This window comes from Adiantum capillus-veneris, chromosome 19 (genome assembly GCF_014529385.1).
Source record: "Adiantum capillus-veneris isolate H3 chromosome 19, ASM1452938v2, whole genome shotgun sequence".
Taxonomy (NCBI): Eukaryota; Viridiplantae; Streptophyta; class Polypodiopsida; order Polypodiales; family Pteridaceae; genus Adiantum; species Adiantum capillus-veneris.
This window is the reverse complement of record NC_140949.1, coordinates 44,495,462-44,639,640: the sequence shown is the minus strand read 5'-3', so window position 1 is coordinate 44,639,640 and position 144,179 is coordinate 44,495,462. Positions and strand designations below refer to the sequence as shown.

General features: G+C 43.9%; 2 protein-coding genes across 2 annotated transcripts; both read right to left on the bottom strand.

The window, feature by feature from the left end:
* Positions 1–21,695: 21,695 nt before the first annotated feature.
* On the bottom strand, positions 21,696–22,952 carry LOC147433924 (uncharacterized). The gene has a single exon (XM_086490551.1). It carries the CDS (start codon positions 22,832–22,834, stop codon positions 22,226–22,228), a length of 609 nt encoding a protein of 202 aa, XP_086346677.1. The 5' UTR covers positions 22,835–22,952; the 3' UTR covers positions 21,696–22,225.
* A 37,887-nt stretch (positions 22,953–60,839) lies between these two features.
* On the bottom strand, positions 60,840–124,261 carry LOC147433923 (uncharacterized). The gene is made up of 10 exons (XM_086490549.1): positions 124,127–124,261; positions 68,697–68,923; positions 68,227–68,272; positions 63,098–63,237; positions 62,825–63,026; positions 62,606–62,752; positions 62,407–62,441; positions 61,694–61,741; positions 61,602–61,620; positions 60,840–61,366 (listed from the first exon to the last, which is right to left on the bottom strand). The coding sequence occupies exons 2-10, from the start codon at positions 68,904–68,906 to the stop codon at positions 61,299–61,301; spliced, it is 915 nt and encodes a 304-aa protein (XP_086346675.1). The 5' UTR covers positions 68,907–68,923; positions 124,127–124,261; the 3' UTR covers positions 60,840–61,298.
* Between the last annotated feature and the right edge of the window lie 19,918 nt (positions 124,262–144,179).

Below are 144,179 nucleotides of genomic sequence, written 5' to 3'. Positions count from 1 at the left end.
AAATGTCTATATACTTCTAAATCTGTCTCTCTATATCTCATCTAACTACTACTAAGGATATAGTTGTGGGAGCGAGTCCATCCGATTAGCCTATCAACGATTGTAGGTTAAGTTTCAGCCGACAGTTTTCCGCTACGGTTACAATGCGCCAGTCTGCACGTCAACCGGATTCTCGCCCGACTGAGGTCCCCTGACCCTTGAGGAGTCACCACGATAACACATTATTGACCATTGGAAAACTTTGCTCAAGACGGATTCAAAGGTGCATCCAGATCAGCCCCGAAGTGCTTCATTATGAAGAGTTACCATGGTGACAGGTCCCCATTTGAGTTGGTAGAGTTGCATTGAGGCTTGGGTTGTTGTGTGCATTCCGTTTATGCAATGAAAAGCAAATACCACATCGGCAATGGTGTGTGTTAAGTATGGAGCCTGATTTATCCTTGTAATTTTCTGTGGTAAAAGCGAACATTTGTAAGGCCCCCATTATGAGGAGAAGCCATCGTGCGTGAAGGAAAATCACTCACCGGAAACCAAAATTTTCACGGACAAGAATCAGGGAAACTTTAAAGGCCTCGGGGGCAGAGGCCCCCGAGACTTTTTTTTCCGCCGGAATATTCTTTTTCGTCGGAATATTATGGCTGGTAGTCAATGGCCGATGGCCGGTGGTCAGAAGTCAATGGCCGATGGCCGGTGGCCGAATTCAAAAGCGGACTTGTCTTCTCAAGGGCGGCCACACATGGGCGGATTGGAGGGTCCGATTTGGACTTATTCGCACAAGGGCGGCTACACATGGCTGTCTCTCATAAGAGAGGGCAGCCCTTTTGGCCTATAAAAGGAGGCCATTTCTACACACATTTCATAGTGTGAAGTTGATGCAACAAGGTGAGTGTGAGGTGGTGAGAGTGAAGCAAGGCGGGAGCTCCATTAAGGGTATAATCCCTTTGTAAATTACTTCTTGTTTTGAAGTACTAAAGCCATTGAGTGGCTGCTTTCTCGTGGACGTAGCCCACATTGGGTGAACCACGTATATCGTGTGTAGTCTCTCTCTCTCTCTCTACTCTATAATCTCGTGTATATAAATCTGTCTCTCTCCATTAAGTAATCTACTCAATTATCTATTTAGCTACGTCTTATTTCCTAACAGTGTGCATGTGATTACATTAGGAGAGACACTCTCGCTTTGCATCTACCAAAAATAGCCCAGAGCTTCTTGACCCTACCCAAATTGGGCATATCTGTCAATCAATGCATTCAAAGAGACGACATCCTATATAGGAAGCTCTCTCCCACTTTTTGTGCTTTATGAAGTGCTTCACATTTATCATACCTAGAAAGAAGTCGGACATTGCACACACCTAGAATACTTTGTGTGTGTGTGTGTGTGTGTGTGTGTGTGTGTGTGTGTGTGTGTGTGTGTGTGTGTGTGTGTGTGTGTGTGCGTGTGTGCGTGTGTGTGTGTGTGTGTGTGTGTGTGTGAGAGAGAGAGAGAGAGAGATTCACTGCTACATAACTTGAGAGAGAGAGAGAGAGAGAGAGAGAGAGGGAGAGGAGAGATTCACTGCAACATAACTTGAGAGAGAGAGAGAGAGAGAGAGAGAGAGAGAGGGAGAGAGAGTTTCACTGCAACATAACATGAGAGAAAGAGATAAAGAGAGTGAGAGAGAGAAAGAGGGCGAGGGGGGGCGGGGAACGGGAGGTGTGACCCAAAAGACACAGTGGCAACAAAAATACTACAATTATGGAGATCCTCTGAGAATGTGGTATCCAAAGAAGACAACCAAGAGTCGTGAGAAAATTGGTATCCACTACATACATAAGCCTTCCCCAAAATGTAGTCAATATCCCCAAAGCCACCAAAATATAGATCCGCTAAGTCTATAATGAGAAAGAAGTGAGTATTACTATCGATTACATAATTCACTTCTTGCAAGGGTTGCCCTGCTTTGAACTGGATGGAACATCTCCAACGGCATTAATCCCCTTCTTGGGCCAATGGGTCGTTACCAATGCATGGAGCTTGTTTGAGATAGATCTAACTTCGGAGACACCTGTTGTATGTTGTACTGCTATGGTGGTCAATTTGTTGTTAGTACTTCGTAATTCAGGCACAATGCTTTTGAAATCAATGTTATCATTGTCACGAACGGACCTCTCCAAGAGACTCATGATTTTTGCTTGGTTGCTTTCTATGCAAGAAAGTTGTCCTTGCATTGAGATCTGTTGCTACAAAATACCATTAATCTGTAGCTGCATCCGCTCCTCTAGACGATGAAGATAAACCCCTTGCTCATATTGTGAATGGCTCAACCAGTGAATGCTCTCTCTATAGGAAACCTGTGATGCCTCCGCTCTGTCACATGAGGCTTGAATTTTGGAGCATACTGTGTGGATGATACCTAGTCCATCTACAATTTGCTTCTTTGCAGGTCCATCGCCACCTCGGGAAACGCGCTTGGCATTTCGTAAATTGTTGCTTGGGTCTCTCTCTAGGGTAGAAAATATCACCTCCAAAGAATCTCCTCCAGAGGTAAGCACATGCTCCATCTCTGTAAGAAAGAATAAGGTATATATTTAGCACCGTGTTATACATGTTTTTCTCTCTATCTATTTCTATCTCTATTTTTCCCCTATCCACCTCTCTATACCTCCCTCTCTATGGTGCAAGGTGGCCATAGAGAGAGCAATAGCCAAAGCCTGTGTGTAGGATGTCGTCTCTTTGAATGCACTGATTGTGGGATATGCCTAACTTGGTTAGGGCCAAGAGAGCGGATGCCCCATCCCTCTCTCTCTCTCTCTCTCTCTCTCTCTCTCTCTCTCTCTCTCGTGTAGGCATATCCCACAATGAGTGCACTCCAAGAGACAACATCCCATAGATTAAGCTCATTGAAAGCACCTTTTGTGCTTTATGAAGTGCATGGCAGTTGGCATACATGTCGACCAAGGCAATGCTAGAATTCAAGGGCAAAATTTCTCCTTTTCCCGAACACTGACTCACAGTCTCAATCTCACGTGGAGAGGACAGGTATCAAATGAAACAGCTTGAAATGTTATATTAAACGTCTTCAAAGGGCCAAGGTCTATGAGACCTATTTTTTGTAACTGTTGGTAGACTTTGGAAAACCAAGCACCAAATGGAGGGGATTCCAACCTAAACTTTTAGCGTTTCAAAAAGTGTAGCTCACACCACCAAGAGGTCTTTCAGGGTGATATCCGTTGCCATATCTCAAACCCTCAAGTGTTAAGAGTGTCATATTGTTCTAAGAGTGTCACCTAGTGTCCGGTGGTACAGAGTGCGCTCAAGATGTTGTCAGTGCTTATCTCAAACCCTCAAATGTTAAGAGTGTCACCTAGTGTCCGGTGGTAGCTGTTCCAATCTGCGAGTGAGGTACACTTTAATTTATTTGGCTTGTTGTGCAGTGCTTAGCCCTACTCACATAGGTCTCTAATCCAGCTTAAAACTCAAACGATAGTAAGCTGAAACACATTTTTCCTGAACACTGACTCACAGACTCAATCTCACGTGGAGAGGAGGGAGATGAAATGAAATGTTATATTAAACGTCTTCAAAGGGCCAAGGTCTATGAGAGCCCGCAGAGATGACGATGACACTGTAGACGCCGGGAGGAGGATGTTGAGCACGCGTGCGCTACTGCAATAGCCGGCTCAGATGGCCATGAGCCCACAAAAATGACGATGGCGATGAGAAGCGATGACAGCCCGCGTGTGCTGCTACAGTAGCCCGGAGGAGGATGGTGTGCGTTGCTACATTAGCCGGGAGGATGAAGGAAGGCTGCAATGGCGAGCCTGCGTGAGAGTCGGTGGTCAGCACTGTGCCATGCTGCGAGTCTGTGAGGGGCGGGTGCGGGGGCATGAGGTTCTGTGGTCACCGCTGCATGCCGAACACCCTCGGGCATTGATGACGATAACTCACAGTCTCAATCTCACGTGGTGAGGAGGGAGCTGAAATGAAATGTTATATTGGCCACTTCAAGCTGGACATTTCCCGCAATTAGTGCATTCCGTCGGCGGCTACCGTAACAGAGAATATACGTATGTCTGCATGCGATAAAGGAGGATAGTGTCAACACTAATACATGTGGCAAGGCATTCTCGATCACGGTGTGGGCCGTGATGGAGGACTTCGTGGGAATCCACAAATACTGGCTGCAATCAGTGGTTCAAAGCTTATTGGCCACTTCAAGCTCACAGAGTCAATCTCACGTGGAGAGGAGGGAGATGAAATGAAAATGTTATATTAAACGTCTTCAAAGGGCCAAGGTCTATGAGAGCCCGCAGAGATGACGATGACGATGTTGCAGTAGCCAGGAGGAGGATGTTGAGCCCGCGTGCGCTACTGCAGTAGCCGGCTCAGATGGCGATGAGCCCACAAAAATGACGATGGCGATGAGAAGTGATGACAGCCCGCGTGCGCTGCTACAGTAGATCGGAGGAGGATGGCGTGCGCTGCTGTAGTAGTCAGGAGGATGAAGGAAGGCTGCAATGGCGAGCCTGCGTGAGAGTCGGTGGTCAACACTGCGCCATGCTGAGAGATGTGAGGGGGGACTTCGTGGGTATCCACAAATACTGGCTACAATCAGTGGCAAGGCATTCTCGATCACGGTGTGGGCCGTGATGGGGGACTTCGTGGGCATCCAAAAATACTGGCTGCAATCAGTGGTTCAAAGCTTATTGGCCACTTCAAGCTCACAGACTCAATCTAACGTGGAGAGGAGGGAGATGAAATGGAATGTTATATTAAACGTCTTCAAAGGGCCAAGGTCTATGAGAGCCCGCAGAGATGACAATGACGCTGTTGCAGACAACGGGCCCAGGAGGATGTTGAGCCCGCGTGCGCTACTACAGTAGCCGGCTCAGATGGCAATGAGCCCACAAAAATGACGATGGCAATGAGAAGCGATGACAGCCCGTGTGCGCTGCTACAGTAGCTAGGAGGAGGATGGCGTGCGCTGCTGCAGTAGCCGGGAGGATGAAGGAAGGCTGCAATGGCGAGCCTGCGTGAGATTCAATGGTCAACACCGCGCCATGCTGAGAGCTGTGAGGGGTGGGTGTGGGGGCATGAGGTTCTGTGGTCACCGCTGCATGCCGAACACCCTCGGGCATTGATGACGATAACTCACAGTCTCAATCTCACGTGGAGAGGAGGGAGCTGAAATGAAATGTTATTGTGCGCTCCTTGCAACACTCTCGAAGCAAGGGACTTGCCTAACACTGTGTGCAAGCCACAGACGGCTCCAAGCACACAACTAGCTTAACTAGTAAGCTCAAAAGAGGGCAATGGTGTGTCACTCACCGCTCTATGCTCCTGCCGTGGAGGATTCCTCGCCGCGAAGAAGAAGGAGACGCCGCTACGTCGCGCTCAACCGCTTCACCGCTGTCGTGCCGCCGTAATGCTCGATCGCACACTCTCTCTCTCTCTCTCTCTCTCTCTCTCTCTCTCTCTCTCTCTCTCTCTCTCTCTCTCTCTCTCTCTCTCTCACACACACACACACACACACACACACACACACACACACACACATACACACACACACAAGGAGGTGAAGAAGAAGAAGATGGAGATGGAGATGGAGCAAGAGCACTCTTCTTTTGCACAAATGAGAGAATACATGAATTTTAGGTTTAGTTGACTTTTATATGAGCTCGCCCCATTCACACTTGGGCGCCCATGCTTAGCCAACTAATCCCTTGAATGTTCCAGTTAGAGTGCGCCTCTCATTGGCGATCACTCTTACCCTTTTCCTATTGGACCGACAAGCCTGGTACCTGACTCTACCAAATAAATAATACAATGTCCGCCGTAGGTTACAACGTCCGTCGTAGGTGATAGGGTGTCCGTGAGCCGTGAGGGTTAACATGCCCCCCTTCCTGATGTAGATTCCGTCCTCGTAAGCTATTGAGTTGAAGCTTGTTCGTCGAGGTGGAAGAGCATTTGAGATGAATGTCCTTTGCCTTCTTCAGTCACTACAGAATCAAACAACATTGGCACAGTAATTGCATTCTCATAAGCGATTAAAAAGCATATGCAGTTTTAGGCAGACAAATTGATTGGTAACAAAATTTTAAATAATTTCTCAGTAATAAACATTAAATTGCAATATAATCAAATGCATAAACATATGTAAAGGTAAAAAATTAAACAAGTCTGGGGTCGCTACTTTAACGGTCGAAAGGCACTAGAGATCGACTATTAATACCATGGGTAAGCTTCTTAATTATCTTTGGTCAATTAAGTTGTTTAATCGCGAGAGTGAAGTATTTCATGTTTGAGGGTTGACTAGAGGCTATACCTAGAAGACCTTGTAGTTAACTACGATAAAAGGAATTTCTCATGAAATCATCGCCTGCCTGATTATTTTTTCTTTGACCCCCCAAAGTCTTTTCATAGTGATTCAATTTTGATGTGTGTGCTTATTTTGTATGCCTTGGGTTTTTTTCTTTTCAAGGAAAAGCGCCCACACTGGGAACCTCTAGGGCTCTAGTACCATAGGCGATACATGTGAGTGGAGTACCAATTTAAGCAGGGATTTCTCTTCTAGCTTAAAATCTTACATTGTGGCACTTTTATATTTTTTTGTTTTGTTTGTTTTCATCATTTTAATTTTGTAGCTTTGGGGGGTCATATAACTCTGATACACCTCCCCAGGCCTCATCACACTAGTAAACTCCCTTTATAACACTTAAGCTAAAGGTCAATAGGGTCAAGCCCACTAGAAAGCCCTAGTACATTTCACACAATGCTGCCTAAATCGGATTAAGAATGTAAGTAACCATTGCTTATTAGGAAGGCATTCCCCATGGTATTAAGAGAAGATCTCTAATACCTAACTTGGTCAAACTAGCTTAGTCGGACTGCTTGATTTTTAAACCTAGACAAGTGATTATGACAAAAAATTACATTGAATTAAATGTTTGTTACTAAGCAAATGTGCTGGATATTATCCTATCAATCACAATCAAAGCAGACAATCATAGATGCAAAAAAGATAAGGGGCAATGCTAATGGACAAGAAACACCTGTTTGTGTCGATGGTCGCGCTTGATTTGAAGAGTGAGTCGAGATAAAGATTCCATGAAGGTCCAAATCCTAACCACAACAACATGTTCCTGTACACACTATGAAACACAAGAATACCTCTAGGAGGCACATCAGTGGGAAAAAAGAACTTTGGTAATCACTCAACTCTAAAACAGAAACACTCCTATCGTATTAATCCTACCTACCCTCCATCACTCGAGTGACGAGGATCAAAGGTATTTGATGACATAGGTTTCTGTTTCAGTGTACCGAATGTGAATGTGTAGGTCTAGGTCAATGTTTTGACTTTTATTGTGTATAATCGTTTCCTAATTGCTCTTGCTCTTTATTATTTTTGTTTTTTTTGTGAGTATAAGGCTTTATATGTACATTCCCTAAGATTGGGAGATTGAGAGGTCAGGGAGGAAGGTTGAGAGGGAAGCAAGTGAATGATGGATGTCAACAAACACTGCCCCCTTCCTTGGGTAGATCATATCGTTTGAAATGTGCTCGTCACCCTTTAAAACCAATTGTTCCAGTCGATAATAGGTGAGGATTTTTGCCATTAGTTTTCTATTACCTTAGGTGCCTCATCGAGTTGCAAGGGTGGTAAGGTACTCTCCCAGGATCGAACTTGAAGTGGTTCATCAGGTGATTCTTGAACACTGGGAGGTGTGGATTCCTTTGTAGCTTCATGGAGGTCCACTATTGTAGGTGGAGGCTGTGGAGAAGCTTTTACCTCTATGGATGCATTATATGAGGAGCTAGAAGCTTCATGGGACTCCCCCCTTCTTGAGCTAGGTGAAACAAATCGTTCTTTCTTCGGTACCCAAACTAGCTTTGGAGCGGGTGTGTAGCACTCTATGATTTTTTTCTTTCCACGATCGTCGATTTGTTTTGGAGCTACGGGATTGAGTTCACATGGGTCTGGTGATAGGTAAGAACACAATCTACGTTTTGGCACCCAGATTTGATCATTTCCTTGATAGTAGCCTTGGGCTTCCAATAATCGTTTAGGGATCCAACGCCACGTTTTCTTACTTTTCTTGGAGCGAGTGGGACGTTTCTTACAAGGCTTCTATTTTTTAGCACTAGCTATGGTCGCTAAAGAAGCTTTAGGGACCCACTTATATGTTCTCTTTGTTATATTAGGATGAGTCTTGCCAGAAGCTATATACATTGCTTGTAGCATATTTAAGGGTACAGGCATTTCATCCCCCTCAGGTGTTACCCAGGTCGTCCCCCTATTTCCCCAAGTGTATATGGTTGCTGCTAGGTGGACTCAATCCACATTGTCCGACTCAGTCATCCCAGGTAGTACATCCATATAAGGAGAATCTTCCCCAACATCGGTGTCCGCTTTACACGTGTAACAATACTGCAATGGGGCCGAGTGAACTGTGGTGTCAGATCTATGATCAATTATAAACCTGTTTCCTAGAGGATGTGCTCGACCCGTCACAAGATCCACTCAAATGACAGAATCTTGGAACTGCAAGTAGACATGGTTTTTAGACCAGTCATGCACCATTTTTGCTTCCCTCATGAAAGGACGTCCTAAGATCATCTCCGATGCCATAGTGTGCTTGGAGAAATCCATAACAATGAAGGTAACCCTTATTTTATGTCCAAACACCTTGATCTTGAGATCTTCTAGCATCCCAATAGGTTTAACAATAGATCCATTGGCCATCTTCACTACTATGGTTGTGGTCGCAAGGTGAGGTCTTCCCATAGTTTCCCAGTAATTTTTAGTCACAATGCTAACCCCAGCGCCACCATCAAGGATTCCCTTCACAGTTAATCCCTTAGTAGTGATTGGTATGGTCGCATTGGATTCATCACCCTCAAAGTATTGTCCCAACTTGTTAACAGGTATTTCTATAACAAGGTTCTCATCTAGGTTGGGTTGTGGATCTATGTGTTCCTCCTCTATTGGTATCTCCCCAACTCCATCCATCTGTGCAAATTGTGGTAGCCCAAACTTTAGTTCTCCATTGAGGAAGGCTCAAAGAGCTGAGACTAGCTCGGGGTCTTTATATAGTTTGGACATGATGGTGGTTCTAACTTCTGAAGACATGAAATCCATAAATTTGGTAATGTTTAATGGCACCTTTTGGCCTTGAGTCCCTTGACGTGGGGAAGATGGGATCTCCATTTCTTCGATAGGATCAGGTAGTCCCTCTGTAAACATTCTTTCCATCAAGAAGTGAGTACGCCCACTTTCCCATGACTTTAAGTCACTTTCTTCTTGGATGACACTAGGTATGTCCAAGGGTCTATGGACTTGGTGAGGTTGTTGTTGTGTAGGGAACACGGTGTCTGTAATCTGGATCTTCCTAGGTGCTGGTTCTAGATCCCTTTGGGTATCTTCTACCAAACTCCTTAAATGCTTGACTCGCTCAATCTCCTCTGTAGGGTTTGGGTAAGTTCCTATCTTCTTTTTGGATCCTGGCCATTGTGGCTCATGAAGATCTTTCTTGTTGGTTTCTATGTTAGTGGTTGTTTTGGTCTCCATGGTTTCACCTGAATCAGAATCTTCTTCAGCGTCGTTCATATATACGGGGTCATCACCAGTCCCTATGTTGGTCTTTGAGCTGGAGTCTGACTTCGCTGCTTTTTGCGATCTCTTTCTTCGTGTTTTCTTCTTTTTCTGAGATTGGGCAATTGATGCCGTGTCTCTTTCCTCAAGAATATAATTTTGTTTTTGGAGCATCGATCGTGTGAGTGCGTTTACTGGTACTATGTTTATAGTAGGTGGTGTCCCATCAACAATCTCTATTAAGTTCAATGGTGTGATTTTCGGTGCGTCTGGATTGTTAGGACACTGTGCGATCAAATGATCTATGCCAACGATTACAAGTGAGTATTGGCATTGCCAATGCACTCCCTTGACTTGTTTGCATTAGTGCAGCATTCTTTTGCATTCTAATGGGGCACTCAGCTACTCGATGTGGTCCACCACATTAGTAGCACTGAAGAGGTGGTCTCCTGGCAAAACTATTAATGTTTTGGCCTCTTGCTGCTAGCGCAGTAGCTGGATATACCGGTTTGATTTGTCCCCAATGGTCTTCCATATAGTACATGGGACACTCCTCAAGCATGTCGACTCCATAGGTGATACTAGAGTCTATGTCCTCTTCGCAATCTACATAAGTACTAGATGACTCGTAACCTATTTGGTTCATAGGTGTAACTCTTGGATGAGGGGGTTGCGGTCCTAGCACTGGAGGTGGCAACGGTGTGGTTTGGACCACATTTTGGGTTCTAGGGACCATGTGCTGTAATGGCAACTGTTGCTCCATGGGTGGGGTAGGCATCAATGCAGGAACTCGAGGTGAGTCTGCCCAAGCTATAGGCGGTCTATTTTCCATGATGCGTTTAAGCATTAGGCAATCCTTCGCTTGATGGCCATACCTACCACACGCGTTACAAGTCCCGTTAAACTTAACTCTGAAAGTAGGGCATTCACTCGTAGTATGTGGGCCCAAGCAAATTGAGCACCATTGTTGCTCCCTTCTTGGATACATATGAGTGTTTTGTGGAGCACGATTATCCCTAAGGCTTTCTTGGATGGCCTTGGTGAGATCTTCCAAAGTCATCTCAGATATCGTTTGCTCTTTCACGATTGGCTTTATCTTCATTCACTCATGCCCTGACACTTGCGAGCTACTAGACTTCGGCTCGGCAGACACTCTTTCTCCTGCAATCATTAAATTATCCTCCGATTGGATTGCATTCATGGTGACTGCTTCCCAAGTAGTGATACCTCTAATGACTAGGCCATTATAGATACTTTCATGTCGTAGTTCCCTAATGAATCTATCGAGCAATTGGTTGTTGTTGAATCGCTCGTTTGGATTGCATCGAGAATTCAAATTCTTTAGGCGACTAATGAAGTCTCTCACGGATTCACCTTCTTCTCGTTGGGCTTTCTGGAGCTGAGAGGCTACACCCCAAAGTACTCCCTCTCGTATGTGCTCTTTCAAGAACAATCTCCTAAGAGTAGAGTAGATCATTTTTTCTTCTACTCTTAAGGTTCTATACCAATCTCCAGCCTTTCCGCTTAGCGTCAAACTCAAAGCCTTACACTTATGTAGCTCATTGTGCTCTTCCAAGGAATCGCACACATGTTCAAAGACTTCCATATGCTTTCTAGCATCTCCGTCTCCACTGAATTTCTGTGTGAGCTTAGCTACTTGAACTGCCTTGCTCCTAGGCTCTCTATCAGGTGCACTACGCATGTTTTCCGCAATAGAGCGACCGATAGTTTGAGCAAATGCTCCCAAATCTCCTATTTGAGCAGGTATAATGGGTGTATGTGCTCCTGAAACCACATGTGAGATGGGAGTTGGCCTTGGCCTTGGCATACGCGCGGCTCTTGGGTCCCATATTTCATATGGCGGTGTACCAGACGGTGGTCCAAAGTTTACAGGCATGGCCCTAGGCATAGGGGGTACCTGATATGGCATGTTATTATTAAATGGCATGGATCCACTTGTATAAGAGCTTGGATAATGCCATTGTGGATTGTAAGCTCTTGGAATAATCGGAGGTGTAGGAGCTACATGAGGCTGAGGTACGACAGGTGCACATGATTGATACATACATGTAGGTATAGTTGGGGGCACTCTGCTACTAGGCATCGGCGCAGTATTAACAAATGAACTCCATGGTGTACTTCTTGTCATGCTCACCACTGGGATATGCATGGTAGCCGTAGTTTCATTAAGAGAAAGATGAGCTAGATCTGGGAAGGTAAAGCTGTCACTTGTGGGCTCAAATTGTACTGAGGCTCCCGACGAAACAACATATGGAGGATCAATGGGGCTCACTGAGGGAGTCTCCATTTGTGATAGGGTTGGTTGGTTGGCCTTTCCCGTATCCAAGAATCTCATTAGGCCTGTTGAAGGCATGTTGATCCCTGTGTTGTGTCTTTCTAACTCGACAATCCTATGGAGGACATCACAGACTTTCTGAACATCTAACCAACCCACATGATAGGTGTGTCCTGTGTACCGATCAGTTAAAGCTTCTGCTTGTAGGTCATACTCCCAATTTTCGTTTAGGAATATCCCATCTAGGCCTGGCATGTTGGAGGTTTCCCTCGAAGTGGAAGCATTATTGCTCCCCATCGCTTTCCCCTCCGTGACTGCTACCTTGGGAGCACTCGGTTGCTCGGCTGGCATGATTGTTGTCATAGGAGCCTTTGCTTTCAAGGCTCGACTTTGTTCTAGCCTTCGTAGGTTCTCAATTTCCCTCTCCCTTGTTACTTGCATATAGCGTTCGATCTCTTGTACTTCGGCAAGACTCCTACCATCGGGTAGTAGAACCTCAGAGGGAGATAGTCCTAAAGGATCAGGAGGTGCAGTGGATGGAACATTCACATGCACACTCTCAAGAAGCATAGGGTCTATTTTAGGCATGAATGAAGAATTTACTTCCCCACTCCCTTCATTTATTTCATTAACCGCATGTTCGGAGCGAGTAGCTCTACTAAGGGTCTCTTTTAAGCGGCTAAACACGTTGGACCTGCATGTCTTGACTTGAACTATCAGGGTTTGGTGTAGGATACCCCTCCATGACTTCGTAGTCAGAGGAAGAATCACTAGACGCGATATGAGGATCTTGGGTCGCGCTACCTTGAGTCTCGGCCGAAGGTCCAGAACCTAGGGTGGAGGAATAATGGGTGCCCGCGTAAATGGAGGCACTACCAATATGCTCGTGCTCTAACACTCGTCCAGAGCGTAGGTTCATATGACTTGGATCCCCTATAAGTGTCAGTGAGTGCTCGTGAAGGCTGCTCACCTAGTAATTTTGGGTGTTTTGCAACCCAAGTCTTTTCTTATTTATTTATTTTTTGATTTTTTGGTCCTTTTTTTCTGACCCAGCTATAGAATCGAACGTATGATAGCTCAAAACGAGCGTCTCGGTCAGAGGGACGTGCCGTGCTTTATAGCCCTCCGTTTGGTCACTTTATGCCCTCGGAATCCCTAAAACCGTCAATTTCTAGTAGGGAACTAGGCCCAAATTAGAAAGTCTAAGGGTGCAAGTGGGAAGAGAAGGGAGGAGAGTGGAGGACTTGCCCCACATGCTCTCATTCCCTCTTGAGGGGGTAGGGTATATATATAAGAGTGAGTCTAGTATATATCATAGGATTGAGGACTGAGGCCTTGGCCTGGGCTTGGGCTTGGGCTTCGGGAAATGATCCGGATCCCGATCAAAATTTTAGTGTAGCCCCCCAGTCACTCACGCTTAAATATTTTTGGATTTTTTACAAATTTTTATTTTTATTTTTTTTTGGCGATGACCGCGCGCGTTTTAGGTGACCCTTTCTTGGCCACACACACAGTCAACACCTACCTAACCTCTCTGTCAACAGCTCATAACTCACTACCTTATCTACTTACTAACAATGCTGCTAACCACGAACTAATCTACTAACTAATCTGTTAACCACTCTGCTAACTGCTTACTGACAGTGAGCTAACTGTCCACCTACTTCCTCTCTCACTACCTTACTGTGCAAAGACTGTGTGCAGGCAAACCTTAACAGAAAACTGTGTGCAAACTGTGTGCAAACAGAAATTGCTAACTATCTACCTAATTACTCATTCACTGCGAACAAGCTAACGACTACTAAGTGTGCAAAGATTGTGTGCAAACAGAAAACACAAGATTATGCAGAAATCACACAACTTGCAGACAATACACAAATTAACAACTTGCAGAAAAATAACTCATTCCTCTTCCTCTTCCTCTTCTTTCCTACTACAAACAACTCATAGAAGAAGCACAAAGTGCCTCTTGGGCTTAGTGCAGGGCGATTCCCCGGCAACGGCGTCAAAAATGTGCGCTCCTTGCCGCACTGTCGAAGCAAGGGACTTGCCTAACACTATGTGCGATCCACAGACGGCTCCAAGCACCCAACTAGCTTAACTAGTAAGCTCAAAAGAGGGCAATGGTGTGTCACTCACCGCTCTATGCCCCTGCCGTGGAGGATTCCTCGCCGCGAAGAAGAAGGAGACGCCGCTACGTCGCGCTCAACCGCTTCACCGTCGTCGTGCCGCCGCAATGCTCTCTCTCTCTCTCTCTCTCTCTCTCTCTCTCTCTCACACACACACACACACACACACACACACACACACACACACACACACACACAAACACACACACACACACACACACACAAACACACACACACACACACACACACAAGGAGGTGAAGAAGAAGAAGATGGAGATGGAGATGGAGCAAGAGCACTCTTCTATTGCACAAATGAGAGAATACATGAATTTTAGGTTTAGTTGACTTTTATATGAGCTCGCCCCATTCACACTTGGGCGCCCATGCTTAGCCAACTAATCCCTTGAATGTTCCAGTTAGAGTGCGCCTCTCATCCGCGATCACTCTTACCCTTTTCCTATTGGACCGACAAGCCCGGTACCTGACTCTACCAAATAAATAATACAATGTCCGCCGTAGGTTACAACGTCCGTCGTAGGTGATAGGGTGTCCGTGAGCCGTGAGGGTTAACAGTTATATTGGCCACTTCAAGCTAGACATTTCCCGCAATCAGTGCATTCCGTCGGCGGCTACTGTCAGAGAATATACGTATGTCTGCATGCGATAAAGGAGGATAGTGGCAACACTAATACATGTGGCAAGGCATTCTCGATCACGGTGTGGGCCGTGATGGGGGACTTCATGGGCATCCACAAATACTGGCTGCAATCAATGGTTCAAAGCTTATTGGCCACTTCAAGCTGGACATTTCCCGCAATCTTTGCATTCCAAGAGATGACATCCTAGGTCGGAATCTCCTCGTGCACTTTTTGTGCTTTATGAAGTGCATGGCATTTGGCATACATGTCAACCAAGGTAGTGCCAAGCACGACGTTTTCTTTCAACGACCCCAATTTTACAATATTATCATGTTTTTTTGTGCCCATATCAGCATCTTGTGTGATGCCACATACCTTCAAGGTTCATGCATTTGGAGACATGCCCTCTCTTTGCATTTGTTAAAAACAACCTAGAGCTTTGTGACCGTGACCCTTGCCCTCAAGATGCAAGCGTATGTGATTGCATCTGAAGCGACACCCTCGCTTCGCATCAACCGAAAACAACCCAAAGCTTCTTCACATATGTGAGTTCCACTCTTGTTGATCCTTGAGGTCTCATGGGGTTGAGCCTGCAACTTTAAAACCTGTCTTCTTCTTCTCCTACTTCTCTCTATAGTTCTACAACATCTGTGACGTAGCACTCATACATATACCCATCATTGTCTGTGCGAGAGTAGCACCCAACATCGAGATGGAGTTCTCTCTGATGTTTTGAAGAGAAGTAGGAGGAAAACCTATGTGGGTTACTGAAGGGGCATTCAGTCGGCGGCTACCGCAACAGAGACTATACGTATGTCTGCATGCGATAAAGGAGGATAGTGGCAACACTAATACATGTGGCAAGGCATTCGAGATCACGGTGTGGGCCGTGATGGGGGACTTTGTGGGCATCCACAAATACTGGCTGCAATCAGTGGTTCAAAGCTCCCATCCAGTGGATGGCCAACTCCAAAAATTAGGCTGTGTGGAAAAGGCCACCATTACCTCCACAGCAACACCCTACCCCTTCATATCCGAGAAGCTTCTAGAAATGGACCAGCTCCATCATCGCTACTCCTACACCATCCTTAATACCACCCTCCCACGCTTCTCTTATGGACGACTAAGCACCTTCACGCTCTTTCCCATCCCCAACCCTTGCGATCCTCAAGCTGGACCCAACACCCTCCTCCATTGAAGCTTCACCTATAACCCCACTTCATCCATCTCCCCAGAGAATGCTCTCTCTACCATCTTCTCCTTGTGTATCTAGCTTAGAACTCAGCTCTCCTTGATTGTTGACGATTGTGAGTAGCCAAGTATGTTGAAGAGGGGAAAGAGGAAAATCTCTTTAGGGTTCTTTGGTGATCATTTAGCCGGCGGCTACCACAATAGAGAATATATGTACGCCTACGGGCTATAGAGGAGGGTAGTGGCAACGCTAATACATGTGGCAAGGCATTCGAGTGGAATATCAAGGGCATTGACACGCAGTAGGTGTGAGCCGTGACTGGCAACTTCATGGGCGTCCGCAAATATTGGCTTAGTGCATTCCCGCAATCAATGCATTCCAAGAGATGACATCCTAGGTAGGAATCTTCGAAGGGCCAAGGTCTATAAATGACCCCTCTTAAAATTGCTCAAAGCTTCCTGACACTGCTATTGGACATCAATGCACCCTTGCGAGAGTCGATCACATCAAAAAACAACACACACCTACTTCTCTCTCTCTCTCTCTCTCTCTCTCTCTCTCTCTCTCCCCTTGACATCTCGGAAAGGAAGCTCCTCAAACACTTTTTGTGCTAATTCCCAAAATACCCCTTAAATTTCAAAATCCTCGAAAGTACCCTTGTATCTATTTTCTAGATCCGTTTTTTAGTGCTTAGCAATTCATCTCCAAAGCCTACATAACCAACACAAATTCTAGTTTTAGCATATTGTATCTATACAAATATTTTTTTGCATCTCTGGAATCACGTAAAATAATGAAGCAATTCATCTCCAAAGCCTACATAACCAACACAAATTTGTCTTAAAATAATTTGTCACAATTATCTATTAAAAAAAAGGCATGATGTTGTAAAATAATGAAACAATTCCAAAAAGCGTACATAAACAACACAAATTCTAGTTTTAGCATCTCTGGAATCACGTAAAATAATGAAGCAATTCATCTCCAAAGCCTACATAACCAACATTCCATTTCACTTCATTCCCAGGCGCAAAACATTTCATTTCATTCCTAGGCTCAGGTCGCGGGGGGGGGGGGGGGCGTTTTCACGAGGTCTCATTTTTTTCATAATACACCTAGAGCTTTTCATGCAGGGTGACAGTTCATGCCCACGGCGGAATCACGTGCCCACAGTGGCAGTTCATGCCCACGGGTGACAGTTCATGCCCACGGCGGCAGTTCATGCAAGGTGACAGTTCATGCCCACGGCGGCGCAAGGTGACAGGCCCAGCTCGCAGGGTCAAAACAGGGAATGAGCGAGAGAGAGAGAGAGAGAGAGAGAGAGAGAGAGAGAGAGAGAGAGAGAGTGCTACGCTACCTGCAGGCCGCCGGTGGTGCAGTATCGAGTGGAGCCGTAGTCCACGAGAGGAGCAGTAGGTCGGTGGTGCAGTAGCAGCCGCAGTAGCTCCTGCGATGGCGATGGCGATGGCGTGAGGCAGACCCTCTCAAGAAAATGAGACCCTCTCTCTCTCTGCCGCGCAGGAGCAATGTATTGGCAGCAGCGTGGCAGGAAAATGAGACCCTCTCTCTCTCTGTGCCGCAGGAGCGATGTAGCCCTCTCTCTCTGGAGCAGCGTATGAGGCAGACCTCTCTCTGGAGCAGCGGTAGACCTCTCTCTCTCTCTTTTCTCTCTCTTGAGGAGGACCTCTCTCTCTCTCTCTCTCTCTCTCTCTCTCTCTCTCTCTCTTGACGTGAGGAAAGCAAGAGCAGGAGCAGAACCTCCACTCTCTCTCTCTCTCTCTCTCTCTCTCTCTCTCTCTCTCTCTCTCTCTCTTGACGTGAGGAAAGCAAGAGCAGGAGCAGAACCTCCACTCTCTCTCTCTCTCTCTCTCTCTCTCTCTCTCTCTCTCTCTCTCCCGCCCGCATTGATCAACACCTCGAATCGCCGAGCGCGCCAACTTGAGTAGGTGGCTGGCGATGATGGTTTTTTTTTTTAAATGCTTGAGTGAGAGCCCAAAAGCCTGCCTGAAGGTCCCTGACTCTCTAAGAATCGCCACGTTGGGGGGGGGGGGGCGAAATCCCCTCCCCTTTTATCTATTAGTATAGATTGATAACTAGGTCTGGTATGTACGCTCTCTAAATGAGCATGCTCAAGGGCGGCTCAATTATCAATTACTTTTGACACCTTCCCATACCCCATTGACTACTTGTTATAGCCCTTCTTGTTTACTCGTTTTTTAGGAGCCCATCCCTTTTGACCTTGTGTAGCCCTTCCAAAAGGCGTTGCCTTTTATGTGATGGGTGGTTTATAACCACCTCCTACCTAAGTTGTCTAAGTCATTTTTGTCTTTGTTTTCCATGGGCTTGAAATTCCATCTAGCCTTTGTTGCAAATTGATGCGTGAAGTAACCATGGTGTGATGGATTACTTCGGTGATAAAACCAGGCCGTTGAGAGTTGACGTATTCGGCCGTCTCTTCAGATAATCCCGCGCAAAAATTTTGCTTTTGTTTGGCGAAGTCTATCTTTTGGAAGGCAATAGCCTTGAGATGTAAATCCCAAAACTTGTCTACATATTTATGGATAGACTCATGAGAGAGAAGCTTTAAACTGCACCATTCGGAGAGCACTTTGTCCTTTGCATCGCTTGCAATGAATTGCGTCATGATGGAAACTCGTAGAGCTTTCCATGTCTTTGGGGCTTCGCCGTTGCCACTAAGGCTAGCCCACCATTGACGAGCTGATTTCTAGAAGTGCATACCTACATGGCGTAGCTTGGAGGACTCCGTGAAGCCCTCGTCTCCAAAGGCCGCATCAAATTGCTAGATGAAGGCCAATACTTTGTCAATGGCACCAAGGTGCCATCATAGGTGAGAAAAAAGATAATATTACCTCCCTCTTTGAACTTCTTGAGTTTTGGTGACCTTTGCCATGCAGGGTATGATTTGTGATGTCCTCCCCTCTTGTATTCTCTAGGAGAATAGCCATAGATTTCGTCGAAAGAGGAGGGAGGTGAAGAAGAAGGAGAAGAGGGTGACCTCTTTCTTGCCGTTTTCTTCATTTGTTTCCTCTCTTCCCTTTCGGAGTGATGAGGAGAAGGACTATATGTTGATCTTTTCCTCTTGGAAGGAGTTGGGGATCGTTTAGACCGTCGTCTTCGTGGAGCCACATCTTTCAGAGGAACTTAAAGTTTCATTGCTTTCTTGCTCTTTGGATTCCTCCTCTTATATGGGAGAGAGCCTTCTTTTGGGGGTCTCTTCAAGGGGCCTCCTAAGCTCTCTCTCCTCTTGGAGAAGAATGGAAATCCCATAAGCGCGAAGTTGTCGAGTAACTTTGGCTTGCAAAGCAGGGTTGCCCATAGCTTGTTGCAACCTAGTAACAAAAATGATGTCTAAGGCTAGATGACACTACCTAAGTCACTAGAGGTTTCCACCTATTTCCTTGGATGATGGACCAGGACATTGAGGATGTTACAAAAGTAAGAGAATTTAAAGGGCCCTCTACAAACCCTATGGGGGAGCCCTCTAAGCAATTGTGGGCCATTGGATTAATATTTTAAATAGAGCCACATGGCAAAGTCATGTTTTCCCTAGTGTTAAAGAGAGGCTTTAACTAGGAGGTTGCACACTCTCTTATCATCTTAGAGCAGTTTCGTACGGGCGGGAGTGCTACCCTTGTCGTGCATCAACTAGTTCGACATTTACCCATTCAAAGCAACAACCGTTGTGTACGCATTCGCTCGCAGCACCCGACGAGGGTAGAAAATGCAATTTGCAACTCTATCGAAATCGGCAAAGTTGAGCAAGGAAGGCGTAGTTGGCTGTCATCAGCAGACGGGGGTTAAACCATGCCCGTGCAGACGCGCCCTTAAGGTGTGTTCAGACCACACAAAGAGCACCTAGGAAGCTCAAGAGGATTCATTCCCCTCCGATTCACATAGCTCATGGAGTGCATCTTGCTCAAGGCCTTCCAAGAGGCATGTCAAAGATCCAATGTAGGTCCATCTTCTCCACTGCAAAAATGGGTGGAATTGATGCCACCCATTCTCTTGGTGGCTCCGAAAATCAGTGCCTCCCTCATTTCCCAATCTTTTGGGTGCCAAGGAAGAAGCATGCCCTTGTATCTCTTCCTTTTTCCGTAGTGTCTAAACGTTGCGCTTATTTTGTGCTCGAGAGATGGCATAAACTCGAGGGATAAATGTAGTCTCTCATCCTAGGTCAGTGTGACTCATGACTAATCACTTTGTTTTATAATTGGGAGTCATGCATCATGACATGTGAAGGTGTTATCTATAGCTTTGTCTTCTGTTAGGCAACTACGCCCATTTTTGGGGTGTGTTTGATTTAGTTCAACTATGCCGATTTTTGCATAATAACATACCGAGGGCTTGGAACGTGGCTCGTGGGCTTTGTACAACTAAGCAATGTGTGAGCATTGCCTAAGGGCCTTAGAAAGCGAAAGAATAGTAGTCCACTTTATGGCCCAAGATTGGGACATATAGTGCATTCTACTGTGGACATCACAACGTATGATTGAATACTCTTGTTGAACCAATTAAAAAGAGACAAAACTCCCCACCCACTTCAGTCCTCACCACCTAACGCCTTTAGGTGATCCTCTCCAGTATCTTTTTGAGGACTATCCCTTTGCTTACATCAAAGGCAGGCATATATTCTCTAACAAGGACAGCCACAACAACACTCACTGCTAGGCTGCTAGCAGGCTCACATCACCCTGACTATGCTGCTTTGCTCTTGTAAATAAGGGGAGCTCCTCACGGTTAAGTTGGACATCCACATCTCCATGTCCATCTTCGTCGTAACCTTCGTCTTTGTCTCCGTCTTCAATGCTAGGGGTCTTCGTCTTCATCTCCATCTTCGCCTTCCTCTTCTTCGTGTGCATGTATCCGTCGTGGACAACCTTTACAGACTCGAGTTGATTAAACAAGGAGCTGACCTCGAGAACAACAAGCTACTTTTGTTACGGCCAGAGAAGCAAAAAAACTTCAGCAAGGAGGCAATCACATGCCAGAGGAGCTGCCGTTTTGTGCTTGCCTGCCCATAAGCGGCGCTTCATCAACCGAACCTCAACCCCCACACAATCACAATGTCACTGTAGACTGCCTAGGGGCATGAGCATCCACACAACAATGATCTACATTGACCTTCAATGCCATTTCTCACTTTCTTGAAGGCATCAGCTTGAATCTTTCACGTCTCCTACAGTTACCCCTCTGGGCACATCCTTGCAACCCATTGAGCTCAAACACATTGCTTGCACGCAAAGACATCAATTGGTATGGCATAGATCCTTGCGACCCAATGAACTCAAACACATTGCTTACGCTCAAAGGTATTTCACAACATTCGACACCAATATCCTTTACAGTCCACTTGGCAGTGAGCTCAAGCACATTGCATACATACCACGAAGTCTCAGACCTAAAAACCAAATCCTTTGCTGTCCATTGAGCTCAAGTCCATTGCTTCTAAACCCCAGGAAAGAGCAGAGACAATACTCCAACTCCAAGAGATAATCAGCACCACTCGGACTGCTGATTCTTGCCACTCTTGTGCAAAACAAGACCACAGCCAATACAAAGACAAAACCCTTCCCAGAAAAAATCAACATCCATTGTAAACTTTCTCGCCATCAACAATGCCAACCGCGAGCCTACAAAATACTCAAGCTTTACCCATGAAGAGAACACACATAGCAAACACTTGAATAATTAATCCAGACTGTAACGTCTCTCTCATATGCATGATGCCGACACTGCAGACAAAAAAACACATATTTGCACAACTCATTCAACTACAATGTGCACATTTCCTCCTGTCTTATAACAAGCACTCTGCCACCCCCTTTGCAACTGTAAGAAAACTGCCAGGAAAATCAATATATTGACATCAAATACAGCACATTGAATTACAAAGCGACAAACACGCTCGAGTATTCTTTATTTCTCATTAGAGCTCCGATACATAAACAGAGACTTCCTAAGCTTCTCTCCGCGTAAGAGAGAGTACGAGGATGCCACTCAGATCTACACACACTCTCTGAGAGAGTAATAATTGCACTCTCCGCAAGTGTTTAACGTGAGAGGATAGTCTTCTTAACTACAAGATTATTGTAGCCAACACACTATATTCTATGTTGAGCTAGAAAGAGCATGGTTGAATGCTCCCTCTGTGTGTGTAGGCCATAATTTACATACAATTACATACACTCTCTTCATAGGAAATAGCAAGCTCAGCCCTTACAGGGTCAAAGCTTCATAGGGCAATTCAAGCTAAAGATCCTCTCTTCTAGAGGAATACGCATGCTTTAGCATCTGCTCTCTAGGCCATAGGAGGTAAGGTGTATGAGAAGAGTGCTTCTCCCCCCACGTGCGACGAAAGGCATCCTCTCTCTCTAGGTGTCGAGGGCGAAGCTCCTCTGGCAAGTGTAGGAGACAATGCCTCTGGCACTAAGAGAAACATTGATCATGCATTTAGAGACAACAGAGGAATGGTGAGTAAAGATGTTGAGGGTAGTAACTTTGCCGAAGACGGTAACAGCAGTGGTCACCTGGAGGATGCCCGATGCAACGTCGCCATAGAATTGAGCACCTTGCAAGGGAGCAGAGCCCTGGACAGATAGGGTTATTGACAATGTGACGAAGGATTGCGCCGGAATTGAGCCTGTGGGCAGAGAAACGAACCCCACTTGGGCGCCGTAGTAGTAGAGGCAGGCAGTGCTCCCATCCCGCACATGAAAGGTTGCCCTGTTAGGGTTATACATGGAGACCTGGAGAACTAGGGATAGGTTTGCTGAGGTTATCGTTGATGGGTATCCTGCGGAGTAGAGAGAGAGTAGCTGCATTGTGGGTACTTGCACTCTGGGGTCCTTGGGCTTGAAGAGAGAGAAGTAGAGAACTGCCAGAATTACGATAACGATCACTAGAAACACTGTGAGACCTACGCAAGCTAGCTTCTTCACCTTCTGCTTGTGCTTGTAGCTGCCCTTCTCTCCTTTCCCCATGGCTGTGAGTGGTGAGTGGATGTACACGGCGTAAGATTGAGTGAGGAAGAGGAGATTGAGTGAGGAAGAGGAGAGAATGATGAAGCAGAGCAAAAGAATTCTTCTGCGTCTGCGGTAAACTAAAAGGTCTCAAATGCGGGAGCTGAGAGGAATCCAATGGCAACGAACGAACGTCGACGGTGTGTGCATCCGCTCGGTGGGCTTTCACCGGCCAACTAAGCCCTGTGTCACACACGTGCGGTGCCCATTCGTGACATGGCACACTTGAAGTGGTCACGCATGTTTGGTGAAAAAAATATGTCGAAAAAGCATGAGAATATTGGAAATTGAGAAGAGTGCTTCGTTAGCTGCAGTTAGTTGCATTCGCATCGAATTGAGATCGGGCAAAGTACTGGAAAATTGTATATGCCATTTCAACACTTCTCAAATTAAAAAAATCGACAAGTTTTATTATTTGATGCTATTAATTATGTCTAAGATATTTATTAATTGGGAGGAGAGACATTAAAATGAAGGGGGGAGAGAGAGAGAGAGAGAGAGAGAGAGAGAGTTTTTTTAAATCAAAGCGTATTAGATTTTTTTTACCTGAGAGTGTGTTTGGGATACTAATTGTAGTGTTTCAAAGCTGTACCTCACAAAAAACCACAAGGAGCGTTAGAGTTTTGTTAAGCTCAATGTTCATAATCATACAAGTTATCAATGTTATTAATTGCTTGTTGTTCCATTTTTATGTTTCGAAAAAAAGAAAACATATAAGTCTCCTTGCATGGGAGAGTTTGCAGAGTCCTCCCCAATTGCATTCTCAGAAAATGATAATGCTTACTCATCGTACGATTGAATGTAAATCGTTGGTTGCATTTAATCTTCTATATGACCGCACTGCTCTAAACAAACATGATAGTGGAGGCAGAGTGGACATTGCAAAGCCTGAAGCTGCATTACCAAGCTTTAGTATGGAATAGTCGAGAGGGCTCTTTTACAGTGGTAGAGGACCATTTTGAGCGCAATAGGTGTGAGTGCGTGGATGCGGTGCGCGTGCGTAGAGAGTGCGAAGGGGAGAGAGGGAGAGAGAGAGAGAGCACGACACAGGATGTGGGTGGAGCTCCCAAATCTCACTGTGTAAGAACCATGTGAGAATCTGAGTGAGAGCTCCTTATTCTTTGTATATATAAAGAATAAGAAGATAAATGTGGACGGCCGGCCAGTGTCTCACTGTGTGAGCACCATGTGAGAATTTGAGTGAGAGCTCCTTATTCTTTGTATGTATAAAGAATAAGGAGATAAATGTGGGCGGCCGCGGACACTGGCCGGTGAACACAGGCAAAGCACGGTGAGGCACACCGCCTTTACCTAACATTCTCCCACTAAAGGTTGTGTGCCGATAAGTGGCGAGAAGACTAGCCTATAACTAGTATATACAAGAGGTGAGAGAAGATAGATCTCAACCTATGCCCATTGGCTCACTCTGTAACCTCTCTAGTGTAGATGCAACATGCATACCACTAGGACTAGAGCCATGATGACACTCCTCATGCAGGTATCGAGTGATGACCTGCATGGCTCCACTCTGCACAATGCCAGTGTCAGTCATCGCACGACTGTGCGCGTGCATAGAGAGTGCGAAGGGGAGAGACGGAGAGAGAGAGAGAGAGAGAGAGAGAGAGAGAGAGAGAGAGAGAGAGAGAGAGCACGACATAGGATGTGGGTGGAGCTCCCAAATCTCACTGTGTGAGCACCATGTGAGAACCTGAGTGAGAGCTCCTTATTCTTTGTATGTATAAAGAATAAGGAGATAAATGTGGACGGCCGGACACTGGCCGACAAACACAGGCAAAACACGGTGAGGCACACCGCCTTTACCTAACATTCTTCCAGTAAAGATTGTGTGCCGATAAGTGGCGAGAAGACTAGCCTATAACTAGTATATACAAGAGGTGAGAGAAGACGGCTCTCAACCTATGCCCACTGGCTCACTCTTTAACCTCTCTGGTGTAGATGCAACATGCATACCACTAGGACTAGAGCCACGATGACACTCCTCATGCAGGTATCGAGTGATGACTTGCATGGCTCCACTATGCACAATGCCAGTGTCAGTCATCACACAATCGACAACTCCCACTGCAAATGCACCAACCGCATAAGCAAGATCAGGTTTCGAGACCAAAAGGTCAGACATGAGAGACGCAAAAGCCAACGAAACATGCACGATGTGTGGCAACCTATCCCTGTTAGCAACCTCAATGCCATATGCATCCTCATCAGGAACCACCTGACTATGCATCACCATGTCAGCATCGTCTGGCAAAGGTATATATGTTGAGAATGACTGCAAAACCAAAAAATCAGCACCACTGCAATCACACACAGATGTCTAAAGGAAACTGTCGCTCTCAAACGTATCAAACGCATCATAGAACAATGTATCGGTCTCTGGCTCAACTGATGTCATCTCAACGGATGATTGACCAAGGTGTGCATCCCCAGAGATACCAGTGTCTGCGTGAGCATCACCACAAGACAGATGCACAACATGCTCTCCATGCAGCACATCGACAAAAGAGACACGCCTCGTCTCTCGCTCCAAACATGGCTGCAACAAAATCGAGACTACACCATTTCGAACCTCAGACACATACATAGGATATACCAAGCCACTGCGGGCTCCTTTGGCAATCATTAATGAATCGCAATGCATCTGGAAAGACTCCTCTCTAAGCAGTACATGACAACCAAAATCTACCAACTGCCTCACTGAGATCAAGCTCTGTCTCAGCTGAGGAACATAGCGCAGATGACGTAGCATGTATGATGCACCACTAGGCAAAGACAAACAAGCATCTCATGCACCCTCTATGTCAAACGCCGAACCATCGGCCAAGTGCACACAACCAAGTCTCCCACTAGAAAATGTGTTAAACCACTCACGACATGGTGTGACGTGGAAAGCAGCATCGCTATCTAATAACCATTGTGGAGAAAGTGTGCTAACCATAGACAAATCTGCAAGAGGTACACTAGAGGCAAGCGTAACATCACCGTCACTGGCATAGACTGCCACTAGGACTACCTCTCTAACCTGTGCCAAAGTCGTATATGTATCACGCATACATCTCCGCTGTTGTCTAATATGTCTGAAACAACGGCGCTAATGTGCCATGTGTGACCACAATGCCAACAACGCAAGTATCGGTAAGAACGAGACCGTCATCTCTTACTGTCACACAGATCTGCAACCATAAGTGAATGGCTAAGAACCAAAGTATGGTGAGAACTCTGGGAAAAATCTGACAAATTCTCCCCTGTAAACTGAGCAAAACCTCAAGTACAATCTCAACCATAAACCATGCCAAACTGGCAACAAAGTGGGAGGTAACTCGACCACTGCACGATCATCAAACGCATCAAAACCGATGCTCATATATGCCCAAAAGCAACTCCACAATTTGCAAACTCTGCAAGCATAAACTGGGACAAACTACTCAACCGAGCATAAAGCACATAACCATATACGCAAGTAGAGAGCAAACTAGTTTAAAACGCATCCCACAAGAGAAACTGCCTATAGAAATCTGCAAAAACCTATGACTAGCAAAGTCTGTAGCCACACAAGCATACGTAATCCTCACTCCTGCGAGAGTGGGTACAAGAACACCAAACTGTGTCCAAACTGACAAAACCTGTCAATGTGAGAGGCAAGCTCGATCACAAACTATGGCAAGTAAACTCCAGCCACTATCCCATAAAAGCATACACAAAGCAAAAGCTCAAGACACCTGTTGTGTCGAAATCGGTATGCAAGCCAAAACACTAAGAAGATGTCCTCAACTGCAAATGGCTCTACCTGTGACTGCCAAAAAACATGCTCTACCTGTGACTGCTCTACACGTGACTGCCAAAAAACATGCTCGAGGCATACATTGCCGAGCTCAAAATGCAATTGCATGAGTCTCCCTGAGCATCAAACCACATAAGGCATACATTGCATCCTCCCTCGTGTGAGGAAACTTGCAGCAAATACCACTCTCACATCCGAGAGCAAACCATGTGTGGAATCCTCGACACACAGTAAACAGCTGCTGCTGCAGATTTTAGAGGTCAAAATCAGTCCAAATGGATATCACCATTGCGTCCGGAGCGTGCCAAACCCCCAGGTTACACCCTAACCTTGCATAAATCGCATTCCACATGCAAAAGTTATGCAAAAAACACTGTTTTGGAGCCTGAAAAAATGACCTGCGGAAATAAAAATCTGCATTCTTCCTGCAAGTATGGCTGCAGAAAAGCATATACATTTGCAATACACCCTCCTCTCAAGCTTGGGAATGTCCCTCAAGCTTCCATGAGCACAGATCTAGTAGTTGCTCACTGATCTCAAGCTTCCACAAAAAGCGAGCTCACCATAGCCGAAAGCTCACTTTTCTGTAGCACTCCATCTGTCGTGAAGCCAAAGCTCTGATACCAATTGTGAGTGCGCGGATGCGGTATACGTGCGTAGAGAGTACAAAGGGGAGAGAGAGAGAGAGAGAGAGAGAGAGAGAGAGAGAGAGAGAGAGAGAGAGAGCACGACACAGGATGTGGGTGGAGCTCGCAAATCTCACTGTGTGAGCATCATATGTGAGAATCTGAGCGAGAGCTCCTTATGCTTTGTATGTATAAGATAAATGTGGACGGCCCGAAAACTGGCTGGCGAACACAGGCAAAGCACGATGAGACACACCACCTTTACCTAACAATAGGTGCATACTGGAGGCGGGGTGGCGAAGGCGAAGGCGAAGGCTGAAGTTGTGTCACTAAAGCTTTGGTATGGAAGAGCCGAGAGGCTCTTTTACAGTGGTAGGGGACATATATGAGCGCGGTTGTTACGGGATTGACCGAACGGGTGCCCACCTGACCAGACACGTAGGCCGACACCACATTTGTACTCTTATTATTTGGGCGAGCTAGTGTAGTGATACTCTGTGTAAATCCATATTCTAGAGTAGCAGGTCAATTCCCTAAGTTGTAATTATGTCATGATGATTATAAAGGTCCATGTGAGTCGACCACTGGCCATTTAGAAAGCCCTAGTATAAAGGTAAATAAGTCTAATGTGAAAGGAGGCTTATCTTTAGAGGAGAAAGAGCTCTACAGTACGTGTGCTCAAGCTACGAAGTTGCTCCAAGTTATAATCAACTTTTTTAATGACTGATTGATCAGTTTTCAATTCCGAAACTTGCATTGTGTTCCTCTCTCTTTGCAATTTCATTCAAGTGTAAGCATTGTCACTTTTGATGTGGTTCGCGACTATGCATTTGTCAGCCTTAATTGCAGATTTGAGTGCTTAATCACTGTTTTTAGTCGTTTTGACCATAGGAGAGTGTTCCTAGACCATAGGGAAATATTTTTGGATAGTTCTGTTACAATTTTTAGGACTTTTTTCATGATGGATCATAATTTTGGTACCTTGTCGGATTGTGACCAGACTTGCTAGGATAGTGCCTCTAGGTGTCATAGACCTCCTCCTAAAGTTTTGTTGCATTTTGAGTTCGTTCGAGTGCTGAAATGACGTGATGACCTAGAGCGGTGAGAAAGGACATAGGCAGATTTCCCTGATCATTGAGTGATTGATTTTCTTGTTGAGTTATTGCATTGGCTTGTTAGGTTCACTTCTTGAGATTGACAACCTCAAAGAGTCTTCATACCCCATCCAAGTCACTTCCCTAAGTATTTGACATTATGTTAGTGCTCGATAGCTATGCTACAGACGTCCGTCGTGGTGACCCGCTAACATTGGCGCCGCTGCCAGGGATATGATCCTTAGGTGGTGAGTGATTTAGTGCGTATTTAGAGCGTTCTTTTTTGAAAATTTGTCTTCTATTCCATTCACACTTTAGCAGTGAAGCAGCTAGACACGTGATTTAGTGCTTGGTAGAGTCTAGAAGTCGAGGACTTGTTAGTTCTATTCTTGAGAGGTAAAGAGGGTTGTGAGTGAAATAAGTCAAAAGCATTTCATTCTTCGATTTTCTCTATGCTTTCAGAGTGTTATACAATTTTTCGTTTCGACTTTATTTTGTACCGTTTTGTTTGGTTTTGTTTCATGGTTCATTTCATTACTTAGGAGTAGGGTAAGGAAAAACTACCACCATCAAATTTGGGCTAAAAATTTGAGGGAAAAAATGGTAAAAACTATATTTTGGCCAAAATGATCATAACTCCAAAAATTTGAAAATTTGATGGTAGAGACCTCAAAAGTGATCCAAATTCAAAAATTTGTGGATCAAGGGCATCAACATACTCTCTAGAAGCAATTTGAAAAGTTTGACCAGATTTTGTGGAGGAACATGGATCACGATCCATGTACCCCGAAGACCAATTTGGTAGAAAAGTGACCAGTGAGATTGTGCATCAGTGGGACATTGCTCAGATCAAGTTTGCTTGAAAGAAAAACTCAAAAATCACATCAAAATTGGCTAATAGGGCAAAAACAACAAAAAAGACATTTCAGACACAAAATTTGAGGGGTTTTCAACTTTTTGGGATCCAAATTCAAAAAGGGGTGAGATTTGGCTTCTACAGGGAATAGAGAACCTGCATAACAAAATTCATAAAATGTTGTCAAACATGGATCATGATCCATGTACCTTATGACATTTGGGACTGATTTTTTACAAGTACATCCTTGATAACTAGTGGAACAACTTTGCCAAAAGGGACCATAGCAAAAATTTGCAAAAAGTTGATCAAAACACCAAAATTCGGTCAAATAGCCAAAACCGCAAGCAGATACAAAATTTTACTTTTGGTTGGGAAAAAGTGATTCAAATTCAAAAATATTTGGGAAAGAGTATCACCATAGCATGGACTATAAGATGACCAAGTTTCATGTCAAAATGAGCTCAAACATGGATTGCGATTCATGTACCTCATCAAAAAGTTTTGGTTGAGATTTAAGCAGTAGGTAGCTAGTACCATTTGAAACAACTTTCCCAAAAGAACCATTTGCAAAAAAGTATAGAAAGTGGTCAAAAGAGCAAAAAACTTTTCATTGTCAAAACCTTCATGCAGACTGTAGAATTTACTTTTGGTTGGGCAAAAGTGATCCAAATTCAGAATTTTTTTGTGGAGCAAGCTACAAACATCATAAGCTGTCAGCACACCAAAGATCAAGTCGAAAAGTGGTGGAACATGGATCGTGATCCATGTACCTCCGGAGAAATTTTTGGATAGAAACTTTTCCATCCTATAACAGAAACCATTGTGAATAAAAGTCCCAAAGAAGCATTGTCAAAAAAGTTCAAAAAGTAGGTCAAAAGAGTAAAAACTAGTTGAAAGTGAAACCCTAAAACAGACCTAGGGATTGACTTTTGCATGTCCTAAACATGTCCAAATCACACAAAAACCATATAGCAGTGATCAAGACACCAAGGGCAAGCTGTGTGTCGTCTCATTACTATCTGACACATAGGTACATGGATCGTGGTCCATGTTCCTCTGTCACCAATTGGTACCAAACTTGTACCATAGCTAGAGCACATCATAAGGATCCTATTGGCCTTTTCAAAAGTGAATTTGGATATCAAAAACCAAGTCAAAAGCCTATCATACTAACAAAGTGCTAGAACTGACCTAATTTTCAATCCAGAGGTCCATTTTTTAAAAAATTGATACCATATGACCTACTAGTCATGCTGATTCTAATGGTATCAAGAAAAGTCAATTTGGGCTTCAAACATGGATCGCGATCCATGTGCCCATAGTAACAACTTAACCTAAAGCTTTCCAAATCAATAGTGCATACACAAGGAAACATATCCACAAGCCTAGTTGTGAAAAAAATGAGCAAAATTGGGTCAAAAGGAAGCAAAACAGGTGACAGATAGAAAACCGCAGTGCAGGCCTAGTGTTGGCAATTTGATCTATCAAAACAAGTCCAAGTCCAAAAAGATATGAGATTTAGCTTGTGGACATAGACTGCAACAAGCTTCCAAGAGATCAAGTCCAAAAGTGGTTGAACATGGATCGCGATCCATGTACCTCAACCCCAGAATTTGATGAAAATTGGTACATAGCCTGCATATGACCTTGTCTACATACGGTCAAAATTTGAGAAAATTTGGAGAAAACAATTTGACAGAGGAACACGATCCATGTTCCTCAGCATAGTAGGGGTATTTGAGGATGATCTTATAGACATACTCCATGTATACGAATACTCTCATGTTCATAGCCAATCATGAGTATGGTTCGAAGAACATTCTTCCCAGGCAAGAATAACCATTGGTTGGATCACCAACTATGAGACAAGAAGGTCCATGTTAATACGCTCATGTTCATAGCCAATCATGAGTATGGTTTGAAGAACATTCTTACCAGGCAAGAACAACCATTGGCTAGATCACTAGCTATGAAACAGAAGGTCCATGCTATGAATGTGAAGGTGACCATTGGGCACGAGGTTGTCCAAACAAGGGTTCACAAATAGAAATATTTGTATTCTGTGATGGTTGTGGGAAAGACCATCTACTCCAACACTATGCTAAAAATCCAAACTACACAGGGAAAGCAACAATGAATGTGGTAGGCGTGATGCCTTCTTCAAGCGGATCCGAGGTAGAACCCAGAATTCCTTTAAAGGTAATGGCTTGAGCTCACGCTCAAGAAGCTGCCAAAAAAATGTAGTTGTTCAAGAACCCACATCGCCACCTCAAATAGAAATAAAAAACATATTGGTAGAATTGGAAGAAAATATTGAAAAGCCAAACGGGACAAAATGAAAGCAAAGTGGCTGAAGGATAAAACAACTTTAGAAACAGAACTGCATCAAACAAAAGAACAGCTTGTATGAGAGCAAGAAAGCAAGAAAAATGCAAAGGGACCTAAAGAGTCAAAGACTAACTCGAGAGGTTCAGTCTTGGTGGACAAAGTCTTTGAACCTTTAGATGCAATTTTGAAGGCCTATAAAGATAGGCTAAAACCCAATCATGTCCAAGAGCATAGATGGCTGACGTATCCTCATCCAGGGTAAGAAAAAGAGAGTTTGCAAATGTGCAAGGAGCTCATCCAAGCATCCCAAGCTCTTATGGAATCACATGCTCCAGGTGCTCCAAAAACGGAGGTGCTAATCCGCAACAAAATCCAGGAAATGGAGAGCCAAGATGATTGCAAGACCTAAAATGGATGGTGTGCATGTGTGTTTGATTGACTTGGGATGATTCAATTGGTACCCAATTGAAGATGATTTTATGTATTACCATTGTCATGTATGCCAATTTGATATGGTAAAAATTTCATTAATTTGTGCATTTACAAGTTCATAATCACAAGCATGTAGCTTGCAAGCTTAGACGACAAACCAACTTAGGTTTGGATGATTGTTATATGGGATATGAGCAACTTAAGGTTGCAATGATTGAAAAAAATTGAATTTCTATTGGACCAAAGAGAATTTACCGATCACTCATTTGGTATATATGCACCATCCAATTGATCAAATTGAAACCCATCCTTGTGCATGAATTTCTTCTTCAAAAGTGTGCCAAATGATTTCCACTAGGAAGCGATGTGAATAAAGAAGGGACTAATGTATTCAAAGCACGAATTGATGATTTTTAATTTGATAAAGTTCTTCGTCAGGATTGCATAATGTGTAATACATGCTTGCATGTGTATGTGCAAAACTCAAATGAGTGTAAGTTGAACTAATTGTGATGATGGAAATTTGGCTTCTTGTGCATGTACGAATTCTATTTTTTCGAGTGTGTCTATGAATGGGTACCAAAGCAAAAGAGTATTTTGGTGATTTTGTGTATGATAAGTTCACTCCCAATCCCTTGCTTTCGTAGCCGTGACAACCGCTTCTTAAGGGTGACTTAAAGAAAAGAAAAGGAAAAAAAAAAAAAACACACACACACACACACACACAATCAATGCACTCTGGAGTAAACCATGCAGAATTCAAATTTCAAAGCACAAACTTGCCCCACCATCTTTGGCTACCCTGAAATCATGCAATCATGGCCTCACGTTCTAGTTTTGGCTCGAATTGGTGCACCCAATTGATGGCGCAAGACTGCTCCAGCTCACTGGCAAGCCCACCTTTAAATTTTAAAGGTGCCCATTTCAATCGTGATTATCCACACACACACACACACAAGCTCGCGATACCCTTGTTGGCACATAGGCTGCCACTTTTGGCGACTTCTCTGGCCCACCACACACGCTCACACACACACACACACACACCGCTTGTATGCTTGCATCTTATCTACCTCTACCTACCGTACTCGCTCGCAGCCCCACACAAAGCCACTGTCCCCACTACTCACAGAATTGCAGCCCACCAAGCCCAATTGACCATGCTACTCTCTATTTTGGCTTGCTGTTGCGGCCCTGCTTTGTTGATTCCATTCTCTCACACTGCCAGACACAAACACACACACACACACACAAACACACACACACACACACACACACACACACACACACGTTTTGCGACTTCGTCCTGTTTCAATTTCCAGCATAGCCAATGCGTGTGCAGCTCGTCATCAAAGTTCACTAGCCTTGGGCCTATTTTCCTCTTGCTCTGCTCGCAATTCCTGCAACCCATGCCATGCCATGCCATTTCGAGCACAACTAGCCTCGCACACCTCACACCCACTGTCGCTTGCAAGTTGCCCACACTCTCAATCGGCTCATGTCACATAAACACGCCATTCCCCACCAAAGCTGCAAGAGGTGCCCTTGAGTACTTTGTCGCCCGACAAAATACCAAATTACTCACTTCATAGCTGAGGGAGACAAGACAACACGCTGCAATTTGTGCTCAAATCAAGTTGCAGGCAGCACCTATATTATGTCATGAGAACAAGGAAATCTCTGCATCAATGATTGGCTCAACTCCTACCTTACCCTATGCCCCAGTCGACATGCTGTTCCTCGATCATGGCCCCTTGTGGAGAGCTGATGAACCCACAGGGCGCTCGTGCTTCACATTGCAATTGCACAAAGCTCGCATCCATTAAATTCAATCGAGTTCAAAAATCTTGAGCCATATTAATCCTCGTAAGGGTAGTCTCCCATAGGCAACTCTTCAAAAACCTAAAATTTTCATTTTTGGAGCCCATGGGCCATGGCTAATTTTCACCCATTTCGTCTAGACCTTCACTCACATTTGAGTGCTACTGGATAATAAATGGCCATTACACCATCACACACCCACTCACAAGCTATGTCTTTCTTGCCCTCTCTCCCTTAATTCATTGTAGACAATCCCCAGAACAAGAAAAAAATTTAAAATTATGTTTTGTATGAAAAACTTGCTATACAAGAGCATGAGGGACATGAGCATTTTGTGCAATTCATTGAGATGATTCGAACATTTTTTGTTTGCTTTGTATGGAAAAAACTTGCTACATAAGAGGCATTGATTGTGTGTGCCTATATTGCAACATTGAGAATTTTGCATTGAGATTTTCAACTGATCATTATTTTAGCGTTTTTGATTAAAAGTCTCATTGCACTAAATGTCAAGCTCTTTTATAAATGCATAAGGGCTTCACTTTTGAGAGCTACAATTGACAGTGCAGGGATGATTGGTGAAAAGTGTGTATCAGAACTTGGGCTTGACATCGTTTTTTCATCTTAGTGTTTGATATTAATGTAAAACCCCTACATAGCACTAAAATTTGGGCTTCTTGAATGATCAAAAGAGAGCATTTTGGGGTTATGATCGATTGCGCATTTTTTAGTGCTTACTTTAAATGACAAATCCTTAAAAGCACTAACATATGAGTTGTTTTGAAGGGATGTGGCAAGATCGAACTTCTATTGATCCAAGGGGTCATCATTACAAAATATTGCAAAATGTGGCTAGTTAGAGCCATTCCATTTCTTTGGATTAAAAGTTGTAAAAATTCTAGGTTTAAGTTTTGTCTAAATGCAAATGTTTTCATTTTAGCTAGTGTTTACCCAAATTTTTTGAGAGCTTTCAAGTAAAATTTGTCTATTGTGAGCCATTCATTTTCATTCCATTAAAAGTTGAAATCATCTCTAGCTCATAGCATGCTTAAAATTTGTAAAATTTCATGTGAGCTAGTTATTAGCCAACTTGTTTGGATATTTTAAATTGTAAAATTCGGCTTTGAATAGCCACTTTATTTCATCAAAGTTGCATTATTTTCAGCTCTTGCTTGTTTTTAAATTCCATTTTTCATTGAGCTAGAAACTAATCAACTTTGAATCATGCATAGGAGATTGTAAAAATTGTAAAATTTGCTTATGTAGAAGCATTTTATCTCCCTCATTTTGATATGTATGCATAAATTTGCTACAAAGAGCATCATCTACATAACCAAAGGTATTTTCTTCCCTTGGGTTTTTTCCCTTTGGCAAATTCGGGTATGCAAGACCCTAACTTTAGGTTTTCATTAATGTTTTTTCTGTGTGTTTTTGGCTTTCAATAAAAGGCCTTTGGAACTTGTGTTTACACTTAGCTTCAAAAAGCTTCTTTTGCAAATAAAAAAGATCAATTACTCCTTGTTATTAAATATCTAACATCTAACCAACCCAAATGATTTTCTCATATTAAACTGATCATTTAATGTGGAATAATAAACGGAAACAAGGGTTAGAATATAGACATGTGCTTACGGATCTATCTCAACACGGGGCCAATGGTAAAGGGGCCCAAATAAGAGATGGTCTATCAAAGAGCAAGGTTAACTAATGGAGCTTAAAAGACCTTAGGGTTAGCTTCATTAAAGACCTCCAATGTTTAGTGTTAAAAGTCCTTTGACCTTAAGCAAGAGCTTGAGGTGGGAGCCCGACCTAAACTTGTCTTTGACCTAAAGCAAGCTAGGGTTGTGCTTGAGGTGGGAACCTGACCTAAAGGCAAGCTAGGGTTGAGCTTGAGGTGGGAACTCCACCTAAAGGTGCTTCTCATGCTTGATGACTAAGGTACTTGAGGTACTTGTCATACTTAATGAGGAAGTTTCTTGAGAAGCTTCCTATGCATGGGGGGTAAGATGCTTGAGTCAAAAAGAGACGCTACACACTTAATGAGGAAGTTGCTTGAGAAGCTTCCTATGCATGGGAGGTAAGATGCTTGAGTCAAAAAGAGACCCTACACACTTAATGAGGAAGTTGCTTGAGAAGCTTCCTATGCATAAAAGTCCCAAAGTTAGGGGAATCTTTGACCTAACCTTCCACTCACCCAAGGGGCACCCTTTTCTAAAAGGGCACATGGGACACATGTCAGACTCTCACTAAGCTTAACCACATGGTGTGCTTGAATGCTATTGGTTGGGGCTAAAGAGGGGCCCAATGAGCTTCTACTTCCATCCAACAAATATCTAGATATTTTCAAGCTCTCTCTCTCTCTCTCTCTCTCTCTCTCTCTCTCTATCTCTCTCTCTCTCTCTCTCTGTCTCTCTCCCTCTCTCTCTCTCTCTCTCTAAGGGGTAAGGAGGAAACTTGTCAAAAGACTACCATGTACTTGACTGCATGTTACATGTGATTGGCTAGGGAAGGAGGGGTCCAATGAGCTTGCAACATGTAGAAAAGTCACCACTCGCTCAAAGCAAGGAGGGGGGGTGCTAGGGGGATATACTCCATACACACACTCATTTGCAAGGGCATTCTCACTTGGTGAAAGTTGAGGAACACCACCTCCTTCTCCAAGCTAGTGAGAAGTGAGAGCCTACATCAACACTCTTGGCTATGGAATGCAAATCCAACCAAGATCCATGCTTGAATGCTTAAGCTTGCCATCCTCTCCATCTCCATTACTATGCTATTATGTATGCTAGCAAGAAGAGCAATGATAAATGAGGAACTATTTCTTTCTCCTATGATATGTTTCTTCTTCCTCTTCCCTACCCTCATTCCCCGCTAGATCTCTCCACCTTTGAAGGTGTTTGAGGCCTTAGGACTGAGGCTTGGGATAGTTAATGCTTTCTACAAGTTTATGTTATGCTTGTGATGCATGAAGATTTCCATCTTCATTGCATCATGTAGGTCACAAGGAACACAAAGATTGTATTGTACCAAGTCTCTCTTGATGGGAGAAACTATAATACAAATGCCTATTGGAGGGGGGACCGGCTCCATATGAATCCTGTCCTCAACTATTGTCATGTTCTCTAAACTCTCTCTCTTGCAAAAGTATTGTTCATGCTAAGTTAACTAAGTACCATGTTTATGTTACTACCATCAATTAAGTTCACTCGCTATGCTCACAAAGTAATCTCTCAAAAGTGCTTCACCTAATTTCCTAATTCTGCTACTCTCAAAGTTCATAGGCCATTTCCATTAGATTGGTATCGGAGCATTTGGTTTCTCTTTTCTTGCTTAAGAAGAGAGGTCCTTAAGTAGCCTATTAATGGTTGTTTTTGTTAATTATATTAGGGTAAGTGGGTCTAGGATCTATTATTGGTTTTGTTGAGCCCACTGTGTGGGATATGGTGCACACCTTGAGAGCGTTGGTCTTAATAATGGAGTCTATTTAGACTTGCCTTCGGCTTTATCATTATTGAGCCATAAGAAGTCCAAAAGGAGCTATCCCTCGGCAACTTCGCTATATTAGACTCACTCCACTACTCGCTATAATTAACCAATTCGAGCCATGGGTGTAGATACTTAAGTGCCTATTTTCAAAGGCTAAGGGGAGTAGCAACTAAGGTTTTGAATTGCCAAAGCATATACTAAGTAAACATATAAGTTTAATTAACATAGCTGACAATAACCAAGAGAGTAGAATGAACATTGATAACTTTGATTTTGCACATGAAGGTGCCAATGATGATGCCCCCATGTTTGTTAATTATCTTGTCACTAGGTCGCAACAAGCTATGGGCAACCCCACTTTGCAAGTCGAAGTTACTCAACAACTTGTGCTTATGGGATTTCCTTTCCTCTCCAGAGGAGAGAGAGCTTATGAGGCCTCTTGAAGAGACCCCCAAAAGAAGGCTCTCTCCCATACGAGAGGAGGAATCCAAAGATCAAGAAAGCAATGAATCCCTAAATTCCTCCAAAGATGTGGCTCCACGAAGAAGGCGGACTAAAAGATCGCCAACTCCTCCCAAGAGGAAACGGTTAACCCATAGTCCTTGTCCTTGTCACTCCAAAAGGGAAGAGAGGAAACCAAGGAAGAAAAGGGCAAGAAATAGGTCACCCTCTTCTCCTTCTTCTTCACCTTCCTCCTCTACGGATTAAAGCTATGGCTATTCTCCTAGAGAATATAAGAGGGGAGGACATCGCAAATATTACCCTGCATGGCGAAGGTCACAAAAGATCAAGAAGTTCAAAGAGGGAGGAAAGAGTATCTCTTTTCTCACCTATGATGGCACCTTTGGTGCTACGGACAATGTATTGGCCTTCATCCAACAATTTGATGCGGCCTTTGGAGACGAGGGCTTCATGAAGTCCTCCAAGCTATGCCATGTAGCTATGCACTTCCAAAAATCGGCTCGTCAATGGTGGGCTAGCCTTCGTGGCAATGGCGAAGCCCCAAAGACATGGAAAACTCTATGAGTTTCCATTATGAAGCAATTCCTTGCAAGCGATGCAAAGGACAAAGTGCTCACCAAATGGCGAAGTTTAAGGCTTCTCTCTCATGAGTCTATCCACAAATATATGGACAAGTTTTGGGATTTACATCTCAAGGCTACTGTCTTTCAAAAGATAGACTTTGCTGAGAAAAAACAACAATTCTGTGTTGGATAACCTCAAGAGATGGCCGAGTATGTCAACTCTCAACGGCCTGACTCTATCAGCGAAGTAATCCACCATACCATGGTCGCTTCACGCATCAATTTCCAACAAGGGGTTAGACGGAATGTCAAACCCATGGAAAATAAATAAAAAAGTGATGCAAAGGGAAATTTTAATGCCCGAAATTTTTCCCACGGCCATTCCAACAACAACAACAATCGGTACAATCGGTCCAAGGAGAAAGGAGTTTACAAAGGTAAAAATAAACTCTCTCCTGAAGAGCTTGAAACTTTTCACAAGGATCACAAATATTTTAAGTGTGGGGAGCAAGACATGGCTATCGTTCTTGCCCCAAAAGAAATGCTCGCAATGAGACTCCTAGAGCTTCCACTATCAAAGCTCCAAAAGAGGATACTCATTGCAAACGATCACCTCTCTCCTATGCTTGGGGAAAGGTAACGGAGCATGATGCCTTCATCTTGTACCCTGGGTCTACTCTCAACTTCATATCAATGGAGTTTGCCACCAAGTTGGGCATTCAAGCTTTTGAGATGGGAGATGCTGTAATTGCCGATGCCACTTTCAAGGGACAGCAAGCCTCCGTTACTCCCTTGATTAAGAAGTTGAGGCTTCATGTCCAAAGCTATGTCGACAAAGAAGACTTCTTTATTTCTCCTCTCCAACATGAAACCAGCATGAAGTTCCCTAAAAGGAGAATCTACTTCACCTACATGGGAAAGAATGTGTATATAGATGCTAATGAGTCTGGTCGTACTATACCACTTGTAAATCCTCTCGCCCTTGATAAACCAATGAAAAGCTCAGTTTCTGTGTACATGATTTTTATCAAAGAATCTCTCAAAGGTCCTAATGTCTCATCGAAGGTGAATGGTAGGAATCAAGAAGAGTTAGACTTGTCTAACTTTCTAAAAGGATTCCAAGATGTGTTCATCGATGATATCCCTATGGACTTACCTCCAAAACGAGGGGATGATGACCATCGAATTGAGCTCCTATCACGAATCTCACCGCCTAGAAAACCTCCCTATCTAGTTTCACAAGCTCAACAAGAGGAGATCATGAGGCCAGTACAAGAATTGGTAGACAAAGGAATGGTGAGGCCTAGCTCCTCTCCCTTTTTCTCTCCAGTCCTTTTAGTGAAAAAGAAAGATGGTACATACTGCATGTGTGTGGACTATCGCGCACCAAACCATATCACTATCAAAAATAGATTTCCTGTACCTTGGATAGAAGATCTATTTGATAAGCTACAAGGCTCTACCTACTTCAGTAGGATTGACCTTAAAAGTGGCTACCATCAAATAAGGATAGTGAATGAAGATATCCTAAAGATCGCGTTTCATACAACGTTTGGCCTTTATGAATATCTAGTCATGCCTTTTGGCTTGACTAATGCACCAGATACATTCAATCAATTAATGGAGAAAATTTTTAGACCCTACCACAAATGCACTGGAGTGTTCTTTGATGATATCATCATCTACTCCAATTCCTTGAAGGAACACAAGCAACATCTCCAAGTGATTTTTCAAGCATTAAAAGGGAGAATAAGCTTTTTCTCAATCAAAAGAAAAGCGAACTTTTCCTTCAAGAGATTCAATACTTAGGTCATATTATCTCTCAAGATGGTATCCGTATGGATCCATCAAAGTTGGAGGTAATAAAAGCATGGCCTAATCGAAGGAATCTACATGAGCTAAGAGGCTTTAGTGGTATGTGTGCATACTATAGACGCTTCATAGCAAAATTCTCTCAAATAGCAGGACCATTACATGAATTAACAAAGAAAAATGTTAAGTATTCATGGACTGCTAAGGAGCAAAGTGCTTTTGACAAGCTCAAAGAGAAGCTTACCTCCCAACCAGTCCTTATGCGTTTGGATCTCTCAAAGACATTTGAGGTCCAATGTGATGCTTGTGGTGATGGCCTTGGAGCGGTCTTGCTTCAAGAAGGGCATGCCGTAGCATATGAGAGCCGAAGGCTCAACATGGATGAACGGGTCTTAGGCATTTATGAGAAAGAGCTGTTAGCTGTTCTACATGCCCTAGACACATGGAAGCACTATCTATTGGGGACTCCATTCATTTTACGAATAGACCATTAAAGCCTCAAGTACTTCATGACGCAAATAAAGCTCTTGGACAAACAAATGAGGTGGACAAATTTACTTTCACAATTTAATTTCCACATTGCTCACATTGCTGGTAAGCACAATCAAGTGACTGATGCATTTTCACGACGACGACCAAAAGTTAATGCTCTGTCAATAGCAACTCACAATGATCTATCTTCTATAATAGATGAGTATGCTACTGACCCTGACTTTAAAGACATAATGTCAGCTCTTGCTTTGGGGAAGAAAGAGGAACCATTTACCTTGCAGGATGGTTATCTTCTCCATGGCAATAGGCTATGCGTTATGTTAGGAAATAAGACGTAGCTAAATAGATAATCGAGTAGATTACTTAATGGAGAGAGACAAATTTATATACACGAGATTATAGAGTAGAGAGAGAGAGAGAGAGAGAGTACACATGATATACGTGGTTCACCCAATGTGGGCTACGTCCACGAGAAAGCAGCCACTCAATGGCTTTGGTACTTCAAAACAAGAAGTAGTTTACAAAGGGATTATACCCTTTTGGAGCTCCCGCCTTGCTTCACTCTCACCACCTCACACCCACCTTGTTGCATCAACTTCACACTCTAAAATGTGTGTAGAAATGGCCTCCTTTTATAGGCCAAAAGGCCTACCCTCTCTCATGAGAGGCAGCCATGTGTAGCCGCCCTTGTGTAGATAAGTCCAAATCGGGGACCCTCCAATCCGCCCATGTGTGGCCGCCCTTGAGAAGACAAGTCCGCTTTTGAATTCAGCCACCGGCCATTAAATTCAGCCTCCGGCCATTGACTTCTGACCACCGGCCACCGGCCAACTGGCAAACCGACCGATCGTTTTCTGACCACTTTCCAGCTGCCGTCCGGCCATAATATTCCGACGAAGGAAAAAAAGAGTATCGGGGGCCCTAAAGTTGCCCATGAATTTTGGCCGTGAAAATTTTGGTTTCCGACGAGTGATTTTCCTTCACACACGATGGCTTCACCTCATAATGGAGGCCTTACAAATGTGCGCTTTTACCACAAAAAATTACAAGGGGTAAATCAGGCTCCATACTTAACATGTTACCCACTCCCTTCGTGAGAAAGTCATGTATGAATCCCATGCTCCTCCCTATGCGGGGCATAGAGGCATTCAACCTACTCTTCGAGGAGTAGAGACGTACTTTTCTTGGCCTACCATGAAAGTGGACATACAAGAGTATGTTTCAAAATGTGTGGTATGCCAAAAGGCCAAGTATGATAGAGGGAAGCAACCTGGATTACTCCAATCATTGCCAATCCCTAATTCACCATGGGAGAGTATATCCATGGATTTTATCTTTGGATTACCCAAATCTATCCATGCGAATACGGGAATATGGACAATAGTCGACAGGTTTAGCAAGCAAGTACACTTTATCCCTATCAAGAAGACTATTAAGGCACACCAAATGGAAACTCTCTTCATATCACATATTTTCAAACACCATGGATTGCCAACATCCATTGTGTCAGATAGAGATCCTAGAATGACCAATAATTTTTGGAAAGGTCTCTTCAAAATATAGGTACAAGATTGAATTTCTCTTCGGCCTATCACCCACAAACGGATGGCCAAAGTGAGAGCCAATCTTACGATTCTTGATCTACTAAAGGCCTATGTTACAGAAGTAGATCAACGCTCACAATGGGAAAAGTACTTACCTCTTGTAGAGTATGCTTATAATAATACTATCCATACTTCTACAGAAAAAGCACCTTTTGAACTCATAGAGGAAAGACCTAAAAGACTCTTGCCAAAAATTAGCCATTCCTCCGACATTAGTTTCGACACCGGTCCGGCGGCTACTCGGCTAGTGTGCTTTCGCCCAGCGGCAAAAGACGGCGTCGATGACCATTTCTCGACCTCGACACAACAAGAGACGGTTAGAGCGAGAGAGAGCGGCATCGACTCTCCTCTACCCCCATCCGGAGCGGCCCGGCTTCGACATAGTTTCCACGGCCATTATGGCTCCTACAGCCCATTCCAGAGCGGGTTTTTTCCTCGAGCGCACTTAGCTCTTGGTAGGTGTTTCCGATCGACATGTTTACTGACCGATGAGATAGTGTTTATCAATTTCCAAAGTACATGGGAAGATCTTCGCTGCTGATGAGTATAGCCGTGACCTGCAAGCATCTTTTCAAAAGATTAAGGAGGCTATATCCATCTCCCAACTAAGGGCAAAAGCTGCTGCTGACAAATGTGGGATAATAGACGGGAACAAGGGTTATAATATAGACATGTGCTTACGGATTTATCTCAACACGGGGCCAATGGTAAAGGGGCCCAAATAAGAGATGGTCTGTCAAAGAGCAAGGTTAACTAATGGAGCTTAAAAGACCTTAGGGTTAGCTTCATTAAAGACCTCCAATGGTTAGTGTTAAAATTCCTTTGACCTTAAGCAAGCTAGGGCTGAGCTTGAGGTGGGAACCCAACCTAAACTTGTCTTTGACCTTTAGCAAGCTACGACTGTGCTTGAGGTGGGAACCTGACCTAAACTTGCCTTTGACCTTAGGCAAGCTAGGGCTGAGCTTGAGGTGGGAACTCCACCTAAGGTGCTTGTCATGCTTGATGACTAAGGTACTTGAGGTACTTGTCATACTCAATGACGAAGTTGCTTGAGAAGCTTCCTATGCATGGGGGGTAAGATGCTTGAGTCAAAAAGAGACGTTACACACTTAATGAGGAAGTTTCTTGAGAAGCTTCCTATGCATGGGGGGTAAGATGCTTGAGTCAAAAAGAGACCCTGCACACTTAATGAGGAAGTTGCTTGAGAAGCTTCCTACGCATAAAAGTCCCAAAGTTAGGGGAATCTTTGACCTAACCTTCCACTCACCCAAGGGGCACCCTTTTCTAAAAGGGCACATGGGACACATGTCAGACTCTCACTAAGCTTAACCACATGGTGTGCTTGAATGCTATTGGTTGGGCTAAAGAGGGGTCCAATGAGCTTCTACTTTCATCCAGCAAATATCTAGATATTTTCAATCTCTTTCTCTCTCTCTCTCTCTCTCTCTCTCTCTCTCTCTCTCTAAGGGGTAAGGAGGACACTTGTCAAAAGACTACCATGTACTTGACTACATGCTCCATGTGATTGGCTAGGGGGAGAGGGGTCCAATGAGCTTGCAACATGTAGAAAATTCACCACTCGCCCAAAGCAAGGAGGGGGTTTGCTAGGGGGATATACTCCACAGACACACTCATTTGCAAGGGCATTCTCACTTGGTGAAAGTTGAGAAACACCATCTCCTTCTCCAAGCTAGTGAGAAGTGAGAGCCTATATCAACACTCTTGGCTATGGAATGCAAATCCAACCAAGAGCCATGCTTCGATGCTTAAGCTTGCCATCTTCTCCATCTCCATTACTATGCTATTATGTATGCTAGCAAGAAGAGTAATGATAAGTGAGGAACTATTTCTTTCTCCTATGGAATGTTTCTTCTTCCTCCTCCCTACCCTCATTCCCCACTAGCTCTCTCCACCTTTGAAGGTGTTTGAGGCCTTGGAACTGAGGCTTGGGATAGTTAATGCTTTCTACAAGTTTATGTTATGCTTGTGATGCATGAAGATTTCCATCTTCATTGCATCACGTAGGTCACAAGGAACATAAAGATTGTATTGTACTCTTGATGGGAGAAACTATAATACAAATGCCTATTGGAGGGGGGACCGGCTCCATATGAATCCGGGCGTCAGCTATTGTCATGTTCTCTAAACTCTCTCTCTTGCAAAAGTATTGTTCATGCTAAGTTAACTAAGTACCATGTTTATGTTGCTACCATCAATTAAGTTCACCCACTATGCTCACAAAGTAATCTCTCAAAAGTGCTTCACCTAATTTCCTGATTCCGCTACTCTCAAAGTTCATAGGCCATTTCCATTACACTTCTCTACACAAAAGGGATGCTTGCTCAAGGATGCTCAAAAGAGCATGAATAGGTGTAATCCTTCCATGTTTTTTCTCTTTTGTTCGTCTCTCCATTCTCTATGCTTGGCTTAAGTACTTTTTGCTTCTAATCTATGGTTCTTTCATGTTCAAAAGCTAAGCACCCATCAGAAAATTAGGTTTTATGTGTGCTAATCATAGGTAATTGGCCTTGATCTTAGGGTAATGTAGGTTCATTTCTCATTAGCCCTAGACTCTTAGTGATAGTCTTAATACTCCATTCATTTTTTAACATGACCTAGGGCTATGATTAGGCTTTAGTCCTTTAGTCCAATTGCCATAAACATCTCATGTTGTGAACGCATGGAATGGCCACAACTCGATGTTTGGTCACTCTTCTCTGTGAAGGAGAAGATGCTTTCTGATATTTTCTCTTCATTAGTAGGGCTTCAGTAGGGCTCAATTGGTGTTGCTCCATGCATGTTTTTGTACACTTGTTCAAGACATTGCCATTCAATGTCATACCTACTATGTTTTGTAGGAAGAATGTTATGTATGAAGCACTAAACTTGTACTTGGAGATAATTTGGGCAATGGTTGAGGGAGTGCACCAAGGAGATAAATACAAGTGTAAGGTGGGGGCTTCAAGTATCGGGATATGAGATCTTAAAGTGCGCACTACTTTGTGCCTATGCTTCCACTATGAGTGTTGGATGTGTAAGAGTGGACGGTGGATATCCCTACAATATAGTGTTGTTGATTTTGTGACATTTGACATGCCCTTTACTTTTTCAAATGGTGTTTCTCAGATTGTGCAACTCAGTGACCACTGGACTCTCTTCAACATACAAGAACACCTGATTATGTTTGTACTTTTGTCTCAATTGGCAAAAGGTCAGTTCAATTTTTGTGTTGCCTAGCATCGAAAGATCCACACAATTGTGATTCCTTCTTTTCTTAGAGGACACCGAATATGTTGGACGCAATGATTTTCATGGCTTCTTCACTCACATAGTCAATTTATAAAAAACCATGCAACACCACAATGAAACTTTTCATGACATCATAGAGTATATGCTTTGAGTATGATGTGAACTTTGAAGATAACGCCATGCTGTGGTTGTTATGTGATTTGATTTGCTACATCCACAAGGGGGACACTACATTTTCAAAGAGACTAGACCGCTTTGAGGCAATTGCAAAAGAGGCAAACCACTTCCGCCAAGTGACAAAGGAAGTTGCAGACTCCTTCAAGATGCAGAAAATTGGGCAATCTTTCTTGTCTAACATTTCCACTCTCTACTTCCTTGTCAATGAGGAGCCCTCCTTGGAGGAGATGGAGATCCCGCATACATCTGGCACTGGGTGGGGTGCTTCCGGATCGTAAAAATCCCAAGCTCACCCCTATAGATGTCCCGAGTGATCAAAGAATGCAAGCCGCCAAATTTCCCCACGACTTGGAAGGGGAAATTGCAGTGAGAGAGTAGATTGCCAGCGCCTTCAAGGTGCCCGACCCCGTCTAGTGTGACCCAACTCCAATACCCAAAGTGGAGATCAACCGCCTCAGCAACATAATTATTGAAGATGAAGAGTATTTATTCTTGCATGATTTGGAAAAGGCTTTTGGTGTCCGGCTAGATGAGTGCCTTAGCCTCATATGCACCAAGATGGAGTTCCCCCTTTTGATTCTACACTAGAACCTACAGATGACAAACTGCTTCCATTGGGGGACTTTGTTGCTGACACAATTGCACTAGTGACAACAGATATTCTGGATACAAAGCAGAGTCAAGTCACAGACGAGGAGTTTGTTGCAACAGAAGCCAAGGTTGTTGCCAAACAAACTCCTATACGGCTCGACTGCCTGAGTCGCACAGCCCCCGCAAAGTTGATGAGAGCAAATCCTCTATCAACCTTGAAGCCACACCAAATATGGATGAGGAGGATAAGAAATAAGAGGTAATTCTAAGCATCTTGTAGGTTGATAATTCTACCTTTCTTCTTTGAATTTAGTTAATTCCATTTTTGTAGGATGTTTTGGACATGGACCTGTAGACTAACCGGAAGGGGGGAGCACACCGTGTTTGGACCTCAAGCAGCCCTTGCACACTACATCTGCAAACTACCAATGCAGGATGTGTGCATCATACACAAGGATTTCTCCCCCAACGGCCTTTTTTTTTTGTGGGTGCTTAAGGCCGCTAGTAAACTCCTATGCTTAGCCACAATACCTCACACAACCCATGTAATTATTTTGGTGAAAAAATCCCTTGCAATTGCCACTTTTGAAATTCGTTTTCGCAGCAAGGTCATGACACGCATAGCACTTAGTCAAGCCCTAGCGGATGACACTACCCAATCCATAGTTGCCTCTGTGCTTACATCCATCCTACCCAATGATGAAGAACGTTGTAGAGAGATCGCAAAGCGCCTCCTATCAAAAGATAGTTAAACCTGATCTACAAGCTTTTTAAATGAAAATCATCTCTCTTGTCCACGATCTTTTGTCCATGATCTTTTGCAAAGTTTAGGTTATTATTTTGATCATGTTCAATGACCAAGCAATTTGTAAAAACTTTATCTTTAGTGATCTTATTAACTATTTGAATGTTATTTTTGTACATTGATAAAATATTGTCTTGTGATTTGCATGAAAAATTCCATCAGGTGCTCTAGGTGGCCTACATATGCTAGATGATGGCTAATTGGGCCAAATTAGCTATATTCACAAGGCACCGAGAAAAGGCCCTCCACTACTGTTGTCTGGCCAATCCTTGTTGCCTTGTGTATATGGCTAATTTGGCCCGATTAGCTATCATCTAGCATGTGAAGGTCACGTGGTGTACCTAATGGACATTTTCATGCCAATCACACTATAATTTTTTAGCCTAATTTTTCATCATCTAACATATGCAGGCCATCTGGAGTACCTTTTGGACAACTATATCATCTCACCTTCAACCAGTTAACCAAATTTTTGAATTCTTGTGTTTCTCATTGGTTGTGATTGCAAGCCGTAGTATCTTCTTCATCTTGTCAAATACCACCCATACATGCTGTCGGCTAAGCACCACACTTGCATTGCTATCATTGTTCGTTGTATACTTGCAAATATCATTCAACAAATCCCATCCACCCTCAGATGTTGATGTTCCGGCATGCGAACTACTTTCCTTGGGCAGAATCATCTTCAAAAAGTGCCTTGCCTTTAGTCCACTCATGGACACTGGTTGGGCCACTTCCTGAGCACTTTCATTGTTCTTATGTGCAACAATGGAGATGTAGGTCCCGTGACAACCTACTGAATTTAAGAGCCCTTTCACTTTTGAGATAGCATCAAGTGACCTCTCCGCAGGCTTCATTGTAAAGTCATAATCAATATGAAGCTTTATTAAATCATCAAAGATGTGCATAAATGCTTGAAGTGTGCAAAAATGCACTTTTTCTAGAGAAAGTTAATTATAGGGTTCCATTCACTGTCTTTTGTGGCACGATTGGGCTCCTCCAGCATAGGACATTGTACCACCAAATGCTCCCACACACGTTTGATTTGTCAACTATTGCATTTTTGTGTGCATTGCCCTTATAGCCCTTAATGCAGAATGGTCAAGGATATAGAGCTTCCAGCTCCTTGTTTGTACCCTAGAATGCATTTGATTGTTTTCAAATTTCCGCCTAAGTGCCATTCAACTTCAAACTCCCCTATGTCATCTACTTGGAGTTTTCCCCCAGCTAGCTATGCCTTAATGACATCTGTTATCCACAGAATGCGTTCAAAAATCAAATCAATCACTTCATGGGTATCCTTGGGAACCTCAGTAGCACCAAGCCACCAACTTTCTTTCTCCAATTGGACACTAAAAGATGGTGCACAATCCTCATTCATAGCTATACGTTTTGCATGAAATAATGCCTCGTTCATGAGATAATACTCATCCTTTCTAGTCTTCGTTTCTTCACAATCTAACACTCGTCTAGCTTGAGCACAAACACCAACTTTGATCCTAGCACTCCACAATGTCCAAAATATAAAAAACCATCATTTGAAAAAAAAAAGACTATGCATTACTGTAGCCTCACCATTAGGTGGTACACCATAAAAATGTAACATTTTTATTTGAAGCTTTCTCATATCAACAAAAATCTTATTTGACATTAAGGAAATCCCTTTTCCACTCTGTCTGCACATACGCTTGCATTGGTACATTTCTTTACTCCTTTTGACCGCTTGGTAAAGATGGATGAAGGCATTATCTCTTCTATGTGCAAATAGCCCCCTATTCAAAAGTATGCATCCTCGTTCAAGGCCTTCTTAGCAAGATTGACCTTAAGTGGTATAGGAAATCCCTTTTCCACTCTGTCTCCACATACGCTTGCATTGGTACATTTCTTTACTCCTTTTGACCGCTTGGTAAAGATGGATGAAGGCATTATCTCTTCTATGTGCAAATAGCCCCCTATTCAAAAGTACGCATCCTCGTTCAAGGCCTTCTTAGCAAGATTAACCTTAAGTGGTATAGGAAAAAAATCTCAGTACAATTCCTCTTTTCCTTAAAGAATCCTTAAGGAGACCATATAAGGCAATGTAGCCCTTAGTACCAATTCCCACTTCATCACAAGCCTTCTGTACATCAACATCACTCACAAGATTTGAAAACTTTCGCATCACCTCCTTTGTGATAAATATTTTGCATTTGGTGCTCGTAGAAGGGCTACGACATCTGATTTCTTGAGGTACAACTCAAAAAATGGATGCGATCCTCCTAGTTGTGGCCACCACACAGCTCTTGGATAAGATTCCTACAAGAAGGGACAAAAACATTACCACAGAAGCAACTTAAAGCACAAATTGGAGCGTAGAAAAATGCACCTTGTAGCTGTAACCCTTCTGTTTTGAGCACCACCTTCGAGGGCTAAAGTCTATATGGCTGAGAAGCTCCTCTTACATTCCCTTGCACCTAAGGGCGTCTTTTGACGATGCAAGATCTTATCTTCAAGCTTTTCAATCTTAGCATCCTTCCCTTCCATATGTAGCTTAAGAGTTTCCACTTCCTCCCTTGCACGAACGATCCTTTCGTGCAATCCACTAGTCGTATGAGAAAGAAGTTCACATTGATGCAAAGACCATTGTGCGCTATCAGATCCAATAGTCGCCAATCGCTTGCAGTATCCAAGAAGACCTTGCTCCCCTCTACCTACATATTGTAAGAATGAAACAAAACTATTGAATGTTGGATACACATTGATGGATGGATCATTAGGGTAGAGGCAACCATGTACCCAAAGGTTCACATTGGTGTGACTTGCACCACGACGTTATTGTGCAGTTTGCAAGTAATGACGCTTTGAGGGTGCAAAGTCCTTTGGCTGTTGAACATGTAGAGAAATCGTTTCCAAACTTGGCGATCTTGTTATGGATGGAAGGTTTGTAACTTCATTTATCTCCATGGCTAGCGGAATAAAGCTGGCCTCACGTAAGAGAGCTATGAGATGGAGAGAAGCAGTAGAGCCACGAAGTGGAGAGGTTAGCTATGAAGTGGAGAGTTATGGAATGGAGAGCTGCAACAGAGCTACGGAGTGGATAGGAGAGTTATGGAGTGGAGAGCTATGGGATGGAGAGCTGCAAGAGAGCTAAGGAGTGGAGGGGAGGGCTATGGAGTGGAGAGCTACAACAAATCTATGGAGCGGAGAGCTATGGAGTGGACTTGCAACAACAAGGTGAGGGAAGGAGGAAGAGTGTGTGCTGAAAAGTAGGAGAGAGAAGAGAGGGGGAGAGGAGTGAGAGAGAGGGGAGTGATTTTGGAGGGAAATAAAAAAAGGTGGGAAGTTTGACATTTTGCAAATCTAGTAGTGAGATTTTGAGAGAGAAAATTGATTATTTTTTTTTTAAGTGATTTTTGGGGCTGGGGCCCTTGACGATGTGGAAAAAGAAAGGGGGGAAGGTTAGTTATTGTCATAGGGCCACCACTCTTTTGAGTAGAGAGAGAATGTACCTATCCTCCCTCCCTAGCCTCTATTTCAACCTACAAAAATCCTATGACAACCTTAAAAAAAACCTATGAGAATACCCTCATTCAATGGCCTTTGTCTCCTAAATCGCACACATTTTTAATCCCTTAAAATTACAAATCCTTACAAGGCCCTTTTGGGGTTCATATTTTTCTAATGGCTTTGCGTCTGTGCTGAAAATAGCCGAGAGCTTCCTGTCCTGAATGCCTTCTCTTGGAGTGCATTGATTGTAGGAACGTGCAATAGGAAACCTATGAGAATACCCTCATTCAATGGTCTTGTCTCCTAAATCGCACACATTTTTAGCCTCAATCCCTTAAAATTAGGAATCCTTACAAGGCCCTTTTGGGGTTCATATTTTTTCTAATGGCTTTGCGTCTGCTGATAATAGCCGAGAGCTTTTTGGCCCTGCTCATGTTGCACATATCCTACAATCAATGCACTCCAAGAGACGGCATTCAAGACAGGAAGCTCCTCAGGCACGTTTTGTGCTTTCTGAAATTCACCACATTTAGCATACATATCAACCAAGGCATTGCCAAGCATGAATTTTTTTGGCAACATCCCTTGACTAACAATATCATAGTGAATTTTAAGCCCGTATCAACATCCTATGTGGAGCCACAAGCCTTCAAGATGCACGCGTAGGTGATTGTATCTGGACAAAGGCCCTCACTTTGCATCCTCTAAAAACAACCTAGAGCTTTATGTCCCTACTCTTGTTGTGCATATCTTGCAATCAGTGCCCTCCAAAAGACAACATCACACACCACATTTGGCATACATATCGACCAAGGCATTTCCAAACACGACAATTTTTTGCAACAGCCCTTGACTAACAATATCAGAGTGGGGGAAAATCTTGAAATCAATGCATTCCAAGAGTCCACACTCTGGATAGGAAGCTCCTTGAGCAATTTCATAGAGCCACATGCCTTCAAGATGTAAGCATAGACTGCAAGACAAAAGTATATATGACTGAAATTGGAGAGATACACGTTCTTTGCATCTACTGAAAACATTGAGAAGATTTTTGGCACTGCTCTTGTTGCACATATCCCACAATCAGTGCATTCCAAGAGGCGACATTTTGGACAGAGCACTTTTTGTGCTTTCTCAAGCACTCCACATTTGTTGGCATACATATCGACCAAGGTAGTGCGAAGTACGACACATTTTTTCAACAACCTATGAATAACATTATAATTTCTTGCAATTATCCCTGATTAAGAATATTAAAGTGAGTTTTCATGCCCATATCGGTATCTTACGTACAACCACATGCCTTCAAGATGCACCTGTATGTGATTGCATTCAGAGAGAGGCCCTCACTTTGCATCCCCTAAAAACAACCGAGAGCTTTTTGTCCCTGCTCGTGTTGCGCGTATCCCGCAATCAATGCACTCTAAGAGACAAAATTTGGGATATGAAGCTCCTGAGGCGCGTTTTGTGCTTTCTAAAGTGCACCACATTTAGCATACGTATTGACCAAGGCATTGCCAAGCACCCAAAAAAATTGCAACACCCTTTGGCTAACAATATCAAAGTGATTTTTTAAGCCCATATCAACATCTTGCGTAGAGCCACATGCCTTCAAGATGCAAGCGTAGATGATTGCATCTAGACAGAGGCCCTCACAATGCAATCGATGAAAATAGCCTAGAGCTTTCTATCCTTGCTCCTACTGTCTGTATCTTGCAATCAGTTAATGTCATTCCAAATGGTAATCTCCTCAAGCACTAGCTGAAAACAACCCAGAGCTTCCTGCCTCGGCCCTTGTTAGGAATATCCTTCAATTAGTGTGTTCCAAAGACATCCTGCACCACATTTGGCATACATATCAACCAAGGCTTTGCTAAGCATGATAATTTTTTGCAACAGCCCTTGACTAATAATATGAAAATGAATTTTTAAGTCCATATCTACATCTTGCGTACAACCACATGCCTTCAAGATGCACGCTTATGTGATTGCATCTGGAGAGAGGCCCTCGCTTCACATTTGTTGAAAACAGACTTGAGGTTTTGGCCTTGCCATAGGGGCAAATCTTGCAATCAGTGCATTCCAAGAGTCCGCACTCCGGACAGGAAGCTCCTCCAGCAATTGTGTAGAGCCACATGCCTTCAAGATGTAAGCATAGCCTACAAGACAAAAGTATATATGACTAAATTTGGATAGATACATGTGCCTTGCAACAACTAAAACATTGTAAAGCTTTTTGGCACTGCTCTTGTTGCACATATCCCGCAATCAGTGCATTCTAAGAGGCGACATTTCAGACATAGAACTTTTTGTGCTTTCTCAAGCACTCCACATTTGGTATACATATCAACCAAGGTAGTGCCAAGCACAAGCTATTTTTTCAACGGCCTTTGATTAACAGTATAATTTTTTGCAATAGCCCGTGATTAACAATATTAGAGTGAATTTTCAAGCCCATATCGGCATCTTGCGTACAGCCACATCCCTTCAAGATGCACACGTATGTGATTTCATCTTGAGAGAGGCCCTAGTTTTGCATCCGCTGAAAACAAGTGAGAGCTTTCTGGCCCTGCTCGTGTTGCACGTATCTCTCAATCAATGCACTCCAAGAGACAACATTTTGGAAAAGAAGCTCCTCATGTACGTTTTGTTCTTTTTGAAGTGCACCACATTTAGCATACATATCAATTTTGGCATACATGTCGACCAAGGTAGTGCCAAAGCACAACATATTTTTTCAATTGCCTCTGACTAACAGTATAATTTTTTGCAACATCCCCTGACTAACGATATTAGAGTGATTATTCAACCCAATATCGACATCTTGCATACAACCACATGCCTTCAAGATGTGCACAAATGCGATTGCATCTGGAGTGAGGCCCTCGCTTTGCCTCCGCTAAAAAGAGCCGAGAGCTTTCTGGCCTTGCTAATAAAGTGTATATCCCACAATCAATGCACTCCAAGGGACGACATTTGGCATAAGAAATCCCCCAGCACGTTTTGTGCTTTCTGAAGTGCACCACATTTAGCATACGTATCGACCAAGGCCTTGCCAAGCACGACAATTCTTTGCAACAACCCTTGACTAACAATATCAAAGTTAATTTTTAAGCCCATATCAACAGCTTGAAGAGACACATGCCTTCAAGATGCACACGTAGGTGATTGCATCTGGACAGAGGCCCTCACTTTGCGTCCATTTAAAGCAGCCAAGAACTTTCTGTCCTTACTCATGTTTTATGTATCTCGCAATCAGTAAACACCGTTTCGAATAGTAAACTCCTCAAGCACTTCTTGAAAACAGCCTAGAGCTTCTTGGGCCGGCCCTTGTTGGGTATATCCTACAATCCATGCATTCCAAAAGACGACATACCGCACCACATTTGCCATACATATCGACTAAGGCATTGCCAAGCACGGAATTTTTTTGCAACAGCCCTTGACTAACAATTTCGTAGTGAGTTTTTAAGCCCATATAGACATCTTGCATATGACCACATGCCTTCAATATGCATACTTATGTGATTGCATCTGAAGAGAGGCCCTCACTTTGCATTTGCCAAAAACAGACTAGAGCTTTTTGGCCATGTCATAGGGGAAAATCTTGCAATCAATGCATTTCAAGAGTCTACACTCTGAACAAGAAGCTCCTCAAGTAATTGCATAGAGCCACATGCCTTCAAGATGTAAGCATAGCCTGCAAGACAAAAGTATATATGACTGAATTTGGAGAGATAGATGTGCTTTGCATCTGTTGGGCCCTTGTGTTTAGAACGTGTGTGTTGCTATATTGAACTTAATACATATACACAAAAGAACATAACATTAAAAAGATGGCTGGCTTTAGATAACTGGACAATGCTTTTTACGAAAATGACTCAGTATATCGTATCAAATTCATTTTTGTTCAATATAGTAAGAATGAAGCATCATTATAATAATCATATACACAAGTAATGGAGCTATGGAGGACATTCAGATTAATAACAACAGGGATCTTCAAAGTCTATTGGAGCTTCTAATAGTAATGTTGAATCGTCTTATTGTACCAAAAATGATGAGTTAGATGCACTTACATCGGGATTTCCATTTTCATCTTTCTCTATGTATTGCTTTGAAGCTCTTATGTCCCTGTTTACTAGATTTCTTGGACAATCTTTTGAAAAATGTCCACCTTTTCTTCCACAATCTGAGCAATACACCATTACTGACCTGGTATTTCAATTGGCTCGTTCACCCCAAGCTCTTGTTGAGAAGTCTCTGCTTCTATACTTGCCAAATTGCAAGCATCTTCTTTTAGAACACTGAGCATCAAGCTGTTGGCTGCTTCATCTTGACCTTTGTACTGTCTTTGATCTGGTTCTCTTGTTAGACCTTCTTCTATTGGTTGATCTATTGGATCTTCCATTTTTGGCTCTCTCGACTGTAGATTCGACCACTCTCATCTATGTACAACGATCGTGATTGCATATGCACCAACTCGATGGTTTGCTGACTTGTGCAGATTTCTAGATAAACACTTGGGTCAATTTTTTGCACTTTATCTTTGAGCTTGCAATACCTGGATCCATTGAAATCTGTGAACATCTGGGAGTTCTCAGAATTTGGCTTTACCCTAATCAATAAGATTTTGGCTCCTGTGTTGTTTTTGCTACTCATCAGATATCTATGGCCTTTGGAATCTGCATATAGTACTTATCTCCATTGTAGCCATAGAATTGTAAGGTCTGCTTTGTTGCACTTGTGTGTTCTCTCTCATCCCCCTAGCTTTGGGGCTCACCCCCTCCTTTGTAGGGATGCCTTTGACTTTCAGACATAAGCACCTTAGTCAGCAAGCACATCAAGCTTGGGTAGTGTTCCCACAAGCACTTCAAGCTCCCTAGTCGGCAATCACGACAAGCACCTCAAGCACCTTAGTCATCAAGAACGACAAGCACCTTAGTCAGGAAACACGACAAGCACCTCAAGCACCTTAGTCATCAAGCATGACAAGCATCTCAAGCTTGGGCAAGTTTCCCGCCTCAAGCTTGGCCCTAACTTACCTGAGGTCAAAGGACTTTTAACACTAACCTTTGAAGGTCTTCAATGAAGCTAACCGCCTGTGTTGTTGCTGCTACTAGCTAGCTTTGGTTCACTTGAACTCTCGGCTCGACTTGAGTCCATGCTAGCTTGGTCTCTAAAGTTACTCTCTAACAAATTTTGATGTTGTTCAACAGAATTTCCTTGCTCCGGTTGACAAGACTGCTTTGACCAAGGCTATTTTGGCAGTTGACTGCGCTTTAAACTCAAAAGAGTAGACTAACTCTAGCTCGAGTAGTCTTTGAAACGATGAAAAGATGAGGTTTGAGCTACCTAATCTGCAATCCAATGTGAATTGTGTCCTTGGTCATCCGATCTTAAGCCCAACTTATAATGCAATAACTTGAACTCGCTAATTTCTTGTCAGCATGATCGCTTTAAGCTCCTTGACTGAATCGTGGCCACACTTTCAAAAATCGGCTAGAACAATGATATTCTTGGCCGAAACAATCGCCCTAGTTCCCAATGGTTTTCTTTGATTCTAGGTGAAATTCTAGACTTTGGCGAGACGACTCAAATTTTTTCCAACTTTTACCAAAGTCTACTAATCTCAGGCACGATTCGCAATTTTGGCATGTAAACAATGCCCTAAGGGCCAAATTTGACTTAAAATTCATTTTTGCACTGAGTGTTTCATGTGATTTTTCTCGGTCAATCGGTTGGATTTGACGTTTTTTGAATTCTCTACTCTAAGCGGTTTCACTTTCTGCTCGTTTTTTGACTTTTTTTTATAAAAAAAATTGCGACTCGTGGCTCTCTTCGTCTTGCCTAGATTCGTTTGTTTTCTCGTTTTTTTTCGACGTGTAATTGGCTTCTTCTGCTCGGCTCGCTTGCGGTGTGAATTTATCAACTACGTTTTTAAACTTTTTCGTCTTTTATTTTGGTACCTCCCCTACTTTTTATTATTATTTTTGTGAAAGTTTTTAATTTTTTATTTTTTAAATTTGTTGTGATGTTTTTAATAATTTTCATGAGAATTTTTTATTTTTAGGGATTTTTCTAAATTTTTTGTGGTTTATCTGCATATTTTTTTCTTTTTTAATGAATTTTATAGAAATTTTTGATTTTTTGGTGACCTTTTTTTGTGAATTTTAATACTTTTTTCTCTGAATTTTTTTTTTTTTCTGGCTTTTTAACTGTTTTGTGTGTTTTCTTCTAATTTTTGTATGATTTCTTCCTATTCTTTGTATTTTTCTTTTTTGTATTATTATTACTATTTCTTTTTTTAGTTTTTGAATTATTTCTTTTAAATACAATATATAAAAATTAAGATTAAAAATTAAACTAATTAATACTAACCTAACTATACTTACCTACAACGGGGTTGACTGATTGCATTGGAGGAGAGACACTTTTGTTGCATCCAAATCTTGCTTGGCCGTATTTTCTTATAAGTGCATTCTAAGAGATCAAATCTAGAGGATATCGCATCCGCTAAAATCAGTTAAATCTTTGTTACCGTGTGCTTGTTGGGGAGATTCTCCACTTGAATAGATATCTCATTAAGAATTTGTTGTGCATTCATAAGGGTTCCATATTTAGCACACACAGCATGATGTGTGTTAATACATTTAGTATCATAGGGCAGTTTTTCCCATTCAAGGAGGTTTTTCCCCATAACCCATACATACGTCAGTCATTCAACGGCAAGCCTTATCTTTACATTAAGGAAAAATTACCAAAATACCCCTCTAATTTGTGGAAATTCTCAAAATACCCCTCAAATTTGAAAATTTCCCAAAATACCCTTGTATCTGTTTTGGCTGGATTGTTTAATATATCTTTTATCTTCATTCCTTTTTCACAATTGAGACCCGTTTTTAAGTGCTTAGCATGTAATTTGTCACAAATTACCTCACAAAAAAGACAATTATGTCTAAAAATAGTGAAGCAATTCATCTCCAAAGCCTACATAACCAACTCAAATTCTAGTTTTAGCATCTTGTAATGATAGACAATTAGTCTTCTTATGAAAATCTAGAAAATAATTTATCTTTGGAGAAATTTAATCTCACAACCAGGGGTATTTTGGAAAATTTGAAGGGCATTTGGAGAATTTCTGACAAAATATTGGGGGTATTTTGAGAATTTTCTTAGGGGTATTCTGGTAATTTTTCCTTATATTAACTCATGCATTAATATTACCTTTTGTAGTGTGTGCCAAGCTTTTTCTTTTTCTTGTCCATCGTTGTGTGCATTTCTACAACCCTATCTCTTTCATTTGCTATTAAGGTGGGCTTTGACATCTTGCATGGTGTTGGCCAACACCTTCGTGGCTCAATTTCTCAAATTGAGGTCATATTTCATAAGTGTATAAAAGGTGACAAAACCTACAACAATACTCGCAGACCTATATTTTGATTTGGCTCATTCCAACCTTTGTTTCCACTGCGAGTAGTATTGTGCATGCAATTTCATCCACTTATGGAGGTTTTTTAATAGATAATTTTTTTTGAAAGACGCACTTTGTAATCTTCTACAGGCTATGCTATATAGCACACGTTGATGCCAATTTTTCCTCTACACATGCATTTTTTGAGTCAAATGTAATCATTGGCTATTGCCATGTTTTTCCTTCAGACAGGAAACATTTGCATCAATGGCCATGGTTGACAGCAATGATATTTTTTTCCAGTTGTCTTTTGAGGAAAAATTGGATGGAGAAAACTACGCAATGTGCACTTATATAAAGCAACATGTCCTCATTGCCAAGGGTGCTTGGGATATTGTGCAAGGTCACGAGGTACACCGGCCAAATTTATATTGATATAAGGGGGAAATCAGCATCATATCCAAACAAAGAACATTACACTTTCCTAGTTGATCTTTTTGGATGTGCAAAATCTATGAGAGTATATCTCAGAACCCCATCGTTTCATCATTCTTCATTTTTAACATGCTTTTTTAGGTGCTTGTTGTGGAGAAGTATGAATCTTAGAAAATTAGTCCTTTGGATTTTGACTAGCAGGATGCAATGGTACAACATTTGTCTCATTGGGTAATATTTGTGTAGGTGCTTGCATGGAGGAGAAGGCAAAAAACATAGCACAGGTGAGATGAGATATGTAGCTTCTAAGCAGAGTCAAGATGTAGTTAGTGCAACTAGGAATGTTTATAAATTTATTGTTGGGATAACAAGCATTTACAAAGCCGAGAAATTCATGCAAAGATCCCAACAAGGATGTCATCTACTATTCCAAAGCATCTTTTTTTTTAAAATGCACCTCTTTAGCTAAAATAATGGCAATTTGCTTTCACATTTTTTAAAGTGAGAAGGGATCTTGTGGCGTATCGAGCTCCCAAAAGGTGAGTGTGAATGCCATCATGATTGTTTTTAAGGAATGGCATTCACAATTTCATTTTTTTGAAATGCTTGTTAGAGCTTGTTAAATTAACTCAACAATAAAGGTTTTGGCACCCTGTCCATCTACTCCACTTTTAATCTTTGAAAGTTCTGAATGATTTTTCATTCAAAACAAAATGGGGGTAAAATAATATTTTTTTTTGAAAGTGGGAAGCTTGTTTGTAGTGATGATCAATATGATTTGTTAAAAGGAGGATAAAGTCAATTAGGTGAGTGAGGACGCTGGAAGTCATGATTAAAGCATGTCTTAGCAATTGTTGCACTCTTGAAGGTAAAGCATCCCATAAATCTTTAAAATTATTGATATGCTTGATGCGTTGCTTAGAAAATTCATGTGCGTGTGTGTGTGTGTGTTTGAGAGAGAGAGAGAAGAAGAAGAAGAAGAAGAAGAGGATTTTACCGTCGTAGGAAACTATCCAAAGAGAGAGAGAGAGAGAAGAAGAGGAAGAGGATTTTACCATCGTAGGAAACTATCCCAAGAGGGAGAGAGGAGAAGAAGAAGAAGAGAATTTTTAACGTCATAGGAAACTATCCCAAGATACCTTAAAAGATCCATCCGACGAGGAGAGTTGAACTCAGGACCTGAAAGAGCACACAATGCTATGAACTTACATTACAGCAAGTCCTGAAGTGCCAAGCTCAAGAATTCTTAAAAAGAATGCATAAGAGGTAGTTTTCCACCCTCAAATTCTCATAGCACTCTTCCAAAATATGATTACAAAAGATTAATAATGTCAATATCGAGTTTTTTCCAAATAAAATCCGAGCTATTAGAGCTAAACGTACTTGAGCTTAAGCAATGGTTCAATTCTCATTCTATCATGAAACTGCACGAAGGAATCCAAATGGTAAATGCAACTTTGAAAAAAAAAAAGGTGGATATCAAAGTGATTAAATGGGCCAACACTGGTCCAGCAACAGTAAGGACCCTCTCTAAACCACCTAACCGTAAAAAGCCGCCCCAAGAATCAAGGTACTGGTTCATCACATATTTTGCACTTTGGCAGGTCCAATCCAAGACTTCATCATTTCATGTGCAATCAGAGAAGGATTGGGAATGATAAATGCTGTAATAAGAAATTTTGACATTATTTATTGGCAAATGGCACGAGCAAGGCCTAGGAAAAGATAGATTCACTTTATTCAAAACTTGATCAGCCTGAAAAATTCTCTCAAATTTGGATAAGAAGGCACTTAATCCTTTTCAAAAACCTTTCCCATCTCAAACCGCAGTGAGAAGAATTTGAAACCGGCTCAATGAATGAGCTTTCCAAAGCCTTGGGCCCGAGGCCCTGATTCCAAGACTAAACCTAGTATTCCGAAGCAGCTAAGGAGTCCATGGGTTTATCCAAACTAAGAGGCCCATTCAACAGACACCGTCGCTATCTATGAAACCGCATGGCCATCCCACTTACAGAACGAACAATGAAAGCGTACGGCAAATCATGATACGAAATACTCAATATGAGCAGACAAAGGCACCTTCAAGTAGTGCCATTAGAGTCCCCAATACAAGAAAATATAATGGCTCCAGAAGACCATATTACTATGAAGCTACTAGCTGATTCAAAGGTCACTACTAGCAAGAAGCTTCCCTTCATGCAATAAATGGTTGCTTCTTACTTATCTCACAAGATTTTGAGGCCTACCTACACGCATCACCCACACGGCAAGTGCAAAATTTGCTCAGATATGCAAACCCAAAATCTCAAATTGTAAACTCTCTACTGAACCTCAGCACTACTGTGTACTATTTTTGTATATATTACCAATTTTGAAAGACCACGTAAAAAATCACCACTTCTGTGCTGATGTAAAATAATTTGGGTCAATGTGACAGGGCAAAAGAAATAATCTCTATAAAATAAAAAAATGGATAGTAAAAATTATAATCAAATATCATGTGCACTGCAAGATCAAGAATATAGTCCTCGTGAACCATCTCCATCACGCAGTCTTCAATTGTAGAGGATGAAAATTTCACCATTTTCACTGCCTTTGACCACTTCTTTTTTATTACCATCAGGGCGCGGGGGAAGGAAGTAGGGAGAAACTATACACATATCATGTATTTACAACTGTAATGTGCCTTTGACCACTTCTAACATCTTGGGCAGCTCAAATGACGTTAATTCAGCTACTTCACCAGCTCTGGGATCTTGGATCGTTCCATTGTAGTTCGCACAGAGCTTTCATTAATCTCATCCTCGCTGGACATCACCTCTTTTCACAGGATCCTCTGCAATAACTTTGGGCTTCGTGACTCGTCAACTTCAACACAATATTGCCGTCTTCATGAAGATGGTAGGTAGACTAGTTTGACTGAAGGTGGTGGCTGACATAATTCCACCTCTTTCTTGACTGAAAAAACAACTCGCTTGACCCCATCAATTGTGACAGGCTTTCACATGGAAAAAGAAAGAGGCACCAGAAATTGCACCAGGCATCATATACCAAAAAAGGCAAAAAAGAAAGAGGGTGTGTGTGTTTCTTTTTCCTTTTTTGGGTGGGGGGGGGGGGGGGGGGGGGGGGGGGGGGGGGGGGGGGGGGGTTGGGGGTGGGTTGGCTGTATTGGAGCATATATACAAATGATCACCTCTGTAATGCAGATTTGCCTGCATACAGGGGTAGCTATTTCTTGCGGTACCACTGTGGCTTATCCTCTGACTGTGACATGAAACTGCTGACATTTGTCGGGTGGCTATCAATTTGAGTCATCTCTATATCATTTGCTGGCTGTTGCAACAAAGGGTAAGCATAAAATAATCAGGCCTTCTTCCAAAAACAATCAATCACAGTTACACATTTATATCGATAAAAATTAGTCGTTAAGTTGAGAGGCAAAAAGTTTCTGGGGTATGTTGAGGAATCAGATACAGATCAGGAAACACAGAAAGCCAACCACAAGCAAACCCCACCAGCAGCTGCAATACGAGCACATCACGTGACAAAACTTTCGAATATCTGTACACGTGTTGAGATCCATTACTTAGAGGCAAGCTAGCTAATTGCACAGACATAAAGTTGTGTCTGACCTCATGCCCTGGCTAAACAAGATCATCAAAAACTAACCCTCTCTTTAGTATCATGAATAGTTGACCAATACACTCCGCCCAATAAACAACGAAGTTGTTACATGGTGAACAATTCTCAATCCTAGCAGACAGCTCTACAAACGACAAACTGATAAAAAGCCATTGTAATGTAATACTACTCAAGTTTCTGAAACCGTCATGTTGGATGTTCATAAAAATTACAAAACATCCACTCGCTGCCAATAACTTTAAGCAGGCATAATCATATCGCATGCAGAACCTTTCCCTATAACTGAATGAAAACAGATGGGAACTTACAAAACAATGCTGCTTAAAACCAAAAACAGAAAAAAGCGAAGTCAGTACCTGCACTCCTTGCTTCATCTGTATTTGCTCAGCACCTGCCCGTTGAGAGAAGTTTAACTTACAATTAAGAGTCAGAACAATACTGTGAACATAACACGCAACCTCAAAACATATAAACCATATTTGAATATGCCATGCCGCATCCCCCCCAAAAAAAACAAAAATCGAAAAAAAGAAGTCAATGCAAAAGATAGACTACCTTCATAGGAGCTTGCCTCCTCCGTATTAGCATAAGCAGCGAAGACCATGTGCTCTTCAGCATCCTGGGAGTTCTTGGTGAGTGCCTCCTTAAGCTCTTCGGTTCTGCTTTCAAGAGTTTTTATCAAGCTTCTAAGATGCTGCCACTCTGTCATATTGACATTAATTAGAATTTGTGGCACTTGAAGAGAAAACAAATACAGTATGGCACACCTTCTACCTTCATCTTGCAACTTCGGCAGATGGCTCAAACAGGCCACCTCAGCAGCAGCAGCAGCAGCCGCTGCAGCCGCCCCCACAACTTCTTTCAAGGGATCCAATTTCGGACCCTTTCCTTGCCTTTCTCTCTTAGACTCTTTCAACTGTTCTGTTTCTAATATAAAATCACGTAGCCATGCTCTCAGCTTTGGAGCCAACACTTTCTGTTCATAAAAGTATTCCATTAGTAACATATGCAGGCAGAAGGGTTTGAAGAGAGTCAAAAATAGAAAACCTGAACTAAATATCCTGTCCCAGCACCAGCAGCTGCAATAAGGCCTGCACCCAGAATCAATTGAGACCACGGACCACTTGCTGGTTTTGATGGTGCTGAGACAACACCCTCAGCTTGTGTCAGCAGTATAGGTACCTTGCCTGTAATGAACCACAAACTTATTCAAATCAGACATCCTCATTCACAAGCTATCTGGTACCTTGCACATATACATAGGAAATTCGAACTTAGAGGACGATTGGCTTGTCCTTCTGTATCAAGGTGATCGTTCGGTTCCAGATCTGGAGTGTCGCGTCATTCTTGTCGTGCCAAGGCATGCCCAAGAGAGCATCGCAAAAATAGACTTAAAAGCTTGCCAAGTCCTTGGAGCATGTGGTCATATAACAAGGAGGTCCTATAACTTACTGCAAAAATAGTCTTGAAAGCTTGCCAAGTCCTTGAAGCATGTGGTTGTGTTGCGATTGAACTCCACCACTACCTAGCATTATCCTTGAAAAATCCCGCAGCTCGAGAGATCTTTGATTCTTTTGTATAGTTCCCCAAAGCATAGATGTTGTCGAATTGTTGGAGGAACTGCAAGGCTTTCTTCCAATCTCTCACTCCAAAAAAAGTGAAATTTTTTCTATCGAGCCGCCATCCTAAAATCCTTTGGTTGGTTAGGCGCAAACCTCGGATATGGATAGTAGGGATATCCATACAGGCTCCAATCTTTGTACAAGGGTGGCAGTGGTGGCGGCGATGGTGAAGGCGGTTGCACTAGATCAAGGTCAAAAAATTTCACCATGTTTCTAAAGGCTCCCCCAATTGGAACAGATGGCTGAGAAGGTTACCGGTTAGAGGCTCTTGCACAATCTGGTGTCGGAGGAGGGGGTACCACCTGGGGAATTAGAGGGGGCAATATGAAGTTCAAGAACTGTTGAAAACTTTGCGGCATATCGGGAGATTCTACTGAGGATGCCGCGAAAGTATGTCGTTAAGCTCGTCAGGAAGAACCCTGCAGATACTTTGTAGAATCCAAAAATGCCAAAGTGCTCTGTCTGTTCTTAGTAGGTACAGTATGCTTTCAAAAAAGTACACGACTAGAGCTCTGATACCACTGTAATGGGAGGGCACCACGTGCCAACGGGAAAAGAACAGACACAACAAACTTTAAGCACTTCAAAACAACTGAACTAAAAGAAATTCAAGGCACACGAGACCACCCCAAGAGAACACTCGCCCAACCCTAGCGCCTCTTTCAGTATTTCTTTATATTGCTTCAACTTGGTACAACGGTTGTGGCTCTGCTCTACATCTGCCCGCGGTAGAATGCTAGAGAAAGAGTCCACAGTTCATATATGAAGGCCCTAGGCCCATTCAAAAGCAGTACACATGAAAAGCATGGAATCGAAAAGCATCTGGTCTCCAAAAGCTGCCAACGCAATTTCTGGGAATCCATACATCTGCCATGTTAGCAGCTTGTCAGCACAAATCACAAGCATCCATACAATGCCACGTCACCATGTCAGCACGATTTGCGGATTGTCCATACAACCATGCCACATCATCAGTAGGCTACGCAAGTCTTTTTGACTGTGTGTGTGTGTGTGTGTGTGTGTGTGTGTGTGTGTGTGTGTGGGTCTTGCTTTAATATCTTGGGCCCCATTGAACGGGGTCCCACAAGTTGGTTGGGGGTTAGGGTTTTACTCCTTGCCCTTTTCATTAAAGACTGGGCCACTCGGTGAGGATCATTAAGTTGGTAAGACTTCTTCTTCTTCTACTACTAGGGTTTAGGCCCCTCGGCCGGGATCTGCAAGTTGGCTAGGATTAGGCTCAAGGGGCCCTAACCCGCCGAGTCTTTAGTGTGATATGTGCCTCCCGCTGGCACCATCGAAGATTTATGGTTGGAGCTAGTCCACACCCTACAAGGGCGGTATGAGTGCATATGAGATAGCATAAATGGTGTGCAACCATGGTGGCACGCTTTTATTAGCACCTAGCACTTGGCCAGTTGGTCCCTTTTTCCAGAGTAACAAGGAACGGGAGGAACGGGCCCCTCCTGTTCTCGGAACCCGTTCCGGGACAGTCCAAGGGGCAAGAATGGAGACGCTGGCGGAACGGCGTTCCGCCTTTTGGCATAACCGGAACGTGGCCAGAACGGGCGGAACGCCAAGGTTGGAACTTGAAATTTGAAAAAAATGGCCGTTTGCAGTTTTTAAAAAACTTGTTGTTGGGTGCTTATGAATGTTTTAGGAGGGGGGAAAGAGAGGAGTAAGCCCCAAGTCTCAAGCTCTTTCTTCATACTCCCTCAAGGCTCAAGCTTGAAGTTGCCTCAAGAGTCAAGCCACTTAGCCAACCTCTCTTCTCTCCCTCAAGCCAAGGCTCTAGCCTCTCTCTCCCCCTCCCTTGGGCCTCAAGGCTTTAAGCCTCAAGGATCAAGCTTGAGGCTCCACTTCTCCCTCAAGGCTCACGCTCGAATCTCCACCTCTCCATCTCTCTCTAATCATGATTCATCACCTCTCTCCCTCTCCCTTGGGCCTCAAGGCTCAAGCTTGAGAGTCGAGACTCCACTTCTCCCTCACTCTCCATCGCTTCATCTCTCCCTTTCCCTCAACTTTCAAGTTCGAAGGCGCTCTCCCCGTCTCCCTCTCCCTCGGGCCTCAAGCCTCAAGGCTCAAGCTCAGAGCTCCATCCTCCCCCCCTCTCCCTCTCTCTCTCTCTCTCTCTCTCCCAACCTCCCTTCCTCTTTCGAGTCTCATCACTTATGGCGCAAGCTTCTGCATCAAGTGAACGTGACCCCTTGGGTGCCAAGAAGAAGAAGGATGAAGCATCGTGGTGGGGTGAAGTGCATTCCCGAGTGTTGGGAAAGGCCGGTGGTGCACGTGCATTAAAGTGCAAACTATGCGGCTTCAAACGGCAATCCGGCACAACCAAAGTTCATGCTCACCTCCTTCAGCTAGAGGACCTCGTTAAGCTAGAGGAACAACAAGTCGCAATATGCAAGGTAGTCAACTTGTTGAAGGTATTTGAAGCCAAGGATGCCGCCGTCATCAAAGCCAACAAGGTAAAGAAAGAAGCGGCCAAGCCGAAGCGTCCCGCAATCGACCCCAACGACTTGGTTTTTCCCTCTTCTACACCTTCATCGGTTGGTGGTAATAGCAATGCGGCGACGGTGGAAACGGGGGCGACATCATTCCGATCGGCATTTTCAAAGCCTAATACTACTCCGGAATCCACTCCCAAACCTCACCAATGCACCCTACATACCACTTGGGATCCAAAAAGGAAGGAGGATGTGGATGCAAGTGTTGCACGCTTTTCTATCATGATCACATCCCCTTCATGAAGGCTCGGTAAGACTTACTACCTAGTACTATTTGATATTTTCTCATGATCAATCATATTGATTCTCATTCTCATATAAACACTCCTAATACCTATGTGCTACCTCTTGTGTGTAAGTCGGAGTACTTCAAGACCATGTGCACGAGGATTGGAGAGTATTGGGCACGCTATGTGCCACCCTCTTCCGAGGCCCTCCGCACTACTCTACTCGATAGAGAGAAGGCCATTGTGGAGATAGCAACCCTCAACATGAAGAGGAAATAGACGAAGTATGGCGTGACCCTCATTGCGGATGGATGGAATGACACTAGGAGAAGGTCCATCTATAGCATTGTTGCCTATTCCAAAGGGGAGATGTATTTTGCACACTCCCATGACGCAACGGAGACAGGAAAATTAATGGATTTCCTTGCAGGAGAGTGGACCTCCGCCATAGAGACCATTGGGTCGGACCTTGTGATAGGTTTAGTCACCGGTGGGGAGGCATCAAGCAGGGCAGATGGAGCAATTTTAATGGGCAACTATCCTCACATCACAGTGTCCTTTTGCATGGCACATTGCCTTAACAACCTCTTGAAGGATTTCGGCAAACTACCTTGGATAGAGCCTCTCATTGCATCCACGTCCAAGGTGGTTGCTTTCATCAACAACCACAATACACTTCGAGCCGAGTTCTTCTGTCCCTACCCAGAGGTGAACATGAGGCATGAGTCATGACTCATTGCTCATTGGTTTTTGATATTTGTTTCCTTTGTGGCCGCCGACTTTGCCCCCTTTTTCTATTGCACTACCACATGAGTGATTGAGTCTTGACATGTCACCTAGTGACTCTTACAGTTATTATTTAGCACTCTAGCCTCTACATGTCTTTTTGTAGCGCCTTGGTTGGCCTTGTCAGCCATCTTTATAATCTATCATCTTTTTGCTCCAAGATTTTGTGTGGAGTCTGGACTCTATTCAACTTTGAGTTAACGTTCTTTCTATGAAGAATCAAGATTCTTTTGTAAAGGATGATCCCAGTTCATGTGGTGTGTAATGCGCAATCGCGTGTAAGCCTTAAGACTGAAGAAGCATTGCAAAGCATGCCTAAATAGGATTCTACTTGGACTAATGGGTGTATATGGCTCTCTACTAACATATAGGTTAAATCCAACCTAATTTAAGCATATTTTAAGCTTACCGTTCCGGGCCCCGATCCGTTCCGCTTTTTTTTTGGAGGGGGGAGCCCCCGTTCCCATTCTGTGTAACTTTGCCTTTTTCTCAACAAAAGGCAGCACACTTTGCTGGCAGTACGGGCTACCAATGTAGCTGTTCCAACCTCCCATTGTATGACATAGTCCTCTAAGCACATTGTTGTGTCTCAGTGACGTATCATAGAAGAGTCCCTCTACCTTGTGCAGGGATACATTTGAAGCCCCTTTCATTGTCTGCTTGACTAATAGAAGGGTATTTTGCTCGCACAAACCACCCTCAAAAAGAGAATAGAATCACCCAGTAAAACCAAAAGACCAAACTTCTGGAGCATCAAAAGGCAGTTCTCAATGTTGCACAGATCCATGGAGTCCATTGTACAATAGAGATGAAAACACAGTAATGTTCACTAAATGATAATAAACATCGACACAAGCTTCTAATCAGAACAGTCCTGATATAGATCACATTTGACACAATGTTTTCGATACAGTAGTTCAAAAAGATGTTCACCAGAAGATGACAATTGACATCAACGCAAGCTTTTGATCAAAATAGTTCTAAATGGAAGTTGACATGAATTTCATTGACACAAGGCTTTTAATTCTGCATACCTTCAGATGAGCCACTGGCTTTTGCTCCCTCACTTGTTGGAGGATCCTACAAACGCAAAGGAAAAAACCAAACTTATTTCTCTATCTCATCTTCTTCACCTGTTGTAGCTGCAGCAATACTTTGACTCTTTATGCATATAACATACTTATGCTACTCAGAGGTTATGACAAAGCACAGCAAAAGATTTAATGTTTTAAAAGCTTCAAAACTAGAGCACTTTCTTTTAAATTCTGACATACTCTAGTACACTTTTCACACTGCCTGGTTGAGCGAGTGCCCCGACCACAAGCTACAATCGTGTCTGAACAGCAAGAAAAGCAGGAGAAAGTCGCTATTCGAAACATAATTAAAGACAGCATTCTACACTGAGTGAAGCTTCTCACAAAAATCGAAGAACTAGCAATGTTTACTTTAAGCAACAAGACAATGAATTGCTCTTTCCAGTGAAAGATAAAAACTTTTTACTTACCGGACAGCGTCGAAATGCTTCCTCAATTTCTTCTCTAGTCAACCCCTTCCGTTCAAGAAAGGAAAATCGATGGACCATTGGTGATCCTCGCACCTTTGGGTGAGATAAAAACGTGACAGCATTGTTGACTTGGTCCTCCCGTATGGGTTGCGGTTCAGAAAACGGCCATTTTTCTGGTTTGCTTGCATCCTCGTTCATCACTGAGGTCATTTTTACCTGATCTGCTCCTGAAAAGGTGCAGCAACAAAATAAAAATTTGATCTTATGAATACACCACCTATATATTGATGAATAACTCCTTACGTTTCAATCAACAAGTTTTATAAGAAGCAACCACACAATGCAGAACAGCTCCAGTACGAAGTGCCACAGGTGTTACATTGAAGAATTGAAGAATTTAGCAAATAACGTAAAATAAGAACAGAATCATCTGAAAGTTCATTAAAATACTAAGGCAAAATATTCAATTAGATGAACCCAAGATAAAACCATATCCACCTTCAAAGGAAAGAGCAAGTAGAGGCTCATGGTAGTCACCCATAAGACAATACAACAAGCAGCTCCATTATGCATAGTATTGACTAAATACTACAACATCCCCTCTTAACGTCCTCACTGCCCAATAGTGGATGTAGAACTAGGTACTGCAATATGCTCACACGTGCGCGCGCGCACACACACACACCCTTTTTTCGTTTGATTAATTTGCAAGTGGAAAACCTCAAAGTGAGGAAAACCCACCAGAGATCATATACAAAGGGAGGAACACAGAGGTGTTCTGAGATGGGAAAGCTCTAAAAGCAAGCATAAAAGAGCTATAAGATGTCCACGGATATGTCCCCAACATCAAAGGCGAAATATAAGGATTGCCTGAACGAAATCTTGAACAATGGAAAAGGATCCGCCGCCTCCAGCAGAGCTGGAACATGAAAAAATTGCATTGGCCATAGTGACCAAAATCTGACCCATGTGAAGATCGCATATTGTTGAAAGGAGGTTGGGAGAATGCTAGAAACCCAGAATCGTTTATGGAAAACCGCCGAGAGAAATCGGAAGCGCATTTAGGCACATATGCGGTCAAGGAAATCCTTGGTGAAACGACAATCCCAAAGCAGATGTCTAACAGTCTCATCATTGGCGGAACATCTGACACAATGAGAAGAGGTGATGCGACGCGCCGCAAGGAGAGTTCCAACAGGGAGAACTCCCAACAAACAACGCAAAGAAACAGACGCTCCTTAAGAGGCAAGTGGCACTTCCAAATTGCAGTAAGAGCCTTTCTCCACCATAGATCAGATTTATGCAAAGCCCAAAGTGCATTACACTGATCAGCCAGCCAAGACTTTTGCAGAAGAGATACATAAATGTTGCGGGCAGAAACTACATCAAGAGGAGTGTCCCATAAAGTCCAATCTGACGTATGGCCATCCACTTGTTAGATTTACACCACTCTGCTGCTTCACGGGTCTAGGGCATGCATGTACGGCTAGTGTGCCTCCGGCCGAGGGGCCTAAACCCTAGAAGCAACAGAAGAAGTTGAAGTTCTCACCAACTTACAGATCCTCGCCGAGTGGGTCTATTTTTAAAGAAATTCCTGCCAACTTATAGGACCCCGTTCGATGGCGCCCAAGTGACCTAAAGAGAATAAATAAAGCAGGACCCACACACACACATGCTTATTTGCATGGAGCCTGATGATGTGGCAGGCCAGTACGGAATTCCGGATTTTGCGCGGACTTGCTAACGTGGCGGCCTGTACGGATTTCCATATTTCACGTTGACTATGCTGACATGGCAGCCTCTACGGATTTCTACGTTTCACGCTGACTGTGTCTGACGTGGCAATCTGTACGGATTTCCGTGATTTACGCTGGCTGATTTTCAGCGCCAACTTTTGGGCCAGTTTCTTTTGAGTCTCGAGCTTTTCATGTAAACTACTTTTCAAGGCCAAGGGCCTTTAAATAAGTGCAGAGGGCTCAGTCTCTGGCACGCTTCAGTGAGAAGGTGCAGAGCGCGAGTACTGGCATTGTACCTGTAGCAGGGCTACAGTCACTTCACAGGACAGGCAGTTGGACAGTTAGCTACAGTTGGTCTGGTTCACACTGGACGGACCCTTTGGGCTGGGAGTGACACGTGGTAGGGTACCTACGGTGGTCTAGTGGACATCGTGGCCAGGTCACCACCACCACTCAGTTTGGAGATAGACTTAGCTAGCTGGACATTTATGGGCCGTTGGTGGCTCTTATGGTTGTACATATGAGTAGTCGTGTTTTGGGGGCAGTTCTATCTTATCTTGCACGTAGTCGTCTAGAGGAGGTCTTACACAGAGCACTGCTTCACCATCCCTGCACATCTGAGCCTCGACACCCCATTTGTACCTGTGAGTCCTGGGCTGGAGCGGAGTGTGCTGCCACGCCAGAGTCTGTACATGGTTCTTTGAGCTAGTCGAGTCCACATGTTCTGGTCCACTGTTATGTCTCTGTTGTTATCCATTGTTTCTGTGTTGTTATCCGTTGTTTCTGTGTTTCATTCTGTTTGAGAGAGTTTTCATTTGTTTGAGTGAGATTGTCACGCTCATTGCACTGAGGGGCACCCACACTGTAGAGAGCACGACGCATTATCCGCGCTACAGGTGCTCTCATTTTGGCGATCACGGTGGGACCTCAACTGAAGTCTCACTCTGTTGAGTAGCTCGTTTCTTCGCTTCGCCTGTGCAGTCTAAGTCTCTCGCCTTGCTGGTCTGGTCCCCTCTCGCCCTGGTCTAACTTGCCCTCGTCTCTGGTCTAGACCCCCTCGACCCTGGTCTAGCTGGTCTAGTCACTTGTCTGGTCAAGACCCTGGTCTAGTCCTCCTCGTCCCTGGTCCAGCTGGTCTAGACACTCGTCTGGTCTAGTAGAGTCTAGACCAGTCTTCAGCCAGTTCAAGGTTTTCTTGCCCAAAGCTTGGTTGGTTTGGAGGTCACTGTATGACACATACAAGGAGGTCAGTTGAGCGTCAAAGCCCACTACTGAGCCCTCTGAAGTACTATCACAGAAGACGACCTTTGACACCTTGTAGAAATCCTTCAACCTCATCACCTATACCTCCACATATCACATCACCCATTCCTTCATCAGGTTCCCCATCTTCGCGATCACCTTCTCCAGAAAAGCTCTCTCCTATTCTTCTACAACAAGCTATTGTGCAACAGACTCAGCAAGGAATCATGGAGCCACTAGCTAGTGTTTTGGCCAAGGTGAACATCAAGTTCCCTACATTCAAAGGGCTGTCTTCAGAAGATGCTGACGACCATGCAAGAAGATTTGTATCTCTCTGTAGGGGACGTGGGCTGAACAGAGAAGATGCTTACTTGGTACTATTTCCACCCACCCTGGATGGCCTAGCAGATAAATGGTACAGCCAATTTGCAGAGAACCATTTTGCAACTTGGGCAGCCTTAAGACAGCAGTTATGTGCAGCTTTCAGGCCAGGTGACTACCAGGAGAAGGTGTTGGATGAGTTGGCCAACATGGTGCTCAAACCTGAGGAGACTTTTGCGGAGCTTATGACGAAAACTAAGTCGCTGGTGGCCAAGCTTCCCCAACAACCCGGTGAATTCATGGTTAAAAAGTGGGTGGAGAAGGCGCTTCCCAAAACTTCTCAGCAAAAACTCCGAGAGAGTCTCCGACCCGATGCCACTCTCGACGAGTTCATCGCAGCTGCTACTAGAATAGAGGGAGCTAGGAAGCTCTTCAACAACTCTCCTCAAATAGATACTCCCTCTGTGTTCTCGGAAGGTAGTCCTACTGATCCTTTAACTTCTTTACGTAGGGAACTGGAAGCCCTAAAGCTACAACGAGCTCTTCAAGAGGAGAGGTCCTTCTCTCTTAGACAAGAGAAGCCTACACATAATGAGGCATTGGAACAGATTAAGCGCGAGTTAGAAGAGCTCAAGTGTCAGCAAGAGACTAAGGCTATGGTTTGGTGTAGCTCATGCCGCTCTCCAGGGCACCCACCACAAGAATGCCCCCTTCGGTTTTACTGACACTTCTGTGAAAAAGCTTGACATGAGGATAAGGATTGTTACTACCTCAAGGGATTGCGTCAAATACAACAAAATCTTGGTCCTTCTCTCCAACAAGGGCTAGCACCTGCATCCAACATGGTCTCACCCTACGGCCATCAAAACCAGTTGCCTCCTCTGCTGACAACACCCCCTATGCAGCAAGGTATGCACAACAACTTTGCACCCCACAGTTTTTATCATGCCAGTACTCCCTCAGTTCCCCAAAGTTTCTACACCTCAGCCTCAAATTCCATGCAGCAACCACCTCGTCCCCCGTTTCGTCCTTCCAATCGGCCCATACTCTGCTACAGATGCAGAGAATATGGGCATTATCAGAGCAAGTGTCCTTTACCCGAGGGGTCCCCTCCTTGTCGTCATTGCCCTGATTCGAAGGATCACTACAGTAAAGATTGTCCCAAGCAAAGGGCATCCACGTCTTCAGGCTCGACTCAGAACCAGCCCGAATTCACCTTTCCAAAGATAAATTTGATTACTGTGAACACCGTGCCTCAACCTTCACCTGCTACTCATGTGGTTAAGCCTCTGCAAGTGGAGGAGCCTGCTGGTGTCCTTACTCGGGCACAAAGAGCAGCTCTTGGTCTCAGTCTACCCACAGGTCCACCTCGCCAGTCTCCACTTCCTCACTCTGGTCTACCTGACCCAAAGGACAAGTCCTTCCCAATTGCTCAGAGCAAACCAACTTCCTTGTTATCTGACATTGATGGAGCCTTCTTAGAAGCAGTGGCTGACTTGGAACAGATTAAGGTCACAAAAGGAGCCCAGTTCGAAGGCGCCAAGCCCACAGCAGAAGCCATCTTGAAAAATACTTTTCAGCAGGTGTCACTATACGACATGCTAAGGCTTGATGCAACACTTAGAAGTGACACCCTGTTAGTCATTCAGTCTCTGTACCCGGGGGTTGGGCCTAGTGGCGGGCACCTCCCTGTACAGCCCTCAGAGTCCTATTTGATTTCCTATCCATCTGCTCCCCTCACCGATTATAAAAGTCCTCGCCTCACTGTATCTATTCTTGGGCACCAGCTATCCGGCGTCATCGTTGATGGAGGATCTGGAATCAATTTGATGCCCGAATTCACTATGATGGCCTTAGGTCTAAAGCCTACCCGACCTGCTCCTTTCACTGTTACATTGGCTGATCAGAGAACAGTCTACCCAGTGGGCATAGTCGACAAGGTGCCTCTGAAGGTACAAGATTTCACTTTTAACTTGGATTTTGTGGTAGTTAATCTTCCCCTGGTAGAGGGAGGTTATCCCTTGCTGATTGGTAGGCCATGGCTGCGACATACGAAAGCACTTCACGACTGGGGAACCGACGCCATGTGGATACATACTCCTGGCTCTCCAATGCAACAAATTCGTCTCGAAGGAGGTATGGATCCGGTCGTTCAGCATAGCTCTTTGTCAGTAGAGTCCAACCCTGACTTGGAGCAGCCGGTCCCTCCTGATGGGTCCGATGAAGACTTACTGCAGTGGTTAGAAGCCACCTCTTCGATGCAATGCTATGTAGTCTCTCTTCAACCTTTGCCAACAGATTCACCCTATCCCCCTCATCCTACATCTGAAGCTACACCTGAGACCAAGAATCCCAGTCAGCCAAGTGAGCCAGAACCAAGTGGACCAGTCTCAAGTGAGTCAGAACCAAGTGGACCAGTCTCTGGTGCCCATCCTTCAGAGGGTCCCTTGATGGAAACCGTCGGCCTGGGTGAGCCTATAACCCACCATAGAAGGGGAAAAACGTCTCCCTTGCAAGAGTTGGCCAACACCCCAGCTCCCTCCTTAGCCTCTACTCCATCTGACTCTCCACCCATGCCGGAGCACTTTGAGGTATCTGAGGATTTACCATTTGCAGAGCTTCCATCAGGTTGGTTGCAGGAAGAGTATGCTGATTTCAACATTGATCAGACGCCAGCTCATAATGTCCAAAGGCTAACAGAGGCGGCACAATCTTCTCCACCTGACGCAGCCTCGACCACTGCACCGCCTGACCCAGTCAGAGAGGTCAACCTAGGAGGCCTTGACAGCCATCAGCCCATCTTATTAGCCACTTGGTTATGGGATCACCCCGCTCTACTCGACCTGGTAATCTCCTTCGTGCGCTCTTTCAAAGATGTGTTTGCCTGGTCTTACCACGATTTAGAAGGAATCCCAGCAGAGCTAGGAGTCCACACAATTCCTCTGGTTGAGGGGGCTAAGCCGGTCAGAGGACGTGCTTACAAACTGAATCCCAAGTATGCAGAAGCAGTCAAAATCGAGTTGGAAAAAATGCAAGAAGCAGGTATTATTGTACCAGTAGAGCACTCAGAATGGTTCTCTCCTATGGTTATTGCCCCAAAGAAGCAGTCCAACAAAATTCGAGTTTGTGTCGACTATCGGGCTCTGAATAAGGTCACAATCCCGAATGGATTTCCGACACCTTTTACTGAGAGAGTCCTCAAAGATGTCGCTGGCCATGTACTGTATAGTTTTATGGACGGGTTCAACGGCTACAATCAGTTAGGAATACATCCTGACGACCAAATCAAAACAGCTTTTGTGACTCCCTGGGGTATTTTCATCTACACTAGAATGTCTTTTGGGCTTAAAAATGCACCGCCTTCTTTCAATCGCATAGTATATCTCATCTTTTGTCCTCTGCTTACTGATCACCTTCGCATATTCATGGATGACTTTTCCACCTTCTCGGGTGCTCAATGTTCGACCCCAGTAGAAAATCTAAAGGAGCATCTTGCTCAGCTCTCTGCAGTCTTCCTCAGGTGCAGAGAGGCACGTTTGAAGCTCAATCCGAACAAATGTCATTTTTTGGTCACAGAGGGCACACTGTTGGGCCATGTGGTGTCTGCTCAAGGTTTGGCACCGGACCCACAGAAGATAGTGGCCATCTTGAAGTTACCTCCTCCCATAAATCCCAAAGGTGTTCAGAGCTTTGTGGGCCACACCGGCTATCATCGCAGGTTTATACGTATGTATGCACAGGTGGCTCAACCATTGACCCGGCTCACCAGTGCTGCTGTTCCCTTCCGGTGGTCAACACCTGAGGCCGAAGCATTTGCATACCTCAAAAAACGTCTCACTGAAGCGCCTATTCTAGTTGCCCCGGATTGGGCCCTACCTTTTCATGTGCATACAGATGCCAATCTGTTGGCTGTGGGTGCTGTGCTGACTCAGCCTAGCAAAGAGTTCAACTCGGATCGCCCTGTACATTATGCAAGTCGCCTGCTCACCAAAGCAGAGCGAAACTATAGCACCACAGAGAGGGAAGGATTGGCTATAGTGTATGCTCTACACAAATTTCGTCACTATTTGCTAGGGGTCCACTTCACAGTTATCACTGATCACCATGCCTTGCGCTATCTGCTTAATAAGCCACAGGTTGCAGGTCGAGTATGGCGATGGCTACTCCTATTCCAGGAGTTTGATTTTGAAGTGGTACTCCGTCCTGGTAAGCATCATGTAATGGCTGACCACCTCTCTCGCATTTACACAGGCGAAGAAGCTACCGGGATTGCGGATGACTTTCCAGATAGCAGTCTTTTTAAAATAGATACAACACCGGAATGGTACGGCGAGGTCCTACATTTTCTATCTACTGGGCTGTAACCAGAGAGGGCATCCCCACTGCAAAAGAGGAGATTGCTGTTGAAGTCCAGGCCTTTCACTCTGATCGGGGGCCAACTCTACAAAGTGGGACCAGATGGTGTTCTGAAGCGTTGTGTCTCGCCTCATGAGGTGGAGCATATTCTAGAGGATGCCCACAATGGTCCCACTGGTGGCCATTACCCTGGTCACATCACTGCTCAGAAGATTCTACAGAGTGGTCTGTGGTGGCCCTACATTTTTAAGGATGCAATAGCATATTCTAAGGTTTGTGATGTGTGCCAGAGATGTGGGCCGAAGCCGAGTAAGCAATCCAACCGTCCTTTGCAGGTCTCGATGGTGTGGCTACCTTTTGAGAGATGGGGTTTGGACTTTGTGGGACCAATATATCCCCCGGCTCAACCAGGGAATCGCAAATATCTGCTAGTGGCTACAGACTATGCAACAAAGTGGGCAGAGATACTAGCGACAGTAGATTGCACCGGCAATACAGTGGCCAAATTTTTATATGAAAATATTTTATGCAGATTTGGATGTCCCTTAGAGATCACCAGTGATAGAGGCAGTCATTTTGTCAATGACATGATCTCAAATTTGCTGGCCAATTACAAGATTTTTCATCGCAAGTCGTGCTCTTATTACCCTAGAGCCAATGGACAGGCCGAGAGCACCAACAAGGTTCTGATCACTCTACTGAGGAAAGCATGTCATCTCCATCCAGCATCGTGGGCTCAGGCTGTGCACGGCACTCTTTGGGCTACCGCACATCTTTCAAAGCAACAACGAATCAAACGCCTTTTCAACTCGCTTTCGGTTTGGAAGCCATAGCTCCATTTGAGTTCAACTCCGGTTCCCCTAGGGTGGGCAGTCTGCGTGCAAGTTGGGGCATGGAATCTGCCTCTATCTCCCGTCTCACCTTATTGGATGAAAGCCGCCTTTTAGCTTCTCGTGCTCTGCAAGCGGAACAACTTCGTCGCAAAGCGTGGCATGATCGCCACCTCAGAAAGCCAAAAATAACGCAAGGCACATTGGTGCTACTCTATCAGGCAAAATATTTGAAAAAAGCAAAGAAGCTGGTTCCAGCTTGGCAAGGGCCCTTTAGAGTACAGGAGGTTTTGCCACAGGGGGCTGTCCAGTTAGTCACTTTGGAAGGCGTTCCTTTGCCACTGGTAAATGGCTCCAGAATCAAGTGCTATTACTCCTCTGAGTAAAGGGTCTGCAACTATCCCGCCATCTGTAGGTTCTATGTCCCATCTCTCTCCTCCCCACTATCTTTCCATCAGAACGGGTGTTTTGTTACTGTCTCAGTTATGCTCTCCTCACGACTAGCTTTCCACCAGAATGGATGCTCTGTTACTGTCTCAATTTCTGCTATGTCTTGTTATTTGCGGTTAAGTATTAAGGTCCTTCCAGTTAAGCTTTCAATCAAGCTTCTCGTCGGAGTGGTTTTGTTCAATTTGACAAGTGGAATCTGCTTGGGGACTCTTGGGGACTCTGCTTAGATGGCAATTGGGATAATGAACAAGGTGTAATCAAGGACTTGACTTGATGAGACTCCCAATGCCATACTGTCTAGGGGAAGAATATGGCAGAGTTTATGTCAAAGAACTTTGATTCCAATAGCAGAAAAAACCTTTGGTGCCATTAAACTTTCAGCTTTGCTGTAGAACCTTAATCTCCTAATGAGTCAAAATTACCCTCCCTTTTATCTGCTCGAGATTTGTAGCTGCTCAAAAATTAGCACTTTGTACCTTCTCTTTGCTTCTGCTATCACTTTTATCACTTTGTACCGAGTGTGATCGTTGCGCCCTACCTATCCCAACCCCAAACCCCTCGTCCCTAACCTCTCCGCAAACACACTCATCCCTACTCTATACCAACCCCTCGCCCCTACCCTCCCTTACTTCCCTCGCCCTTACCTGCCCTCAACCCCCTAGCCCCTACCCACTATCTCCCCCCTCGCCCCTATCCACTTATTCCCCCTCGCCCCTATCCACTATTTTCCCCCTCGCCCCTACCCACCCTCAACCCCCTCGCCCATACCCACTCTCTCCCCCTCGCCCCTATCCACTATTTTCCCCCTCGCCCTTACCTACCCTCAACCCCCTCGCCCCTATCCACTATTTTCCCCCTCGCCCATACCCACTCTCTCCCCCCTCGCCCCTATCCACTTATTTCCCTCACCCTCATCACCCTCGCCCATACCCACTCTCTCCCCCCCTCGCCCCTATCCACTATCTCCCCCTCGCCCCTATCCACTTATTCCCCCTCGCCCTTACCTACCCTCAACCCCCTCGCCCCTACCCACCCTCAACCCCCTCGCCCATACCCACTCTCTCCCCCCTCGCCCTTATCCTCTAAATATCCCTCGACCCTACCTCCCTTACTCCCTCGCCCCTATCCTACACGCATCCCCTCGCCCTTAACCTACCTAAACTCCTCGCCCAATTCCGCCTGCATCCATCGATTAGCAATCAGAACCCATCGTTTTCAATCCATCGCGTGCTTTAAAACAGCCATAGCTTTTTTTAACTCCACATCCGCTGCCTCCATCGCTTTGAAAGGACAAGCTATTCGTTTCTTGCGTATTCAAGCTTTTTCAGAGTTAGCACTGCACACTGCAGATTGACACAACCAGGAATTCTCTTTACAATGGCTGGAACAAGCAAGCAAGGAAGGAAAAAAAAAAGCTCTCTCTCCAGAGAGGCCAATTGAGACATCCCAAAGTTCTGCAGAGGCAGAGGATGTGGATACATCCAGCCATGGCCTCACTGATGTGTCCTCCATTGATCACAGTGATGAAAATTACAAGGAGTCCGAATCAAGCTCTGCTTCCGACTCCGAGTCTTCGAGCAACGAGGAAGAGGAAGAGGATGATGAAGAAGAAGCTGTAAAGAACCAAAAGAAGAGAAAAGCCATCATGCAGGTACTGGGTCATCCAATTCCTCGGCCTCCTTCTTCCAAGACCCAAACCAAGTTCACATTGAACTTCCATCTGCAGCAGCCTCATCCGTCGCTTCGAGAAGTCCTATCAAAAGACCAGCTACACAAGCTAGGATTGTCAGCATTAGCAGACATCGATCTGCCTTCGGATATTCCCATGGATATGGTGCATGCACTCCTCAAGTTTTTTCCCCAAGTCAGAGGACACCCACTGAGTGCTACACGAATAGGTAACGCCTTGGGGATGACAACTTTTCCTGCAGTGAAACCAGCTACGCGCACTATTCCCAACTTTCGAAAGATGCGACAATCGAGGCATGCAAAGAACTACTCAGTACGAATCATGCTGGCTATGCAAGGAATAAACAGCTCTGGTCCATTTTCAAGTATTACTTTTTGGTCAGAGATCCTAAAGTCGGCAAGGGCAAGGGCAAGGGCAAGGGCAAGGCCAAGGGTGACGTGCCTACTATATTCTCGCACTGCGAAGGCCTATACTGCCTCATCCACACCATCCCATGTGGCTTTCATCAAATTTTATTTACCTCTTTACAGTCTCGGGCTAAAAGATTCAGAGCTCAGGTGCAATCTGTGCAATCTAGCTTTCAATGCTTCGCAGCTCCGATGTTGGCCTGGGTGATTAATATACCTGTTAGTCCTATGGATGTGGATGCGGCGATGCAGCGTAAAAGCTCTAAGAAAAAAGGGAAAGATATTGAACAAACAAAGGATCTATCTGAAAAGCCAAAGAAAAAGAAGGCAAAGGTAGTGAAGGACACAGTAGCATCTTTAGTATCCCTGCCAGTCTCCGAAAGCCAACAGTTTCGAGTGAAGCAACCAGTTCGACGTTCCTCGCATACGGTCACTACTGATTCGATGGTAAGTTCAAGTGGTCCAGATCACACTATGCATGTCACAGCTGTGACTTCTATAGTGTGTGTTCCTCTCTCTACTGCTGCTAATTTTACACCTACCACAGTGACTAGCTCCCATGTCCCAGTGGCAATTGCTTCTTCTCCTATGCCTAGTCCTGCGGCAACCACTCCTACCATCTCTACTTCGACAGAGAGGCATGCGCCTAGTCCAGAGAGGCATGCTCCTAGTCCACCGCGAGCAGTGCCACTTGTCACACCAGTCCCACCAGCAGTCCCACCAGCTGTACCACTCTCCAGCTCTCTTCACCCTGACACTATTACAGAACCTTCTACAGGATCGGACTCTACATCATTTTTTCGGCTATTGGAGGATATATTACAGGAGTCTAGGCAAGCCATTGCCACCATTGAGCTGGGAGCAGAGCGTTTAGCAGCCACACACCAGCGTCACGCAGCTACTTACGCAGCTATGGAGGGAGCTCTGAAGGTTGCTGAGAGCGCCATCGCGGATAGGGATGCCACTATTTTCACACTCCAGCAGGCCCTGAAATTAAAGTCTCAAGTGATTAGTGACCTTCAGAATCAACTCCAAGGATTTAGAGAATTGCTGTTACAAGAAAATAGGGCAACGCAGCCTACAATGATGGGTATGGGATATGGGTGGACTGGAGCAGGTACACCAGTGCAGCATGCAGCAACGGGTCCTTCTCAACAGTTTATGGGACTTTACTCACAGACTCCAGTTCCCGTTCAGTACTACAACCAACAACAACAGTATCCTCCTCCTCAGGGGTTTCAGTCTTCACCATTGCATCAGATGCAAAATATGACTTGTTGTGATGGAGTTGCTGGAGCACATCGGCATGGCTGTGTTACTCGACGTCCTCAGTACACTACAGGACAGGTGCTACCATCGGCTCAGCAGCAGGTGGCTGGTCATTTCTCAGGAAACACACTTACTGACAGGAGAGCTCGCATACAGCAAGGCCCCACAATCGATTTGATGGCCCCACCTCCAGAAGCTGATCCTTCGGATGCAGCAGTAGCCACCACTCTATCTCTTGGATGACAGATCCAGGAACTCACCATTGTACATACTAGTAGTTTTCTTTCAAAGTTTCAGTCTTCCTCTCACCGAGACGGTGAGCGGTCTTGTGGCGGGCAACCTATAGCAGGGCTACAGTCACTTCACAGGACAGGCAGTTGGACAGTTAGCTACAGTTGGTCTGGTTCACACTGGACGGACCCTTTGGGCTGGGAGTGACACGTGGTAGGGTACCTACGGTGGTCTAGTGGACATCGTGGCCAAGTCACCACCACCACTCAGTTTGGAGATAGACTTAGCTGGCTGGACATTTATGGGCCGTTGGTGGCTCTTATGGTTGTACATATGAGTAGTCGTGTTTTGGGGGCAGTTCTATCTTATCTTGCACGTAGTCGTCTAGAGGAGGTCTTACAAAGAGCACTGCTTCACCATCCCTGCACATCTGAGCCTCGACACCCCATTTGTACCTGTGAGTCCCGGGCTGGAGCGGAGTGTGCTGCTGCCACGCCAAAGTCTGTACATGGTTCTTTGAGCTAGTCGAGTCCACATGTTCTGGTCCACTGTTGTGTCTCTGTTGTTATCCATTGTTTTTGTGTTGTTATCCGTTGTTTCTGTGTTTCATTCTGTTTGAGAGAGTTTTCATTTGTTTGAGTGAGATTGTCACGCTCATTGCACTGAGGGGCACCCACACTGTAGAGAGCACGACGCATTATCCGCGCTACAGTACTAAGTTCAAGTATTATAAAGAAATACCAAAAGGGGCGCCAAGGTTTGGGGACAATACTCTCTGGGGTGGAATTCCGCCACTCCGTGTCGCATGTGCTCTCTCTCTCTCTCTCTTTCAGTTTCAGTTGTTATTGAAGTGCTAAAAGTCTGTTCAGTTTGTTCTTTTCTATTAGCACGTGGTGCCCGTCTTGTGACAGTGGTATCAAAGCATTAGGCGTGTGCTTTTCTGAAAGCAATGAGCATACTGGTCCTACAAAAGAGGAGACAGAGCAAAGGAGAGGCTACTTGAATTTTATTTGAAGTGTCTTCGGGTCTCGACCCTGGACTTATTAGCCACTCCCACCCTTACTTCATCGCGCATTGGGCACGCTCCCGTCTTCACCGCCTGTCTTACAGGGCATAAGCCATAAAGAACTCAAGACATCGCGTTCATGGATTCAACAGAATATTTGCAATTTCTTCTCGACGAGCGTCACGACATTCTTTCGCAGCATCCTCAGCAGAGTCCTCTGATGCTACAAAGTTTTTAACAATTTTGGAATTAGATGTTACCCCCTTTGATGCCTTAGATGGTACCTCCTCCTCCGACACCCGAGAAAGTACGAGAGCTTCTAGCCGGCAACCTTCCCAGCCGTCTATTTCGATCGGGGGGTCTTCAGGAATATGGTGCTGCCATCTGACCCTGATATAGTGCCCCCACCACCACCAGGCTACAATGGTTGGAGCCCATATGGATATCCTTATTATCCGTACCCAAGATACGCGTCTAACCAACCAAAAGATTTCAAGGATGGGGGCACGACAGTCAAATTTTTCACTTTTTCTGGGGTGAAAGATCGGAAGAAAGCATTGCAGTTCCTACAGCAATTCGACAACATCTATGCTTTTGAAAACTATACAGAAGAATCCAAGATTTCTCGAGTAGCGGAATTTCTTAAAGATAATGCTATGCAATGGTGGAGTTCAATCGCTCCAAGGACTGAAAGCGCGAAACAGAAGGTACCGGTAGGTGCGCGTCGCGATATAGTGCAGGATTGGGACAAGAAGCAGGAGGCATAGAGCAGCAGAGAGCTAGCGCTAGAGATCGAAGCAGGGAGAGAGAGAGAGAGAGAGAGAGAGAGAGAGAGAGAGAGAGAGAGAGAGAGCTCACGTTTCTGGGGAAAACTCAATAAATGAGTTTTGGGTTTTCCCACTTTTATTATAAGTGACTTTAAAAAAATATGTCCAGGTTCATATTGAACCTAGACAAGTATAAAAATGTACAAAAAGGGGTTATTTAGGCCTTTAACCCAACAACCTCCCACTTAAAGGCATAAATGACGCCTTTGAGTTAACCAACTCCCACCAGTTGTATGCAATGCTCATGTTGAGCCTTAGCAAGACTCCTCGTAAGAACATCTGCAGGGTTATCCTGTGTATGGATCTTAGTCAAGGTGACTAGACCATCCTCCAATACCTGACTTTTAAAGTGGTACTGCACATCTATGTGTTTGGTACGCGCATGAAACATGGCATTTTTAGCTAAATAGAGAGCACTTGGCTATCACAACCCAACACGGGTGTATGAGCAGGCATGCCAAGTTCTTTTGCAAGTCTGCCCAACCAAATGGCCTCCTTTGAAGCCTCTGTGGCTTAAATATATTCAGCCTTGGTAGTACTCAATGCCACAATTTTTTGCAACCTAGAACACCAAGAGACTGCACCACCAGCAATGGCAAATACATATCCACTGGTAAATTTCTTGGTATCCATGTGACCTGCCATGTCAGCATCACAATATCCCTGCAACTTTAAGTCACTTTTTCCATAACAAATACACTTTGATTGTGTACCTTTCAAATATCTCAAAATGCATTTGACAGCTTCCCAATGCGCTTTGCCAGGATTCGACATGTATCGACTAACAACTCCCACTGCATAAGCAATGTCAGGACGAGTGGCAACCATAGTATACATAAGAGAACCACAAGCTGATGCATATGGGATTCCCTTCATTGCTTTCAATGCCACCTCATCCTTTGGGCAATCTGCTTTGCTGAGCTTAGTGTATGGAGGTAAAGGTACTCCAAAGAGGCTTAACATCAGCCATGCAATGTACCTTTCTTGAGATAAAAACAACAATTTCAGCTTTCTATCTCTTTTAATACGCATACCCAAAATATGCTCTACATCACCCAAATTCTTCATAGCAAATGCTGAACTTATCTTACATTTCAGAGCATCAAGACTAGTCTTATGTTTCCCGGCAAGCAGCATGCCATCAACATAGAGAACAAGTATGATGGGACTACCATCTTCATCCCTTTTCGTATACAAACAATGATCTGCATGGCTACGTTTAAAGCCTTGAGACAGCATAAAAGTGTCAAACTTCTTATACCATTGTTGTGATGGTTGTCTTAAAACCATACAGAGCCCTTTTCAGTTTGCATACAAGTTCCTCACGTGTAGGAACTAGAAAACCTTCAGGTTGTTTCATGTATATGTCCTCTTCAATGTCACCATGCAAAAACATTGTCTTTACATCCATTTGATTCAATTCCAAATCAAGCACCGCAACGAGAGCAAAAAGGACACATAAAGTTGTAAGCTTTACAACAGGAGAAAAGATTTCTTGAAAATCAATTCCTTCTTTTTGTGCATATCCTTTTGCAACCAATCTTACCTTGTACTTGGGTTTTTCATCCACAATCTTAATCTTGTATACCTATTTGTTAGGAAGAACCTTTCTCCCTTTAGGCAATGGCACAAGATCCCAACTATCATTTGCATACAAGGATTTCATTTCCTCTTGCATTGCAAGCTCCCACTTACTGCTTGACTCACATGACTTAGCCTCTTTATAAGTAAGAGGTTCACCCTCATCTATCAACATTACATGATGCAAAGAGGGATTAAATCTCTGCGGTTGCCTTCTCAAACGAGTTGACCTGCATACCCAATGATCTACATTCTCAGGCAACGGTTCTACATCATAAGGGAACTCATTTTCAGCTCTATCATGCTGCTGAAAATCATTTTCAGCCAATTCACGTGGCTGTCCATCCTCATTAGGAGCATCAAAATCATGTCCTACCTCTTTTGGGTTGTTGTACACGTGAGTTCTGGGATGGAGCTGAGTGTGCTGCCACACCAGAGTGTGTATCGGTTCTTGAGATAGTCGAGTCATATGTTCTGGTCTGTTGTTGTGTCTCTGCAGGATCAATTGTTATCTATTGTTTCCTTTGTTTTCAGTCTGTTTTGAGTGAGATTGTCACGCACATTGCACTGAGGAGCACCCACTGTAGAGAGCACAACACATTATCCGCTCTATAGGTGCTCTCATTTTCTGGCACGCCCGATGGGACCTCAACTGAAGTCTCGCTCTCTGTTGAGGTACAAATCGAGGAGCTAGCTGGTTTTACCTAGCTTCACCTACTTTGCCTTGCACTGTGCAGCCTGTTGGTCTGGTCCTCTCTTGCCCTGGTCCAACCAGCTCTCGTCCTGGTCTAGGTCTTCCTCGTCCCTGGTCTAGTCCTTCCTCGTCCCTGGTCCAACCTGGTGGTCTAGTCACTTGCCATAGTAGAGTCTAGGCCTGTGTGTTCGGCCAATTAAAGGTCTTTTTGCCCAAATCTTGGTTGGGTTTGTGGTCGCTGCATGACACATGCAAGGCGGTCATTAGAGCGTCAAAGCGCACTACTGAGTCCTTTGAAGTACTACAACAGAAGACGACCCTTGGTACCTAGTAGAAGTCCACCAACCTCATCACCCATACCTCCATCCGATTTTACATCTTCCAGGTCACCTTCCCCAGTAAAGCTCTCTCCAATTTTGTTACAGCAAGCTATTCAGCAACGGGCTCCTGAGCAAGATTCCATGGAGCCGTTCACCAGTGTTTTTGGCCAAGGTAAACATCAAGTTTCCTACTTTCAAGGGACTCTCCTCAGAAGATGCAAACGACCATGCAAGGAGATTTGTATCTCTCTGTAGAGGTCGTGGTCTTAATAGAGAAGATGCTTATTTGGTACTCTTTCCATCTACCTTGGATGGCTTAGCAGACAAGTGGTACAATCAGTTTGCAAAGAACCATTTTGCAACTTGGGCAGCTTTAAGACAACAGTTCTGTGCAGCATTTAAGCCAGGTGATTTCCAGAAAAAGGTTTTGGATGAGTTGGCCAACATGGTGCTCCAACCAGAGGAGACTTTTGCAAAACTCATGACTAAAACCAAGTCTCTGGTTGCCAAGCTTCCTCAGCAACCAGGGGAATTTATGGTCAAGAAGTGGGTAGAGAAAGCTCTTCCAAAGACGTCTCAGCAGAAACTACGCGAAAGTCTTCGACCTGATGCATCTCTGGAGGAGTTTATAGCGGCCGCTACCAGGATAGAAGGAGCAAGGAGACTATTCAAGGAGCCCCTTCAGGTGGAAACTGCCTCAGCACTCACAGAAAATCCCTTTAATCCGTTAACTTCTTTACGTGAGGAACTGGAAGCCCTAAAGTTACAGCAAGCTCTTCAAGAGGAGAGGTCCTTCTCTCTTAGACAGGAGAAGCCTCCACATCACGAGGCATTGGAACAAATCAAGCGCGAGCTAGAAGAGCTCAAGTCTCAGCAGGAGACTAAGGCTATGGTTTGGTGTAGCTCATGCCGCTCTCCAGGGCACCCTCCACAGGAATGCCCCCTTCGGGTTTACTACCACTTCTGTGAAAAGTCTGGACATGAGGACAAGGACTGCTACTACCTCAAGGGATTGCGACAAATACAGCAAAGTCTTGGTCCTACTCTTCAGCAAGGGCCAGCACCTGCATCCAACATGGTTTCTCCATGTGGCCATCCACACCTTATGCCACCTTTGCTGACAACCTCTCCTATGCAAGGTATGCAAAGTACTTTTCCATCTCAAAGCTTTTATCATACCCATGCTCCCTCATCACCTCAAAACTTATATGCCTCCACCTCCAACTCCATGCACCAGGAGCAAGGACCACCTCGCCCTTCGACTCGCCCATTGAATCGGCCCATTTTGTGCTACAGATGCGGGGAATATGGTCATTACCAAAGCAAATGCCCTCTGCCCGAAGGGTCCCCTCCCTGCCGTCATTGCCCTGAAACGAAGGATCACTACAGTAAAGATTGTCCTAACTTCGTGCATCCACGGTTGCGAACCCAAGTCAAAGCCAAAATGAGTTCACCTTTCCCAAGCTCAATTTTATAGCAGTTAGCACCACTCCTCAACCACCCCCTTCCGCCCTCACAGTAACATTGGCCGACCAAAGGACAGTATACCCTGTGGGCATAGTGGAAAAGGTGCCTCTGCAGGTACAAGATTCCACTTTTAGTTTAGATTTTGTTGTGATTCGTCTTCCACAGGTTGAGGGCGGATTTCCCTTGCTCATCGGTAGACCATGGCTACAACACACTAAAGCACTTCATGATTGGGGAAACGATGCTATCTATGTGGATACATACTCCTGGCTCCCCGATGCAACCAATTCGCCTAGAAGGAGGCATGGATCCCGTCGTGCAACATAGTTCTTTGTCCCTAGCAACCAGCCTTGAATTGGAACAGCCTACTCCACCTGACGGGTCAGATGATGATCTGTTGAAGTGGTTGGATGCTACCAAATCTATGCCCTGTTTTGGAGTCTCGATTCACTCTTTGCCTGAAGGTACACCCTCTTCCAATGTTTCCACAGTAACTAAACCTAATGAGCCACCTGAGCCAGCTCAAAGGTTGAAGGTCATAGAAGCTACTCCTGAAGCGCCCTTGGTGGAAGCCTTTGAATTTGGTGAGCCTATGAAGAATCATAGAAGCGGGATGAAATCACCTCTACAAGAGTTCACCTCCCCTCAAACATCAGCCCCAGTGGTGTCTGCTTCTCCGACCAGAACAAAGCTCTCCTCTGTGTTTAGTGATCTCCCCTCACAGAGCCCGTCCTGCTTGATGAATTCCTTGCTCATGATAGTTGTCTTGCTCATGGTACCTCCTCATGCTCTCCATCAACTGTTGCGCTCTGGAGCATCTCCTCTTTCAGCCAGTGGTCCCCCTCACCAGCCCTCGCCCATGCCCACTCACCCTCGCCCCTAGTCCCCCCCCCCTCGCCAGCCCTCGCCCCTACCCTCCCCCTCACACCCCCTCGCCCCTACCCTTTCCCCCCTCGCCCCTAGTCTCCCTACCCACCCCTCGCCTCCTACTCACCCCCCTACTTCCCCCTCGCCCCTACCTAGTACCCACCCCCTTCCACCCCTCACCCCTATCTAGGCCCCCCTCGCCCCTACCCACCCCCTCCCTTGCCCTCGCCCCTACCCACACCCTTCCACCCCTCGCCCCTATCTAGCCCCCCTCGCCCCTACCCACCCTGTCTCTCCCTCGCCCCTACCCTTTCCCCCTCACACCCCTATCTAGCCCCCTCACCCCTATCCAGCCCTCACCACCCCTCCCAGCCCCAGCCCCAGCCTCAGCCTCAGCCTCAGCTAGTTCTTTCCCCACCCCCGTTGATCAGCCCCTTAGCAAGCTACCAACCCTCCTATTCCTCAATCGACTCCCCTGCACTTCAGGAGCATTTTGGTTGTTTCCTTGTGGCTTTCAAGCATTCACCTAGTTGCCATCCCGTTGCTGTAAATACTTTCGTTTTGCCATCACGATGGAGCTTAACCTTATTTGCGGTATTACTCGAGCTTCTGGTCATCCCTCTTTTCAAGCAACTTCATCTGCAAGCATGGACCAGGTCATTTTCCTCTCACTATGGTTATGGAGGATAAAGATGCGCTGGATCTAAACCGAGCATACCTCTTTGCTGTGGAGCCTCATTCTGTTTTGCCAATTGGGATTCTTGGACTATGCAATCATACTGGGTTCTTGCCTATTCAAAGGCTTAAGGCATTTGCAAGCACTGCAGTGTTTTTAACTCCACTTTTGAGGCATGTAAGGTCATGGTTGGGCCTAGCACCTGCTTCAAGAAAGACGTAGATGCAGTACCTAATGGTTTTCTTTCACAGTTTTTTCAATATTTCCTCTCACCGAGACGATGAGCGGTCTTGTGGCGGGCAACCTGTTGCAAGCTACAGTGTTACTTTCACAGGACACATAGTTAGTACAGTTGGTCTAATTTGGTTCACACTAGACGGACTCTCTGGGCTAGACAGCGACACGTGGATACGACGGTGGTTCTAGTGGACATCGTGGCCTGGTCACCACCACCACTCAGTCTGGGGATAGACTTAGATGGTTGACATTTATGAGCCGTTGGTGGCTCTTTATGGTGGGACATGAGTAGTAGCTGTTGGGTCATAGAGATCATCTTCTTCATATATGGTCCAGCGTGTCGTCTAGAGTAGCGAGTCTATACACACAGCACGTCTACACCATCCCTGCACATCTGAGCCTCGACACCCCCATTGTACCCGTGAGTTCTGGGCTGGAGCTAAGTGTGTTGCCACACCAGAGTCTATATCGGTTCTTTGAGATAGTCGAGTCATATGTTCTGGTTTGTTGTTGTGTCTCTGTGGGATCAATTGTTATCTATTGTTTCCTTTGTTTTCAGTCTGTTTTGAGTGAGATTGTCATGCACATTGCACTGAGGAGCACCCACTGTAGAGAGCACGATACATTATCCGCGCTACAGAAGAACATAAACCCAAGAAGCTTTCAACTTCATGGACATTCTCCAAGCGGGCCAATCACAGATAATCTCTATATTGGCCGGGTCTGTCTGCACTTCTGCTGCTGAGACAATGTGTCCCGAACAATTGTATCTCTGGGCTCGGCTCACAGGATAAGGTGGCCGGTTCAGTGGTGCAATTTCAAGTATCAGATCAATGGTATGATCCTTAGGATGAGCTCGTGGCAACTCGCCTGGCAGGCCCTCTGAAAAGCAATTGGCACGAGTGTGGAGAAAAATCTTGGCATTCATTGTTCAGGTCAAAACATATTCGACCTTCATTCATCGTTCAGTTCTCTCCCCCAAAAAAAGTGAATAAAGAAACTGAAGTTCATCAAGTACAATCTCTAAGCCCTTCTTTTGTCAAAGTCATTTTCTCGGCCCAGTAGTCAACCACGGCGTTGTTCTTGTGGTACCAAGGGATTTCAAGTAGGATGTCACAATCTCCCTGGGAAATTACATAGAAATCCTCGTGCCCTAAACACCCCTATCATTGCAAACGAAGTTTGCCAATGATCAGTGTAATGGCAACATCCCGTCCGGGTGCCACTCAAACTACCTCCGCCTATGGCCTCAGCCTATCGGGCGTAATTCCAAATCGAGCCGCCAATTCCAAGTGAAAAGAAGTTGGCCTTGGCTCCTTCATCAAAGAAAAAGAGGGCTTCCTGATCCTTCACTTTCCCCTAAAAGCGGCAAAGTTTGTACTTTCATTCATTTGATTCGGTTCAGGCCCCACGCAATGTGGTACCAGTTCTGCTTTTTATCTGCCTTTTCTGCCACGTCCCTCAGCTGCTTTGGAACTTTCTAGCCTTTCTTCATCCTGTTCATTAGGTGCCTTGTTAGGGCACTTCGCGGAGATATGCCCAGTTTCCCCGCATTCAAAACACTTCCCCTCTTTGATATAGCTGATCCTCTCTCGACGAGTGAGCTGGGGTCGTGCATCCTTTTCTTTCGTTTCTGGGGTGCTCTTCTTCTTTCTACTTTCATTTTCCGAAGTCTGTTCGGTTCTCTGCGTCATGATTTCATATGTGGGGTAGGTCAAACTGCCTGAGTGAATGGCAAAACCCCGTTTCGCATGACTCATCAACTCCTGAATGGAAGCTGACTTTTGTTCTAAGCACTGATCTCGGATCTCTGTAGGAAGACCCAAGGTAAACCGCTGTCACGTGACACATCCAACCCTATGTGTCCGTGGACAAGCTACAGCATAACAGGGTTCAGTCAGTCTAGATTAGAAGTGATCTGGCACTTTTGTGAGTCTATTCATAGACCGTGCATGCCTAATCACTTAGTGTAGATGCATATCCTCTGGTTGCACACAGCATGATCATAAGCATTCCCATCAGAATCCATTAGAATCAGTTAGGGAATTTTCCAGTGCATTTAGCCTATTTTACCTATTTTTGACATTTTTCACTTATTATTTTTAAGTGACTTTTGTTGAAAGTAGGTAGGGCAAATTGAGTAAGTTTGTATATAAGCACACCTAGACTAGCACTAAATGGCAGAAGAGGCAACAGGAGCCAAGCTCAGCAGGCAACTTCTCAACAAGACCCCTTGGTGGACTTCCCTCCAAGCAAGACCCATCACTAGCGTTTTCTCCATCAAGAACCATCGCCATAGATCTGCATCAACTTAGCGTTCTGCATCAGCATCATCCTCAGAAGCAAGCCCTGCCCTAGCATTTTGCTTCAGCAGCCATCGCCAGCAAAAGCTCATCAAGCTAGCGTTTTTGCAAAGCTACTCCCCTAGCGTTTTTGCATATCCCAGCATTTGCAGATTTGCAGCCTTTATGACCTCAGCCTGCAGCGTTTTTCAGCCATGAAGTACCTGCAAGTTCAGCCCCTAAAAGAGTAGCAGATTCAGGCCGGAAAGACCAGCAGATTCAGCCCTTAAGAACCTCAGCTTTTAGCCCTAAACCTGCAGATTTCAGCCCTAAATCAGCGTTTTTCGGCAACAACACATTTCAGCCCATAGCGTTTTTCGACAGCAAATACCAGATTGCAAATTCAGCCCTTAGGTCGGTTTTGTCATCACCGTTGTCATCGTCGACATAGCCTAGACTTGCATCAATCTCATGCATACCGTTTGTACCAGATTGTGCAATCATAAGTAGACCACTCTCGCCGACGAGAGTGGGGCCTTCAGAGGAGGGTTTTACCTCGTCTCTGGTGTCGTATCTCTCTTCTCTCTCTATCTCTCAGTCTCATACACTTGCATGCACAGTGTCCATTCACTTTGTTTGTGATCATAGCATTCTCTCATTAAGAACGGAAGGCTCTCCCTTCCATAAGAACAAAAGGAACCTTGAGCACAGTTCGGAGCACTCATCTTGAGCAAAGAGCAAACATTCATTCCGCTGCACCTAACAACCGCTCAATCTGTTCTTTGAACGAGATCTTCTTAAATGAAGAGGCGGGTAGAAAAGAGCTCCAGAATCTCTCGCAATAAGCGTCCACTGTATCCTTCTTGGTCATTCGAAGATGGTTCCAAGCAGTTCGTATGTCGCGTTCATACTCTCGAATCAGCCAAGAAGAAATAAAAAGCCTTTTAAATTTTCAGCCATTTAACTGGAGTTGTCTTGTTCAATAGAAGCGTGGACCACCAAGTGCGAGCATTTCCCTAGAAGTAAGAAGCAGCCCTCCAAATCTTGAAGTGCTCTGAGTAACGTCCTCCTGAGAAAGCTATGTCAAACTGTTGTATAAAAGACAAAGCTTTCGAAGCATCTCTATAACCAGAAAACGTGTCAAATTTAATTGACTATCCACCTTCCTTAAACTCTCAGACTTTCTTGCTTTTATCTTCCAGAAAGTCATACTCGTTGGCTTTATAAAAATTCTTCTTCTTTGTGTAAAAGCTGCTGTCATCAGAGTTCGAACTATCTGAAGACGAGTTCCTCTGTAGAACTGTCAACCACGGGGCGAGATTTAGGCTTCTTTGCCTTTTTCTTGCCCTTTTCGATTGCTTCATTTTTTGCCTTTTCTGTCTTCTTCGCTCGAGTCAAAGGAGCTAGAAGAACTGTCAGAAGAAGAAGAACTGGGTACTCCTTCAAATCGAACACACTTCTTTTGTTTTCTTGCCGACTCAAATGTAGATTGACAACCCAAATAACCCAGGAAGTCAGCGCCTTCCTTCTGTTTTTTGTCATGCTTTTTAGCTTTGTTCTGCACGTCAAAAAGCTAAGCAATTCGTGCATCAACCACTTCTTCTAATTCTTGCGGTGTACATCCTCGAAGTAGGAGGTTTCTTCAAGGCCGGTTTGAGGGGTGGTTCTGTGGTCTGCCGCCACTGTGAGTGCACCTCATCGAAGGAGGTCTGGCTCATAAATTTTGCAAATTTCGGGTCCTTTGCAAAATTTGACATCATCTTTGTTGCATCGCCGATCAATCGTCGATGCTCCATCTCTTCGATCTCCGCCTGAGTAGACCCAGGCGGGTCGTACTCCTCGCGTGAATCTTTGTTGTGATCTCTTCCCGCATCTCCAGATGCAAAGGAAGTCAACTAATCTTTGTCTGAAGCCATAAGTGCCACGTAAAAAGGATCGGATTTCCTGTAGAAGAGAAATCGGCCGTGCTTTCATACCACTGTAACAGACTTGGACACTCCAAGACGAGAATCGACCGCGACACCACAATAAATCACTTCAAAACAGTTCACAATTCACAATTAATTCGACATTGCCCCAGCGGAGTTCCGTGCCTAGAGATATTGGCCCCAAAGACTGGCGTCCCTTTCGGTATTTCTTTTTGTATTAATCTGCAACAGCGAGTAGTCGGAACTCACTCTCAGACTCTACGTCCAGATGCTATGAGAAGTGAGAGCCCAAACTACTAATTTATAGATTTACAAGGGATGCTAAAAGCAAAGCCCCAAAAGCTGAAAATCAAAAGCCTTGCCAAAAATAAAGCAAAAGCTTTCTGTCTCTCACAAGCTCTCTTGAGCCTAAATAAAGCAAAAACAAAAGAGCTCTCTCTCTCTCTCTCCAATTTGCGTAGCCAAATAAAGCAGGGCTGTTTTGCGTAGCTAAAAAGCTGGCCAAAGATTTCCACACAAACCGCTTTTCTTCCATACACTGTTGCCACGTCAGCAACCCGCGTTCTCAGCCGCATTTTGCGCCGCAATCTGCGGGCCTGTCCGTATGCCGGGCAGCCACGTCACCATTTTTGCTAGTATTTCCACGTCAAAGGGAAGGGGTGTGTGTGTGTGTACTGGGCAGCCACATCACCAGTTTGTGACAACAGACGCAACTTTCCAATGATGGGAGTAACGCACTCTGAGTGGCCAGGACATGCCAATCCTGCCTCTGTAGTGTACCCCATCTCTTCAGCTCTGATGCCCAGTTTTCTTGCTTTCTCAAACGAGGATTTTCGGCCCAAATAACCAAGAAAGTCAATTCCCTTAATACGTTTCTTCGATTGCTTCTCCTTTGACCCAAATAGTTGGTTGACTCATTTTTCGACAATATCCTCAAGTTCATCTTCGGAAAACATCCGTGAGACAGGAGGTTCTTGATTGCCGGTTTAATTGGTGGCTTTCTGCCAATGAGTATGCACTTCATCCATCGGGTGTCGGGTCAAAAATTTGGTACATTGTGGATCCTTGGCAAACCGAAGCATCTACTTTGGGCACTCGACAACCTGCAGTTGACGTTGCATCTCCATGAGTTGATAGTGCGAAGGCCGAGGTGGCCCGTACTCGTTCTCTACTAATCCCCTTGAATTTTCCGTACTGCCTCCGTTTCCGAGGTGGCAAGAGGAGTCGCCTGATTCTTTCCTAATGTCGCAAGAAGGATCGGATTTCCCAGTAGAAGAAAAATCGGCCGTGCTCTGATACCACTGTCACAAACATGGACACCCTAAGTCTAGAATCTGTCCCGACACAAGAGAGAGATTCACAACATACTTCACAACTTTAAAATCGCAGTTCAATTTGGTCGACACGGCCCGGCGTAGTTCCATGCCCAAAGAGATTGGCCCCAAAGACTAGCGCCCCTTTCGGTATTTGTAACAAACTTGGACACTCCAAGTCGAGAATCTACCACAACACCACAAGAAATCACTTCAAAACGGTTCACAGTTCACAATTGATTCGACACTGGCCCGGCGGAGTTCCGTGCCTAGAGATATTGGCCCCAGAGACTAGCGCCCCTTTCGGTATTTCTTTTTATATTAATCTGCAACACAAAGTTCAAGCAAGTAGTCGGGACTCACTCTCAGACTCTGCGTCCAGATGCTCTAAGAAGTGAGAGCCCAACTACTAATTTAAAGATTTACGAGGGATGCCAAAAGCAGAGCCCCAAAGGCTGAAAATCAAAAGCCTTGCCAAATAAAGCAAAAGCCCTCTGTCTCTCTCAAGCTCTCTCTCTCTCTCTCTCTCTCTCTCTCTCTCTGAGAAAGAAGCCAACGAGGCAAGCATAAGAAGCTCGACAACAAATCCAATCAACCTTGCAAGAATGCCGGCTACAGGAATCCCTTGCCCTCAAGATCCGGATTGGAGGACTCTCCCCACCATGGTGCACCGAGGAGGACACACTCGAAGAAGCCATCACCGAGCTCAATGACATTCTTCAACCAATCAACATCGAACCCGACACTGTCTCTTGGATCAACGACACGCATAGGCGTGTACCACTTGGCCAATGCATCCTCACTTTCAAGAACAAAGAAGAACGGGCGAGGCTGCTACGCCAATCCAACCACCTCAAGGAGACAAAGCTTTGGATCGTCGAGGAATTGACTACAAATCAACTCAAGCATAAAGCAAGCGAGCCCAAGAAGATGCATGAAGCCCGTAAACAAGGTAAATGGGCAGTCTATCGTGGTGGTAAAGCCATTATTCAGGAGTTTCGCACTCCCAAGCTAGCCCCCCCTCTACCTGACCCCCCCTTAGGTTTTATTCTTGTTCTTACTCTTTTTCCTTTTCTCATCTGATGGACGCTCAGTCCCTAATTGATATGTATCTAACGCCTCCACCTGAAAAGAATAGATGTATTGTTTTGCTTTGGTCCCATGGGTGATATCTGACCCCCGTGGACGATAATTAACTCTCTCTCTCTCTCTCTCTCTCTCTCTCTCTCTCTCTCTCTCTCTCTCTCTCTCTCTCTCTCTCTCTCTCTCCAATTGCATAGCAAATGCAAAACTACCGCAAGTCCCTGCTTATTTTTCTGCTGCCACAAAACGAGGGCGTCTGTACAGCCTGCCACACGTCAGCCCAGCCTGCTTTTTTCGGCAGCCAGCCACGTCAGCATTTGCCAGACTTTCCAATTCGGCCAGCCACGTCATCATTTCTGCAAGGGGGGTTCTTGCCAGAGGGTGCGTGTCTGTATATTAGGCAACCACGTCACCGAGTTGTGACATACCCCCCTCTTGAAAGCATTGTAATCACCTCGATTATGCCTGAAAAACAGACAGAAGCCATAAACTGTCTTAGCAGACACTGACTGTTAGTACCTACGCACTGGGAACACACATCTAGCACATGTACCAATTGACAATCACATCACACGACATCACACGACATCACTTGACATCATAGGACATCACATGACAAATCACATTCAACATTCATTCGGATCTCAGACTATGATTTATCGGCAATGCAATTAGCAACCGCATCTGGATCTACTCAGGACCTTATAGATGCCCGATTGACTAATCCCTATTGCAACCATGTCTATCGAGATCATTCAGACCAAAATGCTGCAGTCATTTCGTCTATCAGTTCCTGCACTTCAACAAGTCAAGAACAAATCAGTTTCATATTTTCCAGAATTCCATTTAATAAAGTCATACATCAGAATACTGTTTACTCTCAGTATCCCTGAAGCTCAAAGAGACATCACTGACTCTAGTATTCAAAAATCAAGGCATCTGTTGACAAAGGAACGAAGTAACCCCCCTCTTGTGCCAACCCACTGCACCAGATATCCGACCAAGCTGAATTCGGGGTTCCATTTGGAATAGACTATGCTAAACCAAAAGCTTCAAGGTAAAGTTTCACAATCTGAGGAGTATCTGCTAGGTCCTCCTCCTCCATCCACTTCGCATCCAATGCAAGATAGTTCTTGAATTTAACTAAGAACCGCCTTCTCACTTTACCCTTAATCTTTCTATCCTTATGTGCCAATATCTATTCTAGAACAAGGATCTCCTCGTTTTCTTCCACTTCAGGTTGCTCATCAAGCTCCCCATCTTCGGGCGCATCACCTTTAAAAGGTTTCAAGAGACTCACATGAAATGCATTCTGAATCCTCCAAGTGTCAGGCAGCTTCAGTCAGAAGGAGACATCATTGATCTTTTCGGAGATCTGGAAAGCTCCGTAGTATCGCATACTAAGCTTTGAAAAAAGCCTTTCCTTTCCCTTCTTCTTTCTCAGGCGTGCCTTCTCAAAACGTAAGAGCACCCAATCATTCACCTTCAATTTTAAATCGCGACGATGGCAATCTGCTGCCTTTTTCTGTCTTTCCTGAGATTTCTGCAAAGCCTCGCGGACATTGTCATAAGCCGTGTCCAAGTCGCACGTGTACTCATCAGCTTCAAAAATCTTATTTTTCGTGCTTAGGAAGGGTGGAACCTTTGCAGCACCTTCAATAATCTCAAATGGCGTCTTCCCCGTCGAAGAGTGTATCGTGTTGTTGTAGGCAAATTCCACCAAAGGTAAGCACTTTTCCCATTGAGTCTTCTAATCCGAGATGTAAGACTTCAATAAATCTAATACCACTAAATTTGCAATCTCACATTGCCCGTCAGTCTGCGGGTAGAAAGATGACGAGAACTGCAACCACGTGCCAATGTTCTCCGAAATAGCCTTCCAAAACAAACTTGTGAATCTGGGGTCCCTGTCGGAGACAATCGTCTCGGGCATGCCATGTAATCTAAAGATCTGGGCCACAAACAATCTCGCTAAGTGATCCGGCTTGACTGTTTTCTTCACTGGAATGAAATGAGCCTGCTTGCTAAATCTGTCAATAACAGTTCAGATACCATCGTGACCACTCTGTGTTCTCGGGAGATCAAAAATGAAATCCATTGTAATACTTTCCCAGGGGCGGGTGGGTATGGGCAAAGGCTGTAACAATCCATGTGCTGTATGCCTGTCAAACTTGACCTTCTGGCATACCAAGCAACTGCGCACAAACTCGTCCACATCCTTCTCGAGTCTCGGCCAAAAGAAGTCTCTCTCTACCCCTTTCAAGGTGGTAGCAATGCCAGGGTGACCTGTAAAAGGCGGACAGTGGCATTCGGTCATAATCTTTTCTCTCAACGGCTGTGTAACGCACAACATGGTTTTCCTCATCAAGTAGCCATCCCGAATGGAATATCCCGCTACTGTCTCCCCATCCCGTATCCGTGTAAAAATGTCTGCAAAATCTGTATCCGTGGCATACTGATCGACCATATCCTCAAAGCTCCTATGATGTATCGCGGAAATAGCCGGAACCAACGGTTTTCGAGACAAAGCATCTGCCACCAAATTCTTATGTCCCTGCACATGGACGATCTGGAAGTAAAACTGTGACAAGATGTTTGTCCACCGCATCTGCTTTCCCGAAAGCTGCTTTTGTGACAAGAAGTAGCGTAAACTCTGATGGTCTGTAAAAACAGTAAAATCTGCTCCGAGTAGGTAATGCCGCCACTGAGTAAGAGCATGGATAACCGCCAAAAGCTCTTTCTCATAAATCTATGCTCTCAATTCCGGCCTTGAGAACAATCGGCTCTCGTAAGCAATGACATGGCCTTCTTGCATTAAGACCGCACCCAGACTACGACCACAAGCATCACAATATACTTCAAATGACTTCCACAAGTCCGGCAAAGTCAAAACTGGTCCCGTAGTCAATTTCTCTTTCAATGTCTGAAAGGCAGTCACCTTTGTGGGTCCCCATGAGAAAGGGACTCCTTTCTGTGTCAAGATATGCAAAGGAGAAGCAACCTCTGCAAACTTTCTAATGAACCGCATGTAGTACGAACACAATCCCAAGAAGCTTCTAACTTCATGGCCATTCTTCAAATCGGGCCAATCACGGAGTCTCTATCTTGGCCAGATCCATCTGCACTCCTGCTACTGACACAATGTGTGCCAAAAAGTGTATCTCTGGTAGGAAACATTCACTTTTCTTCGCATTAATCACCAACTTGTGATCTCGTAATGCCTGAAAGACCTGAAGCACATGTGCTCTATGTTCTGCCTAATCCTGGAGAAAACAATGATGTCGTCAAAGAAAGTGCCAACGAGTAGTCTGTACTCTAAAAAAATAATGTCCATCATCCGGATAAATGTCGCAGGAGCATTGGTTAGGCCAAAAGGCATCACCAAAAACTCAAATAACCCAAAAGTCGTCTGAAAGGCAGTCTTATAGACATCTCCCCACGCGATTCGGATGTGATGATATCCACTTTTTAAGTCGATCCTGCTAAAGCACGAGGATTCCTGAAGTCGGTCAAGTATATCATCGATTCAAGGAATCGAAAATCTGTTCTTGATGGTGATTTTGTTGAGAGCTCTATAGTCGATGCACATTCTCCAAGATCCGTCTTTCTTCAAAACCAACAACACTGGAGAGCAGTACGGTGAAGTACTAGGCTGGACAAGAGCCTTTTCCAAGAGGTCTTTCACTTGGTTCATAATTTCTTCATTCTGGGCTCAGCTCACACGGTAAGGTGGCCAATTCGGTGGTGTGCTTCCAGGTATCAAATCAATGGTATGATCTTCAAGACGAGCGGGTGGTAACGCACCTGGCAAGCCCTCTGAGAAGCAATCGGCATGAGTGTGGAGAAAATCTTGGCGTTCTTTATCAAGTTCAAACATATTTGTCCTATCCTCATCATTCAAAAAGATCGAGTAAACAAACAGACTAGATTTCATTAATTTTGAAATGGCCGAAGCCGATACAATAGAGACAGACTCGCCCTAAAGTTATACATCAAGTACAATGGTTCTGCCCTTTTCTGTGGTCAAAGTTGCTTTCCTCGCGCGATAGTCAACCATGGCGTTGTTCTTGTGGTACAAGGGAATTCCCAAGAGAACATCACAACCTTCCAAAGGCATTATGTAGAAGTCCTCATACCCCAAATACCCCTGACAATGCAACCGAAGTTTGCCAATGACAGGTGTAATGGCTAAGCCCCTGCCGGGTGCCGCTAGAACTACCTTTGGAAGTAGTCCCATCCAATCGGGAGTGATCTCGAGCTGCGCCGCCAATTCCGGCGAAATGAAGTTGGCCTTGGCTCCTCCATCAAAGAAGATCAGGGCTTCTTGGTCTTTTACTTTGCCCCAAGCTCGGCAAAGTTCTGATCGAAAGAGGTCTGGCTCATATATTTTGCCAATTTTGGGTCCTTCGCAAAATTAAGCATCATCTTTGTTGCATTGCCGATCAATCGTCGACGCTCCATCTCTTCGATCTCCGCTTGAGTAGGCCGAGGCGGGCCGTACTCCTCGCGTGAATCTTTGTTGTGATCTCTTCCCGCATCTCCGGATGCAGAGGAAGTCGATTGATCTCTGTCTGAAGCCATAAGTGCCGCGTAAAAAGGATCAGATTTCCCGTAGAAGAGACATCAGTCGTGTTCTAATACCACTGTAACAGACTTGGACACTCCAAGTCGAGAATCTACCGCGACACCACAAGAAATCACTTCAAAACAATTCACAGATCACAATTGATCCGACACTGGCCCGGCGGAGTTCTGTGCCTAGAGATATTGGACCCAAAAACTAGCACCCCTTTCGGTATTTCTTTTATATTAATCTGCAACACAAAGTACAAGCAAGTAGTCGGGACTCACTCTCAGACTCTGCGTCCAAATGCTCTGAGAAGTGAGAGCCCAACTACTAATTTAAAGATTTACAAGGGATGCCAAAAGCAGAGCCCCAAAAGCTGAAAATCAAAAGCCCTCCCAAATAAAGCAAAAGCCCTCTGTCTCTCACAAGCTCTCGCTCTCTCTCTCTCTTGAAAGGAAATAAAGCAAAAGCAAAAGAGCTCTCTCTCTCTCTCTCTCTCTCCAATTGCGTACCAAAAGCAAAACTGCCGCAAGTCCCTGCTTTTTTTTTTGCTGCCGCAAAACACGAGCTCCATACAGCCTGCCACATGTTAGTCCAAACCGCTTTTTCCGGCAACCAACCACGTCAGCATTTGCCAGACTTTCCAATTCGACCAGCCACATCATTATTTCTACAAGGGGGGGGTTCTTGCCAGAGTGTGTATGTGTGTGTATACTAGACAGCCACGTCACGGAGTTGTGACAGTATTTCTTTTATAGTAATGCTTGATCAAGGTACAATTCCCGCGGTCCTTGTCACAAATTGCTGACGTGTTAAGACACTGAAGAACGGAGCCAACTTGTAGCTCCCGGCCGAGGGACCTAAACCCTAGAAGCAGTAGAAGAAGTTGAAGTTCTCACCGACTTACAGATCCTCGCCGAGTGGGTCTATTTTTAAAGAAGTTCCGTCAACTTATGGGACCCTGTCCGATGGGGCCCAAGTGACCTAAAGAGAATATATAAAGCAAGACCCACACACACACACGAGCCTATTTGCGTGGAGCCTGATGACGTGGCAAGCCAGTACGGAACTCCGGATTTTGCGCTGACTTGCTGACATGGCAGCCTGTACGGATTTTCGCATTTCACGCTGTCTGTGCTGACGTGGCAGCCTGTACGGATTTTCGCGTTGACTATGCTGACGTGGCAACCTGTACGGATTCCCGTGATTTAAACTGGTTGATTTTTGCGCCAGTTTTTGGAGCAGTTGCTTTTGAGTTTCAAGCTTTTCATGTAAACTGCTTTTCAAGGCCAAGGGCCTTCAATTTAGTGCAAAGGGCTCAATCTCTGACACGCTTCAGTGAGAAGGTGCAAAGCGCGAGTACCGGCATTGTAGTTCAAGTATATAAAGAAATCCTGAAAGGGGCGCCAAGGTTTGGGGCCAAAACTCTCTGGGGTAGAATTCCGCCACTCCATGTTGCGTGTGCTCTCTCTCTCTTTCACTTTCAGTTGTTATTGAAGTGCTAAAAGTCTGTTCAGTCTGTTCTTTTCTATTGGCATGTCGTGCCTGTCTTGTGACAATGGTATTAGAGCATTAGGTGTGTGCTTTCCTGAAAGCATACTGGTCCTACAAAAGAGCAGACAGAGCAAACCACAGGTTTCTAGAATTTTATTTGAAGTGTCTTCGAGTCTCGACCCCTGACTTATTAGCCACTCCCACCCTTACTTCATCGCGCATCAGATGCACTCCCGTCTTCACCGTTTTGTCTTATAGGGCATAAGCCATAAAAAACCCAAGACATGGCGTTCATGGATTCAGCAAAATATTTGCAATTTCTTCTCGACGAGCTTCACGACATTCTTTCACGACATCCTCAACAGAATCTTCTGATGCTGCAAAGTTTTCAACAATTTTTTAGTTACATGTTACATGTTACCCCCTTTGATGCCTCAAGTGCTACCTCCTCCTCCGGCACCAGAAAGTACGAGAGCATCCAACCGGCAACCTTCCCAGCCGTCGATTCCAATCGGCGGAGTCTTCACGAATATGGTGCAGCCATCTGACCCTGATCCAGTGCAACCGCCTTTGCCACCACTGTTGCCCCCACCACCACCGCCACCAGGCTACAATGTGGATACCCTTATTATCCATACCCGGGATACGCGCCTAACCAACCAAAAAATTTCAAGGATGGCGGCACGAGAGTCAAATTTTTCCCTTTTTCTGGTGTGAAAGATTGAAAGAAAGCATTGCAGTTCCTACAGCAATTCGACAACATCTATGCTTTGGGGAACTATACAGAAGAATCCAAGATTTCATCGATTTTATTACGGATCTCCCAAAGACTCGGACTGGAAATGATGCGATCTGGACCATAGTGGACATTTAGCAAGCAAGCTCACTTTATTCCAGTCAGGAAAAACAACCAAAGCAGATCATATGGCTAGGATTTTTCTAGCACAGATCTTTAAGCATCATGGGATGCCCAAGTCTGTTGTGAGTGATCAAGATCCTCGCATAACAAGAAATTTTTAGCATGCTTTGTTTGATAATCTTGATACGAAGTTGAATTTTTCTTCTGCATATCATCCTCAAACGGATAAGCAAAGTGATCGCCAATTCCACAATATTGGATATGTTGAAATCTTATGTGTCGGACAGACAGTCTAACTGGGAAGTATTTGCACCTTGTTGGGTACGTGTATAACAATATCGTACACTCGTCTACAGGGAAGGCGCCCTTTGAGATTCTTTATGGTAGCCTTTGCTTTTACAGATCCTTGTAACTAAGGATAAGATTTTTGCAGCAGATAAATTTTTTCGGGCTTTGGACACGGCCTACAGGCAAGTTAAGAGAGCAATATTGCGCTCTCAGGAAAAACATAAGAAAGTTACAGACAAGCACAAAAGGAATCTGTACTTAACAGTCGGTCAATTAGTCTTACTCAAGTTGAGAAGACAAGACCAAAGAAACGAGCGACTCATAGAGAGAAAGTGGTAAAACTTTCCAATCGTCCTTATCGGCCGTTTAAGATAATTTACCAAGTGAATGACATGATGTTCCGATTAGAGCTACCATCTAATTGGAAGATCCACAATGATTTCCATGTTAGTTTACTCCGGCCATATGTGGGACCGTCTCCAAGTCATCAGGAGCGGCCACTCAAGTCTGGGAAGATTACACAGAAGTATTTGGTAAAGTTCAAGAATTAATCTACTCTACACGCTCAGTGGATGACCCAGCAGGAATTAGCATCTTATCCGGAGAGTCTAGAAGGATATGTACAAACACTACAGTTAAGGACAACTGTTTAGAAGCCGAAGGCATGTTGCTAAAAGGACTATTGTCTTATTTTTCTAAGTAATTTCTTTTTATTGAAATTAGGCTGTCACAAAACGGGAGCGTACACGAGCACTTAGAAAATCTGAAAATTATAATTCTTTGAAAACATGAGAGAAGGGAGAAGATCGACACAGTATTGGGGACCAGAAGATGGGTTGGTCCCCCCCCCCCCCCCCCCCCCGTTAAGAGTATTCTTTTATTCAGGGAGAATTCTTATACAAGCACGAGAACCCGAGGAAACCCCTCCGTTCTATAGTCTTAGACCCGAAGGTCGTGCTTTCCCGTAAAGGGCTTGGGCACAAGGCCGTTCCTTCCCGTGAGGGACTTAAGCGCGAAGCCGTACTTTCCCGTAAGGGACTTAGGCGTGAAGCCGTACTTCCCGTGAAGGGCCTTCCCATGAGACGGGAGATTCCTGCAAAACAAACCACACAAAGCAACAATTCTCAAAGCGTATCAACACCTTATACCTGTCGCTTCTTGCTCGAAGAATCGACCTCCGTACTCAGTCGCCACGCGAATACTTGCAGTTTCCGTCGCCAGACTCTGCTTCAAAGCCCTAGCGTTGGTGCTTTTCTGCTGCTTCCGGCTCTTCAGAAACTGAACGCTAGCTACCCTTTTATAGGGTCTGGCACCTGGCAGGAATAGGGGTCCAAAAAGCAGAGCTAGGCGCTCCTAGAGAGAGGAGAGAGAAAATCGCGTTTTCTAGAGAGAGAAGAGAGAGAGAGAGAGATCGCAATTCAGCCCCCTGCATAGCTATTAGCACTGGCTTTTTTTTATAAGAGCCTTGCTTGCTTTATTTTATTAATAAAGGGGCCGGTCACTTAAAAGTGACCGGTCACTTTATAAAATAAAGTGTGAACCTGTTCAAACTTTAAAAACTCACTCAGTTAGTGAAAACAATGCTATACGAACACATTCCAGGCGTCCCCGGGTGCAAGACACGACACAGATGCAATGCAGACACAGACTCCTCGCGGAAAAACATCTGTCCTCCCGCGACTGTTCCTGCTTTTCGTAAAAAGCTTCATTGAACCCATCTTTATTCTTGTGCTTGCGTTCTTACGCGTACTTTCTTACTCAGTTCGGATTTCCTCCTTAGCCTACGGGATGCCCCCTTACTGATGCACCCGTCACCCATCATGTGACGCATCAGGGGCACTCGTAACCCGGCCCTTTTCACCGAACTTACGGAAACTCCTTCGCGATGTTTACCGTCACCCATCAAATGACACATCAGAGTTGTCCGTTCCTGATGGCAGTTCCTGTAGCTACAATCTTTTAACAGTTCTTAGTGCACATAATAAAATATCCTAAAAAAGAGATTTAATCATTAAAAATAAGAAAATAGTCCAATTAGCAACATCCCTCTGGCTTCTAAACAGTTGACCTCAACTGTAGTGCTTGGACATATACCTCCAGTATCTCGGGATAAGCTGCTAATTCCTCCTGCGTCATCCACTGAGCATCTAGATTCGAATAGTTCTTAAACTTAACCAAATACTTCTGTGTTATCTTTCCGGATTTGAGAGACCGCTCATGATGACTTACTATCTGCTCCGGTTGGAATATTTCTTCTGTTTCCTCAACCTCAGGAGGTTCCTCAGCACTAGCCTGGCTTGGAGGCGATCCCACATACGGCCGGAGTAAACTGACATGGAAAGCATTATGGATCTTCCAATTAGGCGGTAGCTCTAATCGGAAAGCAACATCATTCACTCGCTCAGTGATCTTAAACGACCCATAATAACGGGTAGAAAGTTGTGAGACGCTTGTTTCTTAAGTCTTGCCTTCTCAAACTTGAGTAAGACTAACTGTCCGACTGTTAAGTCTAGATTCCTTCTGTGCTTGTCTGCAACTTTCTTATGCTTTTCCTGAGAGCGGAGAATAGCTCTCCTAACTTGCCCGTAGGCTGTGTCCAAATCCCAAACAAATTCATCTGCTGCAAAGATCTTATCCTTAGTTAAAAGGATGGGTGGAAGCAAAGGCTTACCATAAAGAATCTCAAAAGGTGCTTTCCCCGTCGATGAGTGTATGGTATTGTTATACGCATACTCGACAAGAGGCAAATATTTCTCCGAGTCAGATTGCCGGTCGGACACATAAGCTTTTAACATATCCAATACTGTGGAATTGGCTCTCACTTTGCCCGTCCGTTTAAGGATGGTAGGTAGATGAAAAATTTAGCTTCGTACCAAGATTATCCATCAAGGCACGCCAAAAATTTCTTGTCATGCGAGGATCTCGATCACTCACAATTGACTTAGGCATTCCATGATGCTTAAAGATCTGTGCCAGGAAGACCCTAGCCATATGGTCTGCTTTGATCGTTTTCTTGACTGGTATAAAGTGTGCTTGCTTGCTAAACCTGTCCACAATGGTCCATATCGCGTCATTTCCAGTCTGAGTTCTAGGGAGGTCCATGATAAAGTCCATGGCAATACTTTCCCAAGGTTCATTAGGCACAGGCAAAGGTTGTAGCAACCGGGGGTTTCTAATCACCGAGCAAAAAAAAGTGAGCGAAAACAAATTTCGAGCAAATTTGGGGACAACTTGATGCAAGAACAACAATGGTGAAAGAAAATAATTATGTCATGCATGTTATTTTCACGACCACAAATATGAGAATTGATGGACGAAAATCTAGATTTTGAAAATTGAATACTTTGGTTACATGCAATCTCTTTATACTAGAGACATAATGCAATTCTAGGTGACATATCTTCTCTCAAAAAAGTCCCCCAAAAATTTGGCACTTGGATTTTGTTAAAAAGTCAACACAACCTTGTAAGCCTACAATGCTATCAATTTGGGAACCTCCTAAGGCCTGAAACAACTTGGCTTTTGTAAGTGCTTCTTGATGCACAAACTCTAGGCTCTAAAAAACATAAAGTAGTTGTGCTTGCAAGGCATGTATGTAACACGTTTGCTATTGTGTCGCTGAAAATCCACACATAAGCACCAATAGAAGTCTGTAAGCATGTTAATACTTAACTCCTTTCTCTATTGAATGAATTGTACTAATATGAAACACATGTGATGCATTAGGAGCCACAATTACCTCCCTTACCAATTTGGTTGTGGCATAGTTCTTCCCTTTGCCATAGTTGTACTAATAGTGGGAGGTTTTTAATGAGGTCAATGACACTTGTCCATGAACGTGCATGTGTAGTCGTTAGTCTCCTCTTTAATCACTATAGGTGACACTTTTGAGCCAATAGCACCCGACAACAACTTAGAGATGACACCTACCTTGTAGAACTGTGAGACTTCTTTGTCAAGGCCATAAATATGATTACCAATATCGTGTTCCTCATGTTCCAGCTTCACATTTTCTCCAAACAATGTCAGAGCACATAGAAAAAATATCCATCTTGAATATCGAAAAGATGTTTAAGTGTGTCAACCTTAACCTATGTAACTGACTGTAAAAAAAAAGAACTAGTTTTTGACCCCATTGAGGTCCATAAATGGAAATGTGCTAGAGCATTGTTTGCAAAAGATAGAACAAGCTTTCTTGGAGTATGGTAAGGTAACGTATATATAACAGGCCGAATAGAGAGCGTATAGAAAGATGATATTTACCTTAAATTCTTTTAGCAAATTCAAATAATGTACAAGTCAAAGCATAGTGCGATCTTTTTCAATGTCATACATGCCATTAGCGACATCTTAATTTGTGATGACAATAAAAAATATTCCCAAATCACTGCTCTTGAAAGAGCGTCTTCAAAAAATTATGTTGTTAGCACCAACAATGGCATGGCAAACGCAATCGAAGCCCGTTTTAAAATTTCTCATTTACTCACTTACTCTCACGCCATGGAGGACACACCGAAAGGCTATGTGAAGTTCTGAATGTCTGGGTCCGTCTTTACGAGACCAATATGTCTGGCTAAGTTTTAGTCATTTCCAACGCTCACTACCATGAGGTGCCACTTTGATGTTACTCGTCGGCGCTCGTCGTCTGCCATTGCTTGTTGTCTACTCCGTCGGATTGTCGTCAATTGTCCAAGATCTGTTGTGCCATCGTCTATCGTCGAGCACAACCAAAGTAAGGCGCCTTGTCATCGTTTGAGTCACAGGACCAATATGTACGCCCAAGTTTTAGTCCTTGCTGGTGCTCACTACCATGAGGTGCAGCTTCGATTTTACTTGCCGACGCTCGTCTTCCGCTATTGTTTGTCATCTACTCCGTTGAATTGTCGTCAGTTGTCCAAGTTGTGTTGTGCCATCGAACACAACTAAAGCATGGCGCCTCGTCATTGTTTGCGAGGTATGCAATGAAATGCTGCTCACAATAGCCAGCACTGGCTCCAGCTCCCTTCACTTATTAGTATCGCCGTGTATAGCATGGGACTCGTCGTTGTTTGACAATGAGGTATGCAATGAAATGCTGCTCAAAATAGCCAGCACTGGCTCCGGATCCATTTAACGTGAAGGACTACATCCCTGTGTTGGCAGCATTGGACATTCAATTGAGGTCACGCCACTCGCACGAAGCTGCTTGGATTGAGTAGCCGTCGTGTATAGCATGGGACTGGTTTGTTGCTGCAACCAGTCCGCGCCGACACGGACTGGTTGCAGCAACAAACCAGTCCCATGCTATACACGACGGCGCTCACTAAGTGAAGGAGCGCTGACTGTTTGGTCTTTACTTTTTTTAAACATTATCATTCTATTTTAAAGTTTTTGATCGAAATAATGCTCAAGTAATTGAATTTGTGGGTGTTCGAACTTCGTATGAGTGTGTGTGTGTGTGTGTGTGTGTGTGTGTGTGTGTGTGTGTGTGAGAGAGAGAGAGAGAGAGAGAGAGAGAAAGAGACTCGCGAATATCTGAGTGAGAGAAAGCCATGTCGAATGTGATATTTAGTGTGCATAAGTAAGCAAAATTGTGTGTTTTTCTTTGATTCTTTGCGCTCAACTGAGAGGACGTGAGAGGGTGAGAGAGCTCCATGGATTTATGCTTTCATTAAGTTGCATCAATTAACACAATACTAACACATGGTTTGTTCTTCAGTCAGATAACAAGAATTTCAAGGTCACTAAGGAGCTTTTAGTTTCCCAGTACAATGGTTTACGTTTTCTTAATTTTCAACAAACCTATTTTATCTTATTATCTATGTGCTCCATGGCAAAAAATGCCCCTGGCTTGCAGTCGATGCCGGACATGTGCCAAAATTGTCCCACGGTTCCGACACCGATGGCAAGCGGGGTGGTGGGGGGGCTTTTTTTTGTTCATTGAAATAAAGAGGCTAGGGCATTTTTCATGTAAAATAAATGAAGGGATTGGAGCATTTTTAATTTGTCATGGAAATGAAGGGGTTGCAATATTTTGTTTTCTTGACGTAATTGCTATTATTTTATCTGCTATTTTTTATGAAATTGAGTAGTGAAAATATGTAGAATACAAATCTCATAAGTAAGGGTGCAATGATTGAAGGGGTTGTTTATTTATTTATTTATTTTACTTTGATGTAGTCATGCAATTGGGAGAGCCTTTCATAGAGAAGGAGAAGGCTCTCTGGTTCATGATATTCTTTGTAGGGATCCAGTGAGCTTTGTGTCAATCACAGAGGGTCTTGATGATGATGATCTTCACGGTGATGAGAGCAAGAGAACATATATTGGCTTGTGGTCAATGAATGAAGTGGATGCTCACAGAGCTAGGCAAGAGGCAGCCTTGCAATATTATTGGTTTCATTCCATATCACCCGTGAGGTTGGGGCATATTTGCTTTCTAGAAAAAGGAACAGTTTAAAATTATGAATGGTCTTTATTATAAGTATTCAGGCCGTGTTGGGAAGGTATTTAACTGCCTTTCTGGTGTTTTTTAAATAAATCGTAAGCACATTGTGCTTTGGTAGATTCTCAACATTGTTGACCCAAGGATTTGCTCGACTATTTTGTTGCTTGATAATACTCGCTCGCCAATTTGTATAACTCTAGCAACCCAGGCGTCTTATGCCGATCATACTTCACTTTTTGGCAAACCAAGCATTCCCTGACATACTTATCAATGTCTGCTTTAAGGCTAGGCCAAAAGAAATATCTTTCCATTGCTAAGGTCATAGGGAGAATACCCCGATGACCTGCATAAGGCGAAGCATGTGCTTCATCCATGATCTTGTTTCTTAATGGTTCTGCCACACATATGGCCTGATGGTGGTAGAGATAACCGTCCCGGATGGAATAGGGAAACTCATTCTTTCCACGATGTAGCTTTCCCCAGATGGTGGAGAAGTCTGGATCATTCGGATACAAATCCGATAGTGCTTCTAATTCTTGGTGATACACCGAAGTGATAGCGTTCACCCTTGGCCGCCTAGACAATGCGTCTGCGACTACATTCTTACTCCCAGCCGTGTGAAGGATCTGGAAGTGAAACATAGACAAAAAGTTTGCCCACCTCATCTGCTTCTCAAATAGTTTCCTTTGCGTAAGAAAATACCGCAAACTCTGGTGATCAGTCTTGATCACAAAATCCGCTCCTAGAAGATAGTGCTTCCAGTTGGATAAGGCGTGAATCTTAGCCGAGAGTTCCTGTTCGTAGATTGATGCATGCAACTCTACATCCTTAAGCCGTCTGCTTTCGTAGGCCACTGCATGGCCTTCTTGGTTTAACACTGCTCCGATGCAATCGCCTGAAGCATCGCAGTGAACCTCAAATGGTTTCCTTAAGTCAGGCACTATCAGAATAGGTCCATGGCTTAGCAAGTACTTGAGCCGATAAAAAGCTCCTTGTTGTCTCGAGCCCCATCTGAAAGGAATCTTTTTCTTTGTCAAATCATGAAGTGGTCCTGCTACATGAGCAAACCCTCGGACAAACCTTCGATAACATGAACATAATCCCAGAAAGCTACGTACATCATGTACCGTAGTGGGAATAGGCCAATCTTATACCACTCGGATCTTGGCAGGATCCATACTCACTTGATTGTGAGAGACTATATGGCCGAGATAGTGTCACGAGGACGTGGCAGTTATTAACCATGTCACAGAGATGTGGCAACTGCTAACCTTGGTTGTTGGTTTCTTTCCAATGGGGTTTATTTTATTTGTTTAAGACCCTCTTTTTGAAGTAGCAAATGGTCGGACATTGTATGGCCAATGTGAACGGTAGATTCACCCGCAGACGGGAAGTGGTCGGCACTGGAATTCGTATGGTAAGAGGATGTCTAGGCTCAGAGCAAGATCATATAGGTCCCCCCGTCGCACTTAGCAAGTTGGTGGATACTAGGAAGTGAACTCAATTAAGGCGTAAAGTCAAGGTGGGACTACCAACAAAAAGTATCCGACAGTTGGGCCACATTGCACTTTTGGATGCGGTCCCAATGAGGATAGATGGTCAGAAGACCAGTGGGAGCCCAACGGAAGCATCTCCTAAAATTTAGGGAACTGCTATTTTGGGCCGTGAAATGTGTTCACGTCATTACCTCCGGTATGACTAGGGGAACATTTTATAACTCTGCCGCGAAGTCAACTGGGCAACCGGTCAGGATATTTTTAAGCGGCAAACCCGAAACGGGAAAATGCTTGAAAATGCGCCAAGTGTCACATTTTCGTGAACTTTCCTCTTGCAGAAAAATGGGCGCTGATTTTTAAGCTGGGAGAGGCCTCGTTTGCAACCTGTCACAGGTTAAGAGCTATGGAGTGCTTTCTTTCCCTCTCATGTACAGTGTGGTGCTAGGAGTGATGCCCTGCACACTACACACTGCTCTCTCTCTCCCCTACGTGCAGTTATGTGATGCCCCACAAGAGGGCTCCTCATTTGACTGATGTACAGTTGTGTGGGTTCATGCTTTTGTGCTGAGGCAAGAGCCTCCTTGAGCAAGAACAGGGGTAGCTAGCTGCTGCTCCAAAGCAGGCACTGGTGAGGGTCATAACCTCACCATACAGGTGCAAAATCAGCGCTGTGTATGTGCTGTAAATTCACTGTTTTTCAGCCATACGGACGCCAGGACCATTGGGAATCGTGCCCCACTCGCAGAGGACAGTTAGGGGACTGTTTGGGGCTGAAAACAGGGCAAAAACCAGTAAATACAGCGTGCTGAATTTACTGTTTTTGGACAGGAATCAGAGGGTATACGACAGTGCAAGCGAGTTCCAGCAGGGGAATTGGTTTCGCGCAAGTTTAGGGGCTGTTATGCTGCCGAAATTTGGCCAAATCAAATGGTATCTAGGTGGATACACGTGAAGGATTCCCAGGACTTTACCTTGTAATTTACCCTCCTAAAGAATAAAGAAATACCGAAAGGGGCGCCAATTTTGGGGCCTACAGGTTGTCGGCGTCTGCTCGAAGCATTCTAGCTTCCGAGCCGTGTGTGTATTCAAGTGTTAACTCCCGTCGCAGATTCTCTTTGCAAAGTGCTCTGTGTGTGTGTATAAAGTAAAGAATTTCGGGTGAAAGCCAACGCCTACCGCCCTACGGGCCGGTTTCATGGTTCCATTGCCGGGATATCAATCACTTTTTCCTCAAAGAGTGAGCCTGGATTGTTCAGGGTAAAGACACACAATGCAGGAACACGGGGATTACACTATGGCCGACAAGGGGAAGGGAATTATGGAAGAGGGTTCCTCTCCAAAGGACAGGCAGGAGATTCCTATGGTTTTTGAGATTGGCGAGAGCTCACGGCCACGTCAGTCTGTACCTCCTGTCAACGTGAATGTCCCTCCAGTAGTACAGGGCTTTATGACAGGGCAACTTGAGGATGATGCGTTTAAGACTCAGTTAGTTGCCGCGGTGAATGTCTTTTCGCAGCTGGTGCAGAATCCGAGGTTTATGGAATTCTTGCAAGCGTCACCAGTGCAACAGCAAAATAGGCAACCTACGCCGCGTACGGAGCTTGTTGAAGCTCAAGCCCAGGTACTTCATGAGGCGCAGGAGGAAAGGGAACACTCGCATGTTGCGGAGTCGGGGGCTCCAAAGCAGGTTCCTCCCATGCTTGAACAGGTGGCTAGAACGCCTATTCCACAGGTTATGCCAGTTCAGCCCGCCACCTTTCAGAGCCAGCATGCTGTCTTGAATGGACAGGGAGCTGGATACCAGGCTATGCACTCAGTTTTTCCACCACCCACGGTACATCCTGGGTATTTCGGGGGTGGATCAATGTTCCAAAGTATGGCTGGTTATGCGCCTGGAAGTCAGCCGTACATGCCAGGAACAGTGTTCGGGGGTATGCAAGGCATCATGCCAAACCCCATGTATGGTACTATCGGCATGCAGCAAGGTTTCCACGGCAACCAGGGCCAGTTTGGGGTGCCACAAGGTCATTTTGGCATGGCTGGTTTTTCTGGACAGCAGCCAGATATCGCACCTCTTACGCAAAATGTGAATGGCCAAGGCGTGCCGATCATGCCTAGTATAGTGCCCATGTTGCAGACCATTCCGTATGACAATTTGGGGGCACTAGAGAAGCCGAAGGCTTACAAAGAAGGTGGTGCAGCAGTAAAGTTCAGTACCTTCAGTGGTTTCGAGGACAAGACAAAGGCACTCACTTTCCTCCAGCAGTTTGATACAGCTTATGCGGGAGGGAATTTTTCAGAGGCCTCGAAGGTCAGGAAAGCTGCCACTTTCTTAAAGGACAATGCGCTTACATGGTGGACGACATTGTTAATGCAAGGACAGGCACCCGCCACTTGGGTTTACTTCAAGCAAATGTTTGCATCTGCTTGGCTATCAAATGAATTTGAAGCCGATGTCCTGACAGATTGGCACCAGCTTACGGCAGCTTCGTGCAAGAGCTTGCTCGAGTACAATAGGAGGTTTTGTAAAGCATTACTCTCAGTGACCTCCTACAGATTTGTGCCATTGACAGAGTAGATAGAGAAGTATTGTTGTGGGCTGCCTAAAGGGCTTCGCGATTACTGTACAAAGAACAGAGTGGCTACCCTTACTCAGCTTATGGAAGTTGCGAACACTGGTCTTGCCCTGTTGAAAGGAGAGAACAGTGGATTTCCGAGCAGTGATAAAGGAGGGCAGCAAAAGAAAAATTCAGCGAAGAAGCCCTTTGTGAAAACGGCTCCTGATGCGTCACAGGGGTCAGAACAGGCCACCAAAGATAAGGATTCAGCTGGGACTTCTGGAGCGCAGGCAAAGAAACAGAAAAGGAAGCCTTTTGTGCGCAAATCGCTCAAGGAAAAGAAGGTCCTAATGGCTGAGAACAAATGCTTTATATGCGAGCAGCCTGGTCATATTTCTATCAATTGTCCACAAAGGAAAAGGCCAGCTGACTCAGAGGATAAAGAAGACCAGAAAGGCAAGAATCCTAAACCCACGACAGGTTTAGTGCCAGACATGGTGGGTGACAGGCCCAGCACAGATACCAGTGAGTTATGCAGGGCATGGGGTAAAGTTAGGGATCAGACGGCACTCATCTTCTTTGATCCAGGTGCCAAAGCCAACTTTATCTCACCAGAGTTAGCTATGAAGCTGGGCATCAGAGCTGAAGAGATGGGGTACACCGCAGAGGCAGGGTTGGCATGTCCTGGCCACTCAGAGTGTGTTACTCCCATCATTGGAAAACTGCGTCTGCATATTCAGTCGTATGTGGACACTGAAGAGTTTTACATCATGCCGCTGGAAGGTTGTGACGCCTTGTTGGGGATCCCGTGGATGTTCCGAGTGCATGGAGTCTTGGATGCCTACAACAAAAAGATCACTGTACAGCATAGGGGCAAAACTCACATCTTGGATGTAAAGCTTAAAGGAGAGTCAGTCCCTATTGTATCTGCTTCTGCTATCACTTTTGTAATAAAGAATCATCTTTCTGTGTACCTGATTTTTGCACGCGATGTCTCAGATAATGATCAATCAAATTTATCTGTGTTAGATAAAGAAAGGTCAGCATTTTTGCAAAAGTTTAGTGACTGTTTTTCTGATTCATTACCGTCGCAATTGCCGCCAAAGAGACCTGAGGACCATCGGATAGATTTGGTGCCAGGGTGTAGCCCACCAAATAGACCTCCCTACAAGGTTAGTGCGGCGCAGCAGAAAGAGATTATGGGCCAGGTTGAGGAGTTATTAGAGAAGGGGCTGATTCAGCCTAGTTCTTCACCCTTTTGCTCCCCAGTGCTCCTAGTGCAGAAGAAGGATGGCTCATGGCGCATGTGTATTGATTACCGTGCGTTGAATAAGAATACCATCAAGAATAGGTTTCCTATTCCTCGCATTGATGATATTCTCGATCGTTTAGAGGGTGCTGCAATTTTCAGCAGGATAGACCTTAAGAGTGGGTACCATCAGATTCGTATAAGCCCAGAGGATGTGCACAAGACTGCGTTTAGAACGACATTTGGTCTTTATGAGTTTCTAGTGATGCCGTTTGGGCTAACAAATGCTCCTGCCACGTTCAACAGAATGATGGACCGGATTTTCCGCTCGCATCAACAATTTGTTGGAACATTCTTCGATGACATGATTGTGTATTCGAAGAATGAAGAGGAGCATAGGCGTCACTTGACCATTGTGTTCGAAGAGCTGCGCAGTCACAGGTTACTTGTCAATCCTGAGAAAAGTGAATTCTTCCTTGAAGAGATCCACTTTCTGGGCCACATAGTCTCAAAGGATGGTGTTAGAATGGATCCCGCAAAGGTCGAAGCTATCAAGACATGGCCAGACTTGAAGACTGTGCACAATGTCAGAAGCTTCTTGGGATTGTGTTCCTACTATAGAAGGTTTATCAGAAATTTTGCAGAGATAGCATCGCCTCTTCACGCATTGCAAAAGAAAGAGGTCACTTTCAGATGGACCCAAAAAGAGATTTCAGCTTTTAGTCTCTTAAAGGAAAAGTTGACTTCAGATCCAGTTATTGTTTTGCCAGATCTCAGGAAGTCATTTGTGGTCCAGTGTGACGCGTGTGGCAGTAGCATCAGAGCAGTGCTAATGCAAGATGGACGGGTAGTAGCCTATGAAAGCCGAATTTTGCAAGGGCCAGAGAGGACTATGCAAGTCTATGAGAAAGAGCTCTTGGCCGTGATTCATGCGCTTTCTAGCTGGAAGCACTACCTCTTAGGAGCTGATTTTGTTGTCCAAACAGATCATCAGACCTTGCGATACTTCTTGACACAGTCAAAGTTATCCGAAAAGCATATGCGATGGGCAAACATTCTTTCCATGTTCCACTTCCAGATTATGCATGTGGAAGGTAAGAAGAATGTTGTGGCTGATGCGTTATCAAGAAAGCCACAAATTTCAGCTGTGTCAATTCCTTATCATCATGAGTTAGATGACATGAAGGAACAGTATATTGTTGATGAAGATTTTGCAAGGATCTTTGAACAGTTACAAGAGGGGCAACATCACGAGCACTACCTCCTCAGAGATGGTTTTATGATGATGCATGGCAGACTTTGTGTCACTAGGCCACTGCGACATAAGGTCATGGAAGAGAGTCATGTCCCACCGTATGCAGGGCATCGTGGCATTGATGCAACAGTTAAAGCGGTAGAGACGTTCTTCTATTGGCCTACCTTGAGGAGAGATGTGGATGCCTTTGTGCGAGCATGCATAGTTTGCCAAAAGGTCAAGTTTGACAGGCAAAAGGCACCAGGGTTGTTACAACCACTGCCGATTCCGGATAAGCCATGGGAAAGCATTGCTATGGACTTTATCTTTGATCTTCCAAGGACACCAACAGGGAATGATGGTATATGGACCATTATCTGCAGGTTCAGCAAGCAAGCCCATTTTATCCCTGTCAGGAAGAAGATAAAATCTGATCAGATGGCACGCTTGTTCATGTACAATGTGTTTAAGTACCATGGTATGCCACAATCGATTATCAGTGATCGTGATCCTCGCATGACCAGTTTGTTCTGGAGAGGATTGTTTGAGAACATGGGTACTACGCTCAAGTTCTCATCTTCGTTTCATCCACAAACTGATGGACAGTCAGAAGAGGCCAATTCTACTGTCTTAGATCTGCTGAAATGCTATGTGTCAGATAATAAGGGCAAGTGGGAACAGTATTTGCCTATGCTTGAGTATGCGTACAATAATACGGTGCATTCGTCTACTGGCAAAGCACCTTTTGAAATTGTTGAAGGCGGCAAAAAGGTTCCTCCCATTTTGCATACAAAGGACAAGATCTTTGAGGCAGATCGATATGTTGAGAACATGGATGAGATGTATAAGAAAATTAAAGTTGCCTTGGAGAAGACTCAGGCAAAGCAGAAAAAGGCTGCTGATCGTCACCGTCGTGAATTGTTGTTATCACCTGGTGATTGGGTTCTGCTAAGGTTCGAAAAGGCAAGGTTAAAGAAGATGAAGGACAAGGAACGGCTGTTTCCTAAGCTCAGCATGCGTTACTATGGGCCTTTTCAAGTGCTTGACAAGATCAGCGATGTGGCTTACAGGCTGAAACTGCCTGATGCGTGGAAGATTCATAATGCGTTTCACGTGAGTCTTCTAAGACCCTTCGTGGGTGATGTGCCAGAAGATATGCCAGTTGAGGATCAGCCAGAAGTTGAGGAACTTGATGAGATCCTGGTACCTGAGCAAGTTTTGGCACATAAGGACAGAAAAGTTAAAGGACAAGTTGCAAGACGCTATTTGGTGAAGTTCAAGAACTATCCGCCTATGGATGCAAAGTGGATGGAAGAGCATGAACTGTCAGAGTCACCAAATGTATTACAGCTTTACCTTGAAGCCTTTGGGTTACAGCCTACTTATGCCCCAACCCAACGTGTGCAAAGGAGGGGTAATGATAGAGCTAGTACATCAAATGTACATATGAGTTCAGTGCCATAGATGGAAATGGCAAAAGTATGAAGGCCTCATTAAGTCATATGTATCTATGTATGTTACAACCTTTCTTGCAGATACATGCGATGATAAAAGAGTGTTAATAGCACAAGATCATCAATGGCGTGTATTTATGGTATGCAATCGAGGACGTTTGCGATTTCAAGAGGGGGGTATGTCACGAGGACGTGGCAGTTATTAACCATGTCACAAAGATGTGGCAACTGCTAACCTTGGTTGTTGGTTTCTTTCCAATGGGGTTTATTTTATTTGTTTAAGACCCTCTTTTTGAAGTAGCAAATGGTCGGACATTGTATGGCCAATGTGAACGGTAGATTCACCCGCAGACGGGAAGTGGTCGGCACTGGAATTCGTATGGTAAGAGGATGTCTAGGCTCAGAGCAAGATCATATAGCTCCCACCGTCGCACTTAGCAAGTTGGTGGATACTAGGAAGTGAACTCAATTAAGGCGTAAAGTCAAGGTGGGACTACCAACAAAAAGTATCCGACAGTTGGGCCACATTGCACTTTTGGATGCGGTCCCAATGAGGATAGATGGTCAGAAGACCAGTGGGAGCCCAACGGAAGCATCTCCTAAAATTTAGGGAACTGCTATTTTGGGCCGTGAAATGTGTTCGCGTCATTACCTCCGGTATGACTAGGGGAACATTTTATAACTCTGCCGCGAAGTCAACTGGGCAACCGGTCAGGATATTTTTAAGCGGCAAACCCGAAACGGGAAAATGCTTGAAAATGCGCCAAGTGTCACATTTTCGTGAACTTTCCTCTTGCAGAAAAATGGGCGCTGATTTTTAAGCTGGGAGAGGCCTCGTTTGCAACCTGTCACAGGTTAAGAGCTATGGAGTGCTTTCTTTCCCTCTCATGTACAGTGTGGTGCTAGGAGTGATGCCCTGCACACTACACACTGCTCTCTCTCTCCCCTACGTGCAGTTATGTGATGCCCCACAAGAGGGCTCCTCATTTGACTGATGTACAGTTGTGTGGGTTCATGCTTTTGTGCTGAGGCAAGAGCCTCCTTGAGCAGGAACAGGGGTAGCTAGCTGCTGCTCCAAAGCAGGCACTGGTGAGGGTCATAACCTCACCGTACAGGTGCAAAATCAGCGCTGTGTATGCACTGTAAATTCACTGTTTTTCAGCCATACGGATGCCAGGACCATTGGGAATCGTGCCCCACTGGCAGAGGACAGTTAGGGGACTGTTTGGGGCTGAAAACAGGGCAAAAACCAGTAAATACAACGTGCTGAATTTACTGTTTTTGGACAGGAATCAGAGGGTATACGACAGTGCAAGCGAGTTCCAGCAGGGGAATTGGTTTCGCGCAAGTTTTGGGGCTGTTATGCTGCCGAAATTTGGCCAAATCAAATGGTATCTAGGTGGATACACGTAAAGGATTCCCAGGACTTTACCTTGTAATTTACCCTCCTAAAGAATAAAGAAATACCGAAAGGGGCGCCAATTTTGGGGCCTACAGGTTGTCGGCGTCTGCTCGGAGCATTCTAGCTTCCGAGCCGTGTGTGTATTCAAGTGTTAACTCCCGTCGCAGGTTCTCTTTACAAAGTGCTCTGTGTGTGTGTATAAAGTAAAGAATTTCGGGTGAAAGCCAACGCCTACCGCCCTACGGGCCGGTTTCAGATAGTGTATCTCAGAGAGAAAGAACTCGCTCTTCTTTGCATTCACATGCAACTCATGCTTTCGCAATTCTTGAAACACTAAGTCCAAGTGCTTCCGATGTTCCTCTTCTGACTTAGAGAAGATGAGTATGTCGTCAAAGAATACTCCCGTAAAAGCTCGATACGGGCTAAAAATGCGGTCCATCATGCGATTGAACGTCGCAGGAGCATTGGTCAAGCCGAAAGGCATTACCAAGAATTCATATAGTCCAAAGGTTGAGCGGAAAGCAGTCTTATGGACATGCTCAGGGGCGATCCGTATCTGATGATACTCACTCTTTAAGTCTATGCGACTAAAGACACTTGCACCCTGCAACTTATCAAGTATATCATCAATCCGAGGGATCGGAATGATTGTGATCTTATTTAAAGACCAATAGTCTATGCACATTCGAAACGTGCCATCTTTCTTCTGCACCAGTAGAACTGGAGAGCAGTAGGGTGAAGCACTTGGCCGTACTAACCCTTTCTCTAGAAGCTCGTTGACTTGCTTCAAAATTTCCTCTTGCTGAGCAAGACTCACCCGATAAGGGGGTTGATTGGGAGGCGAGCTACCCGGTATGAGATCTATGCGGTGATCTTCCGGGCGTACCGGAGGAAGTTCATCAGGAAGTGTTTCCGTGAAACAATCCTTGTACTTTTCAATAAATTGAAGACGCTTGATTTCCAGACTAGAGAGAGAGTCTCTACTAGTTTTATCCTTTGCAAAAATCAAGTAAGCAGAAACACATTTCTTCATTTCTTTCTTAATGGAGATATGGCTTACAATTGGGAACTGCCAATCTCCTGCATCAGCTTGAATCTTTATTTTCTTACCCCCATGATCAAAAGTGAGGGTCTTTTCCACATAATCGGGAATAGGTGTCATGTGAAAGTGCCATGGCATACCCAAGATGATATCACATCCCTCGATGGGTGCCATCAAAAATGATTCGCGGTCCTTGTACTCGCCAATCCGAAGATTGAGCTGTCCTTGCACGGGAGTTGCATTGATTGTCAACCCCTCGAATGCCGATCCGGATGTAACCGGTGTGCCAAGCTGAGCCGGTGTGAGGCACAATCGTTCCGCAGTATCTAGGGAGATGAAGTTATCCGTGGATCCTTGATCATAAAGAATCAGTACTCGCTGGTTGTTCAAAGACCCCCAGCCCTTCAGAAGTTGACGCTTCCCTTTCTCTATTTCTGTGTTTCCTTGAACATCTGGAATTGAGTTCGAGCTTGGTGGTGCGGGTTCCTTCCTTGCTTTCTCTTGCCTCGTAGAGGCTTGTTCTTGCCGTTGCTGCTTTAGCGGGCAATCCGGTTTCATATGTCCTTTCTCGCCACAGTAGAAGCATCTTCCTTCCTCTCTGAAAGTTTGAAGTTGAGTAGGAGAAAGATACTTAGTTCGCTTGCCAGTGCCCTCTGGCTTCTTAGAATGATCATCGTCCCTAGATGGAGGACGTTTTCTTCCTTGGCCCCCTTGGTCATCGTAGACCCCTCTTTGTCTTGCACGGTAAGTGCTATGCTCCATCTTTCTGGGCGTCCCAGTTGAGTGCAAATCCTCAGCAATGATTGCTGACTCCATCATCCTCTGAAGAGTATCATGCGGATACACCTTCATACTCTTTCGAAGCTGCGGTTGGAGACCCGCTTCGAACTTTCTTTTCTTTTCCTCGTCGGCAATCTTCATGAAGGGAGTGACCTTCAGAAGAACCGACCAATACTTGTCCACATAAGTCGTTACTCTGTCATGTTCCTTCTGGGCAAGCCAGTCCCATTCCTTCCGTATGTCCTGCTCAAAGTCAGGCGGAAGAAATTGTTCATACAATTCAGATTTGAAGCTCTCCCAAGTTCTGGCCTGAGAACCTTCCAGAATCTTGGCTAACCACCAATTACTTGCCGTTTCCTTGAGGTGCATCCCCACATGGTGTAATTTGGATTTTTCTGTGAAGTGCCCATTGGTAAAGGCGACTTCAAACTGTCTGATGAAGGGCAGTGCTTTGGAGATTTCTCTCCGTCCGTTGTAGGTTTCGAACTTGATGCCCTTGTCGCCTGATTTGAAGACTCTCATGCAATGTTGAGACTTGCGACCTTGCTTCTTGAATCGAGGCTTATCTTTAGGTTGATGTATGGTAGTGGCGGTAGTAGCTGCTTCCTTCTTCTGACGAGATGATCGAGAAGTAGAAGTATAATCAAGAGAGTAAGATGGAGATGAGATAGAGATGTCCTCGCTCTCGTCTAGCAGAGAGAGCGCTTTTTCCTGGCCTTTCCTTGAAGTAGGCCGTTCATTCCGATCCGAAGATCCTTTGTGCACCTCGGCACGTTCTTCTTCTCTTGCCTCCTGTGGTCTCACGCCAACAGTGTTGATTGGATGCTTGATTGCATCAGTTCCATTCGTTTTCTTCATTCCACTCAAGAGCTTTTGGACGTCTGGCAACAGTAAGATTTGTTGCAACTCCGCAAGCATATCTTGCACTTGTTGAAGCTCCTCTTCAACGCTTCTCCCTTGGCTCGACATGGTTCTTCCCGTTCTTCCCGGAATCGTCCTTCTTTGCAGAGAAAGAGAGGAGTCCGAGCTCTGATACCACTGTCACAAAACGGGAGCGTACACGAGCACTTAGAAAATCTGAAAATTATAATTCTTTGAAAACATGAGAGAAGGGAGAAGATCGACACAGTATTGGGGACCAGAAGATGGGCTGGCCCCCCCCCCATTAAGAGTATTCTTTTATTCAGGGAGAATTCTTATACAAGCACGAGAACCCGAGGAAACCCCTCCGTTCTATAGTCTTAGACCCAAAGGTCGTGCTTTCCCGTAAAGGGCTTGGGCACAAGGCCGTTCCTTCCCGTGAGGGACTTAAGCGCGAAGCCGTACTTTCCCGTAAGGGACTTAGGCGTGAAGCCGTACTTCCCGTGAAGGGCCTTCCTGTGAGACGGGAGATTCCTGCAAAACAAACCACACAAAGCAACAATTCTCAAAGCGTATCAACACCTTATACCTGTCGCTTCTTGCTCGGAGAATCGACCTCCGTACTCAGTCGCCACGCGAATACTTGCAGTTTCCGTCGCCAAACTCTGCTCCAAAGCCCTAGCGCTGGTGCTTTTCTGCTGCTTCCGGCTCTTCAGAAACTGAACGCTGGCTACCCTTTTATAGGGTCTGGCACCTGCCAGAAATACGGGTCCAAAAAGCAGAGCTGGGTGCTCCTAGAGAGAGGAGAGAGAAAATCGCGTTTTCTAGAAAGAGGAGAGAGAGAGAGAGATTGCAATTCAGCCCCCTGCATAGCTATTAGCGCTGGCTTTTTTTTATAAGAGCCTTGCTTGCTTTATTTTATTAATAAAGGGGCCGGTCACTTAAAAGTGACCGGTCACTTTATAAAATAAAGTGTGAACCTGTTCAAACTTTAAAAACTCACTCAGTTAGTGAAAACAATGCTATACGAACACATTCCAGGCGTCCCCGGGTGCAGGACACGACACAGATGCAATACAGACACAGACTCCTTGCGGAAAAACATCTGTCCTCCCGCGACTGTTCCTGCTTTTCGTAAAAAGCTTCATTGAACCCATCTTTATTCTTGTGCTTGCGTTCTTACGCGTACTTTCTTACTCAGTTTGGATTTCCTCCTTAGCCTACGGGATGCCCCCTTACTGATGCACCCGTCACCCATCATGTGACGCATCAAGGGCACTCGTAACCCGGCCCTTTTCACCGAACTTACGGAAACTCCTTCGCGATGTTTACCGTCACCCATCAAATGACACATCAGAGTTGTCCGTTCCTGATGGCAGTTCCTATAGCTACAATCTTTTAACAGTTCTTAGTGCACATAATAAAATATCCTAAAAAAGAGATTTAATCATTAAAAATAAGAAAATAGTCCAATTAGCAACATAGGCTATTTACATGTGTGCACTTGAATCGCAAGTTTAGGAACTGTAGATCTATTGGAATAATTTAAAGCCATCAAGAATGGACAACTTTGATGTGCCGTATGATGGGTGACATTAAGCATCGCGAAGGAGTTGTATCGTTAGTTCGGTAGGTGAGACCGGAAATGGATATTCCTAATGCGCCACGTAATGGGTGACGGGAGCAGGGGAATATTCCATTGGTCTCACAGGAAATCGGAACTGGAAAAAGGAATACGTGTCAAGACGTAAGCACAAGAATAAAGACGGGTTCTAAGAAGTTTTTTCTAAAAAATGGATTTCCGGGAACAGCAAATGCTTTCCCGCGAGGAATCTGTGTTTGCATTGCATCTGTGCTTTAGAACTCCATCTAGGGATGCCTGGAATGTGATTGTGTAGCATTAATTTTCAGCTCACTCAGTTTTATTGAAGCTTTTTGAACAGGTTCACATTTATTTAAACAAGTGACCAGCCGTCCACTTAGTAGGTGGCCAGCCCACTTAAATAAAAGCAAAGCTTGATTAAAAAAACACCAGCGCTCGCTTCTCATGGCTGAAAATAAAGGCCAGCGATCTCTCTCTCTCTCTGCTCAACAAAAACAGCCCGCAGCCTCCTCCTCCCTCTAGCGCTACCTGCTCCCCTATTCCGGCCGGCTCCCAACGGCTATTCGTGCAGAGTGCCGGAGCCTATAAATGGATTGTGCATCATGGCAATCAATTGTGCTCTCTCTCCAAGTCATCCTTATGGTGAAAACGAACATTGCCTAGCATCTGGCAAAGTCTTCTCCCTCTGAAGGAACGTATTTTCTTTTGGCGTTGCTTGGTGGGAGCTCTACTTGTTGGCAGCCTATTGCATGCATGGCATATAGCGCCTTCTCGTTGTGTCAGATGTCATACTGAGGAGACTGTGCCACACTTATTATGGGGTTGTCGCTACTCCAGATCCTTCATTCGGCAAGTGTCGGCTGCTCTTCGGCTTCGTTTTCCTTCCGGCACTTTCACATACGATTTTGGCTTTTTAGAATGCTTCAATCCCCAGGGTCTCAGTTTACGGTCCTTTTTGGTTGGGTCAGATTTTAGGTTTTGTGGGCCATTTGGCACCATCGCAACCTCTTGATGTTTCGAGGCACTAATGTTGACCTGTTTCCCTACTTCAAATTGTCGCTTGGTCAAGTTTTGCCTATGATACTGGGAACATTACTCTTGATGCCTGTTTCTAGTCCTTGAAGCCTCATGGTGCGCCGTTTTTGTATCTCTTCTTTTTTGTGGGTTTTCTTGTTTAATTATATCGACAAGATTACAGAAAAAGAAAAAATTTGTGTGTGTGTGTGTGTGTGTGTGTGTGTGTGTGTGTGTGTGTGTGTGAGAGAGAGAGAGAGAGAGAGAGAGAGAGAAGCGGCGAGCGTACCTTATCAAGTTGAACGAGTGTGCTGGTGAACGACTGAAACAAAGCCGCAGCTTTTGGGTCCCTCAGGAGTCGGGGCTGGCATCTTACTGCAAAAAAGGACGTCTTTCTGTTAAAAAAAGAATTTCAAACTTCTCTCATCATGCACATAATCGGCCGCCAAATCTTTTCAAAACTCACAATTTGTGAGTGAATTGCATTAAGCACACTATAAAATTACAAAACAACATCAAGCTCACACCGAGCCTTGACGACCGAGGTGCTGAACATTACAAGTTGGATGACTACCGTCTCTCATCGAAGAGGCTTATCATCACCGGCTTAACAAAGTAGGTGAACTATAGTTCTAGGCTTTACTTATCAAAGGTTGACAACACGGCATGGGTAACCTTATACGAGTCTTTCGAGTCTTGCTTGCATGAGCGTATAGATCACCACTCTGCTTTCTTGTATAATCTTTGAGAAGCTTGCCACGTCAAGATCTCCTTCAAACACACAGCGGTTCCTCGCCTGCCATATATGATGAAAGAAGAAGTACTTGACAGTCTGAGTGCAGATGAGAAGAGCAGGACTTCCCAACTTCTTGCCACCAAGGAACATATCAGTTTTGAAGAATCTTATCTTACTCTATACTAAAGGACATTGAACATCCTAAAAGGGTTATGCTATCTATCGACACATGGCACTCCAAAAAGGGAGTTGTTTCTTTAAAAAAAGAATTTTAAACTGCTCTAGTCATGCACATAATTGACGGCCAAATCTTATCTTACTCTATACTAAAAGAAGTTCAACGTCCTAAAAATACCGAAGGTTCAGCTATTGACAAGTGCCATTCCCAAGAAAAAATGCTTCTTTTAAAAAAAAAAAGCCTGATCTCATCGTGCGCATAATCGACGGCGAAAGGTGCCAGGCACTCTCTACTTTGAGAGGCACATAGTGCGCACAGAGAGAGAGAGAGAGAGAGAGAGAGAGAAGGGGGGGGGGGGGGGGGACTCCTGATGTGATCACGTCTCTTGCCCGGTTAAGCAGTTCGTGGCAGTGCCAAAAGAGAGAAGGGAGGAATGAGGGCGGTTACGTGAAGACGAGGGAGCCCACGTGTGGTTTCCATTGGGCGTTGGTGCTTGAGGCCAAGTGCTAGTCGTCAGGCAATGAGAGAGGGGTTACTTAGGTGAATCAAAGGCCTACAAAAGCAATTGTGTGGTGCAAAAAGGGGGCATGGTAGGAGTATGCAGAGCCATCGAGCAGAGGGCAATTTGCCCAAGGTGTTACAACCACCTCCTTCGTTGCTACAATGATTGTTGTAGCAACTTGTGATGTCCCCAAGTGCTCTATAACATTGTCAAAAGGGTTGTTGATGCTGAGATAAATGCATATGTTGCTCCTGCTATGACGTCGATCTCCTATCATGGTGAACCTTGTTGCTTTGCTCAAGATGTATAGCATATGTAGAAGAGCACACATGATATGTGTTTGTGTGTCGGTGCTCTCTATCTACTGATGAGATTGCTTTTCCTTAAGGGGTGAAGTTGTGGGATACTAACACTTATGAGAGAATATTGTACCGACGTAGAATTTGTGCGTAGAATTTGCACAAATTCTAAACGAGGCAAGGAGCGATGAATGAGGGAGGCTGGCCAAACTGTACGCGCGCTAAGCATGGCCCTACTATGGGCAAAGCTAGGCGATGGTCACGAGCTCTATGAGTGTGGGTAGAGCTATCATGGCGACGACAAATAGAACATATTGGGAACCAAAACCTTCTTTTAAAGGATGCATTGAAACCTTTTTGCATTCCTACTACAATGTAATTCTTAGGTTAGGTTTTTACACTAAAATTGTACCAATTTTCTTGAAGCCAAGCAGAGGAATCTAGCTCGAGATTTGTAGTTTAAATGGTTGCCCACATAACCCATTATTTGAAACCATAGGCTACCCATTGTGCAATCCTAATTACCCCTCATCGTGTGAAACCCATCATGGTCATGTGCAAAACCGATAGTTGTATTTGCCCCTTGTATTCGCCCCTTGTGACTTTTAGTCTCTTTTACTATCGTGTTTGAGACTAAAAGTCACAAGGGGCGTGTTTGAGCCTGATTCGCCTCTTGTGACTTTTAGTCTCAAACACGCACATTTATAAGACCCCGGTTATGAGGAGAAGCCATAATGCGTAGTAAAAATCATTCATCTAAAAACCAAGAATCCACGCCCACAGTGGAATATTCCTTTTCATCAAAATATTATGGCCGAACAACAGCCAAAAAGTGATCGAAAAATGGCCGATCAGTTGGGTGGTTGGTTGATGATCGGCAGTAGTCAATGACCGGTGGCCGGTGGGCGGAAGTCTTTGGCCGGTGGCCGATTTCTAGGCAGATTTGTCTTCTCAAGGGCCGTGACACATGGGCACATGGGAGAATTCAACTCGAACTTGTCTACACAAGGGCGGCTACACAAAACGGCTCTCTCTCATGAGAGATGGCAGCCCTTTTGGCCTATAAAAGGAGACCTCTTCTACACACAAAATGCATTGTGAAGTTGATGAAACAAGGTGTGTGTGAGGTAGTGAGAGTGAAGCAAGGCGGGAGTTCCATTAAGGGTATAATTCCTTTGCAACCTACTTCCACTTTGAAGTACTAAAGACATTGAGTGGCTGCTTTCCTGTGGACGTAGCCCACATTGGGTGAACTACAAATATCGTGCTCTCTCTCTCTCTCTCTCTCTCTCTCTCTCTCTCTCTCTCTCTCTCTCTCTCTCTCTCTCTCTCTCTCTCTCTCTCTCTCTCTCTATCTATCTAAAATATCTCGTGTGTGAAAATCATCTCTCTCCATTAAGTAAACTACTCTAATATCTATTTACTACGTCCTATTTCCTAATACCATCTTTGGGTCTAAGAAGTTATTTCCCCGATTGCACTCATTGTAGGCCATGCCCACCAAGAAGAGCAAGGCCAAGAACCTATAGCTTGACATAAAGTGAGGCAGCCTCTCTTATGCTCGCATCATATTGGTGGTGAGATTATTAGTCAAGCACTTTAGTCCACATGTCTAACATCAATGTGATGCTTTGAAATCACAAAAAGATTTTGATGAGCTTCCTTGGGGGATTTTCTCTAAATTGGGATAAAATGTTTGTAGGTTATTCTTAGACAAGGGTGGATCCAAGAAGTACTCGGCCTGACAATCACCCATGCTTTGCATTTTGAAGGTGTGTGGTAGTATGGAGCAAATTCGTGAAGAGATTGTAAGGGTGAGGATGCAAAGTGAGGGCCTCTCTCAAACTACAATAACCTATGCTTGTAGGAATCAACCTTTCAGATCACAACATGTGTTTGAAACTCTTGATGTCCTAGATGCCCATCTTAATTACACAATAAGCCATGCTTACATCTAAAGATATGTGGCATTTTGCTGGTAAAATGAGATGTCGCAAAATTATTTTTGGTACAATGAGACCATCGTATAGCATAGGAGACCACATGTATGATGGACATGGAAAATTATAGGTAAATTGCTTCTATGAAATTTTGGAAGATTATCTCCTTCAATTTTAAAACTTAGAGGTGAATTTAAAACTTTTACAGCATTAAATCTAGGTTTGTTTTGAGAATTGTTATGACAATGGAGGGGGAAAGATGATCACTAATTGATGAGAGCATCCAAACCTAAGAATGCTCAAATCCCCCCCCCCCCCCGCTCCTTGCATTCCCCTTCTTATTTTCACTCTCAGACCTGTTTGTAGGACTGGTTGCACACTAGTAAGGCTAGTAAAGCATGGATCATTTGACATTTTGAAGCCCAAAGTGTGCTTCCAAGGCCGTCTATGGCATCATTTGATGCCCAAGGAATTCCTAAGCATCTTAGGTGTGATGCCCTACTTTCTGTAATATGTATCAGATCGGGGAGCTTGATAGCTTGTCAGAGAGCTCTTGTCTAGCACGTGATGCACACACAAGTGACACTTCAAATGATGGCTTGCACAAGGAGTAATTGGAGAATTAAAACATGCAAAATGTAGGCTAAATGAAATGAAGATGATTAGTCAATTAATTGAGTAAGTAGATGGATTCACTAATTAATCTAGCGTGGAAATGATGCACACTAAATGAAAATTGTACACAAGATTAATGCTAAATGCGAGTTTCCTTTCACCTAATCATCAAAGGGTAGTGGAGCATGCACTTGCCCAAGTGGTGATTAGGGATTGGGATTATTAAGCTAATGCAAATAGAGGTTAGGGAATCTAATAGAAGAATGATAATCACTAACATATAAATGCATAGCAACAATCCTAGCTAGCATAACCTGGAGCTCTGATACCACCACTTGATGGGAATGGGATCATGCTAGCTAGGGTGGATGAAAGAGAAACATCGTGTGCACACAAGTGAGTGTGTGTTGGCTAGATTATCACCAGGCGATTTAGGTTCCAAGACCAATTAACGTGGACTCATAAACACGATCTTGAGTTGTTGCTAAGCCATCACAAGCTCACTATAAACAAGAGAGATGTAATGCAAGATAGACTTGGTTTATTCATTCATGAAATGAGCTTTAAGTAGCTCTACAGCCTTGCACCATTGCATGTGGGACCATTCCACCTTTCCTCTCCTTGACTCACACTCTAGTGACTATATGACAAAGCTCACACCTTACACAAGCAAGGGCCCCTTCAATTCACATTATTAACTCATTGATCGGCTTATTTTAAGCCTTGTCCTTCGAGCAAGGGCCCCTTCACACCCAAGCTATCCTAAATTTGGGTCATCTAGTATACATTGAAGCTCCAGTACCTGACGAAGACCTTATTGTGCTTTTACTCAATAGTTTACCTATTGAGCTCCATCAAATATTGATCCTCTTGAAGGAAAACAATCCTATACGTTCTTTGGATGGCATTGTGAATCCTTTCTAGGAAGAGGAGAAAATAGTACCCCATACTACTACTTCTATGGCTCCATCCACAACATATGCAGTTAGTGGATGTACTACTACAACAACTTTGTCAACGCCATCCACTGCAATTTTTTATTAAATTGAGCGCTGGTTGTTTCTGAAATGAATCTCTCTCCTTGCACTCTGCTCACCATGTCTATGCTCATACTCTACCTGCCATAGCTTCAAGTCAATATTTAGAGAGAGAGAGAGAGAGAGAGAGGCCGATGAGAGAAAGGCTTCCATTAGAAAGCCTTTCATTTTAAAAATTGCTTTTGATTTTTAAAAATGAATTCTCTTTGAGCCACAATCTGAGGTAACTTTCCATTACGTGGTCTTTTTACTTCAAGAAGGTCTTTCACCGATCAAAAAGAATTTTTTGAGTCTTTTTGCATCTTTTGTTTCCCTCATATTTCCATCTCTCTCCTCCTCTCACCACCCTCTTCTCCCTCCTCTTCCTGCTACCCTCTCTTCAACTTCATCTTCTATGTGTCCTTTTCTCCTCAAGCAATGGATTCCACTCGGCCTAAACACCCTACTACATCAATTGAAACCATCACCACTTAAGCCACATCAGACGACAACAACCAATGGATCTCAATATTCATAACCAAGGGTAGCTAGATTATATTGCAATAGAGTAGGAGAATAAAAGCCTCAACAAAAAATCCATTCGTGTCATGTTGAAAAGGAAGAGTGAAAGATTTCAGACTTTTTGGAGCCAAGAAGACAACGAAGAAGGTTTTAGTGCAACATATCTACATGCATAGGGAGCTTCATCTCTGTCTCGAAAGCTCCAATTTTTCTTGGCATAGAGCTAATTATAAGTGATACAGATGTAAACACTAAATATTGACTTTTATTTCCACTTTGCTTTGGCTTGTTTGTGGTTCTTTTCTCCTATGATTGGTATATTTTTTGTGGTTGTTTTGTGTTATTATGCTTATTACACACCTCTATCCCGCTAGCATGAAGGAATGGTAGGAGAGAGAGAGAGAGAGAGAGAGAGAGAGAGAGAGAGAGAGAGAAAGAAAGAGAGAGAGTCATTGATATTTTGGATGTCTAGCATAGCTCCATGGGTAAGGAGCTTTACAAATGAAGAACTAATGGATCTTTTGCAGGAAAAGAATCTTTTTTTTTTGCAAATTATTATGTTCCACCAAAATCCATGAAGGATTAGGATATTGTCTCCAAGCTTGCTTTGCCTAGTTTTAGGAGTGGAGAGCGGCCACTACCAACTCAACAACACATAAAAGCTACATGTGCAAAATCTTTCGTGAGATCCAATTTTTTTTAAAGGCTAACATTGCAAGCAAGCAAAGCAAAGTTTCAATTTTTATGTTAGAACTTGTGGGTTAAGGTTGGGCTCAAAAAACAATGCGTGGAGTCATTTGCAAAGTGCAATCTAGCTCTATTACCTGTAAAACATGATCCATATCCAAAACTTTATTTCACCATTTTTTATAGTCAATGGCATCCTTTTTTTTATTAGAAAAAAAAAGGGGGGGAGGGGGGGGGGGGGGGGGGGGAGTACTGGTCCCTTAAGATCAAAACATGGATGATTTTCATGAGAACCCCATGCAAGACATTGATGTATGAATGAACAACGAACACTCGCCAACTTTGAAGATGAGATCCATGTGCACATTTCACCAAGTGAGGTAGGATCTCTGCAAGAAGAAGATAGATTTATTTCCTTGCAGCTTTGGCTTTTTTATAGCTAAAAAGAAGGCGTATATATAATGGGTTCTTTTTTCTACCATTCTTTGCTTCTATGAGTCATAGTCTTACTTTCACTTTTTTTCATGGCTTGCAGGTCTCGAGAAGGATTGAAAATAAATTTTTATGCCAAGAAGTACCAAACGGTATTTTGCATCTTCCTCCAAGCTAAAGCCTGCTCCCTATTTAGAGCCCTCCTTTACTACCACTATTGTTAACAGATTGTATCAATTGTTGCCTACAACTCACATTTCGTACAAAATGTTTTCATATCAATGACAGTTATTTATTTGGTGCAAATGTCTCATCTTGTTGGTTTTCATTATTGTGGTTACATGTGAAAAGGTGTGCAAGTGCCATGCCCTCAATTATTGAACATTTATATCCCTATCTTGATACCAAACTAGTGTTAACTGGCATTTGTCTTTAAGATTTCTCTTGAAAGAATCTATCTTTATAGATTGTCAAATATTGAACCGATAGTTAAGTTTCTTCTTAGTAAGTATTTCTCTTTAAGATATCTATCAAATTACAAACATTTTTAAGCATAGTTCATTATTTTCTTAAGGACCACATCAATCTTAAAGATTTTTCTTGAATTATTTGATTAACTTTGAGATTTATCTCAAGAAATAAATTTATCTTTAAGATTTTTCTCAAAAATAAATTTATTTAGTATGTTTTCTTATTTTTTATTGTAGCTCACCTACTACTTCCCAAGTAGGTGTAGTGGTGTGTGCTAATAGTGAAACTTCAAGCCATATGGTCGCTTGTTTTATAGTAGTTACAAAAGATATATTTTGATCTAAATATATTTTCATTGAACTCTATTTTATATGGGTATACAATGTATAAAAGCATATTATACGTACATTTTTTCATACACGGGCATATAAATGCAACTTAGCTTCCACCATGGTTGGTAGAGTATTTAGGCCCTTCAAATGTTGGACGATGGCATTGATTATGCTTTAGTTCTTGACATGCTACAAACGTGCAGATCAAAGTTTGCCTATGTCAGGGAAATATTTAATGGCCCCTTCTATTTGGAGAGCTTTCTTGAAGGCTATAGCAATGAGACCTCAGAGTTTGAAATGGTCTTTGTTGACCTTACAAAGGAGCAAAAGGTTTGAAACTATTTACATTTTCTTTAATTCTTGACATGCTACAAACGTACCGATCAAAGTTTGTCTATGTCAGGGAAATATTTAATGACCCCTTCTAGTTGGAGAGCTTTCTTGAAGGCTTTAGCAATGAGATCTTAGAGTTTGAAACGGTCCTTGTTGACCTTACAAAGGAGCAGAATGTTTGAAACTATTTACATTTTAATGTTGTTTTCAAAGCAAAAACCTTAACAAAGAGCACAAGGGCCAAGAAGTTGGCATTACTCCAAGATGAATGGAAGAAGGTTCATAACCCTTGTGAGTGGTGTGGAAAGCATGATTTTAGACTTATGGTTGAATAAATTTCATTTTTTCTATTTTAAAGTCTTATTCCAATAGAGGAGGGAAATTCCAAGCCTGTACAACCATAACAACTATTGTGAATGACACAGTAGAGGAGGGAAAGTCCAAGCCTCTACAATAACAACTACTGTGAATGAAACAAATGTTGAAAAGACACTTGAAGATTTTAGAGAAGAAATAGCCAAGATCCAAAGCAAAGAGTTTTTGGATGTGGTAGAGTTCAAGACAAGGAACATTATAAAGGTCGTTGGGAAGGGAATGGGATACAAGAGGGCCTCTTTATTTTACATGGAATTCAAAATGAGATTATGGAATGGGCAAATGGGTAGATTCTATGTGGACTAAAATGGTGGGTTTGGTAGGGCCTAAAAGTGAGTGGTCAAACTTGTAGGCTTAGAAGGGGTGGGAAATAAATCTTTAGTAATATAATGAAAAAATCTCTTATAAATTAAAAATTGAATCTTTTTTATAAAATTAGGGTAAAAATCAATCTTTTCGCTCACTAGTGACTGTCGATTTCTCCTCCTTCTCTCCTACAAGGAGGTCCCTCCAAAAACGTATTGGTCGTTCCCTCCCTCTCTCTATATTGTACTATCTCTATCCTCTCTCCACCTTGCAAGATGCATCCCTTCTTCAATGTCACTTTTCCCTCCCAAAGCGTCTTGTAGCAGAGGTTTGAAAGCTCGTTTCCCTCCTCAAGCATGCTGCATTCCCCTCAACGGTAGCCACCACCTATTAAAGCTCTCCCTTTGCTCTGTAAACCTCACTTCACACCTCTCCTTAAAGTTGTAGATTTAACCATATCCTACTCCTAGGGAGTCTCTCTTATGTGGATTTACTTTCCTCAACAACTTCCCTACTCCTTCTTCCCTATTTAGCTCTCAAATGCCATTTCCTCACATCACAACTTCTTTTTGAAGACTTAATCTCTTCTCATGCACCATGTTTGGTAAGACCATTAAGCTTCCTTGGGTGCTTTGTTAGGTAAGAAGCATCTATTTCCAATTTGTTCATAGTGATGCTTACCATATTACTAATGGACCAACTTGTAGGTGGACGTTCATAGTGGTGACATTGATGGTCGTCATATATCTTCTAACCTTGCACTATACGTAGCTGAGCACATGATTGTGCATGGACTAATCATACATTTATTTGTGTAGGTAGTGCTACTTGCTTCCATGGCATCCCTAGGTGCTCAATGACCTAGCAATGTTATTGACTCAATTTCTTGTAGCAATGTACAAGTCGACCATCGTGGTTGGGTTATTGTTGACTACAAAAGACTTATGTGGGTGACAATGCAGCTAAGTTCAAGAGGTGCACAAAAAATTTCAAAGAGACACATGGCTTCTGGAGCACACCATTGGATGAGAAGAATAATGGATTTCAAGAAAACTCAAGATGGTAAGTGGCTAGCATCCCTTTGAATACCTAGAATTGTTTGTTTTTTGCTTTCGCCTTATAGGTTGCTTCTAATGTGTGCATGATATATATTTGTTCATTCTTTTTCCCATCTAATTTTGTAGAGTGGGGGTCGATCAAATCCTTCACAAGGACCTTTGAAGCCATCCACGTGGATCTTGACAAATTACTATATGCTAGTTGTCTATCCTCTCACCTTGCCTCATGGGACATCTTTTTTTACAACTAGACTTATGTTGCACCTAAGTGAAATGGGTATGGTAATCTATCTCTCATTCACTCACCAAGCCTTGAGATTTTTCAATGCAATACAATGCATTGATAGCAGCAACCCAAAGGTAAATCGAGGCGGATGTGCATGCAACCATGAAGTGCACCTATGGGTCACACAAAGCAACGGTAACATGATTTATGCCTCTTCCTTTCTTTTGGTATATATTTTGATTGTAGAGTGTTCAAAGGAAACCAACAATGTGGATTTGTAAAGGAGATGGTGCAATGAAAGGTTTCCTTGCAATTGGAAACCAAGGTGGTCAAACACCAAGGAGATAACATTCAGTGTTGTGTAATTAGGGAGAAATTGGTGTTGAGATACCATATTGCAAAGCAAAGCTTATCAATGGTCTTGCCCTTTAGAAGGTGGAATCAAACTATTGGAGTATGGGAGAGGCACTTGACTCTAGTATTGTTGCACAAAAAATTGTTGACCTTTAGATTTGTCTCCATAATGAAGTGGTGCAGGACATCTCTATGACTAATGGCTGGCACCTTGGCCATCTTCGCGAGTATCTCAATCTAAGATATACATTGCCCAAGTTGTACCTCCTTGTTGTCAATGACAAAGTTGTTTGATTTAGAGAAGAAAAAGGCTTTCTTTGTGAGGACATTGCGCTCCCATGATGTATTACTTTAAAAGCTTGTAAACTGATGTAAATTTTTCTCTTAATATAAAACAGTGTTTTGTATCTCAACTCTACACAAACTTCTTTGTTTCCATCTTTTTTGCAGCATTTCATTTTGTATCAAGTTGTCGAGGAAAAATGTTCTACTTGATTGATTGAGAATGCCAACCACTTCATATGGAATTTTGCATTGTTTTTTTGTGTGAATTTTTTTTAATTCATAAATTTTTATTATGTTTAAGGCTTTTTTAAATCTCTTGGCATATTCCTTGTGCACAAACCCATGGCAGCATTGTGTTGCGCACTCCCCACACATCTGGAAAAGGTTGGCCTTGCAGATCAAGCACATCACCTAGTGAGTGTGTTTGAGAGCTCTATTGACATGCAGGCCACTACTAACTTGCATGCAGAGGCCTTTCAAAGCTTTCTCAATTACATGAAGGAGCACATGACCAAATATGCAATTGTGTTTGAGGGATCCGACATAGTGTGGTTGCTAGTGGATTTCCTTAATCACCTTTACATAATTGACATGAACTTTCGCTTTTTCCTTTTGAGGTTTGTCAAAGGGCTCACCAAATAAGACTAAAAAACAAAGGATGAGGATGATATCATAGACTTGGGCATGGGGTGTATAAGCACCCAATTCATAGCTTGGGACATGGTTCTAGCTTTGCTTGTGCTTGAAGTCATGGACAAGGGAAAATCAAATGAAAAAGCTTGCAAGAAGGACCATGGAACCATTGTGGAGGACTCAAATAAATATTTCAAAGAGTTTAATGGATAGATGGAAGCATCGATGGCACTCGTTCTCTTACAAAATCTCAACTCCACCAAAGAGGAAGGTTGGATGATAAAGGGAGATTAAGTATTGGAGGAAGTCCCGCGACTTCCAACTACTCACTTTGTATGCAATGGTGGTGGAGGGTCGTCAATATCTTTTCCTCGATAACATTGCTCTTGGACTCAGAGAAGACGAGTCGCTCTTGGTGCTGACAGAATTTGAAATCGACTTTGAAGACCAAAGTCTCTCGACAAAGACTCTTCTATTTGTTCAATGAAATGGAGTATAATTTGGTGCAAACAATGGCAAGCCCCCTAGTGGAGATAAAACCATGTGCTTCCTTTTATGAGAGTATGCCAAAAATTGCTTTCCACCCAAACAAACCACTGATTCTAATGGGTGGAGACAATTCTTCCAGCATCGACCTTACAAGGAAGGCTCTTGAAGTTTGAGGATACTAAGGTAACATTGTTAGACCTAAATGACTATCTATGCTTTTCTTACAGTTAGTCGTAATGTTATTTAAAACATTATGCAGGCTACATACCACATTGATAGGTTTGCTATGCAAAGTGGAGGCTCTCACAATGTGCTCATTGGTAGGGATTGCTCCTTTTGGCACTACATGAGACACTTGGGACCATCCATTCTTTGAGTTGCTCATAGAGAGTTCTCAAAGCAATGGTTATGCTGAGATTCAAGTGCAAGCCATTTAGTGCCATCCTTACTGAAGATTCCTCACCCTTAATGCAAATAAATCTATACTAGTGGATCATGAGGCTTCTTTCTATGCCTTTGCAGGCAAGCACCCTAGGTCAGTCCTATTGTTTCCTAAGTCTAGGTCAAGGGGTGAAAAAGTCTAAAGATATTGTAAAAATCGTTGGCATGAGGCCTGCCATTTGTTCAATACCAATCGATATAATTTGCACAAAGACAAACAGTCCACCGTGTAATTTCTAAAATAACAAAGACAAAATTTGTCTTTTCAATTGTCTTTTTATTTCATTTTGTACTATATATCTTTTAATTTGTTCATTTTGTATGTACAGCTTTTATTAAAGCAATGTGTGGCCAAAACGGCTTCCACAAAACCCCCAACCATAAGGATGTAATCTGGGTGGTTGGGGACGATCCTTGCACAACACGACGGTGTGTAGGGGGTTTTATGCTCCGTTGGGCAATACGGTGCACCATGGGCCACCCACACCCTCCATCGGATCCCCCCATGGTTCCATTCCAGCGAAATTTTTCTCGACGATCTTCCCTAGCCACCCGAATTGTGTGATCGGCTTCATCACTCAAATTAAACAACTTGAGATGTAAAATTACAAATAATTCACAATTTTAAACAACTAATTGTACAATTGCACCAAATGATAGAAATGGAGTCATTGATGTTATATGAAAAGATTATGATTCTCAAAAGAGAGGTTACATTGAGATATTCTAGTTCATATGGAGGCAACCTTGTTTTGTAAGTTGATGGCATGGGCTAAATTAGTGTTTTTTAGTGTGATCCTCTTGGAATAATTACACTAATATATCCTTTGAGGTGTCTTGTAGGGTCATTAGGATAGCACGTTGTATCCTTTTTGTTATTGATTCTTTGATCTTTCATTATCTCCTTGACAACTTGAGAGAAAGCCACTTTTCAAATAATTCGCTCAATGATTTTTGATATCCTCTAATCTCCATCAGGGTCACTGCTCTTGGCCTCCATTCCTTTTGTGTTGTTGGGAACGGTGGTGAAGCTGGCTACCAAGCCCATTGAGAAGGATCTTTTTTGTACTTTGTAATACTCTCCTCTTGGGCATGTTGCTCTTTAAGCATCAACTTGTATTTCTTATTCTTTGCACATTTTTTAGCATAATGTGGAAACTTTGAAGGGTTCAAGCTCCTACCTGCACCTTGTTGGGTGGTTCGAGCCATGTCTTATATTGCCTTCTTGTCGGTCTCTATCCTTGCTTGTAAACTTGCAAGCTGGGATCTCTAGGTCTCTACCCTTTCCCACTCCCTCTATCTTCTCTCAGCCTCCTACTTCTATTGTGCTTCTCTCTTTGCCTCCTCTTTCTTTCCTTTCTCCTTAGTTCTCTTGATTTGCTTGGTCTCTCATGCTTCAGATTTAGGGTCCTCAAGTAGTACCTTTCAAACCCTTTTTTGGTGCAAGGGCCAAATCTTTGCAGTGCAGTCCCGATGGATGCTTGAGTTGCAAGTTGTGGGATGATTGGCGGTATTTACTCATTAAGAAGAGGACCTAGGTGTTCTTCTTCGGTGACCCTTTTTCTTTGTTCCACTCTTTCTTCCCTTTATAGAGTAGAAAGGGATGGGGGATCTGGCAAAAGTGTCTAGGTGGAATGATTTAATGGTGGTAGGTCACTAAAAGTCTATAGCATGGTTGTTTGATGCTCCCTAGTTGATGGCTGGGGAGGCTATGGGGCTTCAAGAGTGGGTTCTAGTGGTTGGTTCTCCACTCATAGAGTTTGCGGGATCTCCTCATGCAATCAAGGTTATGGATTTGATAGAATGGATTTCGCGTTAACTAATGGTTGCGGATTTATTGTGGTACGAGTGGTGGTGGTGCCATTGGTGTGCGTAGTGGTTTGGTGTTGCGAGTTGTCCATGGGGTGCAAGATATGAGTGTGTGCTCGTGCATTTTCAAGAGAATCTCCTAGAATGTGCAAATGAGAAATGAACTTCAAGTTATGAGTTTTGATTTATATAGTACTTAGATTTTCTAAATATATTATTTTTTAAAAAAACCCATAAAAATTCCAAAAAAGATGAAATTTCCTGCACGGAACTGCTGATTATGCCATCAAAAAATCACTTGGCATTACTAGCTTGTTTAGAATAGAGATGATAAATTTGATGGAAATTTGTTAGTTTTCTATCCAACGCTTGTCATTTTGTTGCGTAGTCTCTAACCACTACCATAAACGATCTTTTGCACTTGAGGCATGATATGATTATGATCATCGCACGTTAATCACTTTTTTTATCGTGCATTTGAAACTACGTTTGACTCTAGTCTTCTTTCTCTCTCTTTTTGTTAAACTCTATAGAACCAATTGAACACTTCATGCAAAGCATTGCTCCTTTTTCTTCCACCTCCATGATGCACGTTTTGAAAGTAGACTACTTTTGCTTGATAGTGAGAGTGTTCCATTCCTTGGCTACTTTAAATGCCCAATGAACCATACTGTCGAGAAAAAATGACCGTGTGCAAAAAGTATGTGTGACAAACAAACATGGACGAATTTAGTTCAAACCCATAAGCAATTCCACTATACAGCATTTTGTCCACCATGTAATGCGTTATGTGTATTTCCCTCCAGGCATCAATCATTTGGGTTGTAAATCCATTGATTCCAAACTTTAAGGTGAAGAGCTCATCAAAGATTAGCTTTGCCTTTTCAAGAAAACTAGAACTATCGTCAACAGACTGCTACATGCGAGCACGCTTAATTCAAGGGCTGCCCCGTTACCTATGTAGGTGGTCATGCCACCATACCTTTTTCTATAATTGAAACTCATTGGGACTTTGGGATTCACAATAGTTCAAAATTAGATGCCTCGCTTTACTACCACCCATATATATATTTTATTGGGGAAATCTTGTGTAGTTCTCGATGCCTTCTTGTCCTTTTTAGCTCAACCGCACCACTATGGAGACCGACACTTGATAGAATAGCCTCAAGTTCTTGTATATAGTCTTTCCTTCTTTTTGCAAGCTCCATATTCCAAACATATCTAATATGGAGCATTGGCTACTTCTCAATAATTTTTAAACATGCATCACGGGTGTACACATATACATTTGCCAATGGAAAGTGTAAAATAGGATCCCGATTTGGATCTTCCATGTCCCAATTAGGGGGGCAAACTTTGGTCACAAATAAAAATAACTTGAAACCATTTTTGTAGTGATTTACTCAATGTTTGTGTAGCGGATGCACCTTTCATAGAGTTGGATCCAACTTTGCCACCCTTTCCCTTTCCACCCTTTGACTTGTTGCCCTTTGCACCCTTGTCTTTAGTGATCATCGAAACTTTACAGTAGCATCAATAGATTCATGGAAAGAGGTTCATGGCACCTTGCTTGCATCCTAACATACACTTTGGAGTTTTCAATTCTCTTGCCAAGTTCCATTCAACTTGGAGTGTATCCCGACCTAAAAACTGCAATCTTTGTTCTTCTTGTTGTTGCCAAATGTGGAGTGTGATTGAAATACCACTTGAGGGACTCATGTGTCTCATGCAAGAGATGAAAAGCTACCGGCCACCAATTAGTATTCTCTAATTGTGCCCCAAAAGACTTGTTTCCCTTCTCATTAGCATTTAGCTCAACATTGACACCCACCAAGACCTTGTTTATCAAAGTAATGCTTACCCTTTCAAGACGTTGACCTTTCACAACTTGACACTCTTTGAGATTCTTAATGAAGATAACTTTACCACCACACTCTTCCTATGTCAACCCAAACCTGATCATTGATTCTTGAGGCTTCAAAAAGGTCAGCATACACATTGTTGAACTTATTATAGCCCATTTTTGCTACCTTAATTTTAGTTTGAGATTTGTCATTTCTTTGTTGAGCTGCTTGATCTTCTCATTGGCTTTCCCTTGGGCTTATTGAATATCCTTGATATACTTTTCTTGCAGAGAAGAGTAGGCAACAAAGACTTGCTTTCATGCTTCCATTTCATTGAAGAACATAGAATACAATCTTCTACAATAGCCAAATAGGCCTTCTTTTCAATCACTTACAAAACACAATAGCTCATTGGCATTTTGAAATGGTGGTGATGCATTGGTCAAGAGGATCGCTCGAGTAAATATGACTATCAACCCATAAATTGATTGGTTTGCACCCAATGCTCTGTAGTTGATCTACAACATTGGGATTGGATGTGTCAACTTGCATGGTTGCATATTCTTGATTAAATCAGCATTTAAATGATACTATTTTGGCCTGCTGGTAATTTCTTGAAATGAAAGGTGATTGAATGAGATTTAGAGTGAAATTGATCAAGATAATGGTGATTCACAATGCAACAGCTACAAGCAAAGGATGTTGGCTATGAAGGGAAGAACCAAAGAGACTTGAAGATATGAGATTTGTACATGATGTTGTGGAGGAAGAAAGGGATGAAATGCTGGTTAGACTCCTTTGAATTTAAATGGTTTCTCGTAATTGTGCTAGAGAGAGAAATTTTGCTACAAACAGGTAGAATAAATTCTCCCATTGCTCTAAGTTGGAGGTGGAGATGGAGAAGCGTGAGAGAGAGAGAGAGAGAGAGAGAGAGAGAGAGAGAGAGTATACAAAGAGAGAGTGAACAAATGTGCAACCTTAGGGGTTCTCCATTTTTTTTCGATCTAAGGATGTCCCTTCAATGATTGGGAGAGGCGAATGACTTTTATATATGTGTGTGTGTGTGTGAGAGAGAGAGAGAGAGAGAGAGAGAGAGAGAGAGAGAGAGAGAGAGAGAGAGAGAGAGAGAGAGATAGCACACATTTTAGAGCGAGAGTGCAGAAAGAGAATGTAATTTTTTTTCTTTTTTGGCAGGCAGAGGGATAAAAAATGCTTCCTTTAAGAACCTCAGAGAGGGAGGGAGCGACGGAGGGAGATGGAGTGGTTTCAATGTAAGAGAGAGAGTAGAGGGGTGGTAAAAAGACAATTTAAAATTTTAAAACATATATCATAAGATTAAATTATCCACCTCTCTTTTTGGTAAAATTGCTTATTTTAAAAGACAAATATAGAAATAGCTTTTAAAAAAAGCTTAGCATAGTCCTTTTCCACCTCTTCTAGGCTTGGTCAACAAACTTGGCTTAAGACTTAAGCATTTCCTTAAATTGCCAAATAAAGAGGCCCTTCAATACACCATTCACTTCGTATTGCATATCCCAGAGGAAGAGCTTGATCCCTTGATATGCATAGCAACCCTACCCACGTACAAGATAAACACTAAGGCGACAATAGTTATTTGTCATAGGAAGAATTCCTGATCACCCACTCTCCCCATACTTGCACACTTGACTCTGTCAAGGGTTGTAGGTTCCCATTCAATATGCCTAGGAGTGGACAAAATCATATGTCTTGAAAAGCAAGAATCTATTAGAGTTTTTGGACTAGCTCCTGGACTTATGGGCTCAAGAAGTGCATACTATGGCAGTATGGTTGGTTATGTCCTTACCTCTTCTAGTGACATAGGCAAGGAATTGTAGTATTACAAGAAGTAGTACTTGAAGTGGAGGGGGAAAATGAAAAGTATGATGTTAGCTCAAGTATACATATTTGATCCTTGTATTATTCCCCATTTGCTTCCTTGCCTCTCTTTGTTGGTGGAAAGCCATTGTAAAAACCTTACACTTGAAAACGACCTACTATATGCACCTTTCCTTTTTTTGTATATTCCTATGTACAACTATAGCAATTTTTACATTGTCTTATAACTTTTTTGCCTCTTGTGATCTTGTTCTATGACACACTTGTCTATAAAACCACTAGGATACTTCAAGCAAGCTAATAGCTTTTTGAGCTCGTCCACTATGTCATGTGTTTGAAAAACTTGGTTCTTGCTTGGTAGTGAGACTTCTCCACACATTGATAGACCAGATTGAGTGGCTTCCATAGTTCTTTATAAACTGAGGAGTATGATTATAGATAATATACTGCATAAAAAATAGAATCTTTTAAGCCAATTACCATAATCCTAATTCACTTATTCCCATGTAGTGTGTGAAGTGCTTTGAGCTCCAAGCATTTGTCATAGATTTCTTAAATTTGTTGATCTCTTTCTTGAAGTTGGGAAGTCATTATTTTCCCAATGATTGTTATCACAACAAGAGAAGACTGCATCCAAAGCTTCCCACCCTTCTACCTTCTAATTTCTTGCTCTTCCATCAACTCCATGGTCCTTTATAGCACTGTGTCAAGCCTTCCATTGACTGTACTAGACTGTGTCAAGCCTTCCATTGGTTGTACTAGACTTTAGATGCACCTCTACTCAGTTTCCCATGGAATCCCAAGAAGGTCATGGCCTTCATGCCACCAATAGAAGCTTTCGTAGGAACATTATTTCCATCAGATGACCTCTTGAGGTCTGATGCAATCACCATATTTCCCCCATGGAGTCCAATATCAGACAATATCCTTTCAATACTTTTTATGAAATTTTCTCTGATAAATGTTGTACTTTCCATGCAAACCTAATGTAAGATGCACAATCTTTTCAATGATACTACATAGTGCATGCAATGTGGATATGTGGACATTTGAGAGGGGAATATCTAAAATACCTTGAAAGCTTGGATCTTTAGAGTATCTATATGGGACTTTGTTCCAAGTAGCAAGATTCAGGTCCTTTATTGCACCCATGCAATAGATACAAGGGCTTTTGTAATTGGCACCCATTGACACATATACACTTTAGTGTCTTCACGTCTCCCCCATGTGCCATTCCACCTTGTACCTACCAAAAACCTCAAAATCTAACTCATCTCGAGCCTATTGAGCTTTGATAAGTGTAGGCATACTAGTGCCATGGAACACCCAATTGAACACATTAAAATCCTCACTATCAACCTCAAAAACACCCAACCACCAAATGTTCTTCTTTGAATGCACACTAAACTTCTTAAGGTTTATTTTCCCCTCTATGGTATCAAGCTCTATTCATGAGGGTTATTGAAGCTCTGTCAAGTTTTATGCCCTTCTTCACAATTTCACCTACCTCTAATTTGATCACAAAAATGGCTTGCTCATTCACCTCAGTGTGCTGAAGATCATAGAATTTTACCATTTTCCTTTGCAACTTTCTCAAGTCAAAGAACAAACTATTGAAACAGTTAAGCTTAAGGTCTTCTTTCTTTCCAAGGTATATTTCATTGATGTGGAAAATCTTTCCAAGCATCTCCATGACCCTAAAATCAATTTTAAGTCGCCTTGCATGTTGAACAATTGATGGATTTGGTAGCAAGGATTCCTTCACTCTTGAGTGCTTTAGGCCTTTATTGATGATCTTGAATAGCTTTTGATAACCTATCCTACTGATTTCAACTTTGTCCATAGTCCCTTGAAATTTATCCTTGTCCAAGGTAGAAGTCTACAAAAATCCATCGATGCATTTCTTCCTAGCCTTCTTGAACCTTCTCGCATCCAACACATTCCTAGCAAGAACATGTGGAATCACTTCACAAAATGATTGTGATGCACTTGTCATGTTTCCTTGTGAATAGTTTGTTGGTTGAACTAAGGACGTTGTCATGAGTTTTTTTGAGCAAGGGATTGCGCATATGTACATATACATGCATGGTGTCGAATAAAGGATTACCCAATTTCCATAGCCAAGTGGTTACGTGGGGCCTACGTGTGTACAGGTAGGACAGGGTGTACATAGTGCAATGCTTTTCACTATTATCAGTACCAATGTGTTTTTCCTACAATAAGGAGGAGTTGGTAGCGCGTAAAACTTCTCGAGGAAGATATACGCGGGCCGAAGACATGAGGTAAGCAAGTGCGTCAGATGGCATCGAGTGGCGTCAGGAGGTCGAACGGGGTCAATACTTGCACGCGGAGAAGTATGGACACGACGTGGGTGTTTTCTTGTGATACTTATGCAGAAAGGTCATCATGAGGACCACTTTTTGGGGCCACTTCACGTGGTTAGGGGATGCATTATTGGGAAAAACTGAGTGCCAAGTGTGCGGATGATCCAAAAAAGGTGACAACTATGCACTGCGAGGTCAGTTTTTGGCATGTTCGGGGTCCGTTTGAGGTCATCTAAAAGGCCACGGGTGCCCAACTAATAAATCTAAGTGTGGGAACT

Excerpts from the sequence above, each read along its gene's own strand:
- LOC147433924 (XM_086490551.1), bottom strand. The coding sequence starts at position 22,834 with ATGGGGAAAGGAGAGAAGGGCAGCTACAAGCACAAGCAGAAGGTGAAG.
- LOC147433923 (XM_086490549.1), bottom strand. The coding sequence starts at position 68,906 with ATGACCTCAGTGATGAACGAGGATGCAAGCAAACCAGAAAAATGGCCG. Across the intron at positions 63,238-68,226 it reads AGCCAGTGGCTCATCTGAAG|GCAAGGTACCTATACTGCTG; the intron begins GTATGCAGAATT and ends GGTTCATTACAG. Across the intron at positions 62,753-62,824 it reads GCCGAAGTTGCAAGATGAAG|AGTGGCAGCATCTTAGAAGC; the intron begins GTAGAAGGTGTG and ends TCAATATGACAG.